This window comes from Anabrus simplex, chromosome 1 (genome assembly GCF_040414725.1).
Source record: "Anabrus simplex isolate iqAnaSimp1 chromosome 1, ASM4041472v1, whole genome shotgun sequence".
In the NCBI taxonomy this organism is placed as follows: Eukaryota; Metazoa; Arthropoda; class Insecta; order Orthoptera; family Tettigoniidae; genus Anabrus; species Anabrus simplex.
This window is the reverse complement of record NC_090265.1, coordinates 1,205,611,295-1,205,755,473: the sequence shown is the minus strand read 5'-3', so window position 1 is coordinate 1,205,755,473 and position 144,179 is coordinate 1,205,611,295.

Below are 144,179 nucleotides of genomic sequence, written 5' to 3'. Positions count from 1 at the left end.
AAAATTCAACCTACTAGGCTAATCACTGGTGACATAGATTTTCAAAAGAGAATTTTTTTTTTAATCGGAGATAGTGTCATCTGATCAAGTAGATTTTCCATTGGTAGTATGTGTTATGATAACTATGTATGATATGTGTGGTGACGTTTCTTGCAACCTTATACGCACGTAGTCTAATATCAATAAGCTAAGGCCACATTACCTTAAGTTCATAAATTAAATCTTACAATAACGTTACTTGAAGGGTGATTACGACTTACAATGGACGTAGCTTAGCTTATGGTGTGTGACACAGGGAAATATGAGCAACTAAGAGGCAACTAAGTATGCGGAAGTGAATATTTTAAACAGTAAAACATACAAGAGAGTACTTGTCAGATCAAAGGAAGAAGAACTTTGTGATAGCTTTTATTAAGAATTTTTAAACCTGCATCCATACAAACAGTCAGTGAAAATTAAGTAATGCGGCAGTTTAAAGAGTAAGGAATAGGTGGTAACTAACAGAATCTAATAGGCCTACTTATTCCAAGAATAATTGATTCAGACAACTTGAACTCCAATCCTGAACTGAACATTAACTCGGCAATTCTACAGGCGTTTCTTTATTTTCTCAAGAGAGTATCGCTAGGAATATTGTAAATAGTAACTAATACAATTTTTTATTTTTCTTCTTTGAGGATGCATCCTATATTCTTGGTATACTTGATTTTAATGTTTATTTTCTTGCCAGTACGGCACATGTAAATACAATTAACTGCATTCACATTAATTTATTTTACTGTCGCCCAACTTCGTGAGTTGTATGCGAAGGAAAACATGTCTTTTTCAAAAGTTTCCCAGATGTTACATAGTATTTATTCTAATAATTTATAATTTTGAGATCAATGGACTTATGAAAGGAAATAGTGTAATCCGAGAAGACATTTATTTAGGATGAATTCGGAAGATGTAATTTTTCTGAAATGTTGTTGACGGATATAGACTATAGGGATGACAGTGAGTCACTCACTTCAAAAAAATTTTATTGGCAAAGTTTGAGATAATTTTCTTGAATGTTTGAGTTAATATAAAAAAAATAAATATGGAATGGTGAAACCTAAACATTCTTTCTCTGTGTTCTTAGAATAAGAATTAGTGGTAAGACTGTAGTTGTTTCAATCGATGGCAATTTCTCTAAGAGCTAATAAGAGTATGGTATCTAACTAGTTACGAGTTAGAGACGTCTTTCTGCGTTAGTTAGAAACTACCATTACCTGGACGTTTTTCCATTACGGAACTCACACCCGTAAAACTTGGTCACCGGATTATTTGAATTTAGAGCTAGTCAGGATCTCTTGTGTCCACGCCTGGACGCGGGAACGGCGCAAGTAGAAAATGGCGCCTCAACGTGATGCGAATGGAGGAAAACGCCACGGGAACCGTTGGTCGTAAACCAAGTAGAATTTTTGGGATACTCATGCATGTGGAAATTCAAGAGAAAGTCGTCGTGGGAATTCCAAGAGAAAGAATACGACACAGAACTGTGAAGTGGTTGATTCCCATATGTAACAGTAAGAATGAGGAAAACATCGGGAAACCTGTTAAGAAGATGACAGAGATGATAGTCGAATGACGGATCTTTGGTGCAATATTCGAGTAAAATGGAAGAATTTACTCAAAATAAGTGGGTAAGATAAAGGAGATATTTTAGGAATTAATGGATGAGGAGTTATTGATCGTAACAGCAAGATGATTGCATGGAGATGGAGATGTCGTACGGTAATTTCTTTACTAGACTGTTATGCATTATTATTTTATGGGATCGAAATGGACACAGCAAGATATTAGACTGTGAGAACGAGTAGATGCCCAGTATAGATAATGGAATAGGAGAAAGAAGAAACGGATGATTGCTCTGAAGAGAATAGCAGAAAAGGGCTGATGGCAGTCAGAACTTGGAAAGAAGGATAGATTACCGCTAATATGTTGATTTATTTAGATGTAACTTAGATATAAGAGATAGATTGTAAGAGGTTATTTGAGTTATTTTCAGTTAAGAATTGGAGTCATAAGTACATGAACAAGTTCCTCATATTTCCTAGTGTGATTGGGTCAACATCGTGAGCTGAGTCAGATCCAAGTAGTGAAGCCTGCCTGTTTATTTACTGAATATATATATTGTTGATTGAGGTAGTGGTAGAGACATTGCTGGAGAACTTGAGTTGCGGAGAACTTAGGGAAAATATAAAGTTTATCAGGATTTTTAGAATTTAGAATACTAATTGAATATCGATATGACGACGTTAAGCCGTTTGAAAGCTCAATTTGAGGAATATCAAAGGGAACAATGAGAAGAACAAGAACAGTATCGGAAAGGCCAAGAAGAGAAACAAGAGAAATATCAAAAAGAACAGGAAGAGAAAGAAAGAAGACAGAAAGAAGAGCAACGGGGATTGTTGCAGGCTATAAAAGAAATGATGGAAGAAGCTAAAAAGGAGAGATTGGAAGAGAATAGAAAGCGCGATGAAGAAGCTAGAGAGCGTGATGAAGAAGCTAGAAAGGAGAGGTTGGAAGAGAACAGAAAGCGTGATGAAGAAGCTAGAATGCGCGATGAAAAACGGAAGGAAGAAGCTAGAAGACGCGACGAGGAAGCTAAGAAAGAGAGGCAGGAAGACATGAGAAAGCAGGAAGAGACGTTGAAGAAGATGATGGAAGAAATGAATAAGAAGCAGGTGGAAGAAATGGCTAAGAAGCAGGAGGAAGAGAAGAATAAAGAGAGACAAGAACGAGAGGAGCAGGAGAAGAGGCAGGAAGAAGAGAGGAAGAGAGAGAAGCAAGAACAAGAGGAACGATATCAGAGATTCATGGAAGATTTGGAGAGAAAAATGGGGGAGATACAGGAAGTAAAACATAGAGAAATGATGGAGGAAATAAGGAGAGGTCAGCAAGAACAAAGGGAAGAAATGAATAAATATCAGGAGAAGATGGAAGAAGTGACTAGGGAACAAGAAGAAAGACATAAGATAATGATGGAGGAGATGAAAGAAGAGATCAAGAACAATATAGATGAATGGAAAGCTGAAATTAGTGGAAGTATAGAGGAGAAGAACCGAGAGATACGAGAAGAAATAAACGAAATTAGGAAAGAAATGACAGGGAACAATAACTATCTCCAGTCTTTAAAGGAGAATGTAATAAAGGATTTATCAGACAACATGGAAAAGTTAAGCCTAGATTCCCAAGAAAAATGGAGATTATGTGAAGAAAGTATAGGAAAACTAGGTGAGGACGTGCAAACCACGAGTACAAGTCTGGAAAAGAAGTACGACCAGGCTGCAAACCAAATTGGGAGCAGAATAACGGAGATAAGGGACGAAATAGAACAACATAAGGATGAGTTAAACCAAAGAATATCGAAATCTGAAGAAGGGCTTAGACAAATGCAAGCTCAGTTACGAGAAATTCGGGAGGAAGGACCAGGAAAGACTGTTATGATGTCTGGTAGCGAGCGGAACAGAGGAGTTGAGTTTCAAATAAATGAAAGAGAAGTGACACCCATACCAGTCACACGTTCTAACCACAGTATGGGGGAGACAAATGTGGATAACGGAAGCAGTGGTTATCCTACGATTATTAACGTCATAAAAACTTTCGATGATAGACCGAAGCACTTTAATAATTCAACCAGTATTTCGCCCAAACGTTTCCTTAGGGAAATGGAGGATTACTTTAAGGAACATGGCATCGCTGAGGAGAAGAAATTGAAAATAGTGGAAAAGCATTTAGATGCTAATCCAAGCTTATGGTTCCAAGCATTTAAGTATACTTTCCATGAGTATAGCGACTTTAAAACGGCGTTCTTACAAAAATTTTGGAGTCCAGAAGTGCAGCAGAGTTTACGTCTAGAGTTGTATTCTCGCAAGTATGCTACTAATGGTCAAACAGTGTTTAGTGATTACTTCGCTTACCAGTTTCACCGTTTTCAAGATCTTGATTCGCCACCCAGTGAACTTGAAGCGATCAAGACGATACAACGACAATTTCCCTCAGACGTACAACGACTGCTGGCTACTGCTAACCCAACTACGGCAGTACAAATGGAAACGACACTTAGACAGATCGATATGACTACAGCTCCACACCCTCAAAGAATGGTTAGGAATACTTACGGTGAAGAAACGGTTAATGTGCTCACACAGGAACACATCGATAGGAATACCCCTGAAGAAAGAGGAAAAATGAACAGGAAGAGACAATGGGGAAACCAGGAGAGTGGAAGGAGAGATGAAGAAAAATGCTATTGCAGGAAAGGGTCCTACAACCAAGAAGCATATATGGGAAATAGAGCATATAGACCCAACATGCGATACAGGAACCCGTATAGAGAAAACAGAGGAAGAAGTAATTTCAGAGGAAGATATGGTTACGGAAAAAGAAATGTGAGAGACAACCAAGGAAGGGAAACTTATAATCGAAGACCTATACGCGAAGTAAATGAGGACCGAAACGAGAAAGTCAAGTGGGAGAAAGCAATTAGAGAACAAGACGTCAACGCTGATGTAGAGGGAGCGGAGAGTCTTGAGTTACAGAGATACAAAAAGAGGAAACAGGAAGAACAAATCCTCGATCCAAATTCGAGAGAATTCGAATGTAGAAGAGAAAATGAGAAGATAACAAGCAAAAAAAAACCGCCGATTTTGAACTAGAAGGTGAGGTTGAGAATATAAAGAACGCATTGGATTCCGAATTTCACAGTTATTTCATAACGCAGGTTGATTCATGGGAAATCGATTCGGAAGAACTGATAAAGGATTTGACAGTACACCACATGAAAAGAAAATATGAATTGCCTATTATCGTAGCAAGAGTTGGAGAGCTGAAGGTACGTTGCCTAGTTGATTCTGGGGCTAGCATCAGTGTGCTTTCAGAGGAATTATTCCAAGATATGAGTAGAAGAATGAAATTATTAACCATCCCAGTTTCGAAAATTAAAATAAGAGGTATAATTCCGGATAAAACGGTAGAATGCAATATACAAACATATTTGGAAATCAATATTGGAAACAGGCATTTTGAACATCCATTCATTGTCATGAACAAAATCAAATATAATATTATACTAGGAATAGACTTCATGACGGTAACTGGAATGACGATCGATATGGAGAAACAAGAAATAAGATTCCCTATATCTGACGAACACACCAGGGAAAACCAAGAACGGATTAAGATCAATGACGACATTATGATCATAGATAACAAGGAGGTACCGGAAGAAGAAAACTTACCATCGGAAGAGCATCCAAACTTTCAATCAGAGGAAGGAGAGATATCTCTGGCAGATGAAAACATGGTTGAAAGCATAGAAAAAGTAATGGCTATGGAGGAGGAAGAAGACATGCCGAACATTGCAGAAGCAGTGGCGAATGCTAAGATTTCCTCGGTCGAAAGGTCAAAACTTCATGGAATCTTACAGGAATACTCGGATTTATTTAAGAATAAACCAGGACAGATTCCAAATTTTAAATATAAACTAATAGTGAACGATTGGACACCCTATAAAGGCAAACTCTATGGAATTCCGGAGAAACACTTCCCAGAAGTGAAAAAGATCATAAAGGAAATGGAAGACGATGGCATTATAATGAAGACATCTAGTCCTTATTTGAATCCCTTAGTAATTGTGGTAAAAAGCAACGGGAAACTCCGTCTGTGCCTTGACGCGCGTTTTTTGAACGGTCGGTTGATTCCAGAGTATAATCAAACTCCAAAGATAAAGGATATTATTCAGAAATTCCGTGACATGAGGTATTTTTCAACCATGGATTTTACGTCCTCATACCATCACATCGTTCTGGAGGAAAAATCCCGATTGTTAACCGGATTTATGTTTGATAATCAGACATATATCTATTGGCGTCTCCCATTCGGTTTGAGGAATAGTTGTGCAGTTTTGGTGAGAGCTTTAGACAGAAATTTAACACCGGAAGTAAAGGAGTTTTTAACTTACTACGTGGACGATCTAATTCTGGCAACTAAAACATTTACAGAACATTGTGACAAGCTTGAAAAGTTGTTTCGAAACCTAAGAGCCACTGGATTTAAGATCAACCTTACAAAATCAAAATTCTGTCAAGAAGAGGTCCTATTCGTCGGTCACATGATAGACGGTACAGGTGTACGGCCAAACCCAGTTAAGATCCAGGCCATATGCGATTTTCCCCGACCGAAGCGTATAATGCACGTCAGACAATTTCTTGGTATGGCGCAGTTTTTCTCTAACCATTGTCAAGGATATACCCATGAACCCATAATTCTACGGTGAGAAAAATTTTTATTTTTCGCAAATATTTATTTGGTATTCAGAAACTACTGTATGTTTGAGGGCAGCCATTTTGCGCTCCCAAGAGCCCGATGTTGCGTGGGGAGGTTCTTCCTTACGGCGAGCTCGTGGATTGCCGGGACACCTCGGTGGAGCTCGAGTGCCCGACAATTATTTTAATTAATGGAATTCTGCAGAATGAGGGATTTTGACAATGTAGCAAAGGATGAAATAAATAAGCAAAATTATTCACACACCCTCTGTGAAGGTAGAGACACCAGGGAAAATTTTAAGTGCATTTAAGCCCAAGTACATGGTAGCGTGAGACCAGCGAACTAGCTACACGTGCCAAGGTCATGGAAGGAAGAAAACGCGCGAAACGCACGGGCAGAAACAATTTATTTCTCGTGTTGTGAGTGTAGGAAAATTATAAAATTAACATCGAACATAAGTGCAAGTCTGTCCGGAGTTCTGGGACAAATCTTATCTAAATTGGTCTATTAGAAGCAAATTTGGCAGATTTCACAACCGAGCCTCATAGAGGGGATAGCGTCCTTCCGGAAATTATAAAAGAAACCCTCCACCGTAGATTTTTCAGTGTCGATCTGGAACTTGAAGCCGCGGGAGCTTGTGCCCGTCGTCTTTAGAAATTCGCGCCAGATTGACCGACAATAATTCAATACATGTTCGTGGCTAAAGTCCATATACTTAGTTAGGAAGAAAAGTGATTGGAGAAGCTGTGAACGTTTGCAGACGAACTGGGAAGGTGTAGGCTGGTCGAAAAATACACAGCAGATTTTATTTTTATCATTTCCTGTACTCTTGTAAGTGAAGAAGGTCTGGGGGAAGCGATTCAAATAGTTCGACTCCCTTATCGGCCGAACACCTGTTCTTGTTGAAACAACGGGGAGAGAAACCACTCTGGGAGACGCATCAGACAGTTATAGTCGACTGCAGAACGAGGGAAGTTCGTGGTGCAAGTTACAAAGAAAGTGCATTATTTATGGTAATTTTAATCTCGTGTGTGTGTGAAGGGTAGTGTTTGGATGAGTGAGTTTTTAAAAATGAAAATGTTATCTGTGAAAATGAGTGGCTAAGTACGAGGTTGCTGGAGATGATGTAATCAGAATGCTGAGAATGTCACCAATGTGCAGGTCTGTCTATTTTACATTATGTTGTAGTTAGTTAGTTAGTTACTGTCTGTCCTAACCAAATTTTCCAGATGATCGTCGGGTGAGATGCGTAATTATCAGGCGAAAGGAGTTGTAAATTTTGGTCAGCGTGTGAAAATTTCAGTGTGTAAAGTTCATGTCAAGAACGGTAAAATGCGACGCTTAAAATTTTGTGTTGAGATGAGATATCATTCAAAGTGCGGATTTGTGGACGTTATAAGTGTAAATTTGTCGTGGCGAATATTGTATTTTCAGGTGTCAGTTGCATTCAGAAATGCTGGTCGATAATAATAATAATAATAATAATAATAATAATAATAATAATAATAATAATGTTTACCGCGGGATAAGGAAATTCCTCTTTGTTAAATTACATTTAACCAGTTATTTTTTTTTACAAGGATTGTAGGCATATTTAGATAATGTCAATAAAATTTGTTAGAGTCACAGTCATTAATGGGAAGGAAAATTTGAGACATCGTGTATACTTGAATTGCGAAAGGTCGATGTGTGCTCTTGGATTCTTGAGGTCCGAAAGTCTTAATAATAGTAAGGTAAGAGATGTGTTTAATAATGGTTGTCGTTTTCACCCGGGGATCGATGTATGAAAAGGATCTTGAAGGAAAAGGAATTGAGAGCGATGAATTGATATGTATGTGGAGACGAGATAGATGGAAGTAATACCGCTGGAAAGCGAGGAGAAAGAGTGTTGAGACAAGCTGTATTTTTGTAGAGGAAGTATTTAGGAACAGGCTGTGTGAGGCAGGCTGTATTGTTTTCCGCAATCAATCCGAATTTGAGATGACTATGATGTGAAGCATTGTGAAATTTATAGAAAGATTCCAAGTGAAAACGACTCTTGTAAAATGTTAAAGTCTGGGTAGTATACATCCAGTGATCTAGGTTACGTAAAGCCCGCATGGATGATAAGAGAATGAACGATCTTCAGGATCAAAGAGCACTTTGGACACACGGTTGGGTTATATTTAATTTGTTCATTGGAGAGGTCATGGATAAGATGGTTGGAATTGATGATAGGCGATCTGAGAATTTCGAATGCGATGGTGATGATTATTATTTTGAAAGCATCCACTAAAAGGGGAAACGTGTGTTGGGAATTTTCATTTGCTTCCCTAACACGTCAGTGCACAGGCTGAGATTGTGTTCGAGGTGGATAACCGTTCGTCACGTCTATTTATTTTTGAGTTCACATATTATAATGATGGAGACACTTATTGTATTTTTTGAGAGGTAGACACTTGCTGTATTTCGACGTGCATTCATTTGATAATAGAGACGTGGGTTCCGTCGTGCGTATTTGTTCGACGAAATCTAGTGTTAAATATCAGAGGTTGTTTGAGAATTGCATTTCGCCTGATATGTGAAGGGAGGCGTAGTACGACCCACTTTGACGCCCGACGATAGATTTAGGACGTCACGTGTTTATTCTTGGAGTCATTGATGATGAGACGTCCTAGGTCACGCCCGACGATAGGATTTGGAAGGCCTCATGTATATACTGATTAGGTTTAGGGTGTACAGATTTCAAGTGAGCCCGACGATAGGTCTGGGATGGTAGCTGTACACACTCAAGTTTCAGTTTAGATGTGTTTCTTTTGTTTGTTCTTTTTGTGAAGTGGCCTGGAGGAAGGTAGCGGTTACAGTGCGATTTGATTTATTGTAGAGGGTCTGTGCGAAGCTCTCATTGAGATAACGGGAATGCTATCAGACGAACGAGGGCTGTCCAAGTGTGGGACATCGACCCGTTCTAGATTAAATATTTTTACTGTGTTTCTTCGTGCGAGTTAAGCTGTATGACTTCGAGATGTTAATTTATTTTTACGGACTTTATTGTTTCCTCGTTTTAACGTCCGTTTCTCGTTTGATAGTGTGCATTTGACACTTAGTATTGTAGAATGAGACTTGAGTTGCGAATGCGGTTTCGATTCGTCAGCCAGTAATTTATATTATTTTCATCTTGTCGTATTTTCATTCTTATTCATGGTTAGAGTAAGTAAGTAATCACTTTACCAGTAGTGTGTTGGGACAGACAGTAAATAGAGAGATCTGTACTGGTAGCATTGTTGTCAAGGGAAAGAATTCCTTAAAATTGTAGTAAATTTTAGCGTGGACTGGTAAATTTATTAAGCATAATAAACCCATTTCTAACCTGAAAATCGGTTCAATAATAATATTTTCAAGTGACTTTTCACTTTTTGATTAACTTCAGTGTTTGGCATTTCTTCTAAATGCATGATTATTAAGTGTTTCCTGCATTTCGCAGTTTTGTTCCTTTAGAACGACTTAACGTAAGATCCTCCCGGATCATGTTGTTGTTGGTTCCTTCCGAACAGCTGTTTGGGGTGATGCACGTTTAGCATCGGGATTACCTTATCATTTAAGGGTGTCATGAATGACAAATACATGGTGGAATTTTATTTCAATTGTGAATGATGCCATTAACTTGTAGTGAACACCATGCTTTCCCATAATATTTCGCAACCTATCCAAAGCAACTGATAGTCAGTTTGGTTCGATTAAGGGTCCATTCGGCGGATGTTCCGTATCCGTGAAGGGTATTTGACTGGTGGATAACCTTAATTAAGAGAAAATCAGGCGTTCCACTTGTTGAAAGTCAGATTTTCCACGGATCGTGTGGATTAACTCTCAGTTCTCGTTTGGAATAATAGGTGCCCGGTTTTCAGGTCTTCCCTTTTTCAGTTTTTCAGTTTCGCTGTCCACTAAAATATTAGCTTCTCCGAAGCAACTCTTCGACATTGGAAGAAACGAAGTGACGTTATGTAATGTGACTGTATTTGGAACTTTTCAAAAATCAATAATTAAATTTTTTTTATATTTTTGTGGCAAGAATGCATATAAAATTAACGATGTTATCGTGCTCTTTCAGTTTAATAAAAGTTAGTAAGCACATTTTTGCTCCTCATTTCAAGTAGTTAGGCTTTCTTCTGAACCCCATCGTTTGGTTAAGATCGTGACCGAATTTATTCCCGCAACGACCCAAGATTTAAGAGTTCTAAATTGTTCTACTATAGCAGCCGTGGCCGACCAACGATGGAATGGTAAGTTCAAGGGTTCACCCAGACCGCTGCACCTTTACAGGATTTGTTAAAGATCAACAACAGGTGGAAATGGGATGAAAAGGCAGAGAAGGCATTCCAAGAATTAAAGACCTTGTTAACCAAAAGCATCAAATTAGGCTATCCGAACTATGAAAAAGAATTTATAATACAGTCAGACGCATCTAATGTTGGCATCGGAGCTTGTTTGTACCAAGAAGAAGAAGGAACACCTCCCAAAAGAATATATCTAGCATTCACTAGCCGAAAATTGAGGAGCCACGAGGTTAACTATACCACGACAGAACAGGAGCTGTTAGCAATCATTTACGCCTTACAGCAATGGAGAAAAACTATTTACGGATACCCAATAACGGTCAGATCAGACCATAAGGCATTAACGTTTGGATTGAAAGCTGCAATGACTAATGAGCGGATAACAAGGTGGATGTTGTTCACGCAGCAATTCCAGATAAAAATCGAGTATTGTAAGGGAAAGGAAAACATCCTTGCTGACGCCTTAAGTCGTAACCCTGTGGAGAAAGAGGAAGTAATTCATAAAATAGAATTGGTCCCGGAAGATGAAGAAACATTAGAGAAACTACTGAACCTAATACACTTGCAGCGTCAAGACGAAAGGTTGAAACAAATTATAGATAAATTGGAAGACGGAAACCGTGAAAGTGAAACAAGGTCGAGGATTGCGAAAATCTACAGCTTAGAGCAAGGAATACTAATGGCTAGAACAGGTAAAGGTCATAAAAGGATACGTATAGTACTACCTTCGATGTTATACAAGGAAGTAATCTGGCACATACATAGGATTACAGGTCACGGTGGCGTAGAAAAGGTAACCCAAGTCATACTCGAGAAATTTACTTGGAAAGGCATTCGAAGGACTGTGAGGAATACAGTAAGAACATGCGACATATGCCAGAAGGTCAAACATGGCAGTGGTACAGTAAGACACGAACCCAGAGCTATCTTACCGCAGAAAGCTCGAGAATTATATGCTATAGATATCTTTGGCAGACTCCCAACTGCCAGAAAGGGACATAAGTACATAGTCGTAGTGATGGATGTGTTCTCTAAATATGTGTCGTTACAACCAATTCAACGCGCCAACACAAAACAGGTATTACAACGTTTAATCAAAAACACCTTACCTAGTATGGGAAAGCCTGAGAAATTACTGTCAGACAGAGGGACGAAATTTACGTCGCTTCAATTCAGAGAAACCATGGAAGAGTTAGGAATTAAACACATTCTTTGCTCGGTGAGACATCCAGCGTCCAACCCTGTTGAAAGATGCATGAAAGAAATAGCGAAGTTCTGTCGAATCTATTGTCCGAACCAACACTGGAGGTGGTTAGAGGTAATTGGAATAATAGAAGACAGCATGAATAACACAATACATGAATCCAGCGGACAAATACCTAAAATTATTCACCATAGTATTAAACCTGAGAGACCTTGGGACACAGTTATTCACCTACCTGCTGAACCTAACTTAGATATCAACGAAATTAACAAACTGGTTCGAGAGAGAATGTACAGACAAGCACAGAGAAGGTTAAGGAGAGTACAGCATAAGAAATTCCAACCTGAGTTGAAGAAAGGCGACCTTGTATTAATAAAGAAACCCGCAATCTCCAGTGTAACGAACAAAATCTTCGCGAAATTCTTGCATTTATTCGAAGGACCATTTATGATAAACCGTTCATTCAGAAATAATGCATACGAAATTCACGACTTAAATGGAAACAGTAAAGGAGTACATAACAGTTCAAACATCAAGTTATATTTCAAGGAATAGAGAAGTGGCAGACCATCTCAGGTGATGACGAAGCAAAGAAGTATGCATTGAAGCCACTTACATCATGAATGAACAGATTATCCCGAAGAAAGGAGTAATGATATAAATAAGAACTTATAAAGAACAGTGAAAAGTCCCATTATAATATGTAAGGCGAATATAATAAATATATAGCAAGCCATATATTTCTTTCAACGTAGGGGAAGTTAATGTGCCGTTTCACAGTTCTTTATAAGAGCTGTAGTAACAAAGATGGAGGCTCTGCCATCAAAATGTCAAATAAAATGCATTTAACGTCAGTACGGGCCGAAATGTAAGTCTTTTCGTCGGTCGGTTACGGAAATAACCGCGTATAGAAGGCGCAGGAAAAAATGACAAATGGACATTATTTAAAACCATTATTCAAAAAAAAATGCTCATCACTTATTATATAATCTGACTTCGATGTGTTAAGAAGACGCAAGACTAGATTTGAAAGGGATTATCCAGCGGAGCTAAATACTATAAATTGGAAACGAAAGATAATTCGCGACTACACGCCAATCTGCTGATATCAAGATTTAAACGCCGCGCGGGAGATTAAATACTTAAAGGAGAGATAAATAGACTACAGTAGAACTACGTCACGGAGTGGCGCAGGGCCTCAATAAAATTTTCCCGATTCTGTTTAATGTTGAAGGACACCTACTGATCAGTTGTTGAGTGCATTTACGCCAATAAAAAGATAGCGGAAAGAGATTTATTTTCAAACTGGAATATATACAGAACATCTATCTTAGTCGATTTGGAACTAGTTTGTTGGATCAACTGTACCCTAACGAAATCTATACCACTTGAGCAACACAAGAGATATATTAATTGAAAGATGTCAGCAATGAATCAAATATTTTATTATTGTTCTGTTTCATACGCTCGAGTTTCAACCATGAGTCGGTAAAGAAACAAGGCAACGCTACTTGGATCCTGATGAGGCGATACGATGTTGGCTGTCCCGGATGACCCGTAATCAGTGTTGAGAAGCTACGATGTACCCGACCACTTGTGGAGGAACCAGATGACGAGATCCTAATCTCAGATGACCGGAGATGAGGAAACACCGAGACCATCTTGAGCAAAGCTAAGTCCATTATCCAAGTCGTTTTCGTAAGTAAGAGTATATTATTTCCTTTATTGTATGTTGATGTTTGTTGATGTTGATGTTTTGTGCGAAGACAGTGCGTAGATAAACGTCTAGCTGAGATGATTGGAAGTAGGTACTCATCCACATGATATGTCAATTCCATTTGTAGGCGTGGTCACCAAGTGATTTTCCGATCGTAATGTTTTCCAGTGATATGTGAGGAGAGATAGCTAGAGTTATTATTATTATCAGTGAAGAGTAAAGAGTGAAGTTGGCATTAATACCTGTGTGTCCTAATTTAATCAATGTCAATCAGTTCGAGATCGTATATTGGAAGTGTTTTATGAAGGAATAAGGCAGTAGACTACTCCGAGTTCATGTTAAGTCTAGCACTATGACAGTAGTAAGTAATGTAGGCATTTTATGAATGTCACGGCACGTTGATGTGCAAGTTAAGGGAGTGATTTACATATGATGAAGTGAAAGAGTTGTTATATATGAAATGTGAGTATATTTAACGCGTTATAGATATGATGTAAGGTTGTTAATGATTTATGATGGTTGTATTTATTGTTTTCTTCGAGAGAGAAATAGTCATAGTTGTGCGAAGTGAGATCTCGTGATTGCAAATGATGTTTCTGAGAGTGTCACTGAATTCTCGCCAATTCCTTGTAATAGTTCTGGATCCTACGCATTTTACTTAGCTCAGGATATGATCTTGAGACGTGTAGTGCAATGTTTTTGTCCATGTTAGGATTACCTAGAGAATCATATATGTACGCAAGATGAGATTTGAGCCTTCACTGATTTATTTAGGATGATCTTGAAAACTCTCACTGTGTATAACATTATTCTGGACAAAATTCAACCTACTAGGCTAATCACTGGTGACATAGATTTTCAAAAGAGAATTTTTTTTTTAATCGGAGATAGTGTCATCTGATCAAGTAGATTTTCCATTGGTAGTATGTGTTATGATAACTATGTATGATATGTGTGGTGACGTTTCTTGCAACCTTATACGCACGTAGTCTAATATCAATAAGCTAAGGCCACATTACCTTAAGTTCATAAATTAAATCTTACAATAACGTTACTTGAAGGGTGATTACGACTTACAATGGACGTAGCTTAGCTTATGGTGTGTGACACAGGGAAATATGAGCAACTAAGAGGCAACTAAGTATGCGGAAGTGAATATTTTAAACTGTAAAACATACAAGAGAGTACTTGTCAGATCAAAGGAAGAAGAACTTTGTGATAGCTTTTATTGAGAATTTTTAAACCTGCATCCAGACAGTCAGTGAAAATTAAGTAATGCGGCAGTTTAAAGAGTAAGGAATAGGTGGTAACTAACAGAATCTAATAGGCCTACTTATTCCAAGAATAATTGATTCTGACAACTTGAACTCCAATCCTGAACTGAACATTAACTCGGCAATTCTACAAGCGTTTCTTTATTTTCTCAAGAGAGTATCGCTAGGAATATTGTAAATAGTAACTAATACAATTTATTATTTTTCTTCTTTGAGGATGCATCCTATATTCTTGGTATACTTGATTTTAATGTTTATTTTCTTGCCAGTACGGCACATGTAAATACAATTATCTGCATTCACGTTAATTTATTTTATTGTCGCCCAACTTCGTGAGTTGTATGCGAAGGAAAACATGTCTTTTTCAAAAGTTTCCCAGATGTTACATAGTATTTATTCTAATAATTTATAATTTTGATATCAATGGACTTATGAAAGGAAATAGTGTAATCCGAGAAGACATTTATTTAGGATGAATTCGGAAGATGTAATTTTTCTGAAATGTTGTTGACGGATATAGACTATAGGGATGACAGTGAGTCACTCACTTCAAAAAAATTTTATTGGCAAAGTTTGAGATAATTTTCTTGAATGTTTGAGTTAATATAAAAAAAATAAATATGGAATGGTGAAACCTAAACATTCTTTCTCTGTGTTCTTAGAATAAGAATTAGTGGTAAGACTGTAGTTGTTTCAATCGACGGCAATTTCTCTAAGAGCTAATAAGAGTATGGTATCTAACTAGTTACGAGTTAGAGACGTCTTTCTGCGTTAGTTAGAAACTACCATTACCTGGACGTTTTTCCATTACGGAACTCACACCCGTAAAACTTGGTCACCGAATTATTTGAATTTAGAGCTAGTCAGGATCTCTTGTGTCCACGCCTGGACGCGGGAACGGCGCAATATATTTTGCAATTTGTTTTACGTCGCACCGAGACAGATAGGTCTTACGGCGACGATGGGAGAGGATAGGGCTAGGAATGGGAAGGAAGCGGCCGTGGCCTTAATTAAGGTACAGCCCCAGCATTTGCTTGGTGTGAAAATGGGAAACCACGGAAACCACCTTCAGGGCTGCCGACAGTAGGGCTCGAACCCACTATCTCCCGAATACTGGATACTGGCCGCACTTAAACGACTGCAGCTGGAACAAATGTTTGACATGCTGTAAAAGTTTATGTCGTGGAGCATGAAACATATACAGGTTTATACGAAATGCTAAACACCATAATAACGAAGTGATGGTGGTTTAATTGCGTAGAGGTTACCCTATTTTAAATAAACAAGCTTCCTGTCCCATTGGGTATCAATACAGAGTAGTTCGCAGCATACGAGACTCTCGCCGCACTTCTGGTGACGTTGATACGCATTATTCGAGTACGAGACAGTGAGCATGAGGCATCTGAACGAAGTGGAAGTCCCGAGCTGTTGTCCTACATCTAGAAGGGAGAACAATGCGGTATGTAGCTAAGAACCTCAGAGCTCCATCCGTTGTCTGGCATCGTTATGCGGAGACGGGAGGGTACGTCAGACTCTGTGGACAAGGCCGAAAACGGAAAAGTACTGCTCAAAAAGACGTATTTATACGGTTATCAGCTCTACGCCGGCCCTCCAGTAGTGCTAAGGAACTGCGAAGTGGCCTTACGAGAGCCTCTGGCGTTAAGCTGTTTGTTTCAGACAATACGCAATCGAACATTCTAGACTCTCTAGAAAACCTGCTCGTGTAAACCCCCCCCCCCCCTCACTAGGGAACACCGCAGAGCTTGTCTTGTATTTGACAGAGAATATCGACACTGGCAACTGACACGCTGGCGTCAGGTAATGTTTGCAGACAAGTCCACGTTTACCTTACATGGACCGGGTGGCCGTCAACGCGTGTGGAGACAACAAGGATAGAGATTCGTTGAAGGTCGATGCAGGAAGACATTGTGGTGGATCGTCATGGTCTGGGGAGGTGTCGTGCTTGATAATCGTACGGGATTTGTGGTGGTACCTGCCCGTCTGAATGGTATGATGTACATCAGGGACATCGTGAACGACCACATTGCTCCTGCTACTCTTGGTACTGCTTATGCATGATAATACGACAGCCCATACTGCACGAGACACCAGAGATCATCTCCAACGATTGCACATCTCTGTGATAGAGTGGCTTCCAAGGAACCACGAACTAAATCCACTGGAGCACTTATGGAATGTATTGCAGAGACGGATTCTGCAGCGTTAAAATGCTCCACAAACATTACATGACTTCAGTGAAACACTGGTTGAGGAGTGGGACGACATTTTACAGACAGATACTATATGTTGCAAATTGCAGTGAATGGCTAAATGTAATTGTTCGAGAGTTTACTCAGTATTAAAAACCTGTACCCATATTTTTTGTGCTTGGAAGGTAAGGAGTGATATTTTTCACAAATAAGCGAAAGCAAAAGCCCGGATAAATTTCTGGTCATACTTGGTGTTTAAAGTGAATCATGTCTCTTGGTAATGCCTTGAACAAATTTATTACTTTTATTGACGTTGTTTCTCGACTTCATCTTTGGCTGAGATGACATGAAATTAAGACTGAGATATGAGCGATGCTAGTAACCATATTCCGTATTCATCCGGTTTCTGTCATGAATGCCATGAAAGTGTTGCTCGTAGGGTTGATTGATGTGTGTGTTACAATGGGCTTGGCAGAATGTGCAGTGTGATACCTAAAATCTTCACACGTGCTCTTCAGTCTGATAAGAAGTGCATTTTGATTTAGAAGGTACAGTATGTGATTTATTAGCATCATATAGGCCTATTGTTGATTTCACTTTTGTCATGTGTGCACAGGTAATTTAGAGCTGAAACATGTTCCAAGAAGGATAATTATTCGAGAATCATAAATGCACAAGGGGAATGTATGTGTGAGGACATACAGAAAGCAGAAGTATCCAGCCAGCACTATGTAAATACAGTTGGATATCAGGAACATATGTAGGTAGAGGAGGATAAAAATACTGGCAAGGTACTAAAGTTATCAATGGAAATTAAGTTGTTTAAAATAGTTACAATTATTGAAAGCTAGAAAAAATGCTGGAACCGAGCTCGATAGTTGCAGTCGCTTATGTGGGGCCAGTATCCAGTATTCGGGAGATAGTGGGTTCGAACCCCCCTGTCGGCAGCCCTGAAGATGGTTTTCCGTTGTTTCCCATTTTCACACCAGATACATGCCGGGGATGTACGTTAATTAAGCCAACGGCCGCTTCCTTCCCACTCCTAGCCCTTTCCTGTCCCATCGTCACCATAAGACCCATCTGTGTCGGTGCGACGTAAAGCAACTTGCAAAAAAAAAAAAAAAAAAAAAAAAAAGATGCTGAGACTTACCAGATTTCACGATATATCCTACTAAAGGCAATGGGTTCGGATATATTGCTGTATCGGAAATATTTATCTGATAACTATTCGCATGAAGGATCTATACTAAATGAATGTAGAGTTGCTGTAGTGGCTCCAGTGTAAACATAAAGCGAATAATTAGAGGCCAGTCAGCTTAACATCTGTTGCATATAAGTTATATTTCTGTTCCTTGTTTAATAGTGTGTGCTTTTTTACAGGTATGTTATAGAATCATATTTATATTGAGCTTGTGTGTTTGACGGACTGAAAAACTTTCAAGTTGCGTTTAGCTGAGTCGACATTGGCAAGTATAGCTTCCTTTTTAACAAATTAGTAACTGGTTTGGTTGAAGGCATTTCGGGTTTCGGAATAGTTATTCCAGTGAAGCTCAACCTGTAGTATTCCTGCAAGATATAGCACATATTTTAGATTCAGAAGGTCCAATGGGCTGTGTGGCTATTGACCTACCCAACGCTTTTGATTGGGTAGATCAGACGTCATCACGTAGTTGCTCTAGGGAGCCGGTGATATTTGCTCCGCTCGGGACGAGTGTTTGTCACGTGACAAGAGAGAAGCAGTCAGGCGGGCTGCATACCGTGGCCGTACTGTACTTGAGCCACTGGCCTTCAGTACATACTACGTCATGCACTTCCCCTACTTCTTCCCCTACTTGCCCGCTAAGGTGCTCTCGTTCCTCGAGAGCGGGGAGCAAACTGGCTCCGAAGGCATTTCGCTCTCGACTGACGATGCCCGGGGTAGATCGTGGGAAACAGCTCATGCAAAAGACGAATTGGTTGAACGGGTGGCGGCATTTGTAGAAAATAGAACTCAGAGAATTCGAGTAAGCGAAGCGTTATCTGTTCGTGTAATGATTAAGAGGGGATGCTACAGAGCAGTATTATTGGACCATTATATTTTCGTATACATGGTATGAGTAATGATCTGGAATCACAGACAGGGCTTTTTGCAGATGACGTTATATTGTACAGAAAACTAAGTAAGTTACGGAATTATGAGCGACGGCGAAAAAACTTTGACAATGCTGTGCGATTGGCAGCAGACGATGGTATGATGGTAAACGGGATTAAAAGTCAGCTTGAAAGTTTCACTAAACATTTATGGGCTGTGATAAGGATGTAACGGAAATGGCGTGTAACTCTACGGTAAGACCTCAAAAACAGTATGGTGCCAATATATGGAACCCACACCAGGATTACTTGATTCGGAAACTGGAAGTGATCCAGAAGAGAGCTACACGATTTGTTCTGGGTGTTTCCCGTCAAACGAGTTGTGTTACGAAAATAATGCAAACTTTGGGCGGGGAAGACGTGGGAGTAAAGAAACGAGCATTGTCTTATAATCCAGAGGTTGATTGGACCCTGAAATAGCACCACCAGGGTCTACGCGGTTATAAGGAAACCGCGAATCCAATGACAGCGCCAAAATATGGCGTACTAGGCAAGATGAGGTGTGATGTAGTTTGCCATTGATTTCCTCACTGGGCCATTAAGTACTATTGTAGCGCGACTGACCCCATGAACAACACCTTTCATAATAGTAGACACACTAGCCGTATTCTGAATGTCATGACTCAGCATCACCCGTAACCCTGCAGCTTCAATATTGGCACAGCCATGGAGGAGACTAGAGCTACGGTGGTAGCTACACTTTGCTCTGGCCTGTACCAAAAGACGGATGCAGAAGTACCGTATCCATTAAGAAACGGAAACAGGTGGGGAATGACATTAGCTTAGTGGAGCTTTTAAAAGTCCAAACAAACCCCATGGCACTACAGCACTTGAAGGGCCTTGGCCTACCAAGCGACCGCTGCTCAGCCCGAAGGCCTGCAGATTACGAGGTGTCGTGTGGTCAGCACGACGAATCCTCTCGGCCGTTATTCTTGGCTTTCTAGACCGGGGTCCTTATCTCACCGTCAGATAGCTCCTCAATTCTAATCACGTAGGCTGAGTGGACCTCGAACCAGCTCTCAGGTCCAGGTAAAAATCCCTGACCTGCCCGGGAATCGAACCCAGGGCCTCCGGGTAAGAGGCAGGCACGCTACTCCCACACAACGGGGCTGGCGCTTTTAAAATTCAGAGACGTAAAAGTATGAACATAAAGTTGGAACTGAAGACCGTAAACTGGGGTAAATATTAATTTATAGAGGATAGAATAATATAGCAAGTGAAATGTTCGTTACTTTTCCAACTTCTTTGAAATCATGTAAAAAAAGGCTGGGTAAAATATTGATATGAAATCTCCCAAGTGGCCGAATGTCCTAAATACAGGTCAATGATGACTGATCGATTCGTAGTGCTTCTCCACCATTATACAATAGAGCTTTCTATCACTTATTCAAGATAGTCCTTTGACTTTCTAGCTCGGTGAGGAAAGCAACGGCAACCTACAGTATCTCACTTATTTCCCATGTACACCTTTTCAGTCAATCAATGAAAGCTGAAGGCGAATCTATCGAGACTACAACCAACGTTTGGGTTGACTACTAAACACACACTTGAAAACAGTGCCAGACTTCGATATGGACCCCTAGACACTGAACCAGTGGCTCTCGAGTTTTAAATATGTTTTTTCTTTTGCTAGCGACTTTTCGCCGTACCAACTCGAACAGGTCTTTTGGTGACAATAAGATTCTAAAATATTGAAGCGGAAACGTCCGTTTCATTAATTTGAGTACAGCTCTATAATTTGCCTGTTGTTAAAATGGAAATCTACTGAAATCTTTCTTCAGGGTTTACGGTAGTAGGGTTCGAACCCATTGCTTCCCAAATATTAAACAGCTCCTAGCACAGTGGCAACTCGAAGCGTGTAGCCAGGCTCGCTTGGGGTGTAAGATGTATCCTCAATAAACAGTTCTAGCATTTCCTGGAGCGGGTTTCAAAATTCCGGTTAAAATACAAACCCAAGCCACGCACTCATACCATCACAACGCAAACCTCAAATATACGTAGCTTGTATTTTTATAGCTCTGGCTATAATTTAATCGTTCAGTTGATAATGTTAAATGTCGGACATTTAGTTTCATAGGCTTTGCGTCGAAATTTAATTAAAAGTCATATTTTCAAATGGATTACTATACTGTACAGAGCACATTATAATCGTTAACAATGTTCCGTTTGAGTTCAGAGGCAAGTAACTGGAGGCTATAAAGCACTAAATTGCACCACCAAAAGCACGATCAAATAAGGGGAGGTATGATTGGTCTGGAGTGGAGAGGTAGTACAGTAACAATAAAAATAATAAAGGCCGCCTCTGTTGTGTAGTGGTTAGTGTGATTAGCTGCCACCTCGGAGGCCCGGGTTTGATTCCCGGAAATGCCACGATATTTGAAAAGTGGTACGAGGGCTGGAACGTGGTCAACTCAGTCTCGGGGGGTCATCTGAGTAAAGGGGAGTTCGATTCCCCCCTCAACCATCCTCGAAGTAGTGTTCCATGGTTTCCCACTTCTCCTCCAGGCAAATACCGGGATGGTACCTAACTTTAAGTCGCGGCCGCTTCCTTCCATCTTCCTTGTCTATCCCTTCCAATATTTCTATCACTCCGCAAGGCCCCTGTTCAGCATAGCAGATGAGGTTACTTGGGCAAGGTTCTGGTCCCTCTCCCCAGTTGTGTCCCCTACCCCACGTCTCACGCTCCAGAACACTGCGCTTGAGGTGGTAGAGATGGTATCCCTTGCTGAGTCCGAGGCAAAAACCAACCCTGGATGGTAAACAGATTAAGAAAGAAAGAGAGAAAGATATTTTTTAAAAATCTGTGGGATAGACGCTACGTATAGCAAGTATTTGAGGGAGTAAGGCTTATCGTCCCTTGATACAGACCTTCCCGTAATGCATACAAGAATCAATATTTGATTCTTAACTCCACTTTGAGAGTAAATTATTGCACCACCGTGCGCGATCACGCTGAAAATTCAACTACTACTACGAAACGTTTTCATTCCTCCCCTGAAGGGGGAGGCTGGTCTCTTAGACGGTTACGCCGTCTCTCAGGCTGGGAGATTTGTTACGGTGAAGGAGATGTGCAGAGAAGATGAGGGGGTGGGCGGCCGTGGCCTATACCACGAACTGTCCCGGCATTCGCCTTAGTGGAGGAGAATGAAAAACCACGGAAAACCATTTTCAGGACAGCCGACGGGCGAGGCCAGGCGAGAAATGCAGCACTGTACCCCAGGCCCGTCTCCCGAATGCAGAGGCGTAGAGCCGTGACCACCTCTCCTCTGCTCAGTTGGCCGGTCAGAGTACAGAGCTTATGGGACAACAACCCACTCTGCATCGACCGACTGAAAATTAAAGGATTGTTCTAGTAATGGCTAAATTATCAACGTACTTCGTAAGAATGAGTTACGTCTTCAAGACTTGGTACGACGTATTTAACACCATCTCTCACTCAGAAGGGGAGGCTATGGTGCTTGGGAGACAGATTCGATCCACCTTTGTTACACGTATAAAGCATGACCAGGAGTATAAGATGCAAGTAGTAAGGTGCAACTCTCAGCCGTTTCCGAGAAATTAATAAATGAAAAATTCTAGTACGCTTATGTGCAAATTATGTTTGCGACAAAGACGAGCTCCTAGCACAGTGGCAAAAGCTCCGCTTCGTAAGACGGGGCTTTAATCGAATCCCGCCGATGAACGATTTTTTCATATATTTCACAACTCTCACAAATGAAGGTGTCTTAAATAATGTTCATTTTCGAATCAAGTCCAATAACTTTTAGCTGGGAAAGTGTCCTGTAAAAATCGTACAGAAGCCGTTTGAAAAATACTACTTTTATTCCCAGTATTTTGTACAACTTACTCTACCCTACTTTTCAAAATTCACCAAGCTCGATGTCCGCCTATGTGTGTCGGTGCGTCGTAAAGCAAATTTTCATTACATCATCAACGTTTTATGTACTATCGTGCTGTTTGCAGGACGCACGACGAATTATTGCACGAACTAGGCTGATATTGGTCACAGACGCAGGAGATACCTTAATTATTGCGGCATCTTGCGCTAGTGAAAAATACCGGTTTTTGGCATTCGCAGGATTTTTTTAAACTATCTGTCACAAAGCAAACTTCGTTGACGTTCATGAACGATGTCCTGTCATCGCACAGTTTGGTTGCAAACCAAGAGTATTTTAACAGGCTTCAAGAAATTGGTGCCGACAACTGATGGTGTACCAGAGATTGAAATTTTATACAATCTTCTCTGGTTATGGAAATTTCTCTGTAGTGTTCGATAATGTAAGCGCAGTTCTTCAGCCTTTTGATGAAGTTCTTCACTTGCCGATAAAAAACATCGCACGGCTGCGTTAATGGAGTGCATTTTGGTGGGATGACTTTTATGGTGCGCGTTCGTATATCATCTACATCTGTGAAAATCTCATCATACAAAATCGGGTTTGTTTGCCCTCCCTTGGATTTGATTAGGAAAATAAATGTTGCTTCCTTCACGTATGGCTTCATCACACCGATCAGGAAATATTTGTACAATGCTGTTGTTAGCTTTCCGGATGTTGAGGATGTAATGGCAACGTTTGTATATATTTTCGCATACGCGTCTGCTGACTTTTGCACCCTTGCTCTAAACTTGCCAGTCGCCTCTTGCAGACAGACTTAAACCGTTGGAAGTAGTTTTCCGGATAGGTTCATGGCATATTGTGATGTGTATGAATGCGCGACCTTATTCATATCCTTCTGCTTAAGAAGCACAACCTTCTATCGTTGTTCTGTGGGGGGCGGGGAGATCGATTGTACGTCGACTGGTACTGACACACTGGAAAAAAAGCGTCGAATATAAGTACTTTATTGTCTGCATGATATTTTAATTGGATATCAAACAAACACATTTCTCTTCCAAATACCTATTTGGTTGGTGTTGATGAAAAAAATACTTGTCCTAGGATGGCTTGAGTGTTCGTGTTTGCATTCGAATTTTTTTTGCTGCAGCAAGGGTCTCCTCCATTGTCACGGTTTCTCTCTCCGACACAAATTTTGTTATTTTTCTTCGTCGAGTTCGGTGTCTTCGTTTGAAGACCTTGACCCACGCCCCCGAAGCTTAAATTCTAAATACGGAAACTAGGGCTGCCAGCAACCAGAGCCCATTGCTTCAAGTTCCTCGTCATGACTTGCTGGTTGGATTGGCGAGCTTCTACAAACCGATCATGAGTCAAAGTATCAATAATTTTGTATTTATCTGTTACTATCAAATGTACTCGTGCTTCGCTACGGTACTCTACATTGTATGCGGATATCAAAGTAAATTAATGCACATGAAGTGAATAAGATTTTTAAATTGGGTGTGCCTTGGTTTTATCCGAGAAACAGCATTGTGAAATCCACAGACGTTGTTTCCAGTGAAAGTGTGATTTGCGGGATTGCGATAATAATGGCAAGTCCACTTGTCTACTGCAATTCACAAAGAAGTTGGAAATATTCATTTAACGCCAGGCCCCATTGCCTAGTGCGAGGCCAAAATCGATTTGGGGAGGTTTCATTACAATGGCAGATCCCATTTCCTACTTTCAGATAGATTACAGTTGAGGAACTTTTAATATATTTGCAAGGACCTTCCTTACTGCCAGTCAAAAGTGAGTTGCGTTATCATTATAATGGCAGACCCATTTTCTAATGCCAGTCAGCTTACTGCCAGTCATACCGAGTTGATGAGTTTCCATTTTAATAGCAGGCCACTATGCCTAACGTCAGTCACATTTTAGATGGGTAAATTTGCTTATAATGGAAGACACCCTTGCCTACTGACAAACAGGATCGGGTAAAAGAGTTTTGAAAAAAATTCACGCTCCCTTGTCTGCTGCTAATCGAACCGAGAAGCGAATTATGCATTAAAATAGTGCACAGGAGATGGAGGACGACCCGATTCTTACTGCCTGTCAAAGTCGATGTGGGGAGGAGTGAATACAGTAGCAGACGCCCTCCTTCTGAAAGTCACTATTGATTTGCAAAGTATTTAATAGCAATGGCAGACAAACCCTTTCTAGATCGCCACAAATCGACGTCAATGAAAGAATATAGTCTTCATACGGAAGTATATGGATGTTTACCTTCATTTACAGAATAACTGCTGCTAAACAGTACATCAAATCGAAAAAAGGATTGTACGATAAGACGCACTTTCTGGCCACATTTAGCGATATAAATAGGTGGTCCTATGATATGCTATAATTTCACCAAATTTCAATTTTCTACCTCGTCTGGCAGGTTGTGCCGCCATCTTGATTTGGGGGTACGGGGGATAAAAATTAGGAAATTCCCGAAAATTTTTAAGCCCACGAAACCTATAGGTTGTCGTTTTGGATAAATTATACGACTGCGTTCTTATGCTCAGCCCAAAATTTGAGGCCTCCAGCGTGCCCCCTTGAGGAATTTTGAGAATTTTCGATTTTTCTAGGGATCCTGGGGTCATCAGGTTCTCCCGTACCAAGTTTCAAATTTCTGAGATTTCTGGAAGTGCCTCATTAATTCACGTCTTTTTTCATTTTTAAATATTTATATATACATCGCTCCAGACCGACTTGCTTTTATATATATAGATAGATGGATCCACCTCTTCAAATTTGTTTCTCTCAGATCTTGAATAGATCCATTCTCTTCAGACGGGAACCCCCCTGTCTTTGTAGAGTTTTCAGGGTGCATGTTGGGGGCTCTTTCACCAAACTGGACATTTTTATTTTGTAATCAAGCGGAATTATTTTCGAAATTTTTCATCTGGATAGTACTTGCCGTCCGATAGAAAGGCAGAATCTTCAAGTTCTGTGGAAAGACCTTCTTCGTCATGTTCTTTAAACGTAATGCGATCGTCTTAAGTAACAATTATATTTTCTGCCATAGATTCCATTATTTTGCTGTACAATTCTTCTCGGATTTTCATGTGTTCTTCTTAAATCACTGCGGAAAGTTCCGTCGCCATATTATTATTTTTGAGAAGGAGCTGCTCACAATACACAAGCGCATTTTAATTGTATTTTCGACTCTTCACTAGCCTGCAGATTTCAATGAAGTTACTTTCTTTGGCCTTCGAAAGCCCAGGCACATCACTGTCACGTGCATAATCAGACATCCCGCAATGTAAAATATCACGATGCTACTACAAGAGCAAACGGACGAATGCGGCTTCGAACGGATGCCTGGACACCGCTTAATCGCCTGCTAACCAAAATTGTTTGTCTGCGTGCAGCTGTCCTCGCCAGGTCAAAATGTGTCCCAACGAATACCCGTAGAATGAGTCACTGCTTGCGGGATGCGAGGAAGTCCGATATTTCACAGAATTGATGAAAGGAACAAACAGTGAGTTTTACGTATGAAAGTATACATATAATAGACACGCACAAACTTGTATAATAATAATAATAATAATAACAATAATAATAATAATAATAATTAATTTGCAATGCACATAACTTGGAACGTATGTGATTGAAAGGAAATATTTACTCCTGTACGATTTTTCATAATACTTTTCCCGCAACAAAAGTAATTTTTTGGAATTGATTCGAAAATTACACTTATTCAAGACATCTTAATTTGCGAGGGATGTGAAATATTTGAAAATAACTGTCCATCGCGGGATTCGATCCAACGCTCCCGCGCTTACGAAGCAGAGCTCTCGCCGCTACGCCACAAGCTCGTTTTCTTTCGCGCAAACACAGCTTGCAAAGCCTAAGAGCGCACTGCAATTTTTCATTAAAAAGTTCTCGGAAACGGCTAAGAATTGCGCCTTGCTACATGCACGTATTATACTGGTGGTCATGCCTTACACGTGAACCAAAGATGGATTGAATCTGTCACCCATGCGGCATAGTCTCCCCTTGTCAGTGTAAAGTATATCTGATGAGATGTGTTATTGTCCTGTCAAATAGAGTGATTATAGTGGTATGGAATTATTATTATTATTATTATTAGCTACTGGTATTACGTCTCACTAACTACTTTTACGCTTTCCGGAGACGCCGAGCTGCCGGAATTTAGTCGCTTAGTTCCGCAGTAGTTCTTTTGCGTGCCAGTAAATCTACCGACACGAAGCTGGCGTATTTCAGTACCTTCAAATACCACCGGACAGAGCCACGTTGGAGTCAGAAGGCTAGCACATCAACCGCCTGAGCCACTCAACCCGGCTTATTATTATTATTATTATTATTATTATTATTATTATTATTATTATTATTATTATTATTATTATTATTAATCTGCTTATCCTCCAGGGTCGGTTTTTCCCTCGGACTCAGCGAGGGATCCCACCTCTACCGCCTCAAGGGCAGTGTCCTGGAGCTTCAGACTTTGGGTCGGGGATACAACTGGGGAGAATGACCAGTACCTCGCCCAGGCGGCCTCAGCGGCCTCACCTGCTATGCTGAACAGGGGCCTTGTGCAGGGATGGGGAAGTTTGGATGGGACAGGCAAGGAAGAGGGAAGGAAGCGGCCATGGCCTTAAGTTAGGTACCATCCCGGCATTCGCCTGGAGGAGAAGTGGGAAACCACGGAAAACCACTTCGAGGATGGCTGAGGTGGGAATAGAATCCACCTCTACTCAGTTGACCTTCCGAGGCTGAGTGGACCCCGTTCCAGCCCTCGTACCACTTTTCAAATTTCGTGGCAGAGCCGGGAATCGAACCCGGACCTCCGGGGGTGGCAGCTAATCACGCTAACCACTACACCACAGAGGCGAATATTATTATTATTATTATTATTATTATTATTATTATTATTATTATTATTTTTTTTTGCTAGGGGCTTTACGTCGCACCGACACAGATAGGTCTTATGGCGACGATGGGATAGGAAAGGCCTAGGAGTTGGAAGGAAGCGGCCGTGGCCTTAATTAAGGTACAGCCCCAGCATTTGCCTGGTGTGAAAATGGGAAACCACGGAAAACCATTTTCAGGGCTGCCGAAAGTGGGATTCGAACCTACTATCTCCCGGATGCAAGCTCACAGCCGCGCGCCTCTACACGCACGGCCAACTCGCCCGGTAATTATTATTATTATTATTATTATTATTATTATTATTATTATTATTATTATTATTATTATTATTTGTGGCGAAGTTACGGCTCCTGGCCCTCTCGTACACTTTAAATGTGCCCATAATTTACAATATAAATTTTTCAATTTAAGAATTTCAACTTTTTAATATACAATAACAGTTAAAAAACTGATATTAAATTTCCTTTGATATGCCTGATATCATTGTACTTGCTAGGAACTATACTGTATGTTCAAAGGGAGGCTATTGCGTTTCGTTTGATATTATGATTATGTTCATTACTTCACTTCTAAATGACAAAATATTTAAAGCGCGATCAATGGAGAGCGAACAGCCTCCATAATGCATTCCGCGTGAAAGGTGGCAACACTGTTGTTACGTATCCATACTGCCATCGCTATGGTAGGATAACTGCATAGTGGCAACGCACAGGTTCACGCAGTTGTTGCGTTTTGTCTTTTTTGGTGCGCGGACTGGTCCTGTGTGTTCGTCCAGCTGTAAAAGTGGGGGTAAGCAAAGGCGTGTGGTTCGTTTTCTGGTAGCGCAGTGCTACGAAAACACCGTGCAGAAACTGTGACGCGCTGTAAAATCAAAATGCCCTGGGATGTTGTCATCTTGTTGCATGATAATACTCGCCTTCCTACTTCCAATTTGGTAAAGGATATTCTTCAGCAATTTGGTTGGGAAACACTTCAACATTCTCCGTACTGGACTTTTCACACAATCCACTGCTTTCCACGCCACGCCACTTCACTCCACCAGAGGGGTAGAAACGGGTCCGTAGCATTCACACGACACACTTTGAACCATGTCATATATATGCTTCAATTTATTATTTACAACACTCTGACATAATTTTATTCAAGCGCCCGATATAGTCGCGGGGAATGAAGGGAGCCAACCTGGATGGCCATGCCATAGGCTGTGAGAAGCCCGTAGCGCTCCGGTAGGAACGAATTCATCTAGTTGAACCTTAGCCGCAAGCCATGATCTCGATTGTGTAGACCTCATAGCCGCGTACCCACACGAACAGCAAACTTTGGAGGGGTGAGATATGAACGAGGGGATGCAACAAACATTTTTCACAGACTGACAAACTTCTCTTTTCCAGTACTGGCATCACCTGAATGTTAATCAATTAGTCCGCCACTAAGCTAAATTATACAGATCTGACAACACACGTAGTTAAGATGATAATTATAGAGTAACAGGAGCTGATAAAACTATTCACTCGTACTATGCAGAGATAAATGCGTATTAACGTGAGTAGCCGTTAGAATCTGGCGAACTGTCACAAAGGAAGATGGTTTGTTTGTTCGTACTTCCCCTTGGAGCCCGAGACTTGGTAAGACTATAAAGGTTGAGTAGACATGGAAAGCTCAATTCTATTGCATCTTGAACGGCGACAGTGAAGTGTCGTGACCGCGAGCCGAAAAGAAAATAACTTTGTGAAGTTTCCGTCAGACTGGAACTAAAATTGTTGTTATTTAGCTCACAAGAACTAGTCACAGTCTGTAATAATAAAGTAATTTCCGGCACGTAAACGAATTGTCAAGTTAACGTGTGCGATTCCTTAATATATAACCACTGACAAGGACAGATAGCAACCGGGCCCAATTTCCTTAAATTATTGCCGCGTAGATCGGACTCAAATCTAAGCGGCGGCTATAGTCAATTATTATTCAATACTAAAGTTGCGATCGTAAACTCGAGCACACTAAGTGGAAAAGTAGATGGTTCTAATTGAATTCAACAGTTCCAGATACAGAGACATCAAAGAGACAGCAGCCATGAACTGACAGGAATCGTCCTAAGGACCTTCATCCCTGTGCTATGTCACGTAGTCATGGCAGAGCCCGCATGACATATCGGGATGTGATTCACACCTGATGGAGAGGTTGCCGTAAAGTTAAGTCCTCTTGTTCTTTAAGCATGTGAAGTGATAGCTAGATTCACTAGTAGAGTCCGCTTCAAATATGTAAATTAATTCTTAAATGGAAGTCAGAGTGGCATTTGTACTGCTCATTTCAGTAAATTTAAATACGTTCAGGGCCGCTTGCATGCCAAGTCACCGAACTATGTGTTGTAAATATTTAGATGGTAAATAAGGGAAAGAATAGATTAGATATAGGGGTGTGTTACTGTTGTTTGTTCTTTATTCCGGTTTATGTTGGGCTAAGACAGAGTTGTATTGGTAGATTCTTCATGGAAAATCTAGAGGGCTGTATGCCATCAGTGTCGAACCGGTAGAAGGGATTAGACTAAAGGCAGTATATAATATAATAATTTCGTGTGGCTATTTGTAGCCGAGTGCAGCCCTTGTAAGGCAGACCCTCCGATGAGGGTGGGCGGCATATGCCATGTGTAGGTAACTGCGTGTTATTGTGGTGGAGGATAGTGTTATGTGTGGTGTGTGAGTTGCAGGAATGTTGGGGACAGCACAAACACCCAGCCCCCGGGCCATTGGAAATAACCAATTAAGATTAAAATCCCCGACCCGGCCGGGAATCGAACCCGGGACCCTCTGAACCGAAGGCCAGTACGCTGAATATTCAGCCAACGAGTCGGACAGGCAGTATATGCTAGGATGTTTCATTGCATGATGCATGAATTTCAGCTATGAGAATGCACAAGGGGAGACTTTTCAACGTCGAAAGTAGAGTAGGGTCTCTAAGTGTGGTGGCAGGCAAACTCATTGATAGGAACGCGCAGCTGTGAGCTTGCATCCGGGAGATAGTGGGTTCGAACCTCACTGCCGGCAGCCCTGAAGATGGTTTACCATGGTTTCCCATTTTCACACGAGGCAAATGCTGGGCTGTACCTTAATTAAGACCACGGACGCTTCCTTCCCATTTCTAGGCCTTTCCCGTCCCATCGTCGCCATAAGACCTATCTGTGTCGGTACGACGTAAAGCAAAATAGCAAAAAACTCATGGATATGTACCGCGACGTCGAACCGAGGATGATTTATATGTGAGACTAGACAATTGCTAGTAAAAAATTACTGGAGCTGAGATGCTAAGAGATAGACTAGGAAAGCCGTGATGATATATTTGGAGCTGTGATGATAATGAGGTAATGGGTCAACCTCTTAAATGTGAGATTATGTAAGGCTGTGAACCGTATTTTACTGGCCAGATTTGTGTGCTATTCTGTTGCGCCGAGAATGTTGTCAAGGCCCGTTGCACCAATTGTACTTTCCTCAGGTAGTTGCCGGCCCTCAACTTAGCTGTACGCTGGTCAGAGAAAGGTTGTGAAGGTTTTTACAAATAGTCCAATTATGTTCGTGAATTGCCTGTCCACAAATACCTAGGTAGATGTTATTTATGTTGCCAATCAGCTGACTTCCCTGCTGTGTCCAATGCTACTGCTATGCTGCATCTACATGAGAATACGCGAAGTCGCGTGCCCGGATATGTTTGGTTCTTGGCACGACAGCTCTATTAACTTCATTACGTATATCCTGTGTGCTTTATTTCACAGGTTTTGGTTATTTTTATTGTGTTTTTGTATGTTGTGTCAAGTTTGCTATATTCTTTGTTGTGATGTCATTTGTTCGATAACGGGAGACATAGCCCGATAGCTACCGTTAGGAAGAGAGGTTCTGACCTTGTCTGTGATCATGGGTTCGAACCCGTACGGTAGAATCTGTGACCATTTTGGAAGAGTGATTCACATGCAATCCTGAACAAGTGTTTTACTTATATGTTTGTGTCCGAGTGATGGGAATAACGGGTGAGTCATCCGCACCTGACGTTTTATGCTGTTTGGCATTCCACCGAACATCACAGGTGTCGTTGTGGTCTATTCTCTTTTGGCGTTTACCAAGCAACAATCGCCTTTGATCACTCACTGCACCATTACCTTTTCAAAAACAGGTACCGTATGTGATAGGCATTTACACAATGCTTCAGAAAGTCATACGGTTATGTAAAAAGTACGTGCCAATTATGAGCTTTCAGTGTGGTATGAAATGAACGCTAAAAGCGGTGACACACTAATAGAAAACGTGTGTGCATTTGTGAAGCGGAAGTAGTAGTCCATCTAGTACGCTTTCTGGAAACCTACAGTACTTTTTGGAGTTGCCGTGGTGTCGTGGGTTATGTGCGGTGCTGTTAATACAGCTGCGTTTGGTAGGTGAGTTCGAATCTCACTCCAGCCTGTAAATTTTATTCGCATTTTGTACTTCGAGAATCATCCACAAAACCAATGTATCCGAATGCCCTCACATCGTAGATTATTTTGGCACTGTTCTAGGCCACATGAGTTGCTTCTGTAGATGCTTTATAAGCAGGGCTGGACGAGAGTAGAATGGTTGGAGGTTTGAATCCGCTTGACTGAGCAACAGCCTGTTAGTGCAATAACTGATCGAATATATGGCCTTATGCAGTAATGCACGTTTCAGTACGCCGTTGAACTGCCATTCGGGCTCTTTGTAGCATTGTAGGTGTTACGGATTCACAGGCTTCCGTAATAAGGTTTCGGAGGCTTTCAGGATATTCCGGCTGCTGAGCGTACACTACATCTTTGAAATAGCCACATAGGGAGAAATCCGGTGGCGTCAAAGCGGGTGATCTAGCAGGCCAGGAGGCAAGTCCTCCCCTTCCTGTAAATCGACCGGTACATTCAGGTTGTTGCGAACATCTGCTGAAATATGAGGGGGAGCTCCGTCGTGTTAATTGCATATGGTTACACGCTCACCCAGTAGCACATCCTCTAGCAGCAATTATAGTTGATCTTTAAGAAACTGTAGGTACCGGGCTCCTGTCAAATGATCCTCTAAGAAATATGGTCCGATTAGGTGATCATCCAGTACACCACACCATACAGTTACTCCCCGTCGTGCCTGAAATGCTGTCTGCCTTACCCGGTGGGGATTTTCAACACTCCAGAAGTGCGTATTATGACGATTCACAGAGCCATTATTATAAAATCCTGCCTCCCCCGAAAATAAAATGTGAGATACAAACGCTGAATCATTTGCCTCTTGCGTCAGTATCGACGCACAGAAATCAACAGGAGTTTCGAAATATCGTCAATGGAGTTCTGGATGCAGTTGCAGGTGATACAGACGAAAAAACCTGGAATGTAATATCCTTACAACAACCGACTGGCTGATGCTGGCCTGTTTTTCTACTGCCCTGGTACTCGTGTGAGAATCCTCCAGGAAAGTTTCCCAAACCATCTCATCAGTTTCACCGGACGTAACTGGTGCCTCTCTAACAGGACCTGTTCGGGAAAGTGACGAAGTTATACGCAAACGTCGGTCCACCCTCCTAAATGTATTGGCGTTTGGTTGTTATCTGTGTGGAAATCCTTCCTTGTACATGCGCTGTGCTTCCTGCGTGTTCTGTCTTGCTTCTCTGCAGATGAGGAGCATGCAAACATACTCATCTGCTTAATACACTGACTGACAGAGCAAATGCAACACCAAGAAGGAGTGGTTCGAAAGGGATGGAAGTTGGGGACAAAACAGAGACGGCACGGACGAATAATTGATGTTTATTTCAAACCGATATGCAGGTTACACAATGCGCACGGCATCGACTCAGTAGGATGTAGGACCACCGCGAGCGGCGATGCACGCAGAAACACGTCGAGGTACAGAGTCAATAAGAGTGCGGATGGTGTCCTGAGGGATGGTTCTCCATTCTCTGTCAACCATTTGCCACAGTTGGTCGTCCGTACGAGGCTGGGGCAGAGTTTGCAAACGGCGTCCAATGAGATCCCACACGTGTTCGATTGGTGAGAGATCCGGAGAGTACGCTGGCCACGAAAGCATCTGTACACCTCGTAGAGCCTGTTGGGAGATGCGAGCAGTGTGTGGGCGGGCATTATCCTGCTGAAACAGAGCATTGGGAAGCCCCTGAAGGTACCGGAGTGCCACCGGCCGCAGCACATGCTGCACGTAGCGGTGGGCATTTAACGTGCCTTGTATACGCACTAGAGGTGACGTGGAATCATACGCAATAGCGCCCCAAACCATGATGCCGCGCTGTCTAGCGGTAGGGCGCTCCACAGTTACTGCCGGATTTGACCTTTCTCCACGCCGACGCCACACTCGTCTGCGGTGACTATCACTGACAGAACAGAAGCGTGACTCATCGGAGAACACGACGTTCCGCCATTCCCTCATCCAAGTCGCTCTAGCCCGGCAACATGCCAGGCGTGCACGTCTATGCTGTGGAGTCAATGGTAGTCTTCTGAGCGGACGCCGGGAGTGCAGGCCTCCTTCAACCAATCGACGGGAAATTGTTCTGGTCGATATTGGAACAGCCAGGGTGTCTTGCACATGCTGAAGAATGGCGGTTGACGTGGCGTGCGGGGCTGCCACCGCTTGGCGGCGGATGCGCCGATCCTCGCGTGCTGACGTCACTCGGGCTGCGCCTGGACCCCTCGCACGTGCCACATGTCCCTGCGCCAACCATCTTCGCCACAGGCGCTGCACCGTGGACACATCCCTATGGGTATCGGCTGCGATTTGACGAAGCGACCAACCTGCCCTTCTCAGCCCGATCACCATACCCCTCGTAAAGTCGTCTGTCTGCTGGAAATGCCTCCGTTGACGGCGGCCTGGCATTCTTAGCTATACACGTGTCCTGTGGCACACGACAACACGTTCTACAATGACTGTCGGCTGAGAAATCACGGTACGAAGTGGGCCATTCGCCAACGCCGTGTCCCATTTATCGTTCGCTACGTGCGCAGCTGGGCTACACCAAGTGTCAGACCACTACATATTCAACATGCATGCTATTGGTCGAATGTGGCACGAATGGCCTATTATTTGAGCCTCAATGTGAATAGACATATTTATCGCTTGTGGAGTTCGAACCCACCTACCAACGTAACACGTCTGTACTTAGTCAACTACACCACGGTGACTGTTGCCTCCAGTTCATCAGAAAATTTACTTGATGTAAAACTACGCCCCGCTTCACAAACTCACACACGTTTTCTATCAGTATGCCATCACTTTTAGCGGTAATTTCATAACCAGTCGAAAGCTTATAATTGGCAAGTACATTTTACATTGCCTAAATGCAAAAACTTCAGGCGCGGGTGACTCACCCGGTATGTACGTAATTTAGGCCATTACTAGTGGATCGGGTATTACTATCGCATATCATGAACGGTGAGCCTCCGTGGCTCAGACGGCAGCGCGTCGGCCTCTCACCGCTGGATACCGTGGTTCAAATCCCGATCACTCCATGTGAGATTTGTGCTGGACAAAGCGGAGGTGGGACAGGTTTTTCTCCGGGCACTCCGGTTTTCCCTGTCATCTTTCATTCCAGCAACACTCTCCATTCTGTTTTCATAGTATTTATCAGTCATTAATATCACCTTGGGAGTGGCGACCCCATTGTAATAATAGCCTATAACTAATTCATTCATCACATCCCTGACCCTGTCAAAGACTGGAAAACAGGTTTTAGGTTTTCATTTTTTCATCATGAACGGTCTAGAAATCGAGCCCTCGGGCAAGTAAATAGTTACTTAACAAAACGCGCAACTATAATTTGTAAATTCTGACGTATTCCAGTCAACTAAATATTCTCTTAATACCTCGGGTTCGTTACCCGCTTTGTTTGTGAACGTTTTGTTTAATAATGGTAATTTATGTGAAAATTCGTGTGATTTTTCTTTCATTGACACAACCAGTGGTCGGTTGTTTATTTGATTTATTCTTTGTTTAGTATGATTTCTTTCAATATTTTTAGTTTAATAAATCCATTTTACCCGATTTTCTCGAGTTTTCTTTCACTAGATTTATATGTACTTGTTACCTGTCCATATAGCTTAGTATATTTTATAGTTAGATATATTTTTCTTATTTGATTTTTGATCGTAATCGGATGTATCACGTGGTTCTACCCCTGAGCTAGGCCGAAATTAGGACAGGGCACGACACAACTTTGTGTGGCGCATCTCGTTAACGGCAGGCAGCTGTCAACCGGCCTGAATTGTTTTCCACTCTTGGCGATCGGAAGTTCAATAAATTAGATTTGTTCGTTCAGATGGTAAACATCGTGTGCGCCACAAGTTCGAAATTTTTGTTTCAAAACGTCGGTTCAATTCATTGATACTGAAAAGTTAATAGAAATACAAAATCGTCCTTGTCTGTGAGTTTTACGAACGACAGACAATTCAAATGTAATTTAAAAAACTGCAAATGTGGACAGAAGTTTCCCAAGAAGTGATTACAAATTTTGCCGATCTGGACGCCTCCAAGAAAAGAGAAGTTTGTAAGTACAATAATATTGTATGAGTTATATGTTAATAATTTATTTAATACTACAGTAGCTGAAGACAACCCACTTCGCTTGGTATGTTTGTACACCGGTGGGGTTTTCTACATATAATACAGAGAAAATAATATAAACAAAATAAGAAACAAAAGTTTAAAATGTGATCAATTTACTAAGAGTTAATTCTGTTGTAATTGTTAAAATGATGTTGTTACCATACTTGCTATCGTAATGAGCTAAACCATATTTCGTTACCATGATCATAAATAATCATATTAATATTATAATAATAATAATAATAATACAGAAGACGTGCATTAAAAGACAATTCCTTTTCTGTCTCGTCCATGTCGCCTCGTACAGGTGTATTACACGGTTCATACTCACAAAGCTTTGGCGGTATGAAAGCGACTAAGATATGAACAATGTTAGAAACAATTACTTACGCACCAGGTCATCGTGATGAGTGGCGGCATGTCACTCACAGAGTTACTTGGTGTGTGTTTTCCAGTCCACATCGCAGACTGATATACAAGAGCACCTTCTAGCAGAGTTAGGAATGCAATGGGGAAAAATCTCACTCCTCATTTTACTAGTACGCCTGCTTAGTAACGCGATACTTAAACTGTGGCAGAAGATGATGTGTTTACTGGTGATTCAATCAGCCTTCTTTTCTTTTTTTAAATTTGCTTTACGTCGCACTGACATAGTTAGGTCTTACGGCGATAATTGGATCGGAAAGGTCTAGGAGTTGGAAGGAAGCGCCCATAGCCTTAGTTGTGCAGTCTGCACATGGCGCTACGTCACCATACGACGGGTGCTATTTTGGAGGGAACCTTGTCCAGTTCAAAGGTAGGTTTACGTCGCCATCCGACGGACAAATAGCGTGACGTTACAGCGTGACCTGCCCCCTCCTCATGAACGAGTCTAAGCATGACGACAGGGCTCAAACAAACTGTGCAGGTTCTATCCTGTTACAGAGGACCGGAAATGCATTGTGCCTGGTATGAAAATTGGAAACCACAGAAAACCATCTTCACGGCTGCCGACAGTGTGGTTCGAACCCATTATCTTCCGACTGCAAGCTCACAGCTGCGCGATACTAACCGCATGGCCTCTTACTCGGTCAATCAGCTTTCGGGGTGAAGATTGAACGTGTATATTAGTCACTCTTAGTCACACAGTTCATTCGCGGGGATGGAAACACAGGTGCGTGAGTAAAGCTTTGCTACCATTCTTGAACTGTATAGTAATAATAATAATAATAATAATAATAATAATAATAATAATAATAATAATAATAATAATAATAATAAATGAAGCATATGTCTGTGGTACTTTCAGCACTATTCTTTCTTCAGAATCTTTTCAAGATAGGTGCTGACAGCTAGAGCTTACTACAGTGTTCTGCTGAGTTCCATCTCTGGAGATTATATTTTATTCAGGGATAAAAAGCCGTCGGTCATCCCACAAGACCGTGCCAAAACGTACGGGTTTATCTCTCCTCTCCCGTCACTGCCATGTCATTTGGCGAGTTAATGGGATGGATGTAATGTATCTTCATCTCGTTCCGTTTCAGGCGATATGCTTTTCATAACCATCGCTCTCTTGTTTGCTCTACACTTCTTCTACTAGTAGTTACGTATATCGCCTGGTACGAACTGAGTAATGCCTGAAGTTACTTAATAATCATGTAGATACAACGGGAAAACGTAAACATGCAAAAAATGCTTCAAAATGTTGTCAGCGTCGTTCAGGGGTGAATAACACGATACTGTGTCCGGCCTCACGGTGTAGGGGGCACGCGTCCACCTGACACCCGGCGACCCCGGGTTCGATTCTCGGCCGGGTCAGAAGTTTTTAATTATAAATGATTAATATCCCTGGCCTGGGGACTGGATGTTTGAATCGTCATTTACATAATATACGCAGATTCCTCATATATGGTGCAATTAGGGGCAAAAGATCTTCATAGGCCGACGCCCCGAACAAATAGCATTGAAAAATAAAACACGATACTGTGGAGTATTCTGTCAGGGCTGCATTATATTGCATTGTACAGTGATGTTGTTATACACAGTGATTCGGAAAGGCACTAGCTAGCCTTTCAAGCCACTATTTAATTATGCCTATCTTGAACATATAACAGATAAACATGTAGGAAAATAATATGTATGCAAGCTTGTCTCTGATTCACATAAGTCCCGTTTCCGAAAGATACCGGTTCAAATTCAGTAAGATAATTATCATCATCGAGTGAGTTGAATTTTCACTGTGAAATGCCTGTGGTATAATAATTATTATCATCTGATGACTCTTAATTTAATTATACACATTCTGTAATCCTGCCAGTTTCTACATTCTAAACCTACTCATTTGATGACTCTTAATTTAATTATACACATTCTGTAATCCTGGCAGTTTCTACATTCTAAACCTCCTGTTTTTCTGAAATAAAAAAATCCAATTAGGACGCGAAAAGTAATTTGATGGAAAATATGGAATTCTTCCACATTATTATTACGTACCTCAGCACTAAAGACAGCTCTAATTTCATATAAAGTGTCATCACCCTTATTACCTTTGTCTTCGCTTGACACTTTCCCTTTTAAACTAAAGAAAATTCTTGTTGAATCACTCGCATTACCTCATTTTGATTATTGCGACATAGTTTACAACAACCTAGGAGTAGACTGGGGAAGGAAATTACAGTGCGCTCAGAATGCCTGTGTAAGATTTATCTGTGGACTTCGTTACCCTGACCATGTCACACCGTCTTACACGCGGCTCGGGTGGCTTCGCCTGCAAGAACGACGCACACTTCATACTCTTTGCTTCTTGCATACTATTCTTAAAAGTTATCAACCAGCCTATCTCCATGATCGAATGAAGCTCCTCTCCACAGACCATAACAAAAATACCCGATCTTGCAGCACCATGTGTTTATCCCTTCCTGTACACAGAACAGCAATCTACACGAAATCATTCACCGTTACCGCAGCCCGACAATGGAATCTCTTACCAGTGGACGTCAGAAGCATGTCCAGCAGCTTAGCTTTTAAACATGCCTGTGTCGAAATACTTGGTAAACATGCATGAATCATCAAATTATGACCTGAAAACACCTACTCCTACCGCCTCTTCATCATCATTTCCCTCTTCCTTTCACATATATTCTTCTTCCTCTTCTTCTACTTCTTACTAATCCTTTTCTTCACCTCTCAACTGAAGGCGATATTTCGGTGTACTGTAGAAATGTATATATTTTCTAAACTTTTTCTTAAGTAGTTGTTATAGTACTCATTATTCATAATGATATTCTTAGTACTCATTATTCATAATTATATTCTTAGTACTCATTATTCATAATTATATTCTTAGTACTCATTATTCATAGTTATATTCTTAGTACTCATTATTCATAATTATATTCTTAGTACTCATTATTCATAATTATATTCTGCACTTTACGTACGATTTATATTATATAGATGATATGATCTTTTTTTTAAAGTGCGGTTACTTTTGTTAATGGTATTACTGTTACTATTGTCCATATTATCATATTATTGTCATCAGTAGTTATTATTAACTGTTCTAGGTTAAGACTGGTTAAGTGTAAGAAAGGGAGTACATCCCTAACTTTGCCAGGATAAATACAACATATTACTTACTTACTTACATCCAGAATCCGTACAGTGCAGCTCATTCATTTCATTTTATTGTGTAATTTTTTTGTATTGTGCATTTTATGTTGCCACCGGTTGTAAGCCACTTGTAACAGAAATAAATACTTACTTACTTAAGCAATATTTTTGTAAACAGAATAGCAATTGTACTAAAATATACAAACATCTCTATAACCATGTAAATTGTTAACGTATCAAATAGCGCATCTATGAAATGAGAAAATATAAATAAATAAAATCGATATGTGTACATAAGTATTTTGATACTGTAGTCTGCATTAGGAATATTTATTTGCTAGTCGTAATTCTAATAATATAACTTTCGGTTGAATGATGAAAGTTTTTCGGTTTCATTGTTTTAGAAGTACTTAGTATAGGATATCTGTAGTAACTGATGTACCTTATGTAAAGAAGAATCTTAACGCGGTCGGCTTGCAGAGCTTTAACTCCTCAAAGAATTCAACGCAATACCAAAAGATGAGAGAACGAGATACTCAATTCCCTAGGAGCGGAGACTCCTTATCGCGAAACATTGTTCTGAAAGAGGTTTTTAAAGCTGGAGTTCATGGCTGAACTACTGTTGGTTATCATCTTTGTGTTACGAAGCGCCTTCCCATCAAGAACTCAGAGGGAAGAGTTTTCGACTTCTGAGGTCATTAGAGATGAACAGTTAAGTTTTACCATTCAGTCGGATCCATGAATACATATTAATAGTATTCCTTTCTCACATGCAGCTCAGGACTAAAAATAACAAAGGATATTGCCTCCCGAATGTCTGTATAATACGTGAAATAGTAGAGGGGTGGACCAACGACATAATATGCTATTTTAATATCAGTTCTAGTTATTCCATTGAATTCTGAGCAATTAGCTATTTCTACTGTGGAAGCCATCCAATTCCGAGGGAAGGATAACACGATGTTTTTAATAAGGTTGAATGTAACACACAACGTGGTCATAGCATGCACAATAGGAAATCTTGTCACAGAAAGCAATGGTACATTTAGCATTGAATGTCATTAAATATTATATATGGGAGACAGGGGTTATATTAGTTATATTGCTCAACATGATCATCGCCAGAGCTCACGAGATGACCTAAGCAAAGTTTCAACTCGTGCCTTTTGCAGTTAATTATTAAAATAGAGCATTTTTTATGATGTGTTCCATGATAGCGGTGTGGTATTGCTATTTTTAGAATTTAAAATATTGTATGGGTTTTGTTATTTTATATTACTAATTATGTTGTTATTGTTTTTAGTTTACAATACCACTCTATACAAATATTATTCAATATGCTTCCCCCTAGTGCATTACACACTTGATTGTCCTGAAGCAGGTAGCATTTGATTTGGTTGGAGTGAAATGTTGTTATCTTTGAAGTGGCTCGTTCTACACAATACCAATAACGAGGCTGTTCTGATAATTTGTTTGGTTCTTTGAAAATTTAAGTCCTATCTCCCATAGATCATTGTCCTATTCAAACACAAATTCTTTCTACATCACATTAAATATAAATTTCAATCATTGAATATCTTTTAATGCTATGGAAGAAGCATTTAAAATCGTCATTTTTATACTGCAAAATCCCCCCAAATATGTAATTTGTTGTAAAAACTATCCGTTAGAAGAATGCTCTTGATTTAAAACAAAATATAAGAATACTAGAATCGAGACCATGCAATTTTTTAACGTATTTAAACCATTTTTAAGACCTAATTACACATATGGGCGAATTTCAGTTATTGAAATATTGCTATGTTAGGAATTAAAATATTTTAATTAGAAATGATGTTTTATATTACTTATTATATTGACTAATTTTACTTTTTTGTTATAATTGAAGGTCTCCGCCCTACTTTTCAATGTTCCAATTTGTACATATAACGTACGGTATTATAATTTTCTGTTATTGTTCATGATATGATATAAAGATTTGTATGTAGGAGCTGTAATTGAAGATCATGATCTGGGCTGCAAAAATAAATAAATAAATAAATAAATAAATAAATAAATAAGTAAATAGGAACTAACCCTTAATATTGCGAATGTGAGCAATACTCATTATGGTACATACAACGACATCAAAGACTGACCTTAAAGTGGGATTAGTTCTTCGGAAGCACTTGTCATTTGAAGTCGTTGGTAATTTTTACTTAGATGCTTGTAACTTGGGAGTCGTGAGATGGTGACCCTCAAATCTCATCTGAGTCTGTCATTACTTATAATTACTCGCTTGTCACATCATCCTTTCAAACTTTTCTACCGGACTTCCTTGCTCCTTCAGCCTAAAAAGTATTAGGTTTGGGAAAGCTAAGAGCTCTTCATCTCTCGCCTTTCATACCTCATTCCATCATTCAGCACACAACCTTATTGTACTAAAGAGCAGATCTCTTTCAGCATGATTCTTCACAATGTTACTTTTAAAGCAGCTACTACAGTACTACCATCATTACCGTAGTGCTGGACAATTTAGAAACTCTCTCTTTGAGTCCAAACATTCCTAAGGGTGAAGTGGCATCACACGACAAGCCTTTTGGTGATCTGCCTCCAGGAGTCTCTCTTTTGGGCATGGTGACTCGCTAGCTGCAAGCTCATCTTCATCAAGCTCTTGATCTGGTCCATCTATCGTAATACCTCCAGGTATTCGGCCGTCGACTTTCCCCTCTATGATAAGTATTTCCATTGCCTCCTGTCTCCTGGCAATGTGACCAAAATATCTGAGTTTTTTCTGGTTGATACGGGTCGACAGTCTTGTTCTGATGCCGAGCTGTTGCAGGGTCGATGTATTACTACGGTGTGCTGTCCATGGTATTCATCGTCCAAGTTTCTGCTGCATAGGTCGCGATAGAGAAAATCAAAGTTCGAATGAAAGTGAGCTTTGTCTTGGAAGTAATAATTTCGTGTGGTTATTAATAGCCGATTGCAGCCCTTGTACGGCAGTCCCTCCGATGAGGGTGGGCGGCATCTGCCATGTATAGGTAACTGCGTGTTATTGTGGTGGAGGATAGTGTTATGTGTGGTGTGTGAGTTGCAGGGATGTTGGGGACATCACAACCACCCAGCCCCCGGGCCATTGGAATTAACCAATTAAGGTTAAAATCCCCGACCCGGCCGGGAATCGAACCCGGGACCCTCTGAACCGAAAACCAGTACGCTGACCATTCAGCCAACGAGTCGGACGTCTTGGAAGTGGTGGAGGTTCCTTTCCAGTTGCGAGTAAGTTCTGCTGTTGAATTTCTAGCAATCGCAATGCGCTTACGGATCTCAGGTTCACAGTGTCCGGTATTTATGACAATAGATTCCAGATAATCGAAGCGACTGACAAAATCATAATCAGCAATGCTTGTTATGGCAGGTCTGTTGTTATTAAAACGATCTACAATCATCACTTTGGTCTTTTTATTGTTGATTTCAAGACCATATTCTCTGCTTCGCTCGTCTAATCTCCGCATGATGGTTTCTAGTTCATGATCAACTGTTGCAATTATCACAGTGTGATCCGCATATCTGAGATTGTTAATTTTCCTGCTACCAATAGTGATGCCGTCACTTCAATCCTCGAGAATCGCCCTCATAATGTACTCAGTGTATACATTAAATAGGACGGGGTAGAGAATGCAACCTTGTCGCACTCCAGCAGTAGTGGAAAAGATGTCGGAGAAGTTGCTATTAACTCCCACTGTCGCAGTGTTCGAAGAGTACAATTGTTGAATCAGATACACTAAATGTCTCGGCCTCCCCATCACAATGAGTATAGCCCAGAGCACAGGACCATCTTCATATTGTACTCCCTTGTCTTCTCTATGAGCTGCCGGATGTTTCAGATCTGCTCACGAGTTCCTTTACCTGAAACAAACCCGGTTTGTTCTGTACAAATTGTGCAGTCTTCACAGACAGAAGTGTTTTATTTAATTTTACTGTCGAAGTGACTGTACAGGGCATGTACTTATTGAATTGCGTTCGGAAGATGCTGACCTTAAATCCCATCGTCGGCAGCTCTGAAGATGAATCTCCATTGTTCCACTTTTGTATGCCTGATGAATACCAGTACTGCACGTTAATTCAGGCCTTGGTTATTACTTTATCAATTGTAATCGAAACGCTATCAGTGTTAATGCGACGTTAAACAGCTGGCAAAAAAGAAAAATTAAAATACAGGACATTCCGAAGAAATCGGAAGAAGGATTACTTTTAATTACAGCATAAGATTTACAGTTTTAATTCAGTGGTCCTACCGTATTACCTGTCAATGGGTACTGCGCAACTGAATATATTAGCGTATCGTAATATGTCAAACAACCATTGTAATTTCAAGTTATTTGTTACGTTTTGTTGGCCATCACACAATAGTGGGCTGAAATTCTCAATGAACTTACTTTTACACCAATCAGTCGATTTCTCTATAAAAAGCAAATGATGTATTTGAATGGTGTTCAAGTTTATAATTATACACTATTGAATAAGGCTGGACCGAGATATAATGTAGCTTTCTTTTTTTTTTTGCTAAGGGCTTTACGTCGCAACGACACAGATAGGTCTTATGGCGACGATGGGATAGGAAAGGCCTAGGAGTTGGAAGGAAGCGGCCGTGGCCTTAATTAAGGTACAGCCCCAGCATTTGCCTGGTGTGAAAATGGGAAACCACGGAAAACCATCTTCAGGGCTGCCGTAATGTAGCTTTAATCGAAGACTACACATTATATTACTGGTTAGTCGAAGGACCATAATCATCATCTGAGTATTAGAATAGGTTTCACGGAGAATCTGGTTGGTATTAGCTACTGATAAGCTAGTAAAAGAAACATTCATATAAAACAGCCAAGCATTTCAGAAAAGTGACAGACACCCATTCTAATATTAGCTATTCTAATATATTCAGCCCGAATGGCCGAACGCGGACTCGTTTTTAAAGTGTAATTGAAACCTCTTGTAGGATGAGTTGTAGTGAGAAACTGTGTTATGGTGTGGGTGAGGATAGAAACAGCAGACAGTATTACCAAGTACCAAGTCTCCCGAACGCCATTCCTTAAGGAAACAGCAATCAGAGGCACTTAGAAAATGGTATCCTTATCCGTTTTGTACCGGGAAAAAATGTCTGTCTTTGAGGCGCTGACACTAGCTTGAAGAACATGGACTATTTCTAAGGGCGTGGCATGAAAACATTGGAGTTGGTATAGAGAGGGGAATTAGTTCATTGAACTTTGACTTTTTTGAGAATCTGATTTTATTGTTCATTGAAAACAAATTCATATCACCTTTCATACAAGTTGAGTTGAAGCGTTGTAGCAGGCTCCGGACTCCGGGATGGTTGCTGGGCACGGCCTGGACAGGAACCACGCCCGTCCTGGATGTGAAGTTCTCGAAGTTCTAGAATTTCTAGAAGTTCTCGGGGATCTGGGAGTTCTCGAATCTCTAGGTGCATACGTTGCGGGGTTCGATCTCACAAGACAATGTTGATGAAGGGTGAGGTGTGATTCATACTCAAGTCCCCCGTATGGCGTTCAACTTACTTGTGGCACTGTTAAATAAATTGACCTTTAAATATTACGTTCATTCATTGCAAATGGAATATGTCAAATGTTAATTAAATTGACACTAGAATCTTGATTCAAACACCTCGCTGAATCACAAATGTTCATAAATTATCACTTGAAAATTAGACGATTGAACTGAATATCTGACCATGTGTTAGATGTCAGCCGAATTAATATTTGGGAAAATAATGTATAAGTTATAATGTCAAGTTCATGACATAAGTTTGCTAACATTGGCATGGCAGACTGGAATGTTCTATTGGGTCACTAATCATTGTCATCACAGTTCCTAATTTACTGATTTCGTCAGTTTATGATTACAACACAATATTAAGCGTAAGATGCACTGTTAATGCAAGTTCCGGAAACATTGGCATGTTTGTAATAAATTAAGTAAATTAAATGGTACTCGGAAATGTCTTGTTCCGTCGATAAACAAAATTACGTGTACCTGAAGACTGTTAAGCAATGTCATTAAGTGATCATTGAAGTAAAACTGCACTGGGAAAGAGTCTGACACTGTTCATGAAAAATGATTACGAAGTATAAATCATAAGTTCAATTATGACACTGAAAGTTCTATGTTCCCTCGGAACTTCACGGGAGTAAACCACAAACTAAGATATGGCATGGGTACTCTAAGTTTGCACAGTCTGTTACGATGATACAAGTCCAGATGCAGCACTCGAAAAATATTTCATGTTCCCACAATTTGTTATGAAACCTAAGTTCGAACGTAATACTCTGAAATACTCTAAGTTTCCACAGTTCGTCACGAAACACTTCAATGTGGTACTTGAAAAATGGCAACATTCACAAGAAAAGTTTTATGTTTCCACAGCTTGTCGCAAAACACAAGTTCAAATGAGACACTCGGAAAATATCTATGTTCTCAAAGCCTGTTTACGCAATACAAGTTCAAATACAAGTTCAAATGTAGCACTTGGAAAAGTTACAATACTCACGAGAGAAATTATAAGTTCCTTCAGTTAGTCACTGAAACACAAGTCCTAACATGGCACTTGAAGAAAATAATAAAAATGCAAAAACTCGTCCGACCATAGGTTCGGTCCGCACTTGTAGAACTCCACCCGTCACCCGTGTCGCAGAGACGGTGGAGTAACACACACTGAATCTGTATTCCGGATCGCCCTCCTTTTATACCAGATTGTGACGAAGCATCTAGAACGTGGGTGTTATCCACCCCTATAACTCCTAAAGTACAAGGTGGATTTTCTCGAGAATTTGACAGATTGCTTCTATTACGATAGCCTCCACGTTGGCGGTGTCAAAACAACAACATTTTAAAGCGAAATAGACTTTTGCACATGGGCCGGGACATTACCATATATGGTCACGCGTGGCTGTGTGGAGCTCACTGGAAGCGGCTACGTCACGGCTGAGTACGTCAGCGAGTTCGGCGGGCTGCCTATCTTCCATCTCGCGCGAAGTTTAACACACATACTTCGAACTTCTTTCACGTAGCGGCGTTTCCGGTACAGTATTGGTACATGACTTCCTGAAAACAGGTTAATTCCAAATCACTATGTGAATGTTGCCTGCCAAAGACCGTTATCTTGCAGATATTTCAAAGTTCACATTAATTCGAAGCCGGCAGCTTCACGCTGAGTTGACCTCGTAAGTAGTTAGTTGAGTTGATATCTTCTCATGGTCTGTCTGACCTCTAATATAGGTCTACGTGCGATTAACGTTTATTTAAAGAATAATGGATAGGTATCTCAAATATTCGGTAGAACCTCCTGCTTCCTCAATCTTCGTACACACAAAATAAAAAAACAGTGTCACTACAACTTATTATTCAGTATGGTCCTGATTACACCTAAAAATCAAAGCCAGTGCCCCATGGCTAGCAGTCGCCATATCCTCCTCAATACGCAGGTACCCATATGTATACATTTCTTCTAAACTATTTGATCAGTGTCCGCTTATGCTATGTGAATTGTGACTGTAGGAACGCCTTTGTGAATCGTGGAGTTTATGAAATCTTCATCAGACAAATGATGCCCTCGGGTGAGTATATATTTTAATGCTTTTCGATTATCTTTACACTGAAATATATTTTTGACGTAAAATATCTTCGAAATTTGGGTCGTGGGTTTCCAGCAAAAAAGTTCGACTTAACGATTTTCATAAAACACAAAAAAGCAAGTACAGCTCCAAAGGTAGTACATGTACGGGAATGGTATGCATATTATTTTATACTGATGATGATGCTTGTTGTTTAGAGGGGCCTAACATCGAGGTCATCGGCCCCTATTTTATACTAAAAGGATGACCAAATAAGTAGTGACCATGAGAAGTCACTTAATACACATGACCTCACCACAAGACCACCCATGAATTGTTTATTCAATGATTTTTAAATGATATGCAAATCAAAGCCTGCTCCTGGACGAGTAAACTCTTAATTATGAAGTTTGGTCGAATTATAATAAATTTAGTTCTTCGTGCGGGAATTTGCAGTGGATTACATGTTTCCTTCAGGAATGTACGCGGAGTAACATGGCTCTATTCACACGTTTAATGCGACGTGTTAAAATTATATTTTCCTACGAAAGCGCGTGACAGTAACGTGAAACATGATGAAGCTGAAAAAAAGTCTCGAGAGAATGGGGGCGATTTCCTAATTTATTGTGGCACCTGCTTATTTATTCAACTGAGAAACGTATATGGCGTCACTTGCTGCTAATGAAGTGAAGTTTGTGCTCTGTTGGAAGGAAAACATGCATGATGTGTAATACTTGACATGGCTGATAACATGTATTCAAAAGGTATGCGACTTAGTTTCATTTTATGATTTTAATCCACATCAAGTGCATGACATTATGTTTTGCTAAGTGTTGTTCATTTACTTTCTGAGATTCATAACTTAATTACACGCAGTTCCCCACACACGGTAGAAACCGCCCACACTGGTCGGAAGTTTTGCCTTACAAGAGCTGTACCAGGCTAGAAATAACCGCACGAAATAACTATTAACACTGCTGTTGAAAATATTCATGAATAAAATCTTTCAGCAATGTCATGTGAGGCGAATGGAGGAGGATAGATTACCTAGGAAAATAATGGACTCTGCTATGGAGGGTAAGAAAAGTAGAGGTAGACCAAGACGACGATGGTTAGACTCGGTTTCTAACGATTTAAAGATAAGAGGTATAGAACTAAATGAGGCAACAACACTATTTGCAAATCGAGAATTGTGGCGACGTTTAGTAAATTCACAGGGGCTTGCAGACTGAACGCTGAAAGGCATACCAGTCTATAATGATAATGTATGTAATGTATGTATGAAACTTAACATACCGTTATGATTTAGTCTGGCTATCTCTAGAGGTCTTTCATGATAATGTATGTAATGTATGTATGAAACTTAACATACCGTTATGATTTAGTCTGGCTATCTCTAGAGGTCTTTCATGAACAATGAAAATTCCAAATTCGTTATGTTTTAATACAGTTAAGTGACATTACGAAGTTTCGAGCTATAATCTACAGGATTTTTTGAAGTCTCATTATTTTCTGTCTTCCATCATCGTCTTGGTCTACCTCTACTTTTCTTACCCTCCATAGCAGAGTCCATTATTCTCCTAGGTAACCTATCCTCCTCCATTCGCCTCACATGACATTGCTGAAAGATTTTATTCATGAATATTTTCAACAGCAGTGTTAATAGTGATTTCGTGCGGTTATTTCTAGCCTGGTGCAGCTCTTGTAAGTTTCGAAGTTTCGATTAGTGTCAATTCGGAGAAAAACGCAGAGGTTAGCTGGAATTCGAATCCAGCAAGGTTAGGTTTTTAAAACACCACGACTGAGCTCGATAGCTGCAGTCACTTACGTGCGGCCAGTATTCAGGAGATAGTGGGTTCGAACCCCACTGCCGGCAGCCCTGAAGATGGTGTCCAGTGGTTTACCTGGCGTGAAGCCAGGCAAATTCTGGGGCTGTACCTTAATTGAGGCCACGAACACTTCCGTCCCACTCCTAGCCCTTTCCTGTCCCATCGTTGATATAAAACCCATCTGTGTTGTAAAGAGTTCGTTGAAACACCATGTTACGAGCAGATAACACAGGCAATGTGCGGAATGATGGAAGACAGAAAATAATGAGACTTCAAAAAATCCTGTAGATTATAGCTCAAAATAAAAATGCACGGTGAATTTTCAGGTTAACTGCTGAAATTTTACCGAATAATTATAATCAGCCAGTGATCAATTCTCCTTTCTTAGATAAAGGAACTCATCACGTTTCACCAATAAGTTTGTTAGCACTCTCAATGCCTGTTCTCATGCATGATGTCACATGGGTGTACGAACATCAGTGCATGATCTAAAGAGCACTTAACCGCAATATCCAGACCTGATAGTCATTAGCTGTACAAGAGTACTGAGGTCACTTGTATACGTCACTGCTTCGAGTGTACCGAAGTGTAGCACTCCAATAACAGACTGAAGCTTACCGCAGCAGCAATGCCACCAGACCAATAATCTGATAATTGTTCGTGTTAGTTGAAGTAACCTCAATTACACTGTACACTTTCAAACAAGACAATATCAAGTCGATCAATAATTTAGCATATACAGCAGATATTATAACAGACCAACAAGGTAACGTGATTACTGCCCAGTTGGATGGCCTGCATGCATACCATACGTTGGTACGTCTCTACCATACGTAAAGTCATTAATCAGTGGCAGAAACACACGCACCCATTCCACCTCGTACACTCCTGTGATCCTCAATTTGTTTCGCTAGAGAAATTATTCCAAAATTAGAGGCCAGATGGTCACACAATATATTGCATCTCCATCAAAAAACGAAAGACATGTCCCTTCATATTCAGTTTCTAAGTAACCGCTCAGGTATTGTCTATCGAACATATTTTTCAACCCAACATTCTAAGAATAGAACGGTTAAGGCCTATGTCATCTAACATACGAAAATAAATTTACGAATCACAAACAATATGAATTCCAAACCAAGAATTCTAGGAGATGAGTCATGATCGAAGACTAAAATTACTGATATCGTGAACAAAACTAAAATAAATATACTTTTCGTAATGTCACTTAACTGTATTAAAACATAACGAATTTGGAATTTTCATTGTTCATGAAAGACCTCTAGAGATAGCCAGACTAAATCATAACGGTATGTTAAGTTTCATACATACATTACATACATTATCATTATAGACTGGTATGCCTTTCAGCGTTCAGTCTGCAAGCCCCTGTGAATTTACTAAACGTCGCCACAATCCTCGATTTGCAAATAGTGTTGTTGCCTCATTTAGTTCTATACCTCTTATCTTTAAATCGTTAGAAACCGAGTCTAACCATCGTCGTCTTGGTCTACCTCTACTTTTCTTACCCTTCATAGCAGAGTCCATTATTCTCCTAGGTAACCTATCCTCCTCCATTCGCCCCACATGACCCACCACCAAAGCCGGTTTATGCGTACAGCTTCATCCATCGAGTTCATTCCTAAATTAGCCTTTATCTCCTCATTCCGAGTACCATCCTGCCATTGTTCCTACCTGTTTGTACCAGCAATCATTCTTGCTACTTTCATGTCTGTTACCTCTAACTTATGAATAAGATATCCTGAGTCCACCCAGCTTTCGCTCCCGTAAAGCAAAGTTGGTCTGAAAACAGACCAATGTAAAGATAGTTTCGTCTGGGAGCTGACTTCCTTCTTACAGAATACTGTTGATCGCAACTGCGAGCTCACTGGATTAGCTTAACGACACCTTGATTCAATCTCACTTACTATATTACCATCCTGGGAGAACACACAACCTAAATACTTGAAATTATCGACCTGTTCTAGCTTTGTATAACCAATCTGACATTCAATTCTGTTGACTTTCTTACCTACTGACATCAATTTAGTTTTTGAGAGGCTAAGTTTCATACCATACTCATTGCACCTATTTTCAAGTTCCAAGATATTATACTGCAGGCATTCGGCACAGTCTGCCATTAAGACCAAGTCGTCAGCATAGGCCAGGCTGCTTACTACATTTCCACCTAACTGAATCCCTCCCTGCCATTTTATACTTTTCAGCAGATGATCCATGTGGACTACGAACAGCAAAGGTGAAAGATTACAGCCTTGTCTAACTCCTGTAAGTACCCTGAACCAAGAACTTATTCTACCATGGATTCTCACTGAACCTCAATTGTCAATATAAGTGCCTTTGATTGATTTTAATAATCTACCTTTAATTCCATAGTCCCCCATTATGGCGAACATCTTTCCCCTCGGTACCCTGTCATATGCTTTCTCTAGATCTACGAAACATAAACACAACTGCCTATTCCTCTCGTAGCATTTTTCAGTTACCTGGCGCATACTGAAAATCTGATCCTGACAGCCTCTCTGTGGTCTGAAACCACACTGGTTTCCATCCAACTTCCTCTCAACGACTGATCGCACCTTCCCTTCCAAGACGCCAGTGAATACTTTGCCTGGTATACTAATCAATGAGATACCTCGATAGTTGTTGCAATCCTTCCTGTTCCCTTGCTTATAGATAGGTTCAATTACTGCTTTTGTCCAATCTGAAGGTACCTTTCCAACACTCCACGCTAATTTTACTACTCTATGAAGCCATTTCATCCCTGCCTTCCCACTATACTTCACCATTTCATGTCTAATTTCATCTATTCCTGCTGCCTTATGACAATGGAGTTTATTTACCATTCTTTCCACTTCCTCAAGCATAATTTCACCAACATCATTTTCCTCCTCCCATTGAGCTTGGATGTTTGCAACACCATCAGGATGATTTCCTTTTACATTGAGAAGATGTTCAAAATATTCCCTCCACCTCTCCAGTGATTCCCTGGGATCTATTATGAGTTCACCTGAATAACTCAAAACACGGTTCATTTCCTTTTTCCCTTCCTACCTAAGATTCTTCATAACTGTCCAGAAAGTTTTCCGTGCTGCTTGACCTAGCCTTTCCAGGTTGTTATCAAAATCTTCCCATGATTTCTTTTTGGATTCAACAACTGTTTGTTTCCCTCTGTTTCTTTCATCTACGTACAAATCTCTGTCTGCCTCGGCCCTTGTTTGGAGCCATTTCTGATAAGCCTTCTTTTTACGTTTACAAGCTGCTCTCACTTCATCATTCCACCAAGATGTTCGCCTTTTCCCATCTTTACAGACAGTTGTTCCTAGGCATTCCCTTGCTGTTTCTACTACAGCATCCCTGTATGCCAACCATTCACTTTCTATATTCTGAACCTGCTTACTGTCTACTGTTTGAAACTTCTCACTAATCATATCCATGTACTTCTGTCTAATGTCCTCGTCCTGGAGATTTTCTACCCTTATTCGTTTGCAGACAGATTTCACTTTCTCTACCCTAGGCCTAGAGATTCTTAGTTCACTGCAGATCAGATAGTGGTCTGTATCATTGGAAAAATCCCGGGAAAACTCGTACATTCCTAACAGATTTCCTGAATTCGAAGTCTGTTAAGATATAGTCTATTATGGATCTGGTACCCCTAGCCTCCCATGTGTAGCGGTGAATAGTCTTATGCTTGAAGAATGTATTCGTAACAGCTAAACCCATACTAGCACAGAAGTCCAGTAAACGCTTCCCAATCCCATTAGCTTCCATATCTTCCCCACATTTACCAATCACCCTTTCGTATCCTTCAGTTCTATTCCCAACTCTCGCATCGAAATCACCCATTAGCACTATTCTATCCTCGCTGTTGACCCTGACCACGATGTCACTCAATGCTTCATAAAACTTGTCAACTTCATCCTCATCTGCACACTCACATGGTGAATACACGGACACAATTCTAGTCCTAATTCCTCCAACTGACAAGTCTACCCACATCATTCGCTCATTTACGTACCTAACAGAAACTATGTTGCGTGCAATGGTATTCCTGATATAGAGCCCTACCCCAGACTCTGCCCTTCCCTTTCTAACACCCGTAAAGTACACGTTATAATCTCCTGTCTCTTCCTCGTTGTCTCCCTTTACACGAATATCACTTACTCCTAGCACATTCAGATGCATCCTCTTTGCTGACTCAGCCAGTTCTACTTTCTTTCTTCCATAAGCCCCATTAATATTGATAGCTCCCCATCGAATTCCATTTCGTTCGCCAAGTTGTTTCCAAGGAGTCCCTCGCCTGTCAAATGGGAGTGGGACTCCATTACTCCAGTAGGTCCGAGGCTTGTTTAAAATGTTCTGAGCTCAGTAAATTCATGAAGCAGCATGCTACCATACTTGCACATAGTCCAAGTGAGGATCTCTCCTCTAACGGGTTATGGACCACCGGTGAATTGTATAGTCCTAGCCGCCTAAGCACAAGGAGGGCCATGACTCAGAATATGTCCGAGATGCCCACTCCCATTCCATAGCAACTGGTATCCCGACTCTCACGAGCACTTCTAGGCCACTCAGCCGTTGCCCATGGTTCACGAAATAGGACGTGACTACAGTAACCCACAAACATGAAGTTAAGTGATGTTATGTTTCAATTACTCCGAAATGATTTTGACGTGTTTATGTTAGTTTAGTAGCTACAACGAGACTGCCTTTTAGAAAACATTTTAATTCCATTATAATATCCACTTTACTTGGCGTTGGTGATTGCCCTTTTAAGATAAGGTACAATTTCGTAACCAACCAATTTTTTACACTAATCGCAGGAGAAAATAGACGAGTTCCTAACTTTCGAGGAATGCCATTGATCGTTAAAATGAAGAGTTTACATAGAGCGTTGAAATGGAAGGACTCTGTACATTGGTGACGATAATTCTGACAAAATTTACATTCGAAAATTATTATCTCTTCATTTGTATTTTTTATGATGTGGGGAACATTTGAAACTCTGTTGATAATGTACCGGGCGGTACACCTCCACGCCGCTAATTTAAAATTTGCGCCAGTTGAAACTCCTCTGCTGGAGGAAGTCTGAACTTTATCTACGCTATTAATTCTCTACTTTCTCAGAAGATGTCACCACGTGGAAAATTTTGAGTTTTTGAACTGTGTCATTTTTGATGTGTTTTTGTTTCGCTTGAAGTAAGAAGTGTGAACTTTCTCTTCTAGAGGACACTACTGAAGATCAACAATAGTGCACCCTAGTGCGAAGTCAAAGAACTATTTTGTTGGAGAAATTTTTATTTCAAATGTTTGTTCTTTGCTAAATTTTTTTCAGTCATTGGTTAAGTTGGCAATATTAACCCCTTCTTTCCCCTTGTTTTTAATCTAGCCTATCCCGAATTTCTTAAATTAATTTTCCACCAATTATGTGTTTCTTCTTAGTATTGTGTAGGGGGTTTATTGATGAACCAATAAAATCCTCGTGGGAGGGTGTTCTCATTCCCCTAACGCCTAGAACCTTCCGCGAGAGTATTTAAACTGCTGATTTTAGGGTCTCCGGGCCACTTCTGTTCCATCTTTCAGTGTATAAAGTACATAGCAGGAGGCGGGAAGCGCCTCTTTCCTCGGCAGCGGTCAACAACAAGGTAATGGCCAATTAATAACTTTTTTCTTGGCTAGCTCAGCAGTTTTACTCTCGGGGCGGGTTCTAAGCGTTCCACCATGTAACCTTTTCCTAAATGTAACTACTCTTTCATATATTCTCTTTTAAAGCTACATACTGGGATAGAGAGTGCTAACCCTCTCGAGCTCCCACTCATATTGTTTTGAGGTGAACTTATTTTTCTCAACCTATTCTTCGTTAACGTAAAACAAATTGTTCTCTTCTTAAGTCACCTCTTTAGTATGGGATTAGCCCTTGTATTAACGGCCTAGTACCAAGTAGGTCTTAATCAAAGTGTATTAGGAGTGCAAGTTCGCCTCCTCTCAAATTGTTATTTTAGAGGTCATTTAATTAACCTCCTTTTCATTTAATAGACCTCAGTAGATTGGGTATTTTACCCCTGTGTTTACGTCCGGTGAGGACAACTTGAAGGTGGAGTTTGGTGTGGCCTGGGAGAGGCTTAAATTTGAGAGCGAGTGGCTCTTTTGAAAATTGAGTGTTGTACGCCTCGTGGAGGCTTTTCTGTGTAATTTGGAGCAAGGGCTCCTAGGCATGAATGGGGTTTTCTGCCCCTCTGTTGAAACTTGTGTTTGGGGTAAAACTGGGCTGATTGCCCTAGCATTGTGGAGTCAGGGCGCGAAGCCCAAATCTTGTAAATATTGTAACTCCCCTTTGGACTTGCTACTTTGTACCTGCCATGCTTGTTATTTCTTTGTTTAAAAAAAGAAAATATAACCTTGTTAAATTTTAAATTAATTTTACTTTAGTAGCTTGAGACCTGTTCACCACCCCGCACCTTCTTTCAAGCATAACTACCACAAAATCTCGGTAACAAGTGGTAGCAGAGCGTGGTTGAAAGGGTCTCAATTTAGCCCCTTTTGACGGCTAAACATTGTTTGTTCCGAACCATAACCATTTTTTCAGTTGCTGGAATTTTTGAGTTTTTCAAAATTGTTCTGTCACCATGCCCGGCCCTCGCGATGTTCTCCATCTTAACTATTTGCGCAAGGAGGAGTTGATTTACGAATTGACTATTAGAAATGTGCAATCTGGAGGCACGGTTGCAGTAGACACAAGCAAGCTTAGAGAGTCCCTAGATTTGCCCATTTCCATCCCCAATTTGGGAGAGAAAGAAATTGACGATTCTCTTTCCACGATCACGGAGAATATTACTGGGCTAGCTTCTGTAGTTAGTTTTTTTGATGAAAATGATCCTTCTCCTAATCAAATTAAGCGTGTGCAAGCTAGGTTATATCACTTTTCAAATAGAGTTAATGATCTGTTGTCTCTGAAGTTGAATGACGTTCAGAAGAAGGAAGCTAGTACGCTGCTTGAAAATATGTCTGAATTATCTAGCAAGGTCACTCAATAGGGAACATGCATGATCCGGGGTTTTAATTAAAAATATGCTAATCTGATTCAAAATTGCATGCAGAATTCAAAAATGTGATCAGAATGTACAAATAATAACTCCAAACATGATAAAAATCTACGAAAATGTCACGTCACGCAAGTACGTGATCTCATTGGCCTGACGTCATCGTACAGGTTGACTGAATTAGCAGACGAAATAACACATAGTGTGCTGTGAGAAGCAGGATACACTTCGCGTATTTCTACTTTACGTTAGTGTCTAGTATGGTTAAAGTCGAGGTCTATACATTGAATAATAATCTGAGTGGTATATTTTAGGCTTAAAATGAATCCTGCCCAGACAGTGAGGCAGAAAACTTATAAATGGTGTAGAGTTCCGATGTGCAATAGCACATCGCCTACCATACCAAACAAATTGTTTATAAACGTTCCAAAGACGCTAAAACTAGGGAGAAATGGATTTTGGCGAGCTGGAGAAATGCTGGTGATATATCGGAAAAGTCTACAGTTTATTTTTTTGAAGATTTTAACGTAAGATGAATTTGTTTGAATTTTCAAATCACCTCATCCATGTCAGCTGTTCTAGTGGCATACTTTAAATTTTAATGTATGATGCTTTCCGTGGTTTCCCATTTTCACACCAGGCAAATGCTGAGGCTGTACCTAAGGCCACGGCCGCTTTGTTCCCATTCCTAGGCCTTTCCTATCCCATCGTCACCATAAGACCTATATGTGACGGTGTGACGTAAAGCAAACAGAAAAAAAAGTAAAAGTCACAGCACCCAAAGACATTCCTGTATTGAGCGACTAAAATGTCACCAGGACACTTTTCTTTCCTGATATGCTCAGCTTGTTAAAAGCCAAATGTAATTAATGTTATTGGCTTCACGCCCCGCTAACTACTTCTACGATTTTCGGAGACGCCGATGTGCAGGAATTTAGTCCTGCAGGAGTTATTTTACGTGCCAGTAAATCTACCGACACGAGGCTGACGTATTTGAGCACCTTCAACTACCACCGGACTGAACCAAGATCGAACCTGCCAAGTTGGGGTCAGAAGGCCAGCACCTCAACAGTCTGAACCACTCAGCCCGACTTGTGAAAACTAGATGAAGTCATATTTATCTTTATCATGTTTAACTTTTTCCCTCCACAAAGATATTTAATTCTCTTTCATGGGCCCCGAAAGTGGGTAGGCCAGTTGTCCCAACCATAAATATATATCTATTTTTGGGAATGATAGATTATAGCCCTACAGTACTATGATCTTTCTTTCTTTCCTTCTTTCTTTCTTTCTTTCTTTCTTAATCAGTTTATCCTTCAGGGTTGGTTTTCTCTCGGACTCACCGAGGGATTTCACCTCTACCACTTCAAGGGCAGTGTCCTGGAACGTGAGAATTTGAGTATGGTGATGAAACTGGTGAGGAGGGCCATTACCTCGCCCAGGCGGCCTCACCTGTTATGCTCAACAGGGGCCTTGTTGGAGGATGGGAGGATCGGAAGGGATAGACAAGGAAGAGGGAAGGAAACGCCCGTGGCCTTAGGTGACTGGAGGAGAAGTAGGAAAATACGAAAAACCACTTCGAGGATGGCTGAGGTGGGATTCGAAACCCTTCTACTCAGTTGACCTCCCGAGGCTGAGTAGACCCCGTTCCAGCCCTCGTACTATTTGTTTTCAACTTTCATGGCAGAGCCGGGAATCGAAACCGGGCCTCCGGGAGTGGCACACATTAATCACTACACCACAGAAGCGGACTAGTACTATAATGCAACTTATATGTTTATGTTAGTGCTGAAATCCGATTTCTTACTTTACTAATGCTGAAAGCCCTAAAATGTAATGTTATTCTTTAATAGGGGAATCAGTCTAGAAGGAAATGTTGAAAGTGATGTGATATCTATCCAGGTTCGTTGTTATCCTAATACTATGGGTTACAGTACATTGCACGTATATAAAAGACGCCACTTACAAACTTGCTTGTTATCCGCGAATTTCTGCGGCCACAAAAGTCACTATTTTTCAAGAATGATGACATTTACACATGATAGATTGTCTGATTGTGCTGTTTTGAATCTTTCCTCTGTCATTTTGAAGTTATTCGCGATCATGAATAATAAACAATCGGCTTTTAGCAACGGCTGATGCACAACGGCTGGTAGAGCTCCATGCGGTACTGGATCGTGACGTCACAGCGCGCCGCTTACGTCAGAGGCCGTTTCACTCGCCTTGCGGAAAGGCACTATTAAATATTTTTTTAATGGTAGAAAACAAGGCAACATACCACAATGTAATACGTTTACGTACTATTTCATTGGTGTACTTTTCAAAAAAAATATTTTTGAAAATGATGCATGTTCCCAATTGTTAACTGGGGAGGTTCCTCCCAAAACTGATCAACCCGTCACGGTGAATGTAGGTAGCGAGGAAGAGCCTCATAAGGGAGAAGTCAATAGGATAACCGTTGCTGCTCAAACAACTTCTGCCCCATTGGACGAGTCTGAACGCCGTGCATCGTTGAGTAACATCCGTTCTGAATTAAATACCTTGCCATTGAAATCTTTACCTACTATGTCACCCGGGTTTAGCAGCTTGCCTCATCCATTGGCAATGTTGCTCAGAGGCATCTCTAAGTTTTCGGTTAATACCACCAGTGAAGTAATTTCATTTTTAAGATTTCTTGTTGAATTTCAAGATCATGCCCTTGTGTTTTCTCTTTCTCCATGTCAAATTTTGCAAATCATCTATCCTTATGCAATTGGTATTCTTTCTGACAAAATAGTAAGAGCCATAGCCGAACAGTCATCTATTGAAGATTTTCATGCACACTTGCTTGCAAATTTTATTCCCGCCCGCGCGAGGTCTTCTCTGATTCAGAAGTACTATTATCGTGTACAGCGCTTGGATGAGAACTTGGCTGATTTCATACAAGACATTAAGTTTTATACTAGGGTGTTTGCCCTTCATTTTCCTGAAGATCAGATTGTACAGGCTATTGTAGAAGGCATTTCACCATCTTATAGGTCATATTTGTGTTTCGCGGCGTGCCCGCAAACTTTCTCTGAACTTGAAGCGTTGGCCGTCTCAGCGGAAGGAGTGAGGTACGCTGACTCTTTGCGTGTGGCAAAAGAACCCCCTCCTTCGTTTAGTAATACTCGGCCTCCACCTCGCCGACCAGTCCCACCCCGTAAATGTTATGCTTGCGGGTCGCCTGACCATCTTCGCAATAAATGTCCATTGGTCAAAACTAGTAGGGCAAATAATGGAGCTGGTTCAGCACAAGGCTGTTTTAAATGTGCGGCTTTCTCACATATCGCCAAGAATTGCCCAAACTCGAATAGCACCCCCTCCTGCTCAACTTCTGGTGCAAATTCTACCTATGCCAATAATAAAAAGTGACTAGTGGCTTCGGCTGAGTCGACTAATCCATCTTCCCGAGACTCAGCCCCTGGTAAACAGGTTGTAAATTCAGGGAACGAGCAATTTTCAAATTTATCTTTTGAAGGTCCCAAAGAGTGTCTTAGGATTGCGGCGGATTTCCCCGCACCTGTTCCTTTTCTTAAGATTGAGTTAAATAACGAGCCTATAACAGCTCTCTTAGATTCAGGCAGTGTTTGTTCGATTATTTCGGCTGAATGGTATTCTAAATTGAAATCTGTTTGTTAACTACCTGACTATGTCTCATCTCCTGTTCAATATGTTTCGGCTAATTCATCCCCATTAGAAATTCTAGGTTCCTTATTGGTCAAAATTCGTATTTTTAAATTCACATGGAAAGTTAAATTGTTTGTGGCCAAGCTCTTGTCTTGCCCCATTATATTGGGAGCGGACTTTATTTCTCACACTGGTCTTGTGCTCGATCTTCAGAGTAGGTCTTGCACTTTCAAATTTGCCTCTAATTGTAATATCCCTCTATTAAAGTGTAATTCTGCATCATGTTCTTCTATTTCGCCTACCCAGGATGAGATGTTGTTAGACCTTAGACATCTACCTGAGGAGCAGGCTGATAGTATTCGTAAGCTGTGTCAGTCGTTTCCAGAGGTGTTTTCTGATACTCTTGGTGTTACTGACCTGATCGAATACAAAATTGAGGTCACGGATTCGATTCCTGTCCGTTTTCCACCGTATAGGCTATCTCCACCTAAAATGAAGGCTCTGAAAGAAATTATCGATCAGATGTTGAAGGATGGTATTATTAGGCCCTCTAAGTCGGCGTATTCTTCGCCTATTTTTCTAGTTCCGAAACCCCAAGGAGGCTTCAGGCCTGTCATTGATTATAGGGCTCTCAATCGGAAGGTGGTGTTACAATCTGTGCCCCTTCCCGACCTTCATTCTTGTTTTTCATGGTTTCGTAAGGCCAAGTTCTTTACTATCTTGGACTTGAATCAGGCCTACAATCAAATTCCCCTTGCCGAAGAGTCTAAACACCTTACAGCGTTTGCCACGGACTGGAATTTATATGAATACAACCGCGTGCCTTTCGGGCTCCCCACGGGAGCCGCTGTACTCACTAGGCTGCTAGATAGGGTCTTCTCCGACATCAAATTCGAATACTTGTACCACTACTTGGATGATGTCGTCGTATTTTCAGAGACTTTTGAAGAGCATCTAGATCATCTGCGAGAAGTTCTCGATCGCCTTCGTAAGGCTGGGTTAACTGTTGAGTTGTCCAAGGTTGCCTTCGCTAAGCCCTCTATGTCTTTCCTAGGGCATATTGTGTCACCTGATGGTGTAGCCGTCGATCATTCTAGAACACAGGCCATCCGTGATTTTAAACCTCCCAAGGACATTAAAGGTATCGCCAGGTTCATTGGTATGGTGAATTTCTTCAGGAAGTTTATTCCTAACTTCGCTAATAGAGCGGCGCCCTTAAACCTTCTTCGTAGGAAAGGCATCAAATTTGAGTGGGGACCTTCTCAACAAGCCGCTTTCGAAGACCTTAAATTAGCTCTTTGTAATGCCCCTGTACTTGCTATGCCTGATTTCTCGAAGAAATTCATCGTCCAAACCGACGCGTCGTCGTCAGCAGTAGCGGCAGTCCTTCTTCAAGAGACTGAACTAGGGAGGCGACCTATCGCCTATGCATCCAGGACTTTGTCGGCTCAAGGAGCCAAGTATTCCATCTATGAGCTCGAAGGTTTGGCAGTCTTATTCGCCTTAGAGAAGTTCCGTCTCTATCTGGAACATGTTAAATTCGACCTGGAGACAGATAATCAAGCCTTAAGCTGGGTCTTAGGTAGGCCGCGTCGTACTGGTCGTATAGCCCGCTGGGCCATCCGTATTTCTGCCTTCCAGTTTGATGTTAGACATATCAGAGGTACCGAAAATATTGTCGCTGATGGACTCAGTCGTATGTTTTCAAACGACGTTGAGAACCATGAACCGGTCGACCGTTCATCACCTCCCGAGTCCACACTATTTGATGTTAATGCCATCTTAACTGATGCTCCCATGCTTTTTAGGTATATTGAGAAATACCAACGTGAAGATCCGACGCTGGCTCCGATAATGGAAACCCTTTCTTCTGGGGAACATGTTGTCCCTTATGTTCTGAGGAATGGTGTTCTATGTTGCCCATCGAGGCATGATAAGATGATGAAAGTTGTCGTTCCAGCTGTTCTTGTACCTATGATCTTCAAGTATTATCATGAGACCCCATTAGGAGGGCATCTGGGTATCTTTAAAACTCGTGAAAAGATTCGTGAAATGTTCATCTGGAAAGGTATGGATGGTGAAATCCGTGAACTAGTAAAGGCTTGTAAATCCTGTTTGATTAGTAAACCAACCATGTCCACCAAGGTAGGCCTTTTGTCTTCCCATCAAGCGTCGCGCCCCATGGAACGCCTGTACATTGATTATGTAGGACCCTTCCCCCAGTCAAAGGGTAATGCTAACAAGTTCATCTTTGTATGCGTAGATGGTTTTACCAGATTTTCTTGGTTATTCCCGACTAAGCTGGCTACCGCTCAGTCCACAATTACTTGCCTAAATTCTATTTTTGCTTCTTTTGGTCCGTGCCAATATATTGTGTCCGATAATGCTAAGGCGTTTACATCAAATCTTTTTCGTAAATTCTGTTTTGACTTATCCATCTCTCATGTAACTACTTCTGCTTATTACCCTCAACCATCTCTGGCTGAACGGGTTAATCGTAATCTCAGGTCCGCACTTATTGCCTATCATCATGAAGATCATTCCAGGTGGGACACGTCCCTGCATTGGTTAGCTTTTGCTTTGAATTCGGCGGTTCATGAATCACATAAATTTACTCCAGCTTCTTTGATGTTCAAGTTTGTTCCCAACTCGCCGCTCTCTAACCTCTGGTCTCTGAGTGACATTCTACCCGAGACAATAGATCCGGATAATATTAAAGATCTTTGGAAGAAGGCTAAAGCCAATCTTAAGGTATCTCATGAAAAGGTTAGGGAAAGGTATGATCGTGGACGGAGACCCACCACTTTGAAGGTAGGTGACCAGGTGATGGTCAAGAACTTTGTTCCCGCGGGCAAGCTTGCCCCCAGATTCCATGGGCCATGCATTATTCTGGATTTCCTTACGCCGGTTACCTTATTGTTAAGTAATCCAGCCACCGAGAGGATATTTAGAGTTCACCTGTCCCAGGTGAAACCGGTGTAATTTCTGTGTTAACTTGCTTCATATTATTTTGAAAGGAATATGAAGGTTATATTTTTTTTTTGAGTTTCACTTTTAAGGCTTTCTGCCCCTTCTATAATATTTTGTCTTATATGTAAGCTTTTTGTAAAACCTTCCCCGATCCGTTAAACTGCCATTTTGTCCTTACCATGGCCATTACCACGCTCCCGTCTCCTGCTATACACACTGCGGCTTGATTACATTAAATGCCATGGACACCTGCACGCCGCTGACCCCTCAACCTCTTCACCAAGCCTGTGCCCTCAAAAAGATGATGGTCCAACACAATTCTGCCGCCTAGCTTTAATGTTTCAGTGCCCCCGCAGCCGCGCGGCTCCGTGCAGCAACTGGGGCAGAGGACGGGCCCCCTCTTCTCCAGCGAGGACGTCAGGTGCACGGCGAGCCGGAGCTCTCCTCCCGGCCAAGGCTGATGCGCGGCGCACGACCTACTACTTGCCCGCAGCCTGTATATGTTCACCGCGCGCGCGGCGTGTTTCAACACCTCTGCTCCCCTCATAGTGCGGGCGAGCGGTATCTCAGGGTACTTGAGGGGTCCGAGCGGCCTCCTTTTGGACGCAAGCTGCAACGGCCGGTCTGGCCATTCAACTTAATCAACATCAACTACATGGACAGTTACGATAAGCAGTGACTACACTTGGGAATTCAACAGCAATATTTGGCGGCAATTGCAAAATTTTTCTTCACCTCTAAGTATTAAAAGTTTATCTTCAGAAATTCAACTTCTACAAATATAAAGACTTTACTTCACCTGCAACAACAAAATTTTGAAACTGAATCAAACCAAATTAAGAAAATCTTATAAATGCTTCTGCAATCAATCTTCATATCCACAGCATAACTTGGACCTTGTTTCAAACAGATTTCATGTGTCACCCCTGGAGGTACTTTTAGGGGGGGAGGTCTGTACCGGGCGGTACACCTCCACGCCGCTAATTTAAAATTTGCGCCAGTTGAAACTCCTCTGCTCTAGGAAGTCTGAACTTTATCTACGCTATTAATTCTCTACTTTCTCAGAAGATGTCACCACGTGGAAAATTTTGAGTTTTTGAACTGTGTCATTTTTGATGTGTTTTTGTTTCGCTTGAAGTAAGAAGTGTGAACTTTCTCTTCTAGAGGACACTACTGAAGATCAACAATAGTGCACCCTAGTGCGAAGTCAAAGAACTATTTTGTTGGAGAAATTTTTATTTCAAATGTTTGTTCTTTGCTAAATTTTTTTCAGTCATTGGTTAAGTTGGCAATATTAACCCCTTCTTTCCCCTTGTTTTTAATCTAGCCTATCCCGAATTTCTTAAATTAATTTTCCACCAATTATGTGTTTCTTCTTAGTATTGTGTAGGGGGTTTATTGATGAACCAATAAAATCCTCGTGGGAGGGTGTTCTCATTCCCCTAACGCCTAGAACCTTCCGCGAGAGTATTTAAACTGCTGATTTTAGGGTCTCCGGGCCACTTCTGTTCCATCTTTCAGTGTATAAAGTACATAGCAGGAGGCGGGAAGCGCCTCTTTCCTCGGCAGCGGTCAACAACAAGGTAATGGCCAATTAATAACTTTTTTTCTTGGCTAGCTCAGCAGTTTTACTCTCGGGGCGGGTTCTAAGCGTTCCACCATGTAACCTTTTCCTAAATGTAACTACTCTTTCATATATTCTCTTTTAAAGCTACATACTGGGATAGAGAGTGCTAACCCTCTCGAGCTCCCACTCATATTGTTTTGAGGTGAACTTATTTTTCTCAACCTATTCTTCGTTAACGTAAAACAAATTGTTCTCTTCTTAAGTCACCTCTTTAGTATGGGATTAGCCCTTGTATTAACGGCCTAGTACCAAGTAGGTCTTAATCAAAGTGTATTAGGAGTGCAAGTTCGCCTCCTCTCAAATTGTTATTTTAGAGGTCATTTAATTAACCTCCTTTTCATTTAATAGACCTCAGTAGATTGGGTATTTTACCCCTGTGTTTACGTCCGGTGAGGACAACTTGAAGGTGGAGTTTGGTGTGGCCTGGGAGAGGCTTAAATTTGAGAACGAGTGGCTCTTTTGAAAATTGAGTGTTGTACGCCTCGTGGAGGCTTTTCTGTGTAATTTGGAGCAAGGGCTCCTAGGCATGAATGGGGTTTTCTGCCCCTCTGTTGAAACTTGTGTTTGGGGTAAAACTGGGCTGATTGCCCTAGCATTGTGGAGTCAGGGCGCGAAGCCCAAATCTTGTAAATATTGTAACTCCCCTTTGGACTTGCTACTTTGTACCTGCCATGCTTGTTATTTCTTTGTTTTAAAAAAGAAAATATAACCTTGTTAAATTTTAAATTAATTTTACTTTAGTAGCTTGAGACCTGTTCACCACCCCGCACCTTCTTTCAAGCATAACTACCACAAAAACTCGGTAACAGATAACACAGAAACTAATTAGGATATCCAATAAAGATAATTTACCCATACGCCTGTAGTATTTGCAAATAATTACTATAGGAAAAGAGGAAATGATTAGCATTCCTTAATGGCTTACTTTCAACCACTCGGAGAAGTGAAAAGGACCTCACCTCTTTCACTAGATGGGACTTGGTCTGAATCAATCAATTCAGCACTTCTGCAGAATAGCTGCTCGTCATTTTTTCTCAAGATTTTGGTATAGTTTCAGGACAGCAACTACATGCAGCAGATAACGCAATGATAAGGGGCTTTGCCTACCATTGATCTACCCGTATGAAATGGTAAAAAATAATCACCCCTTTTATCGCTTTCTGGTTCATCGATTGCGAATTATCAGTGACAAAGTCTTAAACCACTTATGAGTGCGTTATTAAATCCTGTCCAAAGAAGACAATACGTTCTCATTACCTCGATTCTCGTAGTGCTCAAAATCATCTGAATTTAGCTCGAGATCATCAAGGATTTAAACTAATGTCAGGTCTGTACTGCTCTGTGTTTATTCACTTAACGCTTTCATATGGAAACCAGATTGATTAACAAAGGAAAATATATTGCTGTGGCTTCTCACAGTTCGACAAGCATCCGTGGAATGTATTAGTCACGTTATCCGTACCGTGCCTACGTAGATCTTGACATTGTCAACTGTATTATTATAAATGCAAGATAAAAGGACGATATGGATGACACATCATTACTGCTGGTGGTTCGGTGCATAAGAAGTAACATACCATCGCAAACTTCACATGCGGATTTAATGCAGCATTGCAAAGACTCTTTCGAATATATCTTATGACTTCTGTCTCTCATGATCTGTACTACACACCAGATATAATTTACCGAGCATCAGAACGGGTGCAAAAAGTGGCAATATTCTTGCTGTATACGAAAGAGCCCAGAATCTGGAGAAAGTAAAACTGTACGACAGTGTTTGGGTAAGGATTAGCGATGGGGGTTAAATTGGGAGATATTTGTTTATGAACGAATTTTCATTACACATAATGCTAAAATGCAATTGATTTGCAGTTTGACTAAAGGTACCAAATATTTTCTTATATCAGATGTACATTGTGGGAAATATGTAGGCCTATCCTCGTAGGGTGGTCAAAAATGTAGTAAACCTTATCTAAAGAATTTCCATATGAATTCACAGAATGACGTTGCACGTGCAAAAGCCGCTATGTGAGAAATACTGACCCGGAGCCGCAACAACCATTTAGTATGTCAAAGTAACAAGTCCACCTATTTCGATAACAGGCCGGGAACTGTATTACTGTACGTAAAACGACTATTATTTTGTCGTAGCTTACTGTTGACGAGGTATGCCATATGGTAGAATGAGAACTCCAAATACCCAAACCCCTAAATATGAAATAGGTAGGAACCTCGGATACATGTCCATCAGATTATAACTGTGAAAAATGAGCCCACCTGCCTGTGTATTCAGAATGACTCCTTAAACAAATTCCTGTTGGTAATATGTAGGACGAGGCTATCATTTATAAAAGCAAAAATTGGTAAGTTGTATTCGAAAGCTCAATAACGATCTTGAAAACCTACGGCCTATTACCAGTCCTTTTAGCGGATCAGGAATGGAATGAATGAAGCCCCATCTAGCGGCGAGGATAGGAATTGTGCCGGCTGCCGAAGCCTGACGCACTCCTCTGGGGAAATGATTAATGACTGACAGATGAAATGAAATGATATTGGAGAGTGTTGCTGGAATGATATATGACAGGGAAAACAGGAGTACCCGGAGAAAATCCTGTCCCGCCTCCGCTTTTTCCAACACAAATCTCACATGGAGTGACCGGTATTTGAACCACGGAACCCAGCGGTGAGAGTCCGGCGCGCTGCCACCTGAGCCACGGAGGCTTTCTCAATAACGGTCTTCTGGCATTAAATAGGTAGCGTAACACATCCTGTTACCGTACTCTTCTCTGCCATCGTCCCAAATGATATCTTCTAAGATAATGTATGTCCTATTTCACTACTGTTTTCGTGATGCAAGCCTTACACGTTATCACCACAATCAATTGAGGTTGAGTTCCTAGATGCTTAGAAGTCCATTAGTAGATATACAAAGTTTCATGGTCATGCAACCAAACAGTACACGCACTGACTGCACATACCGTGGAATCATACTGAGACACCCGCAAGTCAAATTGACCAGTATTGTATCAGTATCCGCAAGGATCCGGTAGTGTATAGATACCCTTAGTGACCACCTTTTATAACAAAATATTTACTAAATGGCAACAAATCAATTGAGATGTATTTCAATTAGTATTTTCTCGAATTATAACCCAGTACATATCTCATATTTTTCGTAAAATATCTCCACTTCTACTACTACCAAAACGTTTTCATTCCACCCCTGAAGGAGGAGGCGGGCCTCTTATACGGTAACGCCACCTCTCAGGACGGGAGATTTGTTACGGTAGTAATAATAATAATAATAATAATCGTATGGCCTCAGCTACCGTGTGCAGACATTTCAATTTGACGCCATTTGGCTGTCTGCTCGTCAATTTCGACGTTCCGTTTTACTCCAGGCCCCCACTAGATGGCAAGCCGAGACGCATGGAGAAGGTGAGGGATTTGGCGGCCGTGGACTATATTAGGAGCTGTCCCGGCATTCACCTTAGTGCAGGGGAATGGAAAACCATGGAAAACCATTCTCAGGACAGCCGACGGTTGGCGCCAGCCATGAGGTCCAGTCCTGTCCCGCCTCCCGCGTGCAGAAGCGTAGAGCCACGGTAGAGCCGTGGCCATCCATCCTCTGCTCGGTTGGCCGGTCAGAGTGCAGAGCTGTTCGACCGCGGACCAGCCGTAGCCACTTGAGGGCTGAGACCCACTCTGCATCTACTGACCCAACACTACTGTCTGGATTTAACATGTCTTATATACTACGACGTTTAATGACAGTGTAAAGGACCTATTTGTTTCAATAATTTCGAAACGAATGCATTCTCTGTTGGATGAGTTGCTTTTGAATAATGTATGGAGCACACCGTGTCACGGAGCCATATGAAATTAGACATCTAAAATGTGGCATGGAAAAGCGACGAGTAGAGCACAAGGTCACAATTTCACTGTCTTGTATGGTGCCACACTGCTGTTTGTGGTGGTATTACATACAAGATGACTCACTCGATGAGTTATTGACGATGTTCCCTAGAGGAAATTGAGCACTAAATTTATGAGACCGCGCGAATACAGTGGTGTATTACAAAGCGGAGGAAGATGCCTTGATCATGATTTACTTGACTCCATCCTACACGGTGTGCGCACTATAGGGTATTTGTCTCGAACCCACAAACTATCACAGTTATGCTGGAGACCAATGACATGAAGGATGCGAATAACGATTGTTGAATCTGCTTATAAAGTAGTTTGCTAACGCTGTGGTTTATTTGATTTAGACGAGACAAAGATTTCCGGTACAAACTCTCTCGATCAACAATTATTGTTCTGGGCCTGATTTTTTCTGGATTCCTCAGAGTGTTTTAGTTTCTAATTTTCCAAGGCATAATTCGAGGTGTGGCTTGCTGTAGTCACGACTTAGTTTGTGATCCATAGGTAACGGCTAAGTGGCCTAGTAAGTGGTCCTGAAAGGTGGGATACCAGTTACTATGAAATGGGAGTGGGCGTCTTGTGCATATTCTGAGTCATGGCTCCACTGGGCCTCAGGTGGCTATGAATGTACACTCTATCGGTGGCCCCTAACCCTTTGGAGAAAATATCCTCACTGGGGCTATGTATAAGTATGGTAGTATCCTGCTCCATAGAATTTTCACCGAGCAAAATTCACCCAGAAAATTTTAAAGAAGCCTTAAAGCTATGAGAGTAACGGATTCCCACTCCCATTTTACAGGTGAGGGCTTCCTCGGAAACAACTTGGAAACGAAATGGACTTCGATCGGGAGCTATCAATATTAATTGGTCTTATGGAAGAAAGACAATGTGGTGAAGAACAGACAATGAGCCATCTCCTTGTTTGTAACTTGTGTCCAACTACTTGCTCTCTCCAGAATGTGATGGATGCTACCAAGGAAGCATGTAAATTAGCCGCTTACTGGTCACACCACATTTAATTAATTTTGTATTTATGGAGAGCTTAAATCACATCGTTACCTGCCATCATCAGAAATAATTAACGATTATAGTACCAGATTTGTTATTGTCCTGCTATTATTATTATTATTGTAAGTATAATGTATGTTCTGACACGATTAAATAAATAAATGGAAGAAAGACAGTAGAACTGACTGAGTCAGCAAAGAGGATGCATCTGGATGCGTTAGGATTTAATGATATTCATGTAAGGGAAGATAACGAGGAAGAGATAAGAGATTATGAAGTGAACTTGACGAGTGTTAAAAAGGGAAGGCCGAAGTGTGGGGTAGGACTGTTCATCAGGAATAGTATTTCACGCATCAGAGTTTGTGTCAGGCACGTAAATGAGTGAATTATGTGGATATATTTGGCAGTTGGAAGAGTTAGAACGAAAATTGTCTCAGTGAATTCACCATGTGAGGGCGCAGATGGCGAGAACGTTGATAAACTGTATGCAGCGTTGAATGGCATCGTAGTGAGGGTCAAATGCAAGGAAAGGATAATAGTTGCTTTCAATGCGAGAATTAGAAATAGAATTGAAGGATATGAGTAGGTGATGGATAAATGTGGAGAAGATATGGAATTTAACAGTAGTGCGAAGCGTTTACTGGACTTCGATGCTAGTATGGGATTAGCAATTACGAATATATTCTTCAAGCATAAGGCTATTTAACAGATCCATAACAGACTATATCTTAACCGACACTGAATTCAGGAAATCTGTTAGGAATGTTCGTGTTTTCCGGAGATTTTTCGATGCCTATGATAGAGAAAGTGAAACCTGTCTGTAGATTAAAAATTGTAGATAATCTCCAGGACGGGGATATTTGACTGAAGTACATCAATATGATTAGGGAAAAGTTCCAAAATAATTGGACAGTAAGCAGGTTCAGGAGATAGAACGAGAATTGCTGGCATACAGGGATGCTATATTAGAAACAGAAAGGGAATGCCCAGGAACAACTGTGTATAAGGGTTGGGAAAACGCGAATATCTTGGTGGAATAATTAAGTGAGAACAGCTTGTAAACGTGAAAAGAAGGTCTATCAGATATGATTCCACACAAGGACTAAAACAGACAAGAAATTACACTATGATGAAAGAAAGAGAGCGAAAAAAAATAGTTGCTGAAATCAAGAAGAAGTCTTGGGATGATATCTGTAATAACCTTGAAATACTAAGCAAGGACAACCATCAGGGAATTCTTTCTAGACAGTAATGAATGTTGGAAAAGGAGGAAAAAGAAAATGAATAGCTTTTGGCTAAATAATCATGGGAACTCATAATAGATCCCAGGGAATCACTAGAGAGATGGAAGGCACATATTCAAAATCTTCTCAACGTAAAAGAAAATTTTCCTGGTGACGTCGCGAACAACCGATGTCATGGGAGGAGGACAATAAAGTTGGAGAAATCACGCTTGAGGGAGTGGAAATGATGGTAAATTAACTACGTTGTCATCAACAGTAGATTAAATTAGACCTGAAATGGTGAAATATAGCGGGAAGGCATGAATAAAATGGCTTCGTAGAGTAATACAATTAGAATAGAATGTTAGTAAGGTATTGTCTCATTTCACGAAATAAGTAATTACGCCTATCTAGAAGCAAGGGAACAGGGACGAATTTAATAACTATCGAGTTAATTCATTGATCCGTATAACAGGCAAGGTGTTCACTAGCGTTTGGGAAGGGAGGATGCGATTAGTGGTTGAGAGTAAGTTGGATGAGAACCCGTTTGGTTTCAGACCACAAAGGTTCTGTGAGGGTGAAATTTTTAGCATGCGGTAGGTAACTGGAAAATGCTACGAAAGGAATAGACAGTTATGTTTATTTTTGGTAGGTCTAGAAACGGCATGTTGCAGAGTACTAAGGGAAAAGATGTTCGACATACTGGGGTCTATAGGATTAAGGGTAAATTATTAAAAGCAATCAAGGGTATTTCTATTAACAATTGGGCTGCGCTGAAAATTGATGGCAGAAAGAGTTCTTGGTTCAAGGTGCTTACAGGGGTTGGACACGTATATAATCTCCCACCTTTGTTGGTCATAGTTTTCATAGACCATCTACTGAAAGGTATTAAGTGTCAGTATGGTATTTAGTTAGGTGAAATGTAATAAGCATTTGGCCTATGCTGGCGACTTGGTCTTAATAGTTGAATGGGTCGAAAGCCTGCAGTCTAATATCTTGGAACTTTCAATAGGTGCAATGACTAAATTGATGTCAGTAGGTAAGATATCCCAGAGAGCAAAATGTCAGGTTGGGAGTACAAAGCTGGAACGGGTAGATCATTTCAAGTACTTAGGACGTGTGTTCCCCCAGGATGGTAGTAGAGTGAAATTGAAGTAAGATTCAGCAAAGCTTTTGCGATTTAATTGCTGGCAACTCTGCGTATGCTGCACTTGACAGATTTTATATTTTACATTTACCAACCTACTGTTGCATCTTGGTTATAGACGGAGAGAGACAAAATGGCTATTAGCAGCAGCGGATGTGTTTGTGTGCCTCTAAGGCTTCACTTAAATTGGTGTATATATATGTTCTTTACACATTTAGAATAAATGCCTTTAATCATGTCAGTGAATGATGTGTTTGTGTCTGTCCGTGCAGGGCAGTCTGATCCTCCAATTTAATATTTGCGCGTATGGAAATTAGAATTTGCATGTGCGTCCGGTATGGTGGTTCATCGGTTGCAACAAAAGCTAAAGCAGTGAATTCAGAGTTGCGATCAACAGCATTCTGTGAGAAGAAAATCAGTTCCCAGAAGAAACCATGTTTACATCAGTCTGTTTTCAGACCAACTTTGCTTTACGGGAGTGAAAGCTGCGTGGATTTAGGATATCTTATTAGTAGGTTAAAAGTAACAGACATGAAATTAGAGAAAATGATTTCTGGTACAAGCAGCTGGGAACAATGGTAGTAGGGTACTCGGAATGAGAAGATAAAAGCTAAGTTAGGAATGAATTAGATTGATGCAGCTGTACACATAAACAGGTTTCGGTGATGAGGTATGTGGTGCGAATGGAGGAGGATAGGTTACCTAAGGGAATAATTGACTCCGCCGCTGATGGTAAGAGAATTAGAGGGAGACCAAGATGACGATGATTAGATTCAGTTTCTAACGACTTGAAAATAAGAGGTATGGAACTAAGTGAAGCCACAGAGTTAGTTACAAATAGAGGATTGTGGAGACTACAGGTAATTCACAGTGGTTTGCACACTGAACGCTGAAAGGCATAACAGTCTATAGTAAGGATGTATGTATATCTGGTATAATTGCTGATGTGATGCAGGAAAATGTAAATCATTGCTATAATCTCTATATTTTGAATATAGAAAATCAGTTCAAAATCTTATTTTCAAAAGGTTTTTTGGAAACACCAGAACTGTGTACCTGTTTCGGGTCATGTTGTGTGTGAGGCAGACGAAATTCATTACCTTGTTTCGTGACCTCTACCCCACCACAAATTAAAACTCTTTGTCATTAACGTCGTTTTAGGGGTGTCGTAGCTGATTAATTTCTTAACTGACTTTCCCCCAAGCCTGTCGCGGTTCCAATTCCAGCTAATGCAAAAGGACTCTTGGAAATCAAAAGCGTCTTCCTTTTAATTCGGATTCCAGAAAAGGCTGGATGTCCTCTAGCTGTGGCTATGATACCAGCAGCCACGTAAAACTAGAAGCTTGGTTCTGTATTCTTACTGAAATTGATTTTTTTCTCCCCTATCTGGAAATTCATAAGCCCGGAGAGTGATTGGATCTTCAAATCACGCCACTAAAGCTTATGTGGTTAATGTGGAAACCTCAAATACCGAAAACAGATGGCGTGCCATGACGAATCGTACAAGGCAGGGTGAGGAGTGAAATTTTCTGCCATGGTTTTTCTCACTGGACCAGAAAGTACTATTGCAGCATGGCCGACCCTGTTAATATCACTTTTCCTGGCAGGCAGACACACTAGGTCGTGTTCTGAATGCCATTGCTCAGGAGTGTCACTAATATCTCAGCTGTTTACATACCATCAAACCAATAGAAGAAGTAACACCTCGGGGGAAGCAATATTTTACTCTTGCCTGTGCCTGAAGACAGTTGTAAAACTGAATCTATAGGGAACTAGTAACAAGCGTGTATTTCTCTACGGGCCCCTTGAATTAATCAGGATGGAATAATGATGACGAGGCCCATAGATGAGCCTGGCAATGCTTCCACATACGTGCTTCATCTTTTTACCTTTCATGTCACGTCACCTATTCAACTACTGTAGTCTTCCATTCCAATGTTTGGTTTATGAGGCCTACAGTATATTTTATTTTTACCCTTCTTTTATCAATACCTTAATTTTTCCGAATGTGAAACAGCTTCCTTCCGCCATTGAAGTTACTTGTTTGTATTTTCGCTTCTAAGAGTACTTACTTCCATCATAATTGTTTTTTTTTTCGACTCGTTGGCTGAATGGTCCACGTACTGACCTCCGGTTCAGAGGATCCCGGGTTCGATTCTCGGCCGTGTCGGGGATTTTAGCTTCATTAGTTAATTCCAATGGCTCGGAGGCTGGGTGTTTGTGCTGTCCCCAACATCCCTGCAACTCATACACCACTCATAACACTATCCCCCACCACAATAATACGCAGTTACCTACACATGGCAGATGACGCCCAACCTCATCAGAGGCTCTGCATTAGGAGGGCTGTACTCGGATAGAAATAGCCACACGAAATTATTAATATTATAATAATTATTTTTGGAATACCAGCCACGGTGAGTATGGTGAAACCGAATACGGGACACTCTGAATCTCACTCCTGGTGAGGCGCACTGGATAAGTGCGAGGTATCGGCGTATCATAACAGTGTTTCCAAATACTATTATAACATACATATTGTTGATTCCCCTGCCTTATCTCCCTTCGTCGTATCTTAACCTACTTCGTTCCTGAGTTTTAACGTACAATACTTCAATAGATTTGGAACCATACTTGGACAGATAAACCGTGTGAGTTGGCCGCGCGGTCAGGATCGGGCTGCTGTGAGCTTGCATTCTGAAGATAGTGGGTTCGAACTTCCATTATCGCCAGCCCGCCCTCAGGATGGTTTTCTGTGGTTTCCCATGTTCATACGAGGCAAATGCTGGGGCAGTACCTTATTAGTCACGGCCGCTTCCTTCCCAAAGCTAGCCCTTTCCTAGCCCATCGTCACCATGACGGTGTAAGGCAAATTGTAAAATAAAATAAAAAGTTAGAAATAATGGTAGATGAGCGTTAAAAAAAAGAGAGTTTTAAAATCTAAGGATCAGTGAACCTAACAACAATAATCTGATCTTAGTTTGATGCTATCAGGTAACGCAATATCACCGCCATCTTGAGGTACTAAAATCGCCGCATGGTTAACTAGCTCTAGACTGCAGTGTGGTAGTATTTCTTGTGATGTGTCGTTTGGTTATTACCATTGAATTCCATAAATTAACGTCAAAGTTAATCAAATGGATAACATTTGAAAATAATACGGTGCCAAGAATAGCAATCCCTTGTGGGTGGGGGCGGTAGAATAACACCCACGGTATCCCCTGCCTGTCGTAAGAGGCGACTAAAAGGGGCCCCCAGGGCTCTGAAATGTGGAGCGTGGGTTGGCGACCAAGGGGCCCTCAGCTGATTCCTGGAATTGCTTCCACTTACTTGTGCCAGGCTCCTCATTTTCATCTATCCTATCCGACCTCCCTTGGTCAACTCTTGTTCTTTTCAGACCCTGACGGTATTACGTATGGAGGCCTAGGGAGTCTTTCATTTTCACGCCCTTCGTGGCCCTTGTCTTCTCTTGTCCGGTACCTTCATTTTCCGAAGTGTCGGACCCCTTCCATTTTTCTCTCTGATTAGTGTTATATAGAGGATTGTTGCCTAGTTGTACTTCCTCTTAAATCACTACCACCACCACCACCACCAAGAATAGCAGCAAGAAAAACGTATTTTGCAAAATATTAAGACATATGGATAACAAATGAGTTCAAAGTTACGGAAATCGTATTTGAAGGAAAGAGCGGCTTTTCGGAATTATAAATGTCCTAACTCACGTGTGTTGAGTGTCAGAAGGCTTACGAGAGAGTCTCAGAATTCAGGCGACCGAGTGTCGTGAGACGAGATCCGAGCTGCAGGAGTCCCACCGAGAACACAGTATCTACTGCCCCAAAGGTGGAAAATGATTTAGAACTCAAGGATGTGGATACTGATCACCCTGGTCATGATGAAGAGGCCCAGGTGCACTCAGGAAAGCCGCCAGGAACACGAGTGATACAAACAGGGATTTAACTTTTCTGCATAACATTGGGACGGTATCTGACTATCGTATGAGGCATCTAAAAGGGTACAAGGGACTCTTAACTTGGGGGAATGGGTTATCGACCATGGAATCCTTACCTGGGTCCTGGTATTGCTTCCATTTAATTATGATCCTTACTTTCATCTCTCATATCCGATGTTCCTTGGTCAATTCTCGTTCTTTTACAACCCTAACGATATTAGGTTTTCGAGGCCTAAGAATCTTTCATTTTTATTTTCACGCGATTCGTGGCCCTTGTATTTCTTTGGCCGGTACCTTCATTTTTCGGAGTGTCGGACCTGTTCCATTTTTCCACCTCATTAGCGTTAATAGAGGATGTTTGCCTAGTTGTATTTGATCTTAAAATAATTATGACTCTACCACCACCACTCCATAACACTGACGTCGATCACTTATCTTCTCATATTACTGAACAAAAGTTCATCGAATTGCTTGAAGTAGTGTAAATTGGTTTATAATTACGAAATATCAACAATAACATTTCATACTCGTAGTGACTAGCTACTTTATTTCGACAACACATATCAGGCGATATGTGCTGTACATGAAAACTTCTGACCGTAACACTCACACAGCGGCGTTCTATTTTGCTTTTGTGATTCTTGAGGGGAGATGTATTTATTCGCTTCTGATAGCCCATTTCTACATGAATGTGATGTGTAATTTCTCTAATGTCCAAACTTCTTCTTCTCCTTCTAATTTTTTAAGTTACGCCATGCGAGAATGATAACCTCTTTATGTGTATAACAGCAGGCATCTCCGCGATTTCCGCAATCTCGATAGGACACCTATTACAGCACCATTTTTCATTTTCATGTAAAATAGCCGGGAGATCACTAGGATAGTCTGGCAGCCTGATCGCTGTTGCTCGCTTAGCACCACCCAGGGAGCACATGGAGGGCAATATTAGGTTAAAACCTACGGAAGTGAGCAACTCCACTCTCCTTGGAAAGTGTGGTCCAAGATAAACCGGATCCGGACTAATCATGGTGTGTGTGTGCAGATCTGCTGTATAAATGGAGGAAAGAGTCATCATCCTGCTGCGACTCTGGTGCTGAGAGGCAAACTGTGAAGCATATCACATAAGAACGCTCGCTGAGACGTTTCAATGGAGAAACAAGTGAATTTTTCCTGGCGACGCCATGTGTAGCGCGAACATTTTTCGGTTCTGAACACAAAGTTTTAATCTCTAAGTGACGTAAACATTACAGTAGACAATTGAAAGTAATGCAGATATAAATCTGTAATTTATTGTACGGTTCATGTATATGTCATACGATAAATAAACAAATAAATACAGCACCATGTCAGGCAGTGCTTATTGTGTATCAACCTGGAGCGATTTGAGTGAGAAAGGAATGGCATGCTCAAATTCATTATTGCGATTGACGAAACCTGGGCACGAGCGTATGAACCAAAACTGAAGATACAATCAGGAGAATAGCAGAATCCACCCATTAAACTACATTTACAGCTATGATGAATAAAATCATTTATAGTCTACGCAATAGCGGCTTATTCCTAACCTTTACATTTCAATTTTTATTATATTTGTTCAAAAAAATTCTTACAACTCAGCTAAAGTCTAAATTCGTTCTTATTTCTGTTGGGTTGATACCCAGGAGGAGGATTTGAGTCGTATAAACTGTCACAGTCATAGAAAGGATGAGCTATAAAAAGCTAACTTTGTAAAAATAATTCCTTATGCCTCTTGAAATAAGGGGTAGGCCTACAAGCATCTATCCACTGGCACCGATGTGCACTCTTTGTTTCATATTATAAATAAAGTCATTTATAGCCTACACCATTACACAACACTCCTGGCCTTTACATACTCTTCAACCATTTTCTAGCAGCTCGATAATATAAATTCACGATTATCTCTGCTATTACAGCCCATAAAGGAAAACATGTTAAGATAAAAATGATTAGAAGTGTTATTTTCTACAAAACGATATAATATTATTAGGTAGAGATCTGCTACTAAGCGGATATACGAGAATACAATTTTAGCCTCCACCCATTAAACTACATTTACAGCTAGGATGAATAAAATCATTTATAGTCTACGCAATAGCGGCTTATTCCTAACCTTTACATTTCAATTTTTATTATATTTGTTAAAAAAATTCTCACAACTCAGCTAAAGTCTAAATTCGTTATTATCTCTTTTGGGTTGATACCCATGCAGTTTTAAAGACTCGAAAGCCTAGCGCTTTGCCGCAGGAGCTACTCAGCCTAAGTTAGTCTGCTATGTTACAACATCACCTCTGTCTGTCATTCTCAGATCAGCTCTTTGGGCTGATGGCCATACTGGCTTTGCAGCCTGAGCTAGTCAGCCTAAGTCGCTTTCGAACTCGGAAGAGCGCAGGGTGTTAGAATTAGGTTTCATCACTCAATTTTCAGGTCTTCTATATAGCATCAAGTCAGAAATCCACAGCCTCCGACTACAGTTGTAGCGCGAAATGCTTTTTCGGTTGTGAACATAAAGTTTTAATCTCTAAGTGATATAAACATTACGGCAGGCAATTGGAAGTCTCTAAATTTCAAATCTATCAGCTCTATTTTTGGAATAAAAAATTCAGTGTTCCAGACACTAAAACATCACAGCGTTCCGAATCAGCACAAGTGCTAGCGCAGTTGACCTTGAAGTCGCTCAGTTTTGAGACCCTGAGATCGCCCACCAGCGTTACATCCATATAAACAATGCAAGGTTATTATGCCTTACACCACCCCCTAGTCCCATACAATGTATTGTCGCCATCCCGTTCGGAATTCCAAGTTCATCTCCAAGTCTCTGAGATATTACACCAACGTTACGCCCATATGAGGAATGCACACGTATTTGCACTTACACCATCTCCCTTGTCCCGTTAAAACAATGTGTAGCCGACACCTGAGGAGGAAGAGGAGGAGGATTTGAGTCGTATAAACTGTCACAGTTTTTAGCAATCCGAAGTTCAAACGTATGCATAATTTTTCCACACGCAGACCGGACAATCACGTGTTCGAGCACCTGGTTAAATGCACTAACAGCTGCATTGGCATATTTTTTCTAGATTAACCCTTTCTGCTTGCAGAAACAATTCTGCTGGGACATGGCATCGTTCGCTTCATAATACATTTTTCAGCATTCCATTTTCCGTAGAAGTCGGGGTAGGGATTTTTTACAGTTCAAATGTTAGGTGTTTTGAATTTAACGCACAAACACTTATGATAGTCAGCAGGGAAAGAGTGCTGAGTTCAATTCCCCGTCATGTGTAGCGTGAACATTTTTCGGTTCGGTTCTGAACACAAAGTTTTAATCTCTAAGTGACGTAAACATTAGAGTAGGCAATTGAAAGTCTCTAGCGTTCAAATCTATAAGCTAGAAATATTACAATCAAAACAACATTACACAAAATATTACACTCAAAACCTACCAACGCGTTACGCATCGGAGGCCTATCTTCTTCAAGATTGCAAGTTCAGCTCTGAGCCCCTTGAGGGTGTCTTCCAACGTAACGTCCCTATGAATAAAGCATATACATTAAGCCTTACACAATCTCCCTAGTTCTATTAGTACGACGTGTAGCCGCTAAGTTCGTGTGGAGAAGGGCAAGTGGTTAGGTTAACGCATTGTCAGCGTGCGGCTAATCCTGCACAATTAGCTAGGGTGTAAAGTTATGTCCTAGCTGGTGCACGGGGGGACAATCAGCCAAAGTTCAAACGTATGCATAGTTTTTTACATGCAGACCGTGTAATGACATTTATGAGCACTTGGCTAAATACACAAAAAGCTACATTAGCAAATTTTTGCTAGTTTAGTAACCCCTTCTGCTTGCAGAAACTATTCTGCAGAGACCTGACATTGTTCGCTTCATAATACATTTTCAGTATTCCTTTTTCTGAAGCGGATTTGTGCTGTTAGGTTACACTAGTCTTCGCTCCTAGAAAATATCTAGTATTCTATTTCCTGGTTATGTTCAGCTTCAGTCTAAGAGAGTTCCAAATTTCGATATCCGTTCTTTTTTTTCAAGGGAGTCCTAGGCTAGATCTCTGTCTAGGTTAGATGTTCTGACTACTTTTGTTCAACCTATGAATAAAGCATATGTATTACGCCTTGCATCATATCCCTATTCCCATGTGTAGCCGCCATCTTTTTCCGAGTTCAGCTTTGAGTGTTACGACGCCTATGAATAAAGCACATGTTTTAAGCCTTACGCCATCTTCCTAGTCCTATCAATAAAAGGTGTAGCCGCCATCTTGTTCCAAGTTTAGCTCCAAGTCTGGGGAGGTTAAGTTAACGCATGGTCAGCGTGAGGCTAAGCTGACCCTCAGCCACTAACATCATGTAAGGTTAAGCCTACACTGTTATGCGGTTACCCTCGGCATCGAACTTAGTTCTATAAAGTAAACGTCCTTAGGCCTGTGGTGGAACCCGGGATTTGTAAGGTTAAGTCTGGACACGTCATGTCTGTTAGGTTAAGCTTGCCCTCTTAGCCATAATCACGTGGGCTGTTAGGGTAAATTTGCACCTTTTGGTATCGAACTTGGGTCTGTACGGTTATTGCCCTTAGGTCTGCGGTCGAACCCGTGGTCTGTAAGGCTAAGCCTGAACGCGTCGCCTGCGTAAAGTCATGGGAGGTTTAGAGCGCGCTCTTAGCTAGCAGCCCGCACCGTGATGTAACGTAACCCACCGGATCACGCCTCATTCAGGGGAGGGTGGTGGTACCAGAACTGTCCAAAAGTATACTACTGTTTTACGTCGCACCGGCACAGATACAGTAGGTCTTATGACGACGATGGGATAGGAAATGGCTAGGAGTGGGAATTAATCGGCCGTGGCCTTAATTAAGTTACAACCCTATCATTTGCCTGGTGTGAAAATGTGATTCAATGAAAAATCATCCTTAAAGCTGTTGACAGTGGGCTTCGAACCCACTATCTCCCGACTGCAAGCTCGCAGTCCCGCGACCTTAACCGCACGGCCACTTGCTCGGTACACTGCGAATAACTTCGTTCAGTACTACGATTCGAATGTCCGATCTTCGAACTTGCTTGAGCTTATCCCATTTATTTATGAGTTTGTTTCAGCTATCCTACTTCATTGTGCATTTTCCTAATGGGATGAAAATCAAATGCCCTGATTCATACCATATGAATTCACCAGGTGAATATGTTAACCCAGAATTCACCGGATTTAAAATCTTGGCTATGTACATGGAGCCATTCTGCTAAGACACATTGGTAATCATTACCCCTAATGCCCCTTCCTGTAGCGTGCATATTATTAATCCACCATGGAATCCACAAACGAAGAGCAATATTTTACGCTGCAGTTAAATAAATGGATACAGAAGGAATTTTAGTAAATTAATCTTGAAGTAATTAAAGTAAATAAAGTATAACTAACATTGCATAGTAGGTGGATACCTGGAATCTGTATTGTTCTATTTGGAATAGTTTGATCTGCAATTACAAATTTCCAATTAATGTATTTCTATTGGCAGATTTTTCAGTCGCTATTATAATTGTATTTCCTTTCACTGACGTTTCCCATAGCTATATTATTATATGGTAAATTGAAACGTTGTTAATTGTGTACAATACTAATACCGTTATTAATTTTCATTGTCATTTACTTTCAACAGCAACGCTTGTTTCCACTTGCAATCACTGCAAGTGTCTTAGACAGGTTCAATTGAGAATGTCCATACAGACCCGCCGGAAATTTACAGGACGTTTTAATTCTGTACTGTCACTCGCTAATTTCAATACATTTGATAATGTACATGAAACTGCCATTGGATTCCTTTCAGATTAATTCCTTTGCAGCCGATTATGTTTAATTACCAAAGTAAATGTACATTGTTATAAATTGATAGGCCAAACACTGACGTTTTGAGAAAGGAGTGATATCTATCTATCTATCTATCTATCTATCTATATATATATATATATATATATATATATACACGAGTTTTATCTGTACATTGTTCAGAATTTGAAAATAATGGTATTTCAGTATCGGCCATGTCCATAGTAACAATAAAATGCACTTTTTACTTTTCCGTAATTTCTGTCTGTCTGTCTGTCTGTCTGTCTGTCTGTCTGTCTGTCTGTCTGTCTGTCTGTCTGTCTGTCTGTCTGTCTGTCTGTCTGTCTGTCTGTCTGTCTGTCTGTCTGTCTGTCTGTCTGTCTGTCTGTCTGTCTGTATGAACACGCATCACGAGAAAACGGCTTAAGAGAATTTAATGGAAATCGGTATGTGAAGTTGGGGGATCAGCCACTACAATCAAGGATATAAATAATTTTACTCGCGCTGAGTGGAATGGTAGTTACGGGGGCGGCTTAAAATTTAATTCTCAAATATTTATATTAATAGTGGTCCTATCGATAAATACTACATAACGAAAGTTATATAGAATTAAGTTTCCGATCATTTATGTCATACAATGTTACCATACCGGCCTTGATAACACAGATCTTTATGAACTTGTATTTTTGTTGCCAAGTCCACATCAACGCTCAGTCACAAGATAATGGGTTAACAGAATTTAATAAAAGTTGGTATTTAGAGTCAGGGAATAAGAAACTACAGCCTAAGCTACAAACAATTTTATTCACCCTGAAGGAAATTGTAGTTTAGGGGAAGACGCCTAAAATTTAATTTTTAAATACTTATGTTATTGGTCATATCGAAAAGTACTACATAACAAAATTATAGAGAATACAATCTCCGACCATTTATGTTTTATTCAGTTTTACCGTACCGACTGTGATAAGAGTGGTATTTCAGAGTCGGAAGGACACTAAATGTGAAGGCCTACAATACTGAAAGCTCATAACATTGATCAACAATAACATTACATTGACCATTGTTGGTTGTGATGTTCTTTGTCTATTATGTTGCCGCTCAACTCGGATGGGATTATTGCTGCGTACCGAGTATAACAGCCTGACTGAATATTGGCGGAAAATAGCCGGGGAGTTAGAAAACTTTCTTCTCCAGCATGCCATTCCTCTGCTTCATACATTTTCTGATGCTGCTGGTACGTAACAGACAGGTTCATCATAGTATTCCCGTTATTCGATCCCTACTCTGACGCGCTGTTTTTAATGAGCAGTGTACACACTTAAGGCAGAGGCTCACTTAATAGTAGTAGTAGTAGTAGTAGTAGTAGTAGTAGTAGTAGTATGACCTGGTCTAGAATTACAATTTAGGCCTATTCCAAATTACAGCACAACAATTCACTAAATAACTTCAACCATGAAAAGAGCCGTTTCTTCAGAAAAGCTTCTTCCTCATCACTTTTATTGAATTCTACATTCATTTTATTCCAAATTAGCAGTGAAGAGGGGGGTTTCTCCTCTGGCTTGGAGGAAGAATTTGCCTCCAAGTCAGATAGATTTTTCCTCCGCCTGTGTAGTGAACTGAGATTTTCAGACTCATCGGGTACTCCTAGGAAACCGATTACAAAATGGCATCGTTTTTTCCCTGGGAGTCTCCACTATTCGACACCCCTAGCCGACCGAAATAAGACGAAGAGTGTTCACGGATCAGGGCTGTCTGCGGCTTGGTCATTCCAGCTCTAGAACTTTGAAGACTGTCAGATCGGCAGCATAGTACTGTTCTTTAAAGTGAGAAAATGTGTGGTTTTTCATTTGATCGAGTATTTCATATGAAATACTGACGTCATTTTAATGACCTATGTTCATTTCAGTTGGGAAAAGATAGTCTTTCTGAGGATGTAAAAAGGCAGGTGGAGAGTGATTGTCTGCCATTATAATGAAAACTCCCCAACGTGATTGTGACTGATAGTAGGCAAGCGGGCCTACCATTACAATGAAAATTCCCTAACCCAGTCTTCATAAGAAAAAAGACGTTTGGTGACTTCCCCGTCGCATTTCTAGGATAACGTTAAGTGCTATGCAATTTAATACAATCTTGCTCACAACGTGTACACTACGTAACCTATAATTCTGTATACAATGTAGAATTCCGTAGCGAGGCACAGGTATATCAGCTAGTTTTTGAATAAAGACAAAATACCTTGTGTACATAATTTGTAGGAATCTGGAACTGACTGATTCAAAGATAAAAATTCACCATTCTATGTACATAATGCAGGCTCCAAAGCTCCCTTCATTGCTGTCAAGTATACAGCGTTTTCAACATTCTTGATGAGATTTTAAATGCTTACGTGTTTTCATGCCAGTAAGTGTAGATATAGCACTTCAAAACGTAGTATTTGTAGCATTAGGAGTTTATTTTCCGATTGGCCAAATTACTAATGAATGTCATTTAAATATCGTATACGCAGCATTAAGGACATAATACGTCAAAGGGAGTCTTAAAATGTGCATAAGTAAAGATAAATTAATTAAAAATACCAAGCAAAAGCGTTAGATTTAAAACTGCATTTCAAATACATGGGGAACAAGAAGAAAACAGCAACTAGATTGTCTCCTACAACAGAAAGAAACAACCTTTGAGAACTTGGTTTGAAGGGACATGTGACGGTATTGCTAATGTCAGACCTTTGACGATTGGTCTAATGGACGCTATACAGATGATTTAAAATTTAAGATCTTCGGTACGAGGAAAGAATATATATCTGCCACTGAAGATAGTTGTGTGTTGTTCAATCTGTTATATATAATGCATTATTCTTTTGAGGTTAGAGGATGATTTTATTGGAATGGAAAGGCGAAGATAGATTATTTCAGAAACAATACAATCACCTTGTTCAGTTTCATGTGATACCATCCATATGGCAAAGCCAGATTTACTTCTGATGAGGTACTGTGTTTACAGTTTGTCTTTGGCCAGGTTCTACCCGTCATTGCGACCGTGGCGTAAAAATCTGGGTCGATCTTAAGTTCTCTAAGAAGAATATCTCCCTGGTTGGCTGGTACGCAAGTCTGTCGAACGTTTACTTCTACAATGAGAGAACTTTCTTTAAATAGTCTATCTCCCTTCGCAGAGTGCACGTATCTCTTTGCCGTAAGACGGAATCTCAGCCTGCTGGAGACACACTAGCTGCTAACAAGAATACTGCTGATCTCGTCATTCGCTTTGAGTGTGATAGTGCATATCAGCGCATATACATGTCAAGTGTTCCTTTACTCCCATGTGTTTGTGCACTGTCAGGTTAATAAATACGTTTGTTTTTAAATGCATTTTTAAATTAAACTGTTTAATAAATAATTGTATTATATTTTAATTTTTGTCTCCACTTAATTTGTTCAGAGACGATGGTTGCCTAGTTGTACTTCGTCTTAAAATAGAGATCACCACCACCATCACCACCATCATCTCCATTTAACTCGTTTTATGTCTACGACATGGAGTGACACGTCTGGAAGTCCACGGTTTCCGTGGTAAACTGGGCAAAGAGAGGAGATGGCACCGCCCCGAACAAGATTGTGTGTGTGTGTGTGTGTGTGTGTGTGTGTGAATTATGTGGTCGCGACGCATCACTTCGAGTCTTCTGGAAAGAGGAAACGGCTATATAGAGACAACGTGATAAAACGGGAATACTACTTAACTACCCATTTGGGCATAATTATATTATTATAGTGTTTACCATGCACTGAGATTTTTTAAATGGACTACAATAAATTTGGTACTTGACTTTGACAGTATGAAAACGACTGAACGGTAAGCGATGCTAACAATGCCATTTTCGGTAATGAATGGTATGAATATTTGTTAATAATGAAGCTGTTATTTTTTCAGTGTAGACTCAGCTCATATATCTTACAAGATTTTCAGGCTGATGAACATGAATAGATATTATAAGTGGATAGAAATATTCGGAAAATGCGTTTACAATGTTTAGATGGTTTCTGTAAGTTATTCAGCAAGTTTTGAAGAGGATGAGATCGGAACATCTCCAAGGACTTACTAGACGCAGTTCTATTGTTTCTTGTAAAGGATGTATGGTGCTTTCATCAATATATAGTCCGACTCGTTGGCTGAATGGTCAGCGTACTGGCCTTCAGTTCAGAGGGTCCCGGGTTCGATTCCCGGCCGGGTCGGGGATTTTAACCTTAATTGGTTAATTCCAATGGCCCGGGGCCTGGGTGTTTGTGCTGTCCCCAATATCCCTGCAACTCACATACCACACGTAACACTATCCTCTACCACAACAACACCCAGTTACCTATACATGGCAGATGCCGCCCACCCTCATCGGAGGGTCTGCCTTACAAGGGCTGCACTCAACTAAAAATAGCCACACGAAATTATATTATATCAATATATAATCCCTTAAAGGAAAAAATGAGCGCATCATTTAAAATCCAGACAGGAGCATTTCTCTCATAAATAATTACTCCTATAGATATTATACTTAATTAAGTCTGATAAAATATTAAATGCGAAGAACATATGATACCATGCCCTCATTTCCTTTGAGTGATTATAGATTTTATCTAGTAAATACATTTTTGTCACTACTTTAACTTTGCAAAGTACACTGTCCAAAGTGTACTCTCCCAAGGGACAGAAGTATCTTTGAAAATACTTCCCAATGATGAACAATGATACCCACATTTGCAGTACGATTGATCAAGAGCGAAAATATATAACTTTGGCAAACTAATCAATATTAGGGAAAAAGTCAAAGTGGTTTCATTAATTGATAAAGATAAATGATATTAGAGTAAAAGAAACACAAACATCATTAACACCCAATATAGATATTTGGTTTCATCTTCAGGCCCATTAACAGGTGCCTCTGTGGTATTTGTTGACTTGTAAGCATGCTTAGTAAGTTAATAGCGTTTATTTTATCGATCTTCATAAGTACAGTTTTCACCCGTTAGAGAATGGACATGTTAATCTGGGAAGTCTGACTCACAATGCAGATGTCAGTTCTACCTGTAAATAATAACCTATTTGAAACAGAAGGATATTTTAACGAAAATTTGTGTTGAAATATAAGATAAACGGCATGATGGAAATCAATTAAAACACGTTCAGCGATGAGTAACATTAGAAACCAAAATAAAAAGGGCACTAGGAAAGTTTTGCAATGTGAGTGAACGCTTTAGAATTTTTCAAACTAATTTCCACCACACTCAATACACTTCTCCATATGGCGAAACCAGTCACTGAACCAACCCTGCCCCTTTTCTTCGGTTACATTTTCGCACTCTTGATCCCACGCTGCCAGAAGCTCCTCGTCGGATGCAAAACGCCGCCCTTTTAGCTTCATCTTCACTTCTGGGAAGAGTGCGAAGTCACATGGGGCAAGATCAGGACTCTGTGGAGGGTGATCAACCACAGTCAACCCTGATCTGGCAAGAAAATCCATTGTTACATTAGCAAGATGTGCTGGAGTATTGTTGTGATGCAAGAGACAAGTGTTCAGCCGTGACCTTGGACGGAGCTGCTTGGGAGCCTGGATGACCTGAGGCAGACAAGTCTCACTGTACCACTTCGTAGTAACTGCCCTTTGTGTTTCTAGCACAACCCGAGTCAGGATGTCCCGTTTAGTAAAGAATACAGCAATCATCCGTTTCTTCACTGACTTTGACTTTCGCAGAGTCACAGGAGTACCATCATCTTCAAACAGCCACACCTTGTTCTGGGATTTTGTTGGGACATCGTAATAATAAAGTCAAGTTTCGTCACCTGTAACGATGCCATTGACGTTACGTGAAGTCATATTTTCAAACTGTTTTAGCATTTTTCGGCACCATTTCACTCGATGTGCCCTTTGTTCCTCTTAGTGACCCTAGAATTTCGCCGCGGGTCAACTAAGGAACGTATATGCTTGTGAAGGAAACGATACCTGAACATCGAATCAACATGAGAACAATTTTCGTTATTTTAATTTGTGAATGAAAGGAACATTAATCTGTATGTCAATTAACTGTCATAATTATTATCGGTCGTTATTTGGATATCAAAAACAATTTGGAAGTCCATTACTTGCAGCGTTCATAAATGTGTACATTGTCAAACTACTTTTTATGTCGCCAAACTCAATATAACCATGGAATAATAAATATTGAATTAAAATCATGTAGTGAAGTGTTATGAACTGAATCGTGTTCGTGGTATAAAGCTGCAAGTTTTCAATTATGGCTGAACTAATTAAATAAATAACGACCCGTAATACTTTCGAAAAATAGGAAGTATTTAATATTTGTTCCTAGAATACTGCTCTTTCACAATCATCATCTCCATCAACGTCGTTATCGCTATCATCACTATTCATCACTATCACTATGATGATTAAATTAATATCAGTGATATTCATTTTTATCCACAGTTATCGAGGAGTGGTGCCAATTATTTTAATTCCAAAGATGAAACGTGTGCTGTGGTTTAAAGGGGATGGAGCAAAGTTGTAAAATATAATGTTATGTATAGGTCAATGAAATGAATCCCACTGCTCTGTTTATTCATTCATTGAAGTAATTAATGTACTTATCTTACCCAAAATATATGTGTTTGCCAACAGAAAGAACAGCACAAATAAAATTTTATAGAACATTACACAAAGAGTTAAAGAGGACAATGTACTGAAATCAATTGTTTTACGTCACACAGAAACAGACAGATCTTATGCCGAAGATGGGATAGGAAAGAGGTAGGACGGGAGAGGAAGCGATCGTGATCTTAATTTGACTGGTGTGAAAATGTAAAACCACAAAAATACACATTCAGAGCTCCCAAAATTGGGGTTCGAACCGACTATCTCCTGACTACAGACTTCATAGCTATGTGACTCAACCCTTGAAGCTACCCACTCGATCCCACTGCTCCTCTTACGTTGTGATAACACGTGTTCTTCAACATAACATTTAAGATGTTCGTATGATATTGTACGATAAATATTAATCATTCCTAGAAATATTGTTATCAGTGCCATCGTCACAATAAACATTCTTATATTCCAATATGTAAGGAAGAGTATTATGAGTAGCATCAAGTAACGAAATACTCAGGTTCAAGAATGCTTTGGAGGTTTAATATGAAAGAGGAGAAGTGAAGTCAGATAAATTGGTCACATCCCCTTTAATACTCCGTCGTATTGGGGCTGTAGAGTGCATTCAATGCGTACTGTGGCTGCCGTAAATTGTGACAAAGGAGGTAAACCCTCTGGGGCTCTTAATTTTTTAGCTTGGGTTGGCGACCACATGTCCCCTAGATGACTCTGACTTTCCTTCCACATACTTGTGTCAGGCATTCTATTTTCAACTGCTGTCCTCCGATTCTGAAGTACTAAGCTTGCGATGCCTGGAATTTCTTTTATCATCATCCCCTTTGTAGTCTTACCTTTCTCTCTTTGTAATTTCCCCATTCTTCCAACCATCGGACCTCTTCCTTTTTCCTCGTGTTAGTGTTCAGAGCGGATGGGGTTCTTATTGTGCTTCCTCTTAAAACAATAATAACTACAACCACACCAGCACTATACACTCTACGGTAGCACAGATCAATGGAATTATGTCCACTGCTCATCATACTGTACTTAGTGCTACAAGGCCAAGGCTGCCTGTTGCTGATCTAAACACAAACCTGAAGGAGAGGAGTGCATATTTCGGGGTGATTATCTGAAACCAACTATCACTAGCTCATATATGAATATTTATTCGATCAGATTTACGGTATTATATCCCGAGACCATCGACTTTATTATTATTATTATTATTATTATTATTATTATTATTATTATTATTATTATCTTATTGTTTCGTTTCGGCCAACTAAGGACCACGTCATTTCAACTGTTTCCCTTGAGTTTTAATGTTGCTCCAGTAGTAGTAGTAGTATACTTGTAAGAAGAGGTTTAATAAATTTTATACCTTCAATGGTATGTGATGATTTCTACTTAGTTCTCCAAATATGGCTGCACCCCAATCATTGAATTTCATAGGTGAAATTGCATTATGCAATAGATTAGTTGCATGATCGTGGATAAGTATAGTTACGCTGTTATTATTATTATTATTATTATTATTATTATTATTATTATTATTATTATTATTATTATTATTATTATTATTCCTTCATTTCCATGGTGTGGTTCAAACAGTGAAGACCGCTATTCTGCCAGTCACATCTTATAACACTACCATGTACAAACAGTTTAAAAATAGCACATATTACATAAACGCTCTAATATTGTAACCAAGACGCGCCTACAGGATGAGTAAAAGGTCAACTAGTAGCGTTTAACTCTATGGCTACGATTTATTCACTACAATTGCTTACACATTAACAGTCATCTCAGGTCCACAGCTTGTAAAATAGACAGTTTCACAATTATGCATGTCGTGCATGGTCTGTCACAAGGAACAACTGGAACTCACTCGTCGGTCGCACATTCCAAAAGTCTTCGTTCGAGACCACTTGCCGGTCTTTAACAGACTCCCAGGGTGCACACCAAAGACACGACAAAGACTCAACTTCACTACAGACAGACTCGAGAGACTCAACTGCACGCCAGATCAACTCTCTTGTCGCCTGCCCGGATTTTATTTATTTATTTATTTATTTATTTATTTATTTATTTATTTATTTATTTATTTATTTATTTATTTATTTATTTATTTCATGTCGTTGTATAAATTAGGTCTCACGGCCCTCTCTTGCACTTAAACACAACATACAGTAGATAATGACATAAGCTGAAGTTATTAAGACTACATACAGTATACAGACTATATACGGTATTTAGAAACTACGTAAATTAATGGAATGGAATATTATTATAATAGTTCTACATCATACTTGCTCTCATTCAGTAACATTCATACAAGTTGTTAAAAGTAAATCTCGACAATATCTCTTAAATAAGGTTATTGAAATGCCATTTCTTATGCTGACAGGAAGAGAGATCCATAACCTTGCCCCAGATACCTGGAAAGAGCGGCTGTACGCTGATGAGTAATCAAAGGCTGACATACGAGTACAGGTCAATCTGGTATTATGTCCATGAACGGAGGAGAGAAAGTTAACATTTCAAGCGTGGATAAGTACAAAAGTCGAAATATTAGTGTCGCAGTGTGTAGGCTTCTTATTTTATCAATTTTCAGCCAGATAGCTTCTCATAATAAAGTGATATATGTTTCCTAATGTTCAAAGTGCATTGCCTTCTGAAGTATCATTGTTTTTGCTACAGTTAAATTGCTTAGTGAAACATCACTGTAATGAATTATTGAAAGAATGAGTGTTCGAATAAGTTTTATTTTCATTCTATGTGGAAGAATGGATTGTTTAACTTTTAGTTGATGACGATATGCATATACTTTTCTGTAGACACTTGTTAAATAATAATTCCGGTTTAAAGTGACATTCATGACGACACATAGATTCTTTACAGACTTCTGAGAAGGTATAGCTTCATCACAGAGCCTCAGAGTAGGCAGGCGTGTGATGTTCAGAGTTAGTACAACACACCCGAAAGAATCCTCATAACAGACACTTCAGTTTCAAGAAACATAAACTCAGGTTCCACAGAGTAGATGTTACGCGTTCTGTAAACTATTTTATATTTTAAATGGTTACGTACTGTATATGTACATCCCCTAAGTTTTCCCGGTCTTTACACCTTTCAAGCAAACAACCATTACAATAAACTAGGAAGAGATTTCTTTAACCATATTTCCGAGATTGTAACTCCGTGTGCATCACATGGGAAAAAATGTTTTAGTCATATCATTCAAGTGAGTGAGATGTGGCTGAACATTGGCATGGACGATTCCCAATCAGTGTTACCAGCCTTAGCAGCCGGGAAGCCAGCAATGAAAACTCGAATATTTCAGAAGGTGTACTAACTCTAAGTGATGAAACATGAAACAAACGAACGCTACACATATCTCTAGAACTATTATGTTCTAAAGTCCTAAACTGCACATTTTACTTGTTAATCCTTCTTAATCTAATATACCTTGTACATTCGAAACGTGTAATAGGCCTACATAGTTTTTTATTGTTTCCAAATGAAAAATGAGTAATCTTAGCCACCTCTGTTATCTTTACTCCCTTCTCTGTACCCCTCTTTCGACTCTCTACTGCTTTAATTAGCCTTCATCCTTATTTACGCGCGTGTCAATTTCACTGTTATCATAATTGACCTAATGACGAGAAATAGATAGCTGTTGGAAGTTGAAAATAGCCTCTGGGTGCGCAACAGCCCATTCACTGTTCTTGTTGCCAATTTGTTTCTTGCCTTACCTTTCAGTAAACTCGCTGAGAACGTACACACCCTTCAGTACTCAATTGCGGAAGGCATTACGCTATACAGTTTTGGTAGTTTTACATGCATGATCCTTGATGACTTGACACCAAGTGTCATGTTACATATTATATTTTACTGGTAAAAGAGAATAGCTACTTCTTTACAACTGCAATTAATTTTCTTCTTTAGTAAGTAGATCAGTAGGAAAGTTGAAAATTCTCTAGGTCTACTGAAATTGTAATAGAGTTGATAATACTGCTCGCAATGCATTCATAGAGTAGGGAAGAACTAAATCTTTTAAGGATAGGTCACTGTCCCCAGCCGGAGTTCCATTATCAACCGTGGCACCCGAACCGTCATACCACCCTGTTGCCAGAGTTGTACTTGGACCGAAGGGTTGGCAGTAAATATATGAGGTAAAGGATGATAAACTAACTAAAATGCATGTAAAACTTATTCTACACACTAAGAACTTGCACTATCTAATATCACCTTGAAGCAGTGTGACGGATCACACACCCGATATAGATAATTAAAAACAATTACACGCTGGACGCCAGGCTTCGAAATTAAATGTAATTTGAAACCGAATTTAGATATAAAAAGTACTAAACATAAATTAATGAGACTATCTCGGTCGTGAGGTATAGGGATACTAACCATTAAATACCATGTGGGAAAACATAGGGAAACTATTAAAAAGTCAATTATTTAACGACGTAAAAAGAAAAACGTTTTATTTAAAAAAATATGAAATTACGTAAAACTGAGTTTTTACCAAAATTAAAAATTACTGACTGAGATACCATTCATTACTACACGCGCGGACTTGCGTTAACAGGGATTACTAATGCTCACCGGAGTTGATCTTCTCGTAGTCTGCTTCCGTGGTTGATCGTTGTCGTCCCTCTTCCAACAGCATCATCCTCGTCATCTGCTTCATGGAATGGATTCCACCCTGAATCTATCACTCCCAATTTTGCTGAGTACCAAAACATAGTACCAGCCTTACAATGTGAAATTCCACATCGGAATTAATTGAATAGAGAGAACGGAAAATATCCAGTCCTTCTATATTATACGAACTTGTCTTTCTAAATAATCTGCGTAAGTCTCACAGAGCCAATAAGAAATGTTGAGTATAAGCACATCGTAAGCGATGCACTCAGAAAGCAGAGTGACTCTAAAAGCCCGTGGACTACCTGAGAATGGTGACTCAAGAAAGCAGGATGCAGAATGCCGAATACAGAATGAAGAATCCCGAATGAACTTCACCACGCCGTGTAGATCTATATAAATCCTCTTCAGATTCCCACTTCCTCCCTTGGTGTCACATGACGTCTCGTTCCAATGAGAGCCGAATATACGTCACTACCCTGTCGATATATAGATGAAGTGTCTGTCCTTGACAGAAAAAGCCCTCCTGATAGGAGCACGTGATATGGGGTAATTTAGCGTCGCAACAACGAAATTAGGTATCTTCCTCTTGCTGTTGCGTACGTTTCCAAGAACCATCCAAAATTAACCTTCCTGGACTATTGCGAGATACAAGTAGCCTGTTAGCGCAAGACCTGAATTGGCATTACCACGGAATATTCGAATATATTACAATTAAAAATTATATCTCGTTCTTACGTACAATTACAAAAATGATGATGATGGACGTTAATAATGAATAAAATTACATATGATACATAATACATATATATACAATTAATTCGGGTGGGCAATCAAATTATGTGAATGTCGTGGCGACCACGATTATTACAGCAGGTTTAAATTCAAATTAGCCTGGAAAAATTATAAATATCTTCAATAATTGCAGACAGAAATTAGAAATTAGCAGAAACAAATGTAGCTATAATTAAGAACCAGAAACTCATAGAAATAATTACTAATTTAAATAAACTTAGTTTTAAAGATACTGTTCTGCAGAAATTAGAAGAATGTAAGTATTAAACCATATGAAAGTGAACAAGTTTTCTAACTAAAATTAATTTAGCGGTATTACTGTTTACACTTAAAACCGATTATGGTTACTGGCTTATGGACTTAATGGAAGGAAACAGTGCAAGATGTAATTGCTCAATCAACTTGGTTTAGTGAAAGACATTCATTAGTCGTCAGTTTGGCAGTTCATTCATACGATTGATACGAATTGATACTCAAATGTTGTGTTAATTAAACGTCAGGAAAGCTAGGAGTGAATGCAGTATGGTATAGTAGGTTGCATAAATGGAAATCTAATTAGAATAATCCACAGTGGGCGACTAGCACACTCAACAGTTAGTTCTGTGGGCATTAGTGCCAGAACTTTAGCTCAGATCGTAGGCAACAGAGTAGCAATGTCAAAACTACCGTAGCTCCGTCGATAGAGCATGGGATACGAATTCCAAACTCTGAGGTGTTCAGTAGACCTTTTTTTACTCTGTACTTAACTTCTCAACGGTGCGGTATGTTCACGTACTCGACAAGGTCTAATATCGTACAGCCAATTTAAAGGAAAATACGAGTTTTTCATGCCAGATACAGTTGATTATCCTTTGATACATAATGTTTCTTTCATTAACACGTCATCTACAAAGAAATTTTATAATCCAACTGTTTTCAATATGCTTCCAATATACACCAAGTCAAAACTTAAAAAATGAAAATTTGAAAATAAAATGTTTGGTTTCGGCTCATACATTATTCCTAAATGAAAAATGAGTATTTCATACTTAAAAAGTATGGACGAAAGTAAGTTCGAAACTTTACATTTTGATTTATATCTTCCATCTGTTATCCGTTTCAGGTGAATTAAATTCTCTCTCGTATTAGATAATTTTGGAGGTTCTCTTGGTGTTCATACAATAGAAAAATCTGGATATACTTTCAGCAAACCTCATAATCAGACATTACAAAAGCTAAATATTTTACAGTTTTCCGAAGAGCATTACTTATTTTAAAAATCTTGTTTCTAAATATTTTTCTATAAACCAAAACATAAAGGTGTAGCAAGGATGCACTATGTTTTCACGAATTGAGAACTATTTACTGAGATATTTCGAAGTGAGGGGCGTGCATTGGATTGTACTCGTATCACAGCTGCTAACGTTGTCTAAAGTTAGATGGCGTGGTGTAGAGTTTTGTAAAGTAGTTTCCTGTCCTGAATACAAGACTGCTTGAAGCGAATTGTCGAAAAAGACGAGCTCTGCATAAAAATTTTCAAATGAAAATGTAAATCAATTAACATTTCACACTTAATCTCAAGACATGTGAATGTTATTTTTTAGCTGCATTTTTCAAGCGCAGGGGAGTGTAATAATAATGCATTCACAAACAATCATGTTAGAATTTTTCGGCTTTAAGCGTCCAGTCTGTGATCCTCTGAGGTTTAACCAGGTACCTCCACAAACCTCATTCTACTGCTACTTCTGCGAACTCATGTAGTTCCACATCTCTTATCATCGTAATATCACTAATAACTGAGTCTACCCACAGCCACCGTGACCTTCGTCCGCTTCTCTTGCCCACCATGGCCGCGTAAATTATTCTTCTAAGCATCCTATTATCCTTCCTTAATCCCCCACCACCACACAAGCCGGATTATGCGCACAGCTTCATTCTTCGCGTTCATTCATAATTTAGACTTGATTTGCTCATTCTGAATAACCCTTACTGCCATTGTTGCCGCCTGATTGTACCAACAATTATTCTCATTTCTTTCATGTCTGTTACCTTTGACTCGTTATTAACGTATTCCGAGACCACCTATTCTCACTCCCGTACTCGTAACGCCTGTCTGAAATAGAATGATGTAAAGATAGTTTCATCAAAATGCTCACCTTTTCCTTCCAGAATTCTATTGATCGAAATTGCAAGCTCACACTATTAGCTTTACTGCACCGTGATTCAGTTTTAGTTATCACACTGCCATACCGGGAAAACATACATTCTAAATAACTGTTCCAGATTTTTCATTCCTGACCTAACAATCAGTTCTCTTAGAATTTCTCCCCGGCGATAAGAATTAAGTCTTGAAAATGATAATTTTCATATCATGCGGTCTGTAAGTACGTCTTTTTAAGTTCCAAAAAATTAGACTTCTGTCTTTCAGCTCTGTCTACCATTAAGACGAAGTTATCGGCATAGGCCGAACTGCTTAGTATATTTTCCACTTGATTGAAACCATCCCTGCTATTTTATACCTTTCTGTAAATAATTCTTGCATACTGTGAGCAGCAAAGGTGAATGATTCCAGCCTTATATCAGCCACATGACTAATTTGAACCAGAAACTCGTACTACCACCCATTCTTAGGGCAACGTGATTATCGATATATACTGCCTGATAAAAACGTAGTTAAGCACCCAGAAGAAGTGACTGAAACTGAATGAAATATCATGTGCCTTTATTGAACTGATTAGAATATGGGATGAAAAGACAGGGCCGTTTGCAGTTACAGGTGGAATGTTGGTGCCAGGTCAGTAGGCTTCCCCTGGCCGCAATGCATGTCCTTATGTGGATCGGAATGGTGTCAGACAGCCTTTGGATCCTCTTCTGAGGCAAGCTCCCGCAGGTTGGTACTGGAACACAGTCCCCTTCCAATGTCATCCCACACGTGTTCAATGATGGAGAGGTCCTGGAATCTTGCCCGAAACATGCTCTAGGCAGTCCATAGACATACGTGCTGTGTGTGGACGTGCATTATCTTGTTGGAACACTGTTCCAGGGTGCTGTACCATAAGGAGTAGGACGTGTGGATGGAGAATGTCTATGACATATCGCTGTGCCGTCAAAGTCTGCCGAAGCACTGTTAGAGGTGATCTGAACGCATATCCTATGGCTCCCCTCACCATGATGCAAGGGATTCCGCCTGTGTGTCTTTCCACATTATGGGCAGGATCTGCCCTCTGTCCTCGACGCCGCCAAACCCACACACGATGGTCATCGGAGGTTATAGTGAAGCGGGCCACATCACCGAACATGATGCGACGCCAGTCGTCCTCTATCCATCCCTCTCGGGAAAGGCACTACTCGAAACGCAAGCGTTAGTTTTCTGGTGTAAATGGCAACCGATGCACGTTGTGGTAGATGTGAATCGTCGAGACACTGTGCGGGAACTCACAGGATGTTGTAGAGTCTACAGTACGTGTTCGCGCATGGCGGGTGCCGAAGTTATGGGATCCCTCAACGCTTGGAGCATCATACGACGTCCTCCCTCGGGGTGAAGTTTCATGGTCGATCCGAACCTGCACGACGTGATTGGGTCCTGTCATGTTCCCACTGAGTCCAACATCGGGCCACTATGACTCCTGAATGGCTCACATGCTTGGCACTTGCACGGCAGGACCGACCAACCTCATGCAGTCCCACAATGCGGCCTCTATCAAATGCTGTCAGTTGGTGGATAGGAAATCTAACGCGTCTGCGAGGCATTACTGGTGCTTCGTACTGTACGTAGTCCTCTCTGCACTCACAGCAGTTGACTGGTAACAACTTATCAACAACAGGACGGTGCCATCACGAATGCGCTCTGGTGGGTGTTCTACAAATTAAAGATCCTTATAAATCTGGTCATTTATTCACACATCAATGATATGCATGTATATCGAAACGGGTTAATTTTGGACCACTCCTTCTGGGTGCTTAACATTTTTTGTCAGGCGGTGTATATTCTCTTGATTATCCATAAAAACCTACACGAAATCCCATGACCCCTCAGTATGGCTAACACTTTTATTTCCCTTGGCACTCGAATATTTCCCTTCCCTAGATACACTGAACATAAACATAACAGTTTATTCTACTCTTCAAACTTTTTAATTGAGTCAAGTCATACTGAATATCTGATCTTGACAGCACCTCTGTCTGTTGACAGAGTATCTTGTCGAATATTCTAAATAACAACCACACTTGTTCTATCTGGTGGCATTTTACTCGCATTCCATGCTAATACAATTACTCTATGGAACAATTTCATCTCTGTCTCTCCACTATATTTCTAAATTTCACGTCTATATTCATTTATTCCTGCTACTTTATGACAATGCAGTTTATTAACCATCCTTCCCATTTATTCGAAGGTAAATTCACTACCATTATTCTCCTCCTCTTGATGCCCAATATTCGGTACTTCAGAACGGTTCCCTTTTACAGTAAGAAGAATTTTAAAACATTACTCTCATCTGCTCAGTTACCTCCCAGAATCTACAATGATTTCAGCTAATTTAGTCAGTTTAGTAATTTTGTCGTTTGTCTGAATCCTGAATTGAATCCCAAACATCTGTTTTCCTTTATTTTGTTACATTATTCGTTACTCACTGGTTTTCAGCAAAACTCTAATTTACGATACTTAGTAATAAACCACTCGTACCATTTTTAAGTCTCCGTAACTTGTTGAATTCCGGTATTCGGGATCTTTGACAGTTTCGGTTTACTGATTTATATGAGTCTGGTTCGGCTGTACCGATGGCTAAGACAGGACCGTAGCACTACGACTCTGTATTAAGGGGATGAAGAGGGGCTGGATCCCACCGTCGGATTTCCTTAGAATTGCTTTCCTTAGTTTTCCATTCTCCTGCTCAAAAGTGAATACCATGACAGCTCCTATTTTAGGCCACGGCAGTACCCACCTCACCTCCTCCGAAATTCACACCACAGCCACAAATCTCCCTGTTTTGAGAGACGGCCTCACCGTCTAGGTACCGTACAATACCGTACCGTACGGAATGAAATCTTTTAACTACTACCCCTCTTTTATAGTTTAGGAAAAATGTAATGTTTTAGCTAGACCTCTCATACTCTCAATTTGTTACAGGTCAGTGTTGATGAGAAGACTTAATTTCCAGTGCTTTTTTAAAACTACACGAATGGTGCCTATTTCTTACCAATTATTGTTAATGGTAAGATATTCTTCTGAATATTCTACTAACAAGAAAATAATAGTTTCAGACAAAGGAAGGTTGTTTCATGTCAGGTGGTTAAATCAGTTTTTTACAGAAATTAAAAAAGGGCAGTGTGTTTAATGTGTAATGAAGCGGTTTAAGTTTCTGAAGAACACAATGTTATGTGATATTACGACTTCAAACATGCTTCTTCATATGAGAAGTTTCAGGGTCACTTTCGTGAAGACAAAGCGACTGACTTTAATACAAGCTTTCAGGACAAGAATCGTGTTCAAGAGTTTGCCGAATCAACGTGAATCGCTTGTCAAGGTCAACGAGTCTTATCACTGATCTGCATTTAGAGCAGTCGCCCAGGTGACAGATTCCCTATCAAGTGTTTACCTCGTCTTTTCTTAAATGATTTCAAAACACTTTGGTAATATATCTAATATTTCCCTTGATAAATTATTAAAATTCCTAATTCTTGTTCCTATAAATGAATATTTTCATCAATTTGTCTTCTTGAATTCCAGTTTTTCTTCATGTTATGATCATTTCATTTCCTTTTCTGGCGGACCTAGTGTTTACAGTGAACTACGTCTTCTGGTATAGGCTAGAGTAATTTTGTTACTTTCACTGATCTCTCTCTGTCTTATATTTGGCTTTGATGATATGAAGTGACTGAGGTATGAGTGATGCTAGTAATGCCATTCCTTATGCAGCCAGTCCATGCTATGAATGGTGTGAAAATGTTGCTCATAGAGTCAGTTGTGGCATGCATTTCAGTGGACTCGGCAGACTGGTATGTAATAGCAACATCTGGCTCGGTGAGGAAAGCAACAGGAAAGTAGCTCACTCCTCATTTTCCTAGTACGCCCCTTCAGTGATGCCTAGGCCATCTATGACTGCTGATAGCGGAGCTCTTGTGGATACAACCAGCCTTCGGGCTGAGGACTGAACATACATACATACATGATCATTTCCACCTTTCAAAGCTTCACTCAAGATTATTCGTATAAAACTATAATTCTATGCCATCAGCCCGGAACATACCGCTTAGTCGAGCAGTTCGTGCTCTTACTCCCAAGTTTACCCAGCCTAAATTTTGCAACATTTTTGTAACACTACCTTTTTGTTAGAAATCACCCAGAACAAACCGTGCTGCCTTCGTTTTGTGTCTTTTCCAATTCACGTATCAAGTAATCGTGGTGTGGGTTTCATAAACTGAAACCGTACTCTAATTATCAGAGACTTTTCCGTTTCTCTCTTCTTCTTCTTCTCCATCGCGGAAATTATGGCAATGAAATCAAAACCATTTTCAGATGGCAAGTTTGTTAAAGAATGCCTCGAAAGTGTTGCTGAAATAAGATGCGTGACAAGAAATCGCAGTTCTCTGAACATCTCACTCCTAGTTACCCTGTGCTGCGGAAGAAGTATAGCACCGAGCATGCTATGATGGAGGCTTTTAATTAATCGAGCATAACTGACAAACGGTTCAATTAATTTTACCGAAATTTTCAGTTTACACATGCAGCGTAGGTAACCAGAATTACCTAAGTTCAGTGTAGTGGAGGAATCCCGTAATGCTTTCAAATCGTCAAGGGATATGGCTGAACCAAATATAGGAGTAGCTAGTACCCAGTTTTTGAGAAATAAAATCTCAACATAGGTTATGTACTATGATTATTAACATATAAAGTACAAAAACCACATACACTTCCTACACAGTACCTGGTACCTATTAACTTACCCTCTTTCGGAACATAAATAACATACCGTGTGACTGCAAGTGATTTTGAGCATAAGTATCTGCACCTTTACGAACTCAGCAGCAAACAACAACTGAAAAATTTTCATAGGATATAAGCAATTCCTTGCAGTATTCTGAGGACCATAATTTGTCATGATTTGCCCTCTTTGCCCTCTGTAATCATCCATGTCTTCCCAAACAAACCCGCCAATGATAACGTTATGGACGATATATTGAACCGTACCACCAGTTCACGGTCCAATTAGCATAATTTTATATAACCAGTATATTCGAATACAGCACCATGCAGACACCGAACTCTGTGCCCAAGGAGGAGGCGACCCCATAGCGCAAGTTCCAGTCCGTGCGAGTACTTATGAAGACCCCGGAGGAAGAGAAAAGAGTTCGCGCCAGGGTGACAGAGAGATTTGAATTTGTCACTTGGAGCGAATAGTGCCAAGTACACGTAGCCAAATATGAGCACTTCAGGCCTGACAGCAATTTATTAGATGAATGAATGAATGAATATGGTCTGCATTTAGGGCAAGACGCCCAGGTGGCAGATTCCCTATCTGTTGTTTTCCTAGCCTTTTCCTAAATAATTTCAAAGAAATTGGAAATTTATTGAACGTCTCCCTTGGTAAGTTATTCCAATCCCTAACTCTCCTTCTTATAAATGAATATTTGAACCAGTTTGTCCTCTAGAATTCCAACTTGATCTTCATATTGTGATCTTTCCTACTTTTAAAGACATCACTCAAACTTATTCGTCTACTAATTTCATTCCACGCCATCTCTCCGCTGACAGCTCGGAACATACCACTTAGTCGAGCAGCTCTTCTTCTTTCTTTCAATTCTTCCCAACCCAAACTTTGCAACATTTTGTAACGCTACTCTCTTGTAGGAAATCACCCAGAACAAATCGAGCCGGTTTTTGTTTGGATTCTTTCCAGTTCTTGAATCAGGTAATCCTGGTGAGGATCCCATACACTGGAACCATACTCTAGTTGGGGTCTTACCAGAGACTTATATGCCCTCTCCTTTACATCCTTACTACAACCCCTAAACACCCACATAACCATGTGCAGAGATCTGCACCCTTTATTTACAATCCCATTTATGTGATTACCCCAATGAAGTCTTTCCTAATATTAACACCCAGATACCTACAATGATCCCCAAAAGGAACTTTCACCCCATCAATGCAGTAATTAAAACTGAGAGGACTTTTCCTATTTGTGAAACTCATAACCTGACGTTTAACCCCGTTTTCAACATACCATTGCTTTTTGTCCATCTCACAACATTTTCGAGGTCACGTTGCAGTTCCTCACAATCTTGTAACTTATTTATCACTCTATAGAGAATAACATCATTCGCAAAAAGCCTTACCTCCGATTCCACTCCTTTACATATGTCATTTATATATATAAGAAAACATAAAGGTCCGATAATACTGCCTTGAGGAATTCCCCTCTTAATTATTACAGGGTCAGATAAACCTTCACCTACTCTAATTCTCTGAGAGCTATTTTCTAGAAATATAGCAACCCATTCGGTCACTCTTTTGTCTAGTCCAATTGCACTCATTTGTTCCAGTAGTCTCCCATGATCCACTCTATCAAATGCTTTAGACAGGTCAATCGCGATACAGTCCATTTGACCTCCAGAATCCAAGATATCTGCTATACCTTGCTGGAATCCTACAAGTTGAGCTTCAGTGGAATAACCTTTCCTAAAATCGAATTGCCTTCTATCGAACAAGTTATTAATTTCACAAACATGTCTAGTATAATCAGAAAGAATGCCTTCCCAAAGCTTACATACAATGCATGTCAAACTTACTGGCCTGTAATTTTCAGCTTTATGTCTCTCACCCTTTCCTTTATACACAGGGGCTACTATAGCAACTGTCCATTCATCTGGTATAGCTCCTCCGACCAAAAAATAATCAAATAAGTACTTCACATATGGTACTGTATCCCAACCCATTGTCTTTAGTATACCCCCAGAAATCTGATCAATTCCAGCCGCTTTTCTAGTTTTCAACTTTTGTATCTTACTGTAAATGTCATTGTTATCATATGTAAATTTTATTTCTTCTTTGGCCTTAGTCTCCTCCTCTATCTCGACATTATCCTTGTAACCAACTATCGTTACATACTGCTGACTGAATACTTCTGCCTTTTGAAGATCCTCACATACACACTCCCCCTGTTCATTAATTATTCCTGGAATGTCCTTCTTGGAACCTGTTTCTGCCTTAAAATACCTATACATACCTTTCCATTTTTCACTAAAATTTGTATGACTGCCAATTATGCTTGCCATCATGTTATCCTTAGCTGCCTTCTTTGCTAGATACAATTTTCTAGTAAGTTCCTTCAATTTCTCCTTACTTGCACAGCCATTTATAAATCTATTTATTTCCAGTCTGCACCTCCTTCTTAGTATCTTTATTTCTCTATTATAATCAGGTGGGTCTTTACCATTCCTTACCACCCTTAAAGGTACAAACCTGCTTTCGCATTCGTCAACAATTTCTTTAAACCCATCCCAGAGTCTGTTTACATTTTTATTTACCGTTTTCTACCGATCATAGTTACTTTTTAGAAACTGCCTTATGCCTACTTTATCAGCCATGTGGTACTGCCTAATAGTCCTACTTTTAAGACCTCCCTTTCTATCGCATTTATTTTTAACTACTACAAAAACAGCTTCAAGATCACTAATACCATCTATTACTTCAGTTTCCCTATAGAGCTCATCTGGTTTTATCAGCACCACATCCAGGATATTTTTCCCTCTGGTTGGTTCCATCACTTTCTGAATCAGCTGTCCTTCCCATATTAATCATATTATATATATACCATTCGATCAAGCTATTTCCACACAAGCGCCAGTTATATCATTAATTGGACACTAAAACGTGTTGATTTAATTTATGGAAGACTACTTGCACCATTGCCGTGAGAAGCAAGCAACTTTACGGTTTCTTCACTCAAATTCAAACGACCGTTAACGGCAAACGGCCAGTACATAAGGACAGTCTCTGGAGAGTAACGGAAACAGATCTTTTCTACAGAGGAGAACTGGCCGAGGGGCTCAGTCTCTGTGATTGACAGACCAGTGCGAAGTTTTGCCTCCGACAGTGAGCAAAGAAATTCTTCGAAGGAACGTGGAAGTCATGCCCATACTATCCACGGCCTGCCCCACTAACTGAAGGATCCTGGCGCTGTACTGTGGTGGTTGGGAGGGAAGTTACTGATTTACCGTCCTCTGTCGACAGTTTGAGTGCGTCCCGCTGTGCCATGGTGGTGTTATGCATGTATTTCTGCAGTACAGGTCTCCACGTATTTGATAACTTGAAGTCGACTTCCCTGTTGATGTTATTTGGGCGCAGCTCTATCTCTAAGGTTTCCCTCACAAAACGAGCATAGAAGTCTTCTACAGGCGCGATGACCTTCGCCTTGTCAAAGAGGATTTCATGGTCTGTACTGTAGAAATGTTCTGCTATGTCAGACTGGTTTATAGTGTTCACCGTGGAAGGTGAAAGAGCGACATTCTTTACCGAACTGATGTGCTCTTTCACTCTGGTGCTAACAAGCCTTTTTTTCATGCCAACATATGAGCAACCACAACCACGTGGAATTTCATATACGCCCGGTGTTTCAAGATGTGGCTTTTCCTTGGCTGGTCGAAACAGGGATTTGAGCTTCCGGTCTGCAGTGAAAACTGGAATTATATTGTACTTCTTGAGAATGCGACTTATTCTGTCAGTTATACCTGCCACGCAAGGAAGGAATGCATTTTTCTTTTTGCTGTAGTCCTGGTTGGTATTATCCCTATTAGGCTCCTTGATTTTCACAGCTCGCATTAAAGATTCGAAACATTTCTTGCAGAAGTTACGCGAACTACCGGTGGACGAAGGTGACATCCTGGTAAGCTTCGATGTTGCGTCACTTTTCACTAATACGCCTGTAGAAGAAACAATTGCTTACATCGGAGAGTACTTGTCTGAGGACTTGACCAATCTGACAGCAGTTTGTTTAAAATCTACTTACTTCTGCTACAAAGGGGATTATTACGAACAAAGAGAAGAGCAGCAATAGGTCCACCTTTGTCACCAGTGACTGCTAATATTTTTATGGAACACTTTGAGTCTACTGCATTAACAACAGCGCCATTGAATCCTAAGTGTTTCTATCGTTACGTGGATGACACATTTTCGGTCTGGCAACATGGAAGGGAAACATTAAATGAATTTTTGGAGCACCTTAATTCCATTAACAGTAAGATCAAGTTCGCAATGGAAGTAGAAAATGAAGGTAAATTACCTTTTCTTGATGTGTTAGTATACATGACAAGAAGGACGATGGTACACTAAGCCATGCAATGTACAAGAAACCTACACATTCTGAAAGATAGCTTCATAAGTCTTCACATCACCACCCGTGCCAAAAAAAAGCTCTCCTTCGAACGTTATTTACTAGGGTGAATAACGTTGCAGACACTGATAACCGCTCCAGTGCATTAGGAGAACTGACAAAATCCATGAAGAAAAACGGCTATACGTCAGGAGACATATCACGAGCTGTTAAAATCAAAGAGCCTAACCGGGATATTACCAACCAGGACTACAGCAAAAAGAAAAATGTATTCCTTCCTTAGGTGACAGGTATAACTGACAGAATAGGGCGCATTCTTAAGAAGTACAATAGAATTCCAGTTTTCACCACAGACCGGAAGCTCAAATTCCTGTTTCGACCAGTCAAAGAAAAACCACATCTTGAAACACCGGGCGTATATGAAATTCCATGTGGTTGTGTTTGTTCATATGCTGGCATGACAAAAAGGCTTGTTAGCACCAGAGTTAAAGAGCACATCAGGTCGGTAAAGAATGTCGCTTTTTCATCTTCTACGGAGAACACTATAAACCAGTCTGACATAGCAGAACATTTCTACAGTACAGACCATGAAATCCTCTTTGACCAGGCGAAGGTCATCGCGCCTGTAAAAGACTCCTATGCTCGTCTTGTGAGAGGAGCCATAGAGATAGAGCTGCGCCCAAATAACATCAACAGGGAAGACGGCTTCAAGTTATCAAATACGTGGAGACCTGTACTGCAGAAATACATGCATAACACCACCATGGCACAGCGGGACGCACTCAAACTGTCGACAGAGGACGGTAAATCAGTAACTTCCCTCCCAACCACCACAGTACAGCGCCACGATCCTTCAGTCCAGTTAGTGGGGCGGGCCATGGATAGTATGGGCATGACTTCCACGTTCCTTCGGAGAATTTCTTTGCGCACTGTCGGAGGCAAAATTTTACATGCCCTGATGAAGGCCAATGCAATTTGGCTGAAAGCTTGGCTTTATTATTAAATAAATATATATAGTGGCTTTAATCCAGTTAATTTATTAATTTGTTAATACAATGAGGCACGAAAACCTACGTTCATTAATTGATAGTAGAGTTGTTAATAGGATATTACTAGCTCGCCCTAGCATGTTTTATGAATCGAGCATAGTTGAAATAGATCAAGTTCGTCATTTTTAGTGCTGTTCACGTAAAGTTATCTGCCTGATGAGCTCGTTGTGACCGGTTTCTTGTAGCAATAAGCTCTATTTGGGGCCGGACTAATGCATAAGTAGAAGATTAGCCAAACGATCTCGCCTAGGTCACAGCACTACGAGGCAGTAAGGAAGAATATTTACTTGCAGCAGCCAGTTTCAAGGACGTGCAGGGAAGAGAAGAAAGAAGAAGACGGCAGCAGCGATGGCGTTCCTAGGAGTCGAGTGCCAGGCTTCCAGATATAACGTCCGCAGCTACAGGATGGCTTAATTCTACCACGTGCCCGGACGGTGGCCCTAGGCAAATGGCGGAGGATATCAGATGAGTTAAACGGCAATTTTTAAGCATGATCTAAATTATAGACTTAATTAAAGCCCTGTTTCTTTATTAATCATGTAGATATTTCATTATGCCTAAGCATAGTCATGTCAAGTGTATTTTAATTACTTTAACTTGGGGCTGGCAATACGCGCCAGCCATGTGTTCATTAGCTTTGTTTAAGAATATTAACTTTAACTTTAACTTTTAAAATATTTGTAAATATCTGTAGGTTCGTTGGTTATACTTACAAAGGTAGGTTATCCTAAGGAATAGTACCGTAACTTCTGCAGCAACTTCTCCGCTATTTCGTATAGATATCCGTTCAAACTGTCGCGAAGGTAATAATTTACTACATAAAAAAAACCACGATACGCCTGTAAACCTCCATTTAAAAAGAAGTTAAAGAGATTACACGGTAATAGTTAACAGTCGTTGTATTGTTATTGATTATTGTCGGTCCTCATATTCAAATATTGCATTGTTGGCTAAGTTGTGAACAAAGGGTGTAGTGTAGTCAAGTAAATATAAATAAAAATCAGCTGATCTTGTATTCCATTCATTGGTACTTCTAAGTAGGTAGTTAAAATATCCGTAATTTATATTTCGCTCCCTCGATCTTTCAATATTTATGAGCGGTTAGCTAATAATAATAAAGTTCATATATCCCAGTAATTGCAGTTCAAGTCGCTGGAGTAGTAGTAGTAGTAGTTTTTATAGAAATATTTGAGAAATTACTGTAGACAACCTCGTATTTTTCAGTAGGCCTAATTAAGGACACTTTTATTTTCCGTCCCGTGGAGTAGGGAAAATAATAGTAATCCACCAGTTGTAATAATCACATAACCACATTTCAGTAGAATTGTAGTGAAGATAAGGTATAATATATTAGATAGTATCTTGCCAGTTATATTCGTGTTTTTCTTCGTGTACGGCAATCTTTTCGATACTTAAGGATTTAACCAAACGCAGGGTAGTGTAGTGTAGATACATTGTAGTATAGATACAGTACATTTAGATAGTGCCGTATCTTGCCTGCTATATTCGTGTGTTATTTTTCGTGTGTATCTATTAGACCGTAATACTAATAATAATTTGTCTAAGCATTTAGCTTCGTTGGTAATCTTTGAGTACAGTAGTTCTTACAAATTTCATTTCTGTTGTGCTTAGTTTAGTGACATACGGTACGGTTCCGTAATTAGGATACGTCTGAAAGTAGTTTAACATTACTGTAGTGTACTGTACAGTAGTATACGAGTAATATCCTATTAGAATTTAGTGTGATTATTTTATTATTGTAAAATATTTGTGTAGTACTGGTGTAGTAGAGGTATCCGTAGAAACTCGTACTAAAATACTGTTGTTGTAATTAGAATAGGCTTAATTGCAGTTTGGAATTGTGTAGTTCTTGTGTAGGCTATTACTTTCGATATTCAGTAATTAACAGCAGTTTTTATCCTGTCAGGGGTTGTAGGAAAAAAAAAATAGAGCACGACTAAGTAGTATTGTAGTGTAGTCGTATATTAATTACCTTATTGTTGTGTACTATCCCAGACAATATATCCCTCCGTTCATTTATTTTTTGCAAATAAGTTATTTTATTTTTAATTTCATTTTCCCCCCGTAAAGAATGGCTAAGGAGCGCGAGTGTAGTTTCTGTGGGTGTGGCGAGGCATTGAGGGGTATGAGGGAGGAGTTTGAAAGTTTGAGGGAGATAATTAGGATTCTCACAGAAGACAGGAGGGAAGATAGGACTCCCTCAAACAACGTACAGGTTACAGTAGGTGTACAAGAGGGAGGGGAAGGAAAGGGAGGAGTTGTAGAAGACAGGTGGTCTAATGTTCTAAGGGGAAGGAGATTGCAGGCTAAGAGCTCTATTCAGGATCAGAATTCAGGACAGGTGTCTGTGCAAAATCGGTACGAGTCACTACAGGTAGAACAACAGAGGGAAGATGAGGGACAGGGAACTGTTGCTGAGATGTGTGGGAGTAGGAGGAAGGGAAAAGGTAGGAAAGGAAAATGTAGAGTAGATGATAGGAAAAGACAGGTGGAACAAGGTCATGGGAAGGAGAAAAGGGAGGAGGAAATAGCTTCTGCAGTTATCAGGAAAGATAGGGCTGATCAGGAGGGGAGGGGATCAAACGAGGTGGGTAGGGTTGAGGCTCTGGTCATGGGAGATTCCATCGTTAGACACGTGGGGAAAGTGTGTGGAGGAAAGGGTACCAGGGTAGAGTGTTATCCAGGAATTAGGTTGAGGCAGATGTTGAGGAAAGTAGAAGAGAGGGAGGAGGGGAAGGAGAAGGTGGTAGTGTTTCACGTTGGTACCAACAACGTAAGGCAAGCTGATATAAGTACCAACATAGTTGGAGATGTGTGGGATCTGGTAAATGCAGCACGGGTGAAGTTTAAGAAAGCGGAGATTGTTATTAGTGGAATACTGTGTAGAAGGGATACTGACTGGAGGGTGATTGGGGATTTAAATGAAACTATGGAATGGGTATGTGGGAAACTGGGAGTGAAATTTCTAGATCCAAATGAGTGGGTAGGAGATAGGGATCTGCGCTCAGATGGCCTTCATTTAAACCGCAGTGGTACGTATAAGTTAGGAAATTTGTTTGGAAGGGTAATAGGGAGGTACATTCAGGGAAACGGGATGGCCTAGGGAGCGGTGATAAGGGAACAGGGAACTGGAAATCAAGTAGGGTTGACATAAAATTGTTAGTGTTGAACTGTAGAAGTATTGTAAGGAAAGGAATAGAATTAAGTAATTTAATAGATATATATTCACCAGATATTGTAATAGGTGTTGAATCATGGCTGAGAAATGATATAATGGATGCAGAAATTTTCCCACGGCACTGGAGTGTGTATCGTAGAGATAGGATAGGAAGGGTGGGAGGCGGAGTGTTCATTCTGGTGAAAGAAGAATTTGTAAGCTACGAAAAAGTTAAAGATGAGACACATGAAATTCTAGGTGTAAGGCTCATTTCTAAAGAAAATAGGCAACTTGATATATTTGGAGTGTACAGATCGGGAAAGGGTAGCACTGACGCGGATTCAGAATTATTTGATAGGATAGTCAGCTATGTGGGAAACGACATGGAAAGAAATGTGATTGTAGCGGGAGATCTGAATTTGCCAGATGTCAATTGGGAAGGAAATGCGAACGACAGAAAGCATGACCAACAAATGGCAAATAAGTTAATATGGGAAGGACAGCTGATTCAGAAAGTGATGGAACCAACCAGAGGGAAAAATATCCTGGATGTCGTGCTGATAAAACCAGATGAGCTCTATAGGGAAACTGAAGTAATAGATGGTATTAGTGATCATGAAGCTGTTTTTGTGGTAGTTAAAAATAAATGTGATAGAAAGGAAGGTCATAAAAGTAGGACTGTTAGGCAGTACCACATGGCTGATAAAGCAGGCATGAGGCAGTTTCTAAAAAGTAGCTATGATCGGTGGAAAACGGTAAATATAAATGTAAACAGACTCTGGGATGGGTTTAAAGAAATTGTTGAGGAATGCGAAAACAGGTTTGTACCATTAAGGGTGGTAAGGAATCGTAAAGACCCACCTTATTATAATAGAGAAGTAAAGAGACTAAGAAGGAGGTGCAGACTGGAAAGAAATAGAGTTAGAAATGGCTGTGGAAGTAAGGAGAAATTGAAGGAACTTACTAGAAAATTGAATCAAGCAAAGAAGGCAGCTAAGGATAACATGATGGCAAGCATAATTGGCAGTCATACGAATTTTATTGAAAAATGGAAGGGTATGTATAGGTATTTTAAGGCAGAAACAGGTTCCAAGAAGGACATTCCAGGAATAATTAATGAACAAGGGGAGTGTGTATGTGATGATCTTCAAAAGGCAGAAGTATTCAGTCAGCAGTATGTAAAGATTGTTGGTTACAAGGATAATGTCGAGATAGAGGAGGAGACTAAGGCCAAAGAAGAAATAAAATTTACATATGATAACAATGACATTTACAATAAGATACAAAAGTTAAAAACTAGAAAAGCGACTGGAATTGATCAGATTTCTGGGGATATACTAAAGACAATGGGTTGGGATATAGTACCATATCTGAAGTACTTATTTGATTATTGTTTGGTCGGAGGAGATATACCAGATGAATGGACAGTTGCTATAGTTGCCTCTGTATATAAAGGAAAGGGTGATAGACATAAAGCTGAAAATTACAGGCCAGTAAGTTTGACATGCATTGTATGTAAGCTTTGGGAAGGCATTCTTTCTGATTATATTAGACATGTTTGTGAAATTAATAACTGGTTCGATAGAAGGCAATTCGGTTTTAGGAAAGGTTATTCCACTGAAGCTCAACTTGTAGGATTCCAGCAAGATATAGCAGATATCTTGGATTCAGGATGTCAAATGGACTGTATCGCGATTGACCTGTCTAAAGCATTTGATAGGGTGGATCATGGGAGACTACTGGCAAAAATGAGTGCAATTGGACTAGACAAAAGAGTGACTGAATGGGTTGCTATATTTCTAGAAAATAGATCTCAGAGAATTAGAGTAGGTGAAGCTTTATCTGACCCTGTAATAATTAAGAGGGGAATTCCTCAAGGCAGTATTATCGGACCTTTATGTTTTGTTATATATATAAATGATATGAGTAAAGGAGTGGAATCGGAGGTAAGGCTTTTTGCGGATGATGTTATTCTCTATAGAGTGATAAATAAGTTACAAGATTGTGAGGAACTGCAACGTGACCTCGAAAATGTTGTGAGATGGACAGCAGGCAATAGTATGTTGATAAACGGGGTTAAAAGTCAGGTTGTGAGTTTTACAAGTAGGAAAAGTCCTCTCAGTTTTAATTACTGCGTTGATGGGGTGAAAGTTCCTTTTGGGGATCATTGTAAGTATCTAGGTGTTAATATAAGGAAATATCTTCATTGGGGTAATCACATTAATGGGATTGTAAATAAAGGGTACAGATCTCTACACATGGTTATGAGGGTGTTTAGGGGTTGTAGTAAGGATGTAAAGGAGAGGGCATATAAGTCTCTGGTAAGACCCCAACTAGAGTATGGTTCCAGTGTATGGGACCCTCACCAGGATTACCTGATTCAAGAACTGGAAAAAATCCAAAGAAAAGCAGCTCGATTTGTTCTGGGCGATTTCCGACAAAAGAGTAGCGTTACAAAAATGTTGCAAAGTTTGGGTTGGGAAGAATTGATAGAAAGAAGAAGAGCTGCTCGACTAAGTGGTATGTTCCGGGCTGTCAGCGGAGAGATGGCGTGGAATGACATTAGTAGACGAATAAGTTTGAATGGCGTTTATAAAAGTAGGAAAGATCACAATATGAAGATAAAGTTGGAATTCAAGAGGACAAACTGGGGCAAATATTCATTTATAGGAAGGAGAGTTAGGGATTGGAATAACTTACCAAGAGGGATGTTCAATAAATTTCCAATTTCTTTGAAATCATTTAGGAAAAGGCTAGGAAAACAACAAATTGGGAATCTGCCACCTGGGCGACTGACCTAAATGCAGATCAGTACTGATTGACTGATTGACTGATTGAAGGCATGAAGGTAATATTAGTTTAGTGGTTGTAATGTGTTTCACATGTAGTTTCTTTAAGCGCAATTTTTTGGGTGCTAGGGTTATGTCTTCAGTTAGATTCCGAGGTAAGATCACCTCTAGCGATTCGAACTGGGAACTCGGTATCGAATACCATGTAGTTAATGTCAGGAAGTGCATGAGTTGCATGAAGAATGATTTACAGCTTGGAGCCAGACCAGTGAAATACTTTTCCACCGTTGTGACGAGCGGGGAACTTTTAGTTTTATATGCTAGAGACTGATCCGTAGCCGAGGGTGAGATGTGAACCCAGAGGGGTAGATGTGAGGCCGGAATGAGCCCAGATATTTGTGTGTATTACCGACACGAGACAATAGTGGAACTAACCGTGTTAAGGCTTAGTTAACAGGCCGATAGTGAGCCGAGATTTTAAAGAGATTAGCTGAGAGAAGGCTTAGATAATGGGCCGAGAGCGAGCCAAGATTCGAATCTTTATATTCGATATCCGAGACACCAGAAGCGCTAATGAGTATATATATGGAGCACGGAGTAATGTGAGCCCTGACGTGGCGTTTATTGTAACGCATATGTTGGAATGTGAAGATAGCTTATTTGTGTCGCTTTTCTGCCGATGCGGCAGTTGAAGCTCGTTTCTGTAAGTCACAAGGACAAGCGTTTGTGAGGAATTCAGGTAGATTCAATGTCAACGATCCAGGACAGGGTAAATGAATGAGTGTACGCACGGAACATTTATGTTTCTGACGGAGGCAAAGGAAGGACCATCTGCATTTAAAGCTCCATTGCGTGGCTCAGTCGCATTCACTGCTCAGCTGGTCATAATCGACCGACACCTGCCATGTGCCCAGGATACAGGATACAGCTGGTGATATCCCGAGGTTGGGACCAGGATATCAGACGACGACACAAAGTGTATTTTTGTGTTTTCTTTTTTCAGGGAGTGTTTCATTTTGTATGGTATATGTTTCTGTATGCATTTCATTTTGTTCCTTGTTATTTGTGTTCGCCGTTCTATAACAAGATTTCAGCTCGAGCTGGATTTATGGTTGCGAGGTTTCATCCTCTGCAGTTATCCAGAGGATCCCGTGATATTAAATTCGGTGCTCTTTGGGGGTAAATGTGTCGGCCCCAAGACAGATTTTTTATATGTTTACCGACTGGATCGGATTTATTAAACTGCGGGGAGTTGTGAGAGTCTATAATTGTATGCCAGTTGCAGCGTAATACAGCAAAAATACAACGATACCACCGTAATTTCCACTCACGATGTTTAAGATTCGGTTTCGAGACCCGTATTTCGACTCACACTTGTGTAAATTTGTAAATTAGATATTGTTAACTGTTTTATCTTGCAAAGTTATCGTATTTTCTCATGCGTAGTCGATGATAAATTGATTCCCCCCTTTATTTCACGACTTCTCACTTACTAAAATATGTATTCGAGATCCTGTACTATTGATTTAAGTTATTTTTAGATATATTTTGAGACCCACTTTTCAACTGAACCCTCCACGCAACTTCTCCGCTGAGCTAAGCCAAAACTTAGAGGACAGGGTAAGGTACAATATTCCCGCGTATCACAAGCAACATCGCTGTCGTGATCACTAATTTTACTCTGAGAATCTACATCCTAGTCCTCGTTTAACAAAACGGAACTTTCTGTACCATCATTTTCCAAAACATCGTTAATTTTCGCATCTGCGATCAAGATAAAATGTGTAGCTGCTCTGGTGTCAACAACAGAACTTGTTGCTTTTTTCAGACGCGATATAAGTTTATCATACGTATTCGATAGTATCTCGATATACACATCAAATGAAAGATCAATGATTTGTCTATAGATATATATCATTATATTTGTAATCTTGCTAGCACTGTTCGCTAGATAGAAGCACAAAGCAGAAGCTGCTGAGGGCTTGCAATGCACGTCACTCTTCGACAGAAAGCGTTAGGAAGTCGGCGTGCAGTGTACGGCACTCCATGTTGAGCGGTACATTAAGCTTGAGAAAATATAGCTTCCTATGCAGATGAGTTAGTTGCTATTGTGGAGAGCACTTTAAAATGGTTAGCTAACAATTTCGAATGATGTTCACTCACACTCGATAAGAGTTGCTATGTTATCGATACTGCCAATTTTAACAATATTCGTAAGATGGGTTGATAAATATTGCTGAAGAAATGCCTGGACAAAAATAATTTATAATCTGGGGTAGGGCTCTTTATCAGGAATACCATTGCACGCAACATAGTTCCTGCTAGGCACGTAAATGAGCGAATGATTTGTCAGTTGGAGGAATTAGGACTAGAATTGTCTCCGTGTATTCACCATGAGAGGGTGCAGATGAGGATGAAGTTGACAAGTTTTTAGAAGCATTAAGTGACATCGTAGTTAGGGTCAATAGCACGGATAGAATAGTGCTAATGGGCGATTTCAGTGCGAGAGTTAGGAATGGAACTGAAGGATACAAAAGGATGATTGGTAAATGTGCGAAAGATATGGAAGCTAATGGGAATGGAAAGCGTTTGCTGGAATTCTTTGCTAGTATGGGTTTAGCAGTTACGAATACATTCTTCAAGCATAAAGTTATTCACCGCTACACATGGGAGGCTAGTGGTACCGGATCCATAATAGACTATATCTTAACCGACTTCGAATTGAGGAAATCTGTTAGGAACGTGCGAGTTTTCCGGGGACTTTTCGATGATACAGACCTGATCTGTAGTGAACTAAGTATCTCTAGGCCTAGTGCAGAGAAAGTGAAATCTGTCTGCAAAGGAATAAGGGTAGAAAATCTCCAGGACCAGGAAATTAGACAGAAGTACAGGGATATGATTAGTGAGAAGTTTCGAACAGTAGACAGTAAGCAGGTTCAAGATATAGAAAGTGAATGGGTGGCATACAGGAATGCTGTAGTAGAAACAGCAAGGGAATGCCTAGGAGCAACTGTGTGTAAAGATGGGAAAAGGCGAACTTCTTGGTGAAAAGATGAAGTGAGAGCAGCTTGTAAACGTAAAAAGAAGGCTTATCAGAAATGGCTCCAAACAAGGGCCGAGGCAGACAGGGATTTGTACGTAGATGAAAGAAACAGAGCGAAGCAAATAGTTGTTTAATCCAAAAAGAAGTCGTGGGAGGATTTTATTAATAACCTGGAAAGTGTAGGTCAGGCAGCAGGGAAACCTTTCTGGACAGGTGGCCATGGAGAATGTATTAGCCATGGATACTGCATGTGGTTTTTATAGGATTAATCTTTTAAGTTATGTATTCTTCAGCATAATAGGATTGTGATTGTGGTTATTTATATTGATTTTTATGCGATGCTATGTTATCTGCGTTTTCGTCAGTATATTTTTTGATATAATCTTTTCAAATTGAATGTGTATACATCTTCAGTCTGGGAAGCCATATTTGTTTATTTACTTATAGTGCTTAGTTACCATAGCACTTGAATGATCAGCTGGTGATCACGTAAGTAAGGTTAACCGAATTTTATATACCTCTGCTGACACATCATGCATTGAGATGGATGATTCTAATAGAAGTAATGTTTCAGCTAATGACAAAGGTATTTTCTCTCAGCTTGTGTGTAACCATTGCGGGTAACTGTTTAAGTCCACTCTGGGGGTCAATAATCATACCTCAAAAGCACATTCGAATGACCACCGAACACGACTAGTGAATAGAGAGATAACTGGGGAATCGAACCACCAAGTACTGAAATAAATTTAGGGACATCTGCAGAACAACGGCGTGAATCTAGAAAAGAAATAAAACAACAAAACACACATAACTCGTACTACCAAGAGCAAATGGTGATATGGAGGGAAAAGCTACAAGGTGATATCAATGATTCTGAATTCTTCTTATTTGTAGAAGATTTTCTAAAGTTTCTGTCCACTGCAATTGATTTTTTGCTTGGGCCTAAACACCCAGCAAGGAAATTTTACGAGGCGCGTAAAAAGAAATCGTATGTTAATACGGAAAAAGGATATAAACAAAGTTCAAATCCCCAAAGGTCCGCTAATAGGGAGAGAGAAAAAAGACGAAGTAAATATTTATATCAGTTAACTCACTTTCAGTTCCACAATCAACGTAGGAAAGCAGTTAGAACTGTCCTTCATGAAAACAATGAAAGATGTCTGATTAATTCTCAACATGTATATGGCTATTTCCATGAAATATTAGGACATGAAAATAATTCAGTGAGAGAAAATTATCCCCCAAAAGTGAGTGAAGCTGCACAAAAGGTTTATAATGACACGTTTAATGATGTTATATCTAAAGATGAAATACAGCTTGCAACAAGTAGAATTGCGGTGGACACTTCACCTGGACCTGATTACGTCATCGTTAGAGCTATTCAAAGTGACATCGCTTCCGAGATAATTGCCACAACAGCCACTCGTATGCTTCAAACAGGACAGGTACCACCGTGTTTCAGAAAGGCTAAAACCGTTCTTGTACACAAGGGAGGTGCCCCTGAGGATATTGCAAACTGGAGACCAATCACAATATTCTATGTTGTTAGGAGAATAATTGAGCGAGCTCTTCATAAACGCCTTAGACAATACGTTGCTTTTAATCCACAATTACGGGCATTTATATCTTCAGCCGGTACACTTATCAATACTTCTACACTCGATTCGGGTTTTAATTCCGCGAAACAGAACAAAACTGATCTAACAGTGATTTTTCTAGACATCAGAAAGGCGTTTGACAACATTGGGCACCTTCATTTACATGAGACCTTGAGGACTTTAGGAATACCTGAGAAATTAAAGGAACTAGTAGTTAATCTCCAGACAAGAAACACTACAAAAATAGAAACTGTAACTGGAAAGACAGCCACCTTAAGCCTAAAAAGGGGTGTTATGCAGGGCTCACCTCTTTCTCCCTGTCTCTACAATCTAGCGACAGATCATGTTTTAAACGAACTAACTGAAGACTCTCTCACAAGCCACTATGTATTTTCTTTAGCACCACTTCTTCCACATTTAACGATCATGGGTTTCGCTGATGACTTGGTTGTCATAGGAAATAGTCGAACAGCAGCACTTGAGCTCTCGGAAATAGTCACAAGGAGATTTTATGAAATAGGGCTTTATGTCAACCCAACGAAATCTACGGCAATCTGCATCGAATGCGGAAAGTTAATCGAAGACCCAGCTGAATTTAAGAGCTATGATATATCGAGTTTGCGAAGTGGGGAAACAATCCGCTATCTGGGAGTTAACTTTTCAAATGAAATAATTTTTCAACCTACACAGGAGCTTAAAAAAATACAGAATAAAATGGAGAAACTGGTTTCTTCTCCACTATTACAGGCTGACCAGAAATTTAAAGTAATAAACAAAGTTATATGCCCATCTCTCATATACCCATTCCAAACTATCAAGCCAGAGAAGATTCCGAAAAAGTTCCTTGCTGACACAGACATACTAATTCGAAGTGCTCTTAAGGAAATTCTTCAAATACCTGCAGACATTCCTAAGGGAATGCTCTACACTGAGAAAAAATATAAGGGGTTGGGACTCTTCTGCGCCACTTGGGAAGCTCATCTTCAGCACATTAATATCTGTAAGGTACTATTAAGCTCAGGTGACGAATACATCCGTGCTACAAGAAATATGAAAGAAGAAATAACTATCTCACTACAATCCCTCAATGTCCCACCATCTGACAATTTGCTACATCCACGCCTAGAAATAACAGATGCCAGGAAAGTGAGAAGAGTACTGAGAGAAAGGGCATTCAGTGAGTGGTGTAACTTGTAGCAGAAAGGAAGAGGTGTATGTTTGTACAATGAAAACACTCCTGCGAACTCCTGGATTCGAGACCATCAAGGCTTATCATGTAGTGAATGGCGTGAAGCAATTAAGATGACAGCAAACATTTCAGCAGTTAGATCAGTACCAGGAAGATCTCAGAACGATTCCCTTTGTAGGCGCTGCCTCAAGGAGATTGAAACTCTTGCACATGTTCTGGGATCTTGTCCTCATGGTGAACGTTTAAGGAATACGCGTCATCATAACATCCGCTCTTTAATTGCGGCAACGCTAAAAGACCATGGTTTCCAGGTATTTGAAGAGGTTCATGGCTTAGCGGACAACGGAAGCCACAGAAGGATTGACATCATTGCTTTCAAGAATAAGAAGAGAGGTTACATCATCGACCCTACAATTCGCTTTGAAAGCCATAGATATTTACTTACCGACAATTCCTTACTACAGGGAGAAATACCAGATAGAGGAAATCGACATAGTAGGTCTGATGATTGGAGCAAGGGGAACGATTCCCGCTTTTGCCGCTAATTTCTGGAAACAGATGTCTCTGCCAGTTACAACGTTACGGGAGATTGCCATCATAGCCTTAAGGGGCTCACTGATAATTCTAAGAAATCACTGTTACAATTAGGTTACCTTCAACATTTCTCAAGTACAGTATATCTATTTCTCTTCTAAAAATAATTGTAAAAGTATGCTTTGTCGCAAGGCAGCCTCTGCATGGGAGGAAGTATTTCATAAAATAAAATAAATATCTTAGGAAGGGAGGGAAAAAGGAAGTGAACAGTGTTTTGAGTAATTCAGGTAAACTCATAATAGATCCCAGGGAATCACTGGAGAGGCGGAGGGAATATTTTGAACATCTTCTCAATGTAAAAGGAAATCATCCTGGTGGTGTTGCGAACAGCCAAGCACATGGGGAGGAGGAAAATGATGTTGGTGAAAATACGCTTCAGGAGGTGGAAAGGATGGTCCATAAACTTCATTGTCATAAAGCAGCAGGAATACAGTGGAACTTTGGATTGCGAGCATAATTCGTTCCGGCAACATGCTCGTAATACAAATCACTCGTATATCAAAGCAAATTTTCCCATAAGAAACTATTGAAACTCGGATGATTTGTCCACAACACAAAAACATTTATTCGCATAACATTTCTAAAAAAATATAACGTAAAACAATTAAACTGCACTTTACCTTACAATAGAATCATTGTTGGTGTGAGGGAGACGAGAGATGACATGAGAAGAGTTACTGTGTAGCACGAATTTCACTAACGGAATCACTGCTGTCGGTTGGTTCATTGGAAGTGTTTTCTTTTCGTGCAACTTTAACGAGGAACCTGTCCAATGACTGTTGCTTTTGCCTCTTTTTGAGGATTTCACGAAAATGTGACATTGCATTGTCATAGAACAGATTCATCCGCTGTAATCATCTCCTTCTTTCGACCGAATTCCTGTTTAGCCTTCTTTTCGTTCACAGGGCGCATCGTTGCAGAACAGTTATATCACAGATGACAGAAACAAAACATGTACACTCGTACAGTGTTGACTATGCGAGCGAGGCACGCCAACTGAAGTCCAGCGCTGGAAATGACTACACACACTTTCCCAGGAAAGAGAGTGGCAGAGGGAGGGGAAAACAAAGGCACAGGGGAAGTGAAAACGTACGCAATCGTGACGCTCGTATTGCGAAACCTCACTCGCTTATTAAGTCACAATTTATTTAAAATACACTGACTGAGAGAGCAAATGCAACACCAAGAAGGAGTGGTCAGAACTTTATGCCAATTGCAGGGTAGACTGACGTCACTGAGGTATGCTCATGATGTGAAATGCGCCGCTGTGCTGCGCACGTAGCGAACGATAAATGGGACACGGCGTTGGCGAATGGCCCACTTCGTACCGTGATTTCTCAGCCGACAGTCATTGTAGAACGTGTTGTCGTGTGCCACAGGACACGTATATAGCTAAGAATGCCATGCCGCCGTCAACGGAGGCATTTCCAGCAGACAGACGACTTTACGAGGGGTATGGTGATCGGGCTGAGAAGGGCAGGTTGGTCGCTTCGTCAAATCGCAGCCGATACCCATAGGGATGTGTCCACGGTGCAGCGCCTGTGGCGAAGATGGTTGGCGCAGGAACATGTGGCACGTGCGAGGGGTCCAGGCGCAGCCCGAGTGACGTCAGCACGCGAGGATCGGCGCATCCGCCGCCAAGCGGTGGCAGCCCCGCACGCCACGTCAACGGCCATTCTTCAGCATGTGCAAGACACCCTGGCTGTTCCAATATCGACCAGAACAATTTCCCGTCGATTGGTTGAAGGAGGCCAGCACTCCCGGCGTCCGCTCAGAAGACTACCATTGACTTCACAGCATAGACGTGCACGCCTGGCATGGTGCCGGGCTAGAGCGACTTGGATGAGGGAATGGCGGAACGTCGTGTTCTCCGATGAGTCACGCTTCTGTTCTGTCAGTGATAGTCACCGCAGACGAGTGTGGCGTCGGCGTGGAGAAAGGTCAAATCCGGCAGTAACTGTGGAGCGCCCTACCGCTAGACAACGCGGCATCATGGTTTGGGGCGCTATTGCGTATGATTCCACGTCACCTCTAGTGCGTATTCAAGGCACGTTAAATGCCCACCACTACGTGCAGCATGTGCTGCGGCCGGTGGCACTCCCGTACCTTCAGGGGCTGCCCAATGCTCTGTTTCAGCAGGATAATGCCCGCCCACACACTGCTCGCATCTCCCAACAGGCTCTACGAGGTGTACAGATGCTTCCGTGGCCAGCGTACTCTCCGGATCTCTCACCAATCGAACACGTGTGGGATCTCATTGGACGCCGTTTGCGAACTCTGCCCCAGCCTCGTACGGACGACCAACTGTGGCAAATGGTTGACAGAGAATGGAGAACCATCCCTCAGGACACCATCCGCACTCTTATTGACTCTGTACCTCGACGTGTTTCTGCGTGCAACGCGGCTCGCGGTGGTCCTACATCCTACTGAGTCGATGCCGTGCGCATTGTGTAACCTGCATATCGGTTTGAAATAAACATCAATTATTCTTCCGTGCCGACTCTGTTTTTTCCCCAACTTTCATCCCTTTCGAACCACTCCTCCTTGGTGTTGCATTTGCTCTGTCAGTCAGTGTATTTGCTCGTCTTGCAAAACACTCGTAGACCAAGTTACTCGCAATCCGAAGTTCCACTGTATATGAAATTAGACCAGAAATCGTGAAGTATAGTAGGAAGGCTGGGATGAAATGGCTTCATAGAGTAGTAAGATTAGCATGGAGTGTCGGTAAGGTACCTTCAGATTGGACAAAAGTAGTAATTTCACCTCTAAGCAAGGGAACAGGAACGATTGCAACAACTATCGAGGTATCTCATTGATTAGTATAGCAGGCAAAGTATTCACTGGTATCTTGGAATGGAGGGTGCGATCAGTCGTTGAGAGGAAGTAGGATGAAAACCAGTGTGGTTTCAGACCACAGAGAGGCTGTCAGGATCAGATTTTCAGTATGCGCCAGGTAATTGAAAAATGCTACGAGAGAAATAGGCAGTTGTGTTTATGTTTCGTAGATCTAGAGAAAGCATACGACAGGGTAACGAGGGAAATGATGTTCGCCGGTACCGACGGAAAAGATGTTCGCCATACTGGGGCATATATTACATTCCGAGCAATTTGTGAAGAAACAAATGCGAAACCATTGTACGTAGACAATTAACGTATTACACCGTGTGCTTGCATTTGTACTGTATCAAGCAGTAAGTAGACACTGTACGGTATTCCAGTGTGTATTGCAGACCATATTGCTCTCGCAGTCAGGTAGGTTAGTTTCGTCAGGTGCTCATATGGCGTATGTTTTTGTTGTGACACTGGAGTACTGTAAGGTGGAAGGCTTCATTACAATGGACGGCGGTCACTTCGAACACATGTGTAAAGAGTAGATCAAAGACATGGTGATCTTCCACGGTAGTAGCAGCGGACTAGAACTCGAAAATACAGGGTTTAAGACCAATGTTTATAGGACATTTTTCCCTTCGTTCGTTGCGTGTCATCTGTAAATATTGTAACTTTTTTTCAAGGTATAGTATACAGTAGGTTCAAATGGCAGCGTACTGGTATTTTAAAGAAGTTTCCACTGCCCTTGACTGGCGTTTCGTCTAGGTCACAGCCAAAGCCCCAGGGACATTCCTCCAGTAATTGTACACGGTTCTGTAGTCAAGTATCAGGAATGTGTTAAGAATTTAGGTATTCTAATGGATAACACTCTGTCCTGGACCTTTCATGCCAAGCACTTGGTCAAGAAAGTGTCTGGCATATTGCATCAGTTTCGACGAAACTTGCCGTATCTTCCTTTCTCGGTGAGAAAGATGCTGATCCAAACTATGGTATTTCCTATTTTAGATTACGGCGCTGTAATTTACAGCGATATCTCTGAGAAATATAATAGCAAACTCCAACGTATTCAGAATGCCTGTGTTCGATTCGTCTTCAATATTCGTAAAGACTGTCACGTAACATCTTACTACAAAGCCGCAGTGTGGTTGAAACTCAGGGATAGACGATCATACTCAGCTGCTTGTTTACTTCTGAGAATTTTAAAATCTAATGCTCCCTCATATTTGACCAAGTCCTTTGTCCAGATGAGTCAAGTGCACGACCGGGACAATAGGTTTACAGCTAACACCCTTCAGGTTCCACAGCATCGTACGGTCAAGTGCAGTAAGTCGTTCATTGTCACTGCCTCTCAATTATACAACGATCTTAAACTATATGAAATTCAGCAAAGTAGTGTTGGAACTCAGAAAAAATATCTTAAATACCGCTACCTTTCCACTTATTAAGCCATGTAAATGAATTTTCACCAAATTAATTAAATAGTACGAAATATCATAATCCCCTAGATACATTTTAGATGCTCAGTTTTACTCTTAATTCATCCTCGGCTTTAAAATTCTTAGGTTTCTGTTTCGTCTTCTGTTCCTTGTTAGTATACTGTATGTTTATGAAATGTTAAAGCATTATTGTAACCTCCTAGATGTTTAGTTTTTAATCTTATTCTTATATCCTCTGTAGGAAAATGTATCTTACGCTTTTTATGTATTCTTTCATTAGATTTTGTATGTTAGGTGATACATTTAAGTTAAAGTGGCAGTTAGTTACAGCCAAAGGGACCTCTGGTCCTACTTGTAATTAACTTTAAATAAATATATTTCCATTTCTATTTCTATTAACGGTAACGTCACGGAAGGAAGCAGAATTTTTCTCATAATACGTATCTTACGTGCTAAATCAGCGACCACGTTGTTGTACATAAATTTCACTTATTGTGGCAAGTCATGTGTGCTGGATCAGCTGCCATATTCTTGCACGATGATCGTGATGCTACATATTTCTTTCGAGTGATCGGAGCTCGTCTGCTTCTGTGGCGTAGTGGATAGTGAGATTAGCTGCCACCCTTCGGAGGCCTGGGTTCGATTCCCGGCTCTGCTACGAAATTCGAAATGTGGTACGAGGGTAGTAACGGGGTCCACTCAGCTTCGGGAGCTCAACCGAGTAGAGGTGGGTTCGATTCGCACCTCAGCCATCCTGGAAGTGGTTTTCCGTGGTTTCCCACTTCTCCTCCAGGCAAATACCGTGATGGTACCTAACTTACGGCCACGGCTGCTTCCTTCCCTCTTCCTTCCCTCTTCCTTCTCTATCCCTTTCAATTTTCACATCCCCCGCAAGGCCCCTGTTCAGCATAGCAGGTGAGGCCGCGTGGGCGAGGTACTGGTCATCCTCCCCAGTTGTATCGCCGACCCAGAGACTGAAGCTCCAGGACACTGCCCTTGAGGCGGTAGATGTAGAATACCTCTCTGAGTCCGAGGGAAAAACCGACCCCAGAGGGTAAACAGATAAAGGAGGAGAAGAAGAAGAGTATCGGAGCTCTCTATCTCCTCTGTACATGGAATGTAACGATGCACCATCTCTACCCCTGCATGTTGTAAGATCCTACTAAGAGAGGAACAACAGAAGAATCTGTACTCGCTCTCCCGTATTTTAAGCCCGAAAACATATCTATGCATCTATGCTTTCCCGTGTAGCGGAGATATTTATACGTATTTTGGTGTGTTTGAATTACATCACTTTACTGAACGTTTGAAAGAACCATTCGATAGATTAATTAATCACCGGAGTGGAATACATCAGCTGCTAACTGACCTCTAAATAATTAATGCAAGAACGTGTTCCACTCAATATAGTACAAAATAATACAATATCAAATTTGAGCCCTTTCAGAAACTGCCGAAATTACAGGAGTACACACCTCCGCAAGCAACACATTTTAATAACAGACTACATTTCGTAATTCACGCAGACACTAATTATACCGGTGATGTTGACTGTTGACCTAAAGGGTACAACAACGATATTGGCAAGCATCAATAATTACGCTGACCTGATGGAAGTGATGTCACTAGGTTGTCAATAAAAGAAACAAAACAAAAGCACAATATAAATTCCTCTCAGTGAAACAATAGAACCACTTCCTTCAAAAGACTTCACGAACGATTTTATGATTGTACAAACGTTTCTGACGTATGGAAATTTTCTCTTTTTTGTTTTGTTTTCGACCTTCCACCCAACTTCTTGTGAATTTAGCCCATTTTTACGACCCGATGCCCTTGTTGATACACAGCAAAAGGTGCATTAAAAGGTGTTGATGAAATCACGTTATTAAAGATTAAATCAGTTAGATGAACTTTCTTTATCCCATTTAGTGGATTCGAATCTATATATATATAAAATAAGAGTTTTGTCTGTACATTACTCAGAATTTGAAAATAATGGTATTTCTGTATCAGTCAGGTCCATAGCAACCAGGAAATGCACTTTTTACTTTTCCGTAATTTCTGTCTATCTGTCTGTCCGTATGTATATACACGCATCACAGAAAACGGCAGAAGGGAATTTAATGAAAATCGGTATGTGAAGTCGGGGGATGAGCCGCTACAATCTAGGCTATAAATCATTTTACTCGCGCTGAGTGAAATGGTAGTTTAGGGGAAGGCCTAAATTTTAATTCTCAAACATGCATATTATTTGTGGTCCTATCGATAAATACTACATAAGTAAAATTATATAGAATTAAATTTCCGATCATTTATGTCATACATTGTTACCGTACCGGCTTTGATAACACAGATATTCATGAATTTGTAGTTTTTGCCAAGTCCATATCAACGTCGAGCCACGAGATAATTGGTTAACAGAATTGAATGAAAGCCAGTATATAGAGACGGGGAGTAAGAAACTATAGCGTAAGTTATAAACAATTTTATTCACTCTGGATGAAATTGTAGTTTAGGGGAAGTCACCTAAAATTTAATTTTTAAGTACCTATGTTATTGGTCCTATCGAAAAATACTACATAACAAAAGTTACAGAGAATACAATTTCCGACCATTTATATTTTATTCAGTTTTACCGTACCGACTATGATAAGAGTGGTATTTTAGAGTTAGAAGAAAACTAAATGTGAAGGCCTACAATATTGAAAGCGCATAACATTGATCAACAATAACATTCCATTGACCATTGTTTGTTGTGAAGTTCTTTGTCTCTTATGCTGCCGCTCGATTCCGATAGATGGAATTACTGCTGCGTACAGAGTATAACAGCCTGACTGAATATTGGCGGGAAATAGCTGGTGGGTTAGAAAACTTTCTTCTTTAGCATGCCATTGCTCTGGTTCATACATTTTCTGATACCGTACTGCTGGTACGTGACAGACTGGTTCATCATAGTATTCCAGCTATTCGATCCGTATTCTGACGCGCGGTTTTGAATGAGCAGTGTGCACACATAAGGCAGAGGCTCACTTAGTAGTAGTAGTAGTAGCAGTAGTATGACCTGGTCTAGAATTACAGTTTAGGCCTATTCCAAATTATAGCACCACAATTCACTAAATAACTCAAAATTCAACCCCGAAAAGAGCCGTTTCTTAAGAAAACCTTCTTCCTCTTCACTTTTATTAAATTCTACATTCATTTTATTCCCAATTAGCAGTGAAGATGGGGTTTCTCCTCTGGCTTGGAGGAAAAATTTGCCTCCAAGTCAGATAGATTCTTTAGCCGCCTTTGTAGTGAACTGAGATTTTCCGACTCATCGGGTAATCCTAGAAAACAGATTAGTAAAAGGGCATAGGTTTTGCCCTGGGAGTCTCCACTATTCGACACCCCCACTCGGCCGAAGTAAGATGAAGTGTGTTCACACGGATCACGGCTGTCTGCGGCTTGTTCATTCCAGCTGTGGAACTTTGGACTGTTAGATCGGCAGCGTAGTACTGTTGGTTAAAAGTGAGAAAATGTGTGGTTTTTCATTTGATCGAGTATGTCATATTAATGCATTGTTTTTAATTGTGCCATTCTTACTGAAGTCATTGTAATGACCTATGTTCATTTAATTTGGGAAAACTACTAAGGCAGTCTTTCTGAGGATGTAAAAAGGCAGGTGGAGAGTGTCTGCCAGTATAGTGAAAACTTCCCAACCTGATTGTGACTGATGTAGGGAAGGGGGCCTACCATTACAATGAAAATTCACTAACCCAGTCTTCATATGAGAAAAGACGTTTGGTGATTTAACCGTCGCGATTCTAGGGTAACGTTAAGAGCTATGTAATTTAATACAATCTTGATCACAACGTGTACACTACCTAACCTAGAATTCTGTATTCGATGTGGAATTCCGTAGCGAAGCACGGGTACATCAGCTAGTAATTAATAAACTTGCTCTATTGGAGTGCACATAACATTTCAATGTTATTGACAGTAAGTCGCTTGCATAGTTGTTGACATTACAAGCAGCTTTCAAGTGTTCGACCACGCAGGCATCAGTCGCCAGTCTGAATTTCTTCAGTTAACATGGATCAGCTTGGTAGATTTATATATATAGATAGAGAGAGAGAGAGAAGCTCCGCTCGACATCTATAGAAACCAATGGAGCATATCTTGTGAGCACTCGTAAAGGGTTTTTTTTCAAATTCGAATTTGTCTTTAGCAAATCCATCAACGTTCTCTCTAACACTCATCAATTTCTTCCAAACACTGAATCACATCAGGCAAATACTTGTAGCCATACACTGCAAAAAGTTCCAATTCTAGGTCTTTGTTGCTGAGTAATTATTGGGCCTGCCTGATGACTTCTGCGTCCGTTGAGTCTAGGGCACAAATGAAGCATTCGATTTTATCAAAGTTTCCGCCCAAGAAGTGTTGAAGAGAAAAGAGATCCTGTCTAATATTAAAAAAATGCAGAAAAAAGTGGGGAGAAAAGGTGTGAATCATGAAATAGAAATGGAAAAGTGGCAACATGTAGTAATCTCATGAAAATAAAAGATGCAAAACTTGTGTTTATTTCGATTCCTTTCATGTCCCCAGTACCTATCGGTATGAAAACAGCTATATTTTTGGAAAGGTGTTGCACCTTAAAATCCTTTCACTAGTAAATAGTATTGTATATTTCTGTGTTTTCCTGTGTTCAGATGTGTATTGAGACGAACACAAAACCAAACTGAGGGCCCTGTGAACCGTCCTTTGAACCAAGGGGCGGGAACTCCCGTATAGAAACTGATGCATAATTGTTGTTATCTGAAACGTAAAATGAGTGTAATGATATGGTTACACAAAAATAAAGCATACAGAGGTAGTAGGAAAGATAATAAATGCTTACTCTGTTCTAAAGAAATGGGATGGGCATACCTTATAAGAGACTGCTTATAGATAAGAGATATAAGAGTTAAATTTGTGAATGAGGAAGATATGGGGAAAATTGACAATTAAACTCAATTGTATACGGTAGTAAACTGAGAGTGATGCATCGGGATGAAATGCAAAATTACATTTAAATTAAATTTACAGTCACATTCTAATTATATTGCATGTTTTGACAATATAATACTAATATTCACTTGAGATGTCGAACGTGGTATGGAGGGACTGAGGATGACTACTAAGGTGACCCTAATTTGGGGGGGTTTAATTTCTTGGGTGGTCTTATACACAATTTTTCTCAAATTTCACAGTTTTTCATTTTATTCCATCATATAGGACATTTCTTCTCGTTTTAGAAAATGTCCGGTTTATAAATATACCATACATTTTTCATGCTTAAATAAATGAATTACTGTGTGAGGATGTGACTGTTCAGAATGCCAACCGTCATGCCTGGCATATCTGCCGATCTATAAAATCCCTACCTAGCCGAAATTGACTTACTTCTTAAATTCCCACTGGTTTCCCGTAAGTAGCATTTTTCTTTTCATTTATTTCATATTAATATCTGCATTTACATCGTCTTCGTCTTCTCCTAATTAGAAAAGCAACTGCAAGGACTTCCTCATCCAAATCCATTTTGCAAGACATTGAGATTACATTACAAGATATTAGAATCATTCCGTATTGACGGTTTTCACTTTACAAAGGTGAGAAATGAGAGTATCCTCCTAATTCAATACAATAAATATTCCGTCATTAGACGGAGTAAACAAATTCAAACATGTTTCGGCTCGTTTGAGCCATCTTCAGTGAAAAATGAGGGGATATCTGAAATAATTTACATAATATGTTGAAAAAATGCTAAAAAACATAATGATGGAGCAAATGAAAAAACAAACAAAAGAGAGCCTAGACGGAAACAAAATTAGCACAAATATACAATGTTTACATCAATATGCGGAGCAAAAAAACAACTACTGCGACAAAATCAGTGAAAAGGTGTTAATTTGAAATAATTGAAACTCAAAACTGTGTTGACCTAAGAAAACAAAGGAATGAAAAAACAAATGATGCAGACGGAAATGAACAATAGTAGCACATGGTGAGGTTGTGGACCTCATAGTTTACAAAATATTGTTTAGTAAAAATAACAAACAGGTTGAAATCACTGTCGAAAATCATCCTTGTTGAAACCCATCACATTAAATTGGTCAGGAGGGGAGCGGGAGCAAACATTTTTGAGAAACCAAGCCTGATATGACGTGCAGGCGAAAAGCCTGTGACAAGGAAAAAACACCAATGAAATTTAAAGCTTTAGAAACAACAGCATTCTCAAAATCTTCTCAATCTAGCGGTCCCTTTCTTGATTATTGTTTCATAATGTTGGTTGGTGTCTTGCCTTATTATAAAGGGTCGGAAGGGCCGCGATATAAAATTGAGAAGCTGTGTTAGGCAGAAGACAGGTGCATAGTAAACTGTGAGTGATCTAGCGGAAACCGGTAATGAAGCTCTAATCTGAAATGGAAAAATGAGGTTGTGTGAGAAACGTGGGGTGATAAGTAAAAAGTGTAGAATGGGTGCGAAGAAAGCTTAAACTTACGGTGCTTAGCAGGTGGTTGTCCCCTCAAATGGCCTGTCCTCTCAAAGTAAAGGTCTCGTTCGCGTGATCGAGTCTATTGTTGGTTCGACTGTGTTTGCTAGGATGGAAGGAGCGGAGGGGGAATGGGTGGTCCAGGGCTGGTGTGAGGAGGGGGGAGTGGTTGTGAGTTGGAGAGATGGAGGTGGGGTTTGTTTGTGTTATGGAAATTCTGACAAATATATAGAATGAATGTTTCAAGTAGAATGTTCTTTTTCTCGCTGACTTCATTTAAATTGTGAGAGGGGTTCATAAACTGATCTAAATTAATGTGGATGCTCTCGAGAACGTTGAGCAAGGTGCCCTTTTGCTCGTAATGCAAGATCTTGAGGTTTTTATCTATTGAAGTGTATTCGTGGCTGGATGCTTTATGATGTTCACTCATAGCTGGGAAACGATTATATTTGAGAGCGTTGCGATGTTCGGCGTATCTTATGACAAAATTGCGGCCTGTTTGTCCAATATAGCTGGAATTACAGGAATGGCATTATAATTTGTAAACTTCGGAGTTCAAATATTTGTTGTTAATGTTGTTATAGTTATTGTTGAGAGTGTGTGGATTGAAAATGAGTTTGGAGTTGGTGTGGGAGGTTCTATAAGCTATTTTGATGTTGTGTTTCTTAACAATATTAGAAATTTGGTAAATGTTACTATTATTGAAAGTGAATCTGGAAAACTTTTCTTTAGGAGCGGAATCTTTTTCTAGGGTAGTCTTGGGTCTGCTTTTATATCTGTTGATGATTCTGCTGACGAAGGTTCTACTGAAACCATTGTGTTCTGCAATATTGTAAATGGTATTAATTTATTTTTTGTAATTCTTGCGAGATAAAGGGACAGTTAATGCTCTGAGAGCCATGCTATTGTAAGCTGCTTTTTTATGTATGTCTGGGTGCACAGAGGTCTGATGGACGGTATTGATGGTATGGGTGGGTTTCCTGTATATATTGAAGGATAAAGTGTTGTTGCTGTTGCGCATAATGGTTAAGTCCAGGTAATTAAGGGCTTTATTGTTTTCTGACTCTACGGTGAATTTTATATGTGGGTCAATGGAGTTGAGAAAACCAAGTACTGTGTTGCTGTTAGTGACGTGGGAGTCTAAAATAACAAACGTGTCATCAACAAAGCGTGTCCAGTGTTGAATGCCATTGATCTTGCCAATGATGTGAGAATGCTCTAAATGATCAATTGTAGATATCTGCAAGGATTCCTGAAGCTGGTGACCCCATGGTAAGACCTACCTGTTGGTAAATGACATTATTGAAAGTGAAGAAATTGTTGTTCAAAGTAAATTCCAGAATCCGAATAAATTCATCTATTTCGCCTATACTTAAATTGCTGAATTTGGAGAGATTATTCTTGATCAATTGTACGGTGCTGTTAACGGGAACATTAGCATACATGTTAGTAATATCAAAAGAATGAAGAGTGTGGTGTTTGGATAAATTAAAGTGTTTAATCTTGTTGCAGAATTCTAAGGAGTTCTTTACCGATGTGTTGGCTTGAAAACGATAGTGTGACTTGAGGAATTTGTGAATGAACCGAGATACTTCATAGGTCGGACTGTTTCTGAAATTGATAATGGGTCTTATGGGGACGTCTGCTTTATGGATCTTGGGTAGCGCTTTGGCTGTGGGAAGCTTCGGATTCATGATAATCATTTTGGATTTTTCAAGGTCATTAAACAGAAATGAAACATTCTTGATAATGGTTTTTAGGTCTCTCTGTATTTTATTAGTTGGATCTTTTTTAGAGGTTATGAAGTTGTTGTCTGCAAAAACGTGTGTGCTTTATTAACATAGTCACTTTTGTCCATGATTACGGTAGCATTTCCTTTGTCGGCTTTTGTTATAATTAAGTCGTTTTGTTTGACTTTTTTCTTTAGTTTGTTTACTTTAGTTATGTGCACTGTGTTGGGTTTAATGGTTTGTTGTTGATTAAGGATGGAAGATGGCTTGTGTTTGACTTCGTATCGGACTTCTTCTTGTATGTTTATTGGTAATTTACTAATGGCCAATTCAGATTCAGCTATGGTGGATATTAAATTATCACAGTTAGAAGGATTACCCCAATTATGTTTAGGTCCCTTGCTCAGCACATCGAGATCATCGGCATCAAGACTGATTTTACTTACGTTTATTACAGGTTGGTGAAAAACATTAGGTCTAGTGTTATTTGGGGTGTTATGTTTGCTAAGCGTTGTTTTTGTTTTTGAAAGAGCATTCCATTTCTTGTCAAGTGTGTTTTGTTTCTTTAACAAAGTGAGGTTAAGCTTGTTAGAGACCTGTAGTTGAAAGGACGTCCATTCGAGGGGCCAAAGAAGAGTGGAAACTTCTAAATGAGTTTCATACAGTTTGTGGTTCAGGAGAGATTTCTTTTTATGGAGAAATTTGATTTCCTCTTTAATCCAGATTTTATCAGTTTTAAGCTGAGTCGCGCAAGTTTTTGATGTGTTTCTATGAGTTTTCTTGGTAAATTTTAGAAAATTGGGGGTTGCGTTATTAATCAAGCATTTTTTTTCAAAAAATGTAAGTCTTGCCCTAATTTGGCGACCTTTATTCTGAGATTGCAATAAAGGTTAGCTTTCTTGCTTGCCTGGATGGCATTTCCATTACAAGATATTAGAATCATTCCGTATTGACGGTTTTCACTTTACAAAGGTGAAAAATGAGAGTATCCTCCTAATTCAATACAATAAATATTCCGTCATTAGACGGAGTAAACAAATTCAAACATGTTTCGGCTCGTTTGAGCCATCTTCAGTAAAAAATGAGGGGAGATTTGAAATAATTTACATAATATAAGTTGAAAAATGCTAAAAAACATAATGAAGGAGAAAATGAAAAAACAAACAAAAGAGAGCCTAGACGGAAACAAAATTAGCACAAATATACAATATTTACATCAATATGCGGAGCAAAAATCAACTACTGCGACAAAATCAGTGATAAGGTGTTAATTTAAAATAATAATTGAAACTAAAAACTGTGTTAACCTAAGAAAACAAAGGGGAGATTTGAAATAATTTACATAATACAAGTTGAAAAAAATGCTAAAAAACATAATGAAGGCTTTTTATCTGTGGCAACTTTCCTGAAAGCAGTGCCTAAGCGTTTTTGGTAATGCCCAGTTCATTCCATTTTAGTCGTTGAATGGCACCATTTGGCTGCAGTTCCCGAACGCCACCTACGTTGATCTCACCACATTAAAACTAGCAGTAATGGATGCTGTATGTGACTTTAATTGTGGAATACGAACAGAGCTACAGGTAATGAAGAGAAAACATAATTTCCGGAAAGTTCACGACAGACTCATTGAAACGTTTGGACCATCTTCGTTTTTCAGCCTGTGAGAGAAAGTCTACTCAAGAAGGAAAAATCAAGGAGAAGGGACATGAGAGGCCAGAAAAAGATAAAGGAAGACCATAATACTTCCAAGGAAGGACCTGTGTAAGTCAGAATGTTTCTGATGTTATCCAAACACCATGCGGGTGAAAATATACTAAATAAACTTAAATGAGATTTACTCGTTAATTAATTTTCAAACATGTGAAGTCATTCAAATTGATATTCCTTTTGCCACAGTGTAGGTATTTCCATGATTTTTATTTTAAATTAAAGCTAATACATTTCTCTATGTCTCCTAGCACGGAGAATATATATCCATATAAATGTAATTTGTATAACCTTGTAAACAATTACATTTGAAAAGACTTAAATTTTAACATTAATATTAAACCTCTTACTTGTGACCAATTTAAAGAAGAGTGGTAGAGATCATCCCCCAAGCAGTGTAGAATGTATCTGTAAACGTTTCATAGTATTTGATTAAAAGTGTAGGATATATACAATCTTAAGCACCCTAGTGTAAATAAGAACAAATGCATTTTTTATAAACAAGTAATATAAAATTAGTGTGAAATGAGCTTCAAAATATGTCATTCTGATCATGATAAATGAACAGAAAATTTAAGATTACTAGAGATTAATTTTTGAAAAAAAATCTTGTGTTATATTTCTTAAAATAATGTGTCACTCATTTCAGGTCGTTGTTTCTCTGTTCAGTTTCTAAATCACTTATGTGTTAACTTTTGGTTAATGATGTTTTCCGTACACTTTTTATTTCTGCTTTTACTATTAATTTTCGATTATGCTGTAGGATATCAACTTTTGTAAACTGAATGTATTCAAAATAATATTACAATGAAATTTCCCTCTCTCGGATCTATGATTTCCGAGATTATGGTTGACGGATATTATCTGATCTTAAAAATTTTGTCGCTATCAGTTCTTTATTAAATAAGTGGAATTACCGTTATCAGTTAAATCTCATTAAATAGAACTGTAATCCAATGACGTTGTACCAGGAACATAAAGAACGGTCTAAACAGGAGCAACATATTTTGAAATATGTTGAAAATTGAGATAATTATTAAGGAAAATGAATATATGAAATTATTTGGCTTAATTATTAAATTACATAAAATGATAACGTTCCGAAGTTGGGATTATTTTCTTCTATACAGGGGAAGAATCACCATTATTTCTATTAAAATTATCTGCTTTGCTGTTCTACGTCTCTCTTCAGATATAGCCGCAACCGTCTCTTTTCTAAGTGCACAATACTGTCAAGCAGTCGGCGTATTTATTACGGGCCCATTCAGCCAGAATGGACTTGTTGAGAGTTGAGGACAATGTTTTATTCACATTACCGCTGGAAGTGGACTGGTTTACTATTCTAAGTATTCCCTCTTGTGCTCTTTCGCGTTAGACGTAAAACAGCTCAGGAAGTCAGGAGATGTCCATTCTCGGTATTACATCCAGTTTTGCCCTTTTCGTTTACCTAACATTTTTTAATAATTAAATGAATCAAAGTAGGACTCTACCTTACCGGAGGTCGAACTCTAAATAAATATCTTATAAACTGTAGGTTTCGGAGGCAAATGAATACCTACTAACAACGAAAAATTCACGAGACGTGATCCTTTACGACAAATATTCAAGAGTGTAAATGACTAGGTACCTGAGGTTACTTGATTTTTCCTTGTTACAAAACTATCATTTTGTTTAATGTAAGGTATCTGAACGGGTGAATGTTCAAGAGCTTGTTTTGATAAGCTTCTTCTGTATAAAAATTAAATATTATTTTGGTAATACTTCACAATCAGTCAAGTTCCTCTTGATGTTCTTGATGCTTGTTGTTTAAAGGAGCCTAACATCTGAGGTCATCCGTCCAAGTCCAGTTCCTCGGACGAGTAGGCAGCATAGTGATCTTCCCTTCAGGAAATTCTGTGCTCGGTTTCAGACTGGGTTGGAGATTTAACTGTGTCAATTTCCCTGATGCAGGGAAAGGATACTTGTAATTTTCTTCATACAAATTTTTTCGTTTTAATTTTTTTTACATACATCACACCGCACTACTAGCCACTACTGAAACACGTAACATTTGAATACATATTTCTCATAGTTTGTGTCACTATGAACATCTGGCCGTAAAACTTATATAACTTCAGATATGCGTCACAAGACTGTCAGGGTGTTGAAGAAAAAAAGTGGCGCAAAACAGGAGAAAGGATGTTTCACACTACATTGTTGTCATCATCTTCAAACATATTTCCACTTTTGTAGACCACTGAGTAGCAGTTCACAGGACTATGCAATCACATTTCAGCTCAAACGTTGTATCAGGAAAAATATCGATCGCCATTCTGTATTTCTTATTCATATTTTAATATCCGGGTGTCTGAGCTCATTAAACCCGCGCAAGAGGTTGTGCAGGAACTTTGATCAATTCTCTTATCGTAGAGTTTACAGTAGTGTGCTTAATTATTGGAATGAAATAGTGTTTAGCTCAAGAGAAGCTCTTATCACCTTCCCTCTTCTTCTGCGACGAATTAATCTGGCATTCGTTCTTACATAGACTCTGTGAACTTCAAGAAGTACGTCCCCAAATGTCTTCATTTACTGGTAGGGAATTAGACTCATGTTCGATTGGGTGAACCCAGTACATATTCTCACCTATGATTAGCAGCTTTCTTAATCCTGAAGCTTCCTGATCGATTGACTGTGATTATTAAACGATTACCATAAAACTATCGCACTTGCTGGGAGAACTGCTCAGATCACGTTGTGTCAATACGAACTTTAATCTATTTCGTTTTCTGATGTGAGCATGTAAAGAAATTGAAAATGTTTCTCTGTCAGATGAAGGATTGGAAACAATGGGCAATGCGAATTAAATAATCCTGTCAGAAACTAGATAACAGGAAAGAATAATCTATTCTTCCCAGAATATCTTATCAGGTACATTGCTGCTATTTTTCTTTCTTTATCTACGACGAATTACTAGTCTTTGGGAAATCGCATTCATTCGAGGAATTGATTTGAACGTGCCACTTGTGGCCTCCATAGTCCCCACACCATCAAGCCAGTACCAATGGTCGTGATCATCTGTTTTGTTTCTTTAAATGAGTGGCGGACGTAGGGAAAGAAGAGAAGATAGGGAGGGCGGAGAGAGAGAGAGAGAGAGAGAGAGAGAGAGAGGGAGGGAGGGTTGAGAACAGTGGTTGAAGAAAGAGAACTTCAGAATTAATAAAAGAGCAAATCGATGGGTGAGTTTACCATGGACATTGAAATTCGTTAAAGTGATTATAAGTGAGAGGGAGTCTAGACACACATGTAGGTACGAAAATATAATTTATGTTCAAAAAATAGATGTATTAGCTGATCGACTGGTCGTGATGGTGACAGAATTGAACTGAACATGAGTATACTGCGCTAACTTTCTATTGCCCTTTGTGGTAATACGAGTATGAATCATGATACGAAAATATCTGGTTATACCTATACATAGTGATGGAAAATATCCAGTAGAATACGTATTTTCAATTGTTATTTAAAATTTAGCAGTAGGCCCTACTGATTCCTAGAGTTATTTTGACCGAGCTCGATAGCTGCACTCGCTTAAGTGCGGCCAGTGTTCACTATTAGGGAGAAAGTGGGTTCAAACCCCACTGTCGGCATCTCTGGAGATACGTTTCTGTTGTTTCCCATTTTTACACCAGGCAAATACCGGGGCTGTACCTTAATTAAGGCCGTGGTCACTTATTTTCCACTCCTACCCATTTCCTCCCCCAACGTCGCCATAAGGCCTGTCTGCGTCGGTGCGACGTTAAACAAATTATATACATAATTATAGCCTATTAAAATGAACGTGCATTCCAACTTGCCATAACGTTTATATCGATATTTTTGATTCAGTATCAAAGGCAAGTGAATATTTTGTACTTTGGGAAGGAGAAATGTAACATAATACATTTCACAGCTTATTATTTCTTATTTATTTACTTATTGCTTATTAATACATACTTAATATTTATCATGCCTACTGTGCACTCTAAGGAAGGAAGAATTGAATAGAAAGTTAGAAATGTCAATTAAATTATAATTTATTTTAAGGTAGGAGTTTATTTGAACAATGAACAACATGACTCTTGTGAAAACTGTTAGTTTTTGTTCTCTGCTGAGCAAATATTTCGGTCATTTAATGTGAGTAGTATATTTCTAAAGCGTTAATTACTCACAGAAATATTCCCGAATTTGCTTCAGGAATCAACAATTATCTCCAAAGAACGAAGTTATGCTTGTCCTTGCTTATGTGCTAAAACAAAGTTAAATGCAGAGTAGTGATTTGCAGAGTGACCCTACAATTCAACGTTTCCCTAACATACATAACTCCATTTACATACCTTTATGTCTCTAATTTTAGATACGTCAGTAGTTCTAGAAAATGGTTCACATCTGCAGCTACCATCGAATGTTGCGTAGAGTAAGTTCTAGAATATATAAGTTAAGTGAAATGCAATATCTGGAGCAGTGGAAACGGAAGATCGGGGAGTTACTATTTCATTTCATGATGTAAGTGAATGAGAGTGATGTATGACAACAAGAAAATAGTGACAATGCATTATTCAATTTAATAGTCTTGCTGTAGAATTCAACAACATTATATCACAATTCTTTCACTCCAAAGTAACAAGCCATCTAAACTTCAAGTAACTAAAACCATTTACCTGGAATAATGCCTCCTGTACTTTCCTTGCTATGCCAGTTAAACTCGTTCCGGTGCAGAATATGAAACCTTTTCTTGTTTGATGTCGGCCGGAGATTAATCTCTCTACAGGCATATTAAGTCTCAAGTATTGTTAGATTTCAATCTCTCTAAGAATATTCTTGAAGCGAGGATAGTAAGTCTGGGACGGATTTAAAGCAATTGTTGAGGAATGTGAAAACAGGTTTGTACCTTTAAAGGTGGTAAGGAATGGTAAAGACCCACCTTATTATAATAGAGTAATAAAGAGACTAAGAAGGAGGTGCAGATGGGAAAAATAGAGTTAGAAATGGCTGTGGAAGTGAGGAGAAATTGAAGGAACTTACTAGGAAATTGAATCTAGCAAAAAAAGCAGCTAAGGACAACATGATGGCAGGCATAATGGCAGTCATACAAATATTAGTGAAAAATGGAAGGGTATGTATATGTATTTTAAGTCAGAAACAAGTTCCAAGAAGGACATTCCACGAATAATTAATGAACAAGGGGAGTGTGTATGTGAGGATATTCAAAAGGCAAAATTATTCAGTCAGCAGTATGTAAAGATTCTTGGTTACAAGGATAATGTCCAGATAGAGGAGGAGACTAATTCTAAAGAATTATTAAAATTTACATATGATAACAGTGACATTTACAATAAGATACAAAAGTTGAAAACTAGAAAAGAGGCTGGAAATGATATCTGGGGATATACTAAAGACAATGGGTTGGGATATAGTCCCATATCTGAAGTACTCATTTGATCATTGTTTGGTTGAAGGAGCTATGCCAAATGAATGGAGAGTTGATAAAGTAGCCAATATGTATAAAGGAAAGGGTGATAGACATAAAGCTGAAAATTACAGGCCAGTAAGTTTGACATGCGTTGCATATAAGCTTTGGGAAGGCGTTCTTTCTGATTATATTAGACATGTTTGCGAAATTAATACACTGAAGAAAATGGAAATTGCATCACCCAGAAGGAGTGGTGCTACATTGCTGCAATTGAACATGCAGGATGAGTGTTCGGATGTGATTCGATGATTACACTTTCAGGTCCCTCTGACCGCAAGTTTGGACAACAATCAGTACAGGGTGTTCCCACCACGAGTTGCAATACATTGATGAATTCGTCGAGGCATGGAGTCAATAAGGCCCTGGATCGCTTTCTGAGGAATTGTGGCCTATGCTTGCTGTTCTGTACTGGTCAGTTTTTCCAGAGTTGTGGGTGGCTGAGGACGGTTGGCCAGTTGTCGACCCATCATGTCCCACACATGCTCAATTGGACTGAGGTCCGGGGATCTGGCGGGCCATTCTAAGGTTGTGATGTCGTGGAGAGCTTCTCTGGAGATGCGTGCAGTGTGAACCCGGGCATTGTCCTGCTGAAACATCCCATTAGCAATGTTCGCCATCATAGGGACAACCATTGGATTGAGTACCCTATCAACGTACTGTCGAGCAGTCATAGTGCCATCAACAAGCACTAATTTTGATTTCACATTAAAGCCAATAGCTCCCCAGACCATAATGCTTGGCGTTGGCCCTGTGTGCCTCTCGACAATAAGATCTGGGCGGCCCCTCTCCCCGGTACGTCGGCGCACACGATTCCGGTGATCACTGCGGGCAAGACAGAAGCGCGATTCATCACTAAAGACGACCCTGTGCCATTCGTCGACCACGTCGTCTTCCTCGACACCAGGCCAGTCTTACACGTCGCTGTTGTGGGGTCAATGGAACACCTTCTACAGGGGCACGGGCTCGTAAGCCAGCTGCACACAGGCGATAACCAACTGTTTGTTGTGTTACGTGGGGTGCCACAGCTGCTCGAATTTGCGCTGCTGTTGCATGGGGTTGCATCCGGGCCATCCGAATGATGCGGCGATCCTCTCTCACAGTTGTCTGTCGCGCTGGGCCTGTGACAGGTCTTCGAGTGTGGGTATTTTCATTTGACCACTGCTGCATTACACGTTGTACCGTAGATGCCTGTCGGCCAACACCAACACGTGCAGCGACAGTCCTTAGCGATAATCCAGCCTCACACAGCCCAATTATCCGAGCCCTCTCAAACGGCGACAGTTGTTGATAGCGTGCTCTTCTCTGCCGTCGAGTCATGTTTGATGGGAAACACTTCACTGCACAGACTGCAAGTCAACTACGCTACACCAGAGTCCGTATACTGGAGTTGATTCCTCCGCGACCGATCACGTGGGGAGACCTGTAGCAACAATCCAATGGGTCTGAAACGTTGATCGTTTACTACCTACATGGCATCGTTCCATATCTTGAAAATCAACACAAACGACCAATGACTTAATGGTGTTGCAATTTCCATTTTCTTAAGTGTAACTGGTTCGATAGAAGGCAGTTCGGTTTTAGAAAAGGTTATTTCACTGAAGCTCAACTTGTAGGATTCCAACAATTAGTAGCAGATATCTTGAATTCAGGAGGTCATATGGACTGTATTGCGATTGACCTGTCTAAAGAATTTGGTAGGGTGGATCATGGGAGACTACTGACAAAAATGAGTGCAATTGGACTAGACAGAAGAGTGACTGAATGGGTTGCTATATTTTAGAAAATAGATCTCAGAGAATTAGAGTGGCGAAGCTTTATCTGACCCTGTAATTATTAAGAGTGGAATTCCTCAAGGCAGTATTATTGGACCTTCATGTTTTCTTGTATATATAAATGATATTAGTAAACAAGTGGAATCAGAGGTAAGGCTTTTGCGGATGATGTTATTCTGTATAGAGTAATAAATAAGTTACAAGATTGTGTTGCAACTACAACGTGACCTTGATAATGTTGTGGGATGGACAGCAGGCAATGGTATGTTGATAAACGGGCTTAAAAGTCAGGTTGTGACTTTCACAAATAGGAAAAGTCCTCTCAGTTTTAATTACTGCGTTTATGGGTTGAAAGTTCCTTTTGGAGATCATTGTAAGTATCTAGGTGTTAATATAAGGAAAGATCATCACATAAATAGGATTGTAAATAAAGGGTACAGATCTCTGCACATGGTTATGAGGATGTTTTGGGGTTGTAGTAAGGATATAAAGGAGGGTGCATATACGACTCTGGTAAGACCCCAAGTAGAGTATGGTTCCAGTGTATGGGACCTTCACCAGGATTTGGGCTGGGAAGAACTGAGAGAAAGAAGACGAGCTCCGAAAAGCAGGCCTCTGACAACCCACCAATCGATAGGTATTTTATATTTCGCCGACAGGTAAGGCAAGCGTGGAACGTAAATAGCTTGTTTTTCTAGGTCCACATCAAGAGCCCGGGATTTCGTTTGCTCGCCAAGTGCTATCAATCAATACTGATCTGCATTTAGGGCAGTCGCCCAGGTGACAAATTCCCTGTCTGTTGTTTTCCTAGCCTTTTCTTAAATGGTTTCAAAGATATTGGAAATTTATTGAACATCGCCCTTGGTATGTTATTCCAATCCCTAACTCCCCTTCCTATAAATGAATATTTACCCCAATTTGTCCTCCTGAATCCCAACTTTATCTTCATGCTGTGATCTTTCCTTTAAAAAACACCGCTCAGAATATTCGTCTACTAATGTCATTCCATGGCATCTCTCCACTGACAGCCCGCAACATGCCACTTAGTCGAGCAGCTCGTCTCCTTTCTTCCAAGTCTTTCCAGCCCAAAATTCGCAACATTTTCGTAACGCTACACTTTTGTCGGAAATCACCCAGAACAAATCGAGCTGCATTTCTTTGGATTTTTTCCAGTTCTCGAATCAAGTATTCCTGGTGAAAGTGCTAGGAGCCAGCGTATGTCTTAAAATTTTACGTCTAGGCCAGTTCACCCAAAAAGGGTCACCCTACCATTCAGAATACAGTATTTGGCAGGTTGCTGGCGGTCTGCATACCTATTACAATCATAAGTTAGAAACATTCAGTTCTCGTAATTTGCATATTAAAACCCATGTCCCTCTTCAAACTGAGCTGGATCGTTTTTGGCAACAAGAAGTGTTAATGACCCTCCACTCACCTAGGAGATAATATTTGTGAAGAATATTTTGTGAAGAAAATAACTGGAGAGGAAACGGAAAGATATACGGTGATATTGCCTTTTCGAATCCAGCCAGATTGGAGATTCCTTCAACAATGATGTGCTTTGTTTTTTTGAAAAACGTGAGAAGTTGACTGAAGCCCCAATCACCCATGAAGGAATCCTATGTTGAGTGTATGGATCTATATGCTGAAATGGTCAAATGTGACCCGTTGAAGAAATTTCGCAGAGACGAGACAATCATCCTTCTACATGCCACATGACGCTGTGACCATGTAGGATATCATCACTACAAAACTTCATCGTATTCAATGCATCAGATAAATCTATTATTTCCCCGTAATTAAATGATATTTTGATGGTAGGTCTTACTGTACAAGATTTAGAATGTAACCTATAGGTATGCTCTCACTGCAGGCATTGAAACACTGTACAGAGAAACAAAGATGCATACAAAATATACAGATAAAGATGAAGATCCTATGATTATCTGCAGAGGATAATTTGAATTGAACACCGTGGCATACGGTGCTGCAGCGGCTCCCTTTCTGGCAACCAGGTGTCTTGTACAGCTGTCCTATGACGAACAAGAAATATATTCTCTCTCTGAAGACATCCCGCAGGGAGAATTTTACGTGGAGCGGTCAAAATTCAAAAGACAGTTGAATTACACAAGTAGTTAGTAAGATTGCTTTGCAGCTGAGTGCTCACACTTATAAAATTGTGTGCCAAACACTCCATGATCATTGAATCCATTCCTAAGGAATTTCAAGAAAGTAGACTCTCATCGAGTCTTGACAGTAAAGATGAACCCATAAAACTCTTGGTTTGTTATGCTACCCATCGAGTGATCGAATCCAGTCAAGCATGCACAGAAAACAACATCTTGGACGAAATAGAAAATACTGGCCAATGTAGCTGCAATATATGACCGACTTGTCTCACTAGGTCTTGTCATTGTAAGATGCAAAATAATTCTTCAATATATGTGAGAAATTGTGTTTCAGAAATACAAGAGCTGTCTGATACAAAGTATTAGAGATATGTTCCTACTCAAGATAACTTTGCCTATATCGTTTCAAGAGGAGCTGGTCCTCAAAATTTGAAGCTAACTCGGCTATGGTGGTTGGAACTTTCATAGCTCAAAGTACTTCAAACCACTTGGCCACTTACTGCGAACCTGGGCATAAATTCTAAGAGTGATATAAATCTCAAATGCAGTGATACGAGACAACTCCTGGCTGGAAGTCTGATACCCGCGGAGCTTTATAAACATATGAAGATCATATTCAACTAAAGACTTTTCACAAAGAAATCCAAATGCTGCAGTAAGACCGCTCAGTTTTCACTGATAGCAAAATAAAATACTTTGCGACGCCAATTATGTATTCGAAGTACGTTGTTTGTCACAGAACTCATCAGCATCATACTATCAAAGACACCCTGTGATAATGTCTCCAAAGCACCAAGTACCAAAATTGTTGACATTTTAAGAACATCCCAATCCTATCCTTTCCCATTCTTGCGTCACCAAAAACTGTCGGTATGTTCGTGCGAATTTAAAAAACTAGCAATATGAAGTATGGACATTTGCTTCCAAAAAAGAAATTCAGTGGCAATTTGTGCCCCTCAAGCTCCACACTTTTGGTGGATTGTGAGATGACAGTATAAAATCAGTGAAATACCACTTAAGGAGAGTAATGGGGAACGCAGTTCTGGCATTTGAAGGAACGTACACACTGCTGGGACATATTTAAGCCTGTCTCAATTTCAGACCCATCACTCCCTTACCCAACAGCACTGCTGATTTCTTCTTGACTCCCGGCCACTTCCTAGTAGGTGAATCCCCTTTTTTTCACACTAGAGCCAGATTCGCTTCCAGGTTCCTTGTCACGTTTGTTAATATGGCAACTCATCCAGACATGCAGTCAACAGGTGTGGGGAAAGGTGGTCCAGTGACTGTCTGTCCCAACTTCAGCAACGCAGTAAATGGCCTACAAGACAATCCAGTCTACAAGCTGGTGCACTGGTGATCGTGAAGGAGGACAACCTACCCTCTCTTGTAAGGCATAGGGTAATTCAGGCGGTACATCCTGGTGCTAAAGGGCAAGCCCGTGTTTTATCAGTGTACAAACGCCCCATTGCAAAACTGCGTGCGATTACCCAAGAATAATTTGCTCGACAAATTTCAATTTTTTTGTCTGCCAATATATCTTGAACAATTTCTTGTCTTGCCTCTTACTTCATTTTATTTATTAGAAATTTGATTGATTCTGGTATGTTATTTGTAACATGCTTGTAACGCAATGTAAAATTGATACATGCATATTCCTTGGGTTATTGTTTATTTGTTTTGCGTCTTGTTGTTATGTTTATTAAATGAGAGTAAAAGTGGGTCCGCACGAAACAGTAATATTAAAGTCCCTATAGACTATCTGGTCAACTGTTTCTGGGTTCTGTGCAGCCCTATATATTCTGAGAGCCCTATATTCCATGAATGGACAAGTGATAACTGT